This window comes from Astatotilapia calliptera, chromosome 15, assembly GCF_964374335.1.
Source record: "Astatotilapia calliptera chromosome 15, fAstCal68.1, whole genome shotgun sequence".
Lineage (NCBI taxonomy): Eukaryota > Metazoa > Chordata > Actinopteri > Cichliformes > Cichlidae > Astatotilapia > Astatotilapia calliptera.
In genome coordinates, this window is record NC_137436.1 from 12967865 (window position 1) to 13081220 (window position 113356).

At 38.8% G+C, this 113356-nt stretch overlaps 3 protein-coding genes across 11 annotated transcripts; 2 read left to right on the forward strand and 1 right to left on the reverse strand.

The window, feature by feature from the left end:
- The first annotated feature begins 3689 nt into the window (after positions 1–3689).
- Positions 3690–10446, forward strand: ostm1 (osteoclastogenesis associated transmembrane protein 1). The gene is made up of 6 exons (XM_026143194.2): positions 3690–4153; positions 4424–4538; positions 5814–5911; positions 5994–6104; positions 6503–6668; positions 9415–10446. Exons 1-6 carry the CDS (start codon positions 3776–3778, stop codon positions 9468–9470), a joined length of 924 nt encoding a protein of 307 aa, XP_025998979.1. The 5' UTR covers positions 3690–3775; the 3' UTR covers positions 9471–10446.
- A 5543-nt stretch (positions 10447–15989) lies between these two features.
- drc1 (dynein regulatory complex subunit 1 homolog (Chlamydomonas)) lies at positions 15990–23982 on the forward strand. 2 transcript variants are annotated; one of them, XM_026194456.2, is made up of 16 exons: positions 15990–16366; positions 16852–16945; positions 18736–18848; positions 18958–19141; positions 19248–19385; positions 19969–20055; positions 20157–20279; positions 20448–20575; positions 20654–20788; positions 20904–21273; positions 21730–21819; positions 21901–21984; positions 22087–22208; positions 22301–22444; positions 22521–22618; positions 23388–23982. In XM_026194456.2, the coding sequence occupies exons 1-16, from the start codon at positions 16290–16292 to the stop codon at positions 23405–23407; spliced, it is 2007 nt and encodes a 668-aa protein (XP_026050241.2). In that variant the 5' UTR covers positions 15990–16289; the 3' UTR covers positions 23408–23982. The 2 variants fall into 2 exon arrangements, with proteins under 2 accessions (XP_026050241.2, XP_026050242.2); XM_026194457.2 differs by lacking the exons at positions 15990–16366; positions 16852–16945 and adding an exon at positions 17464–17511.
- otofa (otoferlin a) lies at positions 23498–112112 on the reverse strand. Of its 8 annotated transcripts, XM_080289405.1 has the most exons (49): positions 111280–112112; positions 106347–106405; positions 87159–87247; positions 77924–78023; positions 73111–73310; positions 56712–56782; positions 56328–56454; positions 54698–54752; positions 53405–53536; positions 52019–52081; positions 51591–51675; positions 51268–51427; positions 50872–51058; positions 49186–49372; positions 48453–48676; positions 47777–47885; positions 47497–47680; positions 47170–47290; positions 46514–46614; positions 44422–44512; positions 43230–43346; positions 42968–43120; positions 42662–42854; positions 42093–42217; positions 41855–41989; positions 41137–41298; positions 40752–40823; positions 40370–40489; positions 40122–40283; positions 39838–40000; positions 39229–39395; positions 38999–39028; positions 38742–38879; positions 38552–38627; positions 37446–37591; positions 37218–37352; positions 36991–37128; positions 36763–36890; positions 36310–36480; positions 35319–35479; positions 34958–35100; positions 34788–34876; positions 34453–34551; positions 34138–34236; positions 31693–31934; positions 30590–30768; positions 30054–30154; positions 29396–29583; positions 27755–27895 (listed from the first exon to the last, which is right to left on the reverse strand). In XM_080289405.1, the coding sequence occupies exons 1-48, from the start codon at positions 111359–111361 to the stop codon at positions 29403–29405; spliced, it is 6252 nt and encodes a 2083-aa protein (XP_080145531.1). In that variant the 5' UTR covers positions 111362–112112; the 3' UTR covers positions 27755–27895; positions 29396–29402. The 8 variants fall into 8 exon arrangements, with proteins under 8 accessions (XP_080145533.1, XP_080145532.1, XP_080145530.1 ...); XM_080289404.1 differs by lacking the exon at positions 29396–29583 and having other exon boundaries at positions 25819–27895; positions 111280–112111; XM_080289408.1 differs by lacking the exon at positions 34453–34551.
- Between the last annotated feature and the right edge of the window lie 1244 nt (positions 112113–113356).

A 113356-nucleotide genomic window follows, 5' to 3' on the forward strand; every position in this document is an offset into this window, starting at 1 on the left:
GTGTGATGGTCTGGGGCTGTGTTATTGCCTCAGGACCTGGAAGACTTGGTGCGGTAAATTGAACCATGAATTCTGCAGTCTACTAAAGCATCCTGAAGAAGAATATCCAGCCATCTGCTTATGACTTCAAGTTGAAGCACACTCAGGTTCTGCAGCAGGACAATGATCCAAAACACACCAGCATGTCCACCTCTGAATGGCTTAAAATAAAATGAAGACTTTGGAGTCCTGACCTGAATCCAATGCAGATGCTGCGGCATGACCTTAAAAAGGGGTTTCATGATTGAAAACCCTCCAATGTGGCTGAATTATAACAATTCTGCAAAGATGAGTGGGCCAAAATTCCTCAGCATATGCTGTAAAAGATTCATTGCCAGTTATCGCAATTGCTTTATTGCAGTTGTTGCAGCTAAGGGTGGCCCAACCAGTTAGTATTTTTAAGGGGCAATTACCTTTGTCTCATATTTACATTTTTTTAATCAAATCTTTAAGTGTGACAAACATACAAAAAAAAGAAAAAAAAAAGAAAGAAATCAGGAAGGTGGCAAATACTCTTTCACACCACTATATATGCATCTAGTTACAGCCCCCTTTAAAAATGTGTGGTGGGCTCTTCTCAAGTTGTTAAGACAATCAAGATTTTTTTCTTTCTTCAGTAATTTGACGTATCATATAGAAATATACAGATACTTGTACACAAAATAGCTCCGTGTCTTACTGGAAAAATAGAACCATCACAAAGCAGCATCACTGGAAATTTTAACGTATCTGTCATCAAATGACTAATGAAGCAGCCAGAACATTTTCACGTTAGGATGACACACACACACACACACACACACACACACACACACACACACACACACACACACACACACACACACACACACACACACACACACACACACACACACACACACTGTCTGCTTCCTCTCTCATTCTCTCTGTCACTCTGTGCGTCTCCCTGACGATCTCCTCTTTTTCCTCCTTTCAGCATCACTTGCCATTACCTCTTTCAGTTGCACTTGTTCACAGTATAGAGCTCAGAGAGAAAAAAACATACTATCTAGGATGTGTCCACTTAGAAAAAGGAATAAACACATTTTTTCTTTATGTTAAAAATAAATGCAAGTAAAGCAGAAATATTACCTGGATACTAACACTCAGTCTGTGGTTGTGACATGCAGGAAGCCTCATTTTAATGAAAGCAGAATGAACATTACTTACTCAGTTATTATATTTATATACATTATAAGGTTTTGATTAGATTAAATATATGTCTATGATTTGCCAATATATGGTTTTAACATTTCAAGGGTTTTTTTCCTTTCTTTTTTTGTCTTTTTGGTAAGCTCCTAATGTGCATGGGCCCCTGGTACCAAGAATGTCCATTGGATAGTCACATGTACTCTATATGTGTTTATACATAACATATATTGAAAGTCTATATATAGATATAAGATATGGGTTTATATCTCACTGTTTGGTCATAGCTTCTTGTTGACTATACTGCTCTCCAGCAAGGAGCTTCTTTAGACTGAGTCTTGCTATCCCTCCCGAGGGGCTCTCATCATTCTCATCGCCATCTAATTTATGGACCTAATTAGTAATTTTTGTCCACTCGGTTGCTCTATTACATGCTAATGAAGGCATTTCTTCCCCCATCTGACAGTAACGGTCATCTGAAACAGTGATGATATGCCTGTTTTACTTGGTAGGCCACTCTGTTGATTAGCATCCAAAGAAAAGACATCCAAGCTTGGAGACTAATGTGACTAATGTGACCAATGTGACAAGAACACCTATAGCTCATTCATTTTAGAGCGTTTTAGTGACCAACAACAATAAAGATATGATGAATATATACATTTTTTTAAGTTATTTGTGAGGAAAAAATGCTAAAAGATGAGGTCTACAAATAAGCAGGATCAGAGTTTAAGTTGTAATCACTTCTTTCTGAGAGCTGCACTAGAAAATAATAAAGGAATGGGGAACATCTGAACAATTAGGTGAACTCCGGTCAGGAGAAGAAGAGTTAATGAGCTGCCGGTGCCATGTGCAGTTAGAGGAGCATCAGGGGCCAGAATCCATATTTATCAGCGGAGTTGTGCGCAGGCATTAGAATAGGCCGCTAATGCCGCTTGCATTCTCTCCCCCCTTATTTTCATTAGGCTCTGATGACTGCGGAATTGATGCGGCCTGCAAGTTATCAAGAGCCACTAATTTCACATTAACGACCATTGACTGCGCTTGCTTGATTCGAGGGGGTTTTTGACAATTATCACAATCAGGACTGGAGCCCAGATCGTTTACCTTGACTCCGTGATTATTTGCCTCGCGCCAAGCGCACATTGCAAAATTGTATGGTGTCAAAAACCCCGTAAATAATGAGGAGACCATGAGGACGGGCTATCTCTTTCCAGCAGGGACGCTCACTCACACCTCCCCATTACTCAAAGCGTCGAGAGCAACCCAGGTTAGAGTGCAGTGGAAATGCCAGCTCTTTTCATTTTGCGAAAAAAACAAAACAAAACTGTAATGGTGTCCATGATGTATGGGGAAGTTGACTTAAAGAATTCCAGTGTACAGTCATGGGGTAAAAACCAGATCACTTTTCCAGTAAACCTTGCTTCTAAGTAAGTGGACCCACTTATTTCAAAGCGGGTCCCTTTAATTCTTAATCTATTTGTAGATTTACAAAAAAAGTTTATACTCAATAACAGATGTAAGAACTCTGTGATAGGCAATTTGCTAGACCCTTGAGCCTCATTGTACCAAAGCAAACACAGTATCTCACATTCCCACTAAACACAATTTAAAATATATGCTTACTTACTGCCCTGTAACTAATTTTATGAAAAAAAATTAATGCATAGATGATGTCAATAGGTTCATGGGCACTTTTCAGAAATGATAGGGAACAAGGTCAGGGAGTACAAGTAACATTTTTACAGTTTTCAAAAGCCTTTCAGAAAAGGTGTCTATTTTAACCATTGGAGGGCAAAATTACCCAGTACATATTTACAGAGGTACAATACAGTTCAGAAAAAAATATATATATAGTGGATGAAAAAAATTAGGCTTTCTTTCATAAAAAAATGGCTTGAAAATGTCATGGAAGTCTTGTAAAATGCCTACTTTACCTTAAAGATGCAAATACGAGCATCTTATATGACGTAGAGGAGGGGCCCCATTGAGAAGTCATTTAGATTAAGCCCCTCCTATCTCCAGGGCCCCTGAAGACAGTCCTGTCCTACATTACAACTCATTATGTGCTGACTGCATGCAGTATGCACCTCTGAGGATACATCTTGTAATAAACTAACCATTTTCTTCTACAATGATTGTTGTTATTTTATACGCACTGAAAGTCTTTTTTAATCAGGAATTTACTAATGAAACTAGTTCAGATATTACTTTTCCTTGCTTTAAGTTCGACTTGAAAACATTTGCATACACTTCTAGGGGTTTACTGAAAGCTTACCGCAAGCAGACAAGAAGTGAGCATGCGTGAAATGACAGCCTCGTGGAAGAACTGAGCTTTAAGAAGATATGTAACTTCAGTATTATATATAGGGTATAGGTCTAAAAAAAACCCAGACTGCAGCATAGCATCAAACGGTATGTACAGTACTCTTGTGTGCTCTGAAGTACTGTACATCCCACAGACTGCGACGTGCTCTCGCGAGATTTCACAGTCACATGATTAACGAGGAAGTCATAGGATCTCCAGAGTGAAAGCCAGCCAGAGATAAATCAGCTGTGTTTTTCAGCCATGTTGCCGTATAATCTCTACTTGTTTTTTGTTTTCGTAGCGATAGATGTTCCCTCTCTCAAGTGTGGAGACGTGGTACATCTTAGCGCCTCAGAGTCAGCGGACAAACTGGAAGCAGTCCCGTCTTTAAGCACCGCTGCGGTCAGTTCTCCCGTGCCCGCCGTGGACACTGGTTTCTCGTTCAGTCTGCTGTCTTCCTTCCCAGAGGACCTGGAGGTCAGCGACTACTGCAGCGACCTGCTCCACATATTCGGTCAGCGGTATGTGGCCTATGTGAACTGCTTGGTGCCCGCTGCTCGACCCGTCAAAGTATGCCAGAGCTGTTACTCTACTTATGGCAGCGTCGTGGAAATCTACAAAAACATCTCGTCAGATCAGGTATGGGCTAAAGCCATTTTCTGTGTTTTTCTTTGCAATGGAAAATGTCTCCAGTGTTTGTGTGAAGACAGGCCTCCTCACGCGCATCTGTCGTCAGACACCAGTCTTGTGATGTGATGAGTGTTTGCTGGTGACACATTTGAGGAAACAAGCTTAATCCTCGCAACATCTTTTGCTGACCTGTTGAGATGGAATGGAAACACACATGCAGTACCTGTGCAGGCAGAAGGTAACTCGTGAGGTCCTTTTCAAATGCCCCTGTCTCCTCAGATGGGTCCTGGGAATGTGACCTGCAGGGACAGCCTTCTGCGCAGTGATCGGCTGATGCTGGTTTACCAGCTGTACAGCAATCTGGAAAGTCTGTGGGAAGACTCCAACTGTGCCCGTAAGTCTTCTTCAGAAGTATAAAACACAGGATCTCTGCATTTCTGTGAACTTCTAACGCACACAGAGGATTACATCTGGCCTAAAAGTGTGTTTGCTTTGTGGATGCTTTAGTGAAAGTAAACAGCAGATATGTAGAGCTGAGAATCATGTGATTTTCTTTTTAGTTTTTAGAGCCATGTTTGGTTGTGACTACATGATATAATCAGACAGTTATTTGGGTTGCTTACAAAATATAGTTGCGAGGCTACTTGTAGATCCTCTAAGTAGTCTCGTGTGACACACATTTTGTGTATTTCTGCTGACGTCAGTTTGTGATCTTGGTGATCACTTTTAGAGCTCTGCATGAATAAATGCCTGCTTACATTACCAAACTCTTACACCCATTTATAACGTGCAGTGTTCTGACAAATACCAGTCTGAAAACTAAAGGAAACTGCACTAACATTACACTTGTGATCTGTGGACTCTTAAAGAAACTTTTCAAGAGCAGCTCAAGACTTATTTGTATAGACACACTAGTGGATATTATTGCTGTGTTTTAATAGTTGTATTTATTTGTTGAGTGTTGTTATGAAGCACTTTGTAATCCTTATCTAGAAAGATGCTAAATAAATACAACTTACTTACTTGCACGGTAGACTTTAACATTAATTTCTTCTACTGGCTCAATGCAAAGGCATGTTAGCTCATCCAAGGATCTGACCAATGAACATTCTCAGTGGAACTGGTAGTTATTTCCTCTATTAAAACTTCATGGAAAACGTATCATAAATTCTGCGTTATGACAACCTTAAGTATCTTCAAAAGACAATTCAACACCAAAGCACCAAAATATATTTAACTGAAAAAATTAAATCAGAAAGTCTTGCTTTGTGTTAAATTGTGCAGGCAACAATGAGTGGAGAAAAACAAGACACTCTACCTTTAGCTGAAGTCTGCACACAAAGTCTGCACACGAGTTCCTGTATTTGGTTTGGCACGGCACCTTAGCCATCAGCTATGAAGTGTTTCCTCTTTCCTTTTCTAAAAAGACACTTAAACAAACTTAAACAACTTCAGCAAAAACAAAAGAAAAGCAGCAAGTCTCTACAAACAAGATGCAGGTACTGTTGGATTAATATATTTATTTATTGTTTTGTCTGAATCGTGTTTTTCTGACATTTTGCGTCAGACGTTGACTGCAAACTAACAAAAACTTGGTTCCAAGTGGAGGAAAATAGCTGATGTTACTATAATGCATCTAATGTTTCTGTTTCTATTCCCTGATTTGCAGAATGTGTCACTGGAGACTTGGAGAGCCTGACCAATGACACACTGTACTTCATGTCTACTCTCAATCAAACTCTCACCTGCTTTGAGAAGTATCAACAGGTATTTAGTGAACTGGGCGACGATGTCTGTCTGTCTCCACTGAGTTCATGTTCTGACGTTAGACTGTTGCACTTTTCTTTAGGGGAACCACACAGAGCTGTGCAAAAACTGCAAGAGCGCCTATGGGACACTGAATGTGCTGTACAGCCAAATGGAAAAAAACAGTACTCTGTGTATTGACATAGAGGATGCGGTATGTATGCTGGGAACGGAGATAAGCAGACCTTTTCAAAATGGGAAAAGAGAAAGCTGCACCCTCTAGAGGAATCTGTAGACATCAATAGAGTGTTAGCCCAAAAACGCTCACTTCACCTTTAGCTGGTGACAAAATGAAAGTGTTACCAAGAACTTTTTTGTGTCACTTCCCAAAAGTCTTACCAAACGATATGTTACATGTCAATGTTGAAGATTCATTTTCGACTTTGGACGCAGAGACCTAAATTAGTTTTTGTTTCAGAAGCTTTCAACCTAATTTTTGGCAGATGAACGCGGATGAATGGCATACAGAACTGGAAACCTAAGAGGGTTGAATTCATAGTAATGTTGTTCTGTTGCTGTAGTCAGCTGAATATTGTTATTGCCCTGTTTCAGATGAATATGACCCGCAGACTGTGGAGTAAGAATTTCAATTGTTCCTTCCCCCGGGAAGAGAATGTGCCCGTCATCGCTGTGTCCAGCTTCATGCTCTTTCTGCCCATCATCTTCTACTTGAGCAGCTTCCTTCACTCTGAACAAAAGAAACGCAAGCTCATACACCGTGAGTAACCAGCTTAATTCGCCCATTGTCAAACACAGAGATTTTTTTAGGGAGGGCTTGGGGTCTTTGTAGAGGGGAAAGACTTCACTATCTCTGATACTGGGGGTTTGGCTCTAGATCATACACAATGTTTGAGGATTTCTTTTTTTTGTGTGGAAGGGCGGATTCTGGTAGCCTTGAAGTGTTTAAGGGAATTTCTCAAGACTCAAACATATTTAAGGCAGTGGCTGTGGGATGGATCTGTAGAAGAAGAATAACATAAAAACAAAGGGGTAAATTTAAAAGATGATGAGATGCAAGAATTATCCTGTGCTCAATAATAGCAGCTTGCTTAAGTTAGATTGATAAATAAGTAAAATTGCCTTTATCTTTTTTTATTATTTTAATTAAATAATCATAGATATCGCAGATTCTTGATATGAAACAATTGGTTTTTATTCCAGACTCATGCGCAATAAAAACAAGAGAAACAGATAAAACACAATGAATAAAATAAAGATAAAGTAAAAGTAAAACCAAAAAAACTTTCCCACAGAGAAACCAGTCTCTTCACAGCAGATACTGGTAAGGTGGAAACATTAAGCCCCCACTGATCTCATTCTTAGAAGTACTGATATAGATTAGGTTTCATTTAATGCAGATTTAAATGAACAGACTCTTGCAGCTACAAAAACTTAATTTTATGCAACACCGCCTTGGTCTCTTAAGTAATAATCTCAGTCTCTCATTGCCTTATAAGCAACATGAAGTTTGTATAAACTTGCTTTCTTGTAGTTTGTCCACACGTCTGCACATAGAGCGAAGTTTGCAGAGTGTTTCACTCCTAAACCTGAAGAGTAGGATGCATTTAAATACATCATTAGTTATTACCTATAAATATTTTCGTCATCTGTCATTTGAGTTGTAATAAAAATTTAAATTCAATTTAAATTTATGAAATCTCACATTTTTGTCCTCCTTGGAGACTTTGTACCTCACATGTTCCACACCATGAGACCACCACTAATAGGACTAAAGACCACACAATCATCTGCATACATAATAGAGTTCACTACTATAAATCATGCACCCAGTTTTACAGGCTTGCAACTTCTTCAAAAGCTCATCAGCATGAAGATTAAAATAAGTGGGGGAGGTGACAAAATTCCTCACTCTTGACTTTCCTAACTCCAAACGAGGTTTGTGTAGATCACAGGATCAGTAGTTGGTTCTCTAGCCGGTAACTGAAGATTGCCTGATCATCGGGTTGAATAGGAAAGTGTCGTTCCAGTCATCCTCAGATTGTTGGATCTACTCCACATTTTATAATACTGACTCATCTACATCACAATTGCCTCCTGTCATTAACGAACCTAAGCCACTAATCTTAAATCAAAGCATTTTTTGTGTTTAATACCGTTTCCTAATACTCAGAATTAAATCTCTGCAGTGTGAAATTATTTTAGTGCTTGGGTAACATTTTTGCAAATTATGTCCTTAACAGTTGACCTGTTAGACACTATATTACAATTTTTTTTTTTAATCAGTGCTGTTTGTGTGCATGGCATTGTCTCTCAAACACAGCTCCTGCTCCATGACAAGTTTTGAACCTGAGATCTTTGGTGAACACTTGTATAAACAAACCTAATAGGGAAAAGTGAAAAAAGCTGACCATTTCTGGGATATACTGTGAACAAGATTCATCACAGTCAGGCTTTCTTTCTTTTAGCTTGCTTGACAAAATCTAAAACCACCAGGTAGAGATAACGGGTATAACAATGCTGGTTATAAACTTTCTCTGCTTCAGGCTTTATGCACACTCACAAAAAAGAAGCATTTCATGGATCACATGATTCTTTTTCCACCTACTTATATCAGAGGGTGGTAAAATGGTGATTAAAAATTTCTAAATGTAAAATATGAGTGAAATGTAACACCACTGCAAATAATATGAGGCTAATGCTACATAAAGTAGTGAATCTTAGGATTTATCACAACGAGCTGTAAAATAAACATTTTAATTCATGTTAGTTAGTTTGCTGTTCTTGTACTGCTGTTCTTTTTGAACTGAATACGCCTCCCTAATCGAATGCATGTAAAAATTGCTTTAGTTTGAGGGCATATTAACATGAAATTAATTGTATTCATTGATCAGATATTTTTGGTGTGTTTCCTGTGTTCTAGTAGCTGCAGTTTCAGTAGTGTAAACAGCAGATTAGAACCATGTGTCACAACATTTATAGATTAGTATTATTTTTTTTGTATCACCAAATTAATATGTGAACATTTGTGTTAAAATGCAACATACAGTTTGTGCTTTATTTGGTGGTTTTAGTGGTTTCAGTCAGGTCGGATTAAAAACCTGCACATATAAATATCACCATATTCCTCTTGCAGAGAATCTACCTTTGCACTTCAAACAGCAATAGTAACAAAAAGAATAATTTAAAACGTGATGCTTCCAGCTGATTTTAAACTGAAATTTGGAGCTAACCCGCTCCTGACCAGGATATAGGCTCAGCAAAAGTTACCATGGTGATTTAGCCAGTGTAAAAGAGCCAATTTAACTGACACAGAAAACTCTTATTTTAAGATCAACATAGCTCGCTCTCACTTCCTAGTACACCCCTGTCTACTTCTGTGACAATGACCGATGCACAAATATTGTAAGCGACTTCCATGAATAGCAGTTGCAGCACAGCTTAGAGCTGAAGTAGCCAGTGCTTCTGATTCTTTCTGCAAAGTAATGTCCGTTTTCTCTTCACAGCCAGGAGAGCCAAATCAAACACGAGTCTGATGAACATTCAGGACAAACTGAGCTGAAGAGGCTGCGCCTGCCTGGAATGGAGTATTGATTTTTGGGAGTAACTTTATCATCTCACTGCCTTGTGCCTGAAATTTGACCAAATCTGAAGAACTTAAGTGCAGCCTGCTCCACTGTTTTCAACAGGCTGTGATATCAAACAGTATTAAGAGGACTTGAAAGATCTGAACAATTGCAATATTTTTTTTTATTGCACTAAAAGGACTTTGGAAAGGTGATAGCTTTTATATCTTTCTAGTTAATTTTGTTGGGATACCTGGAGAAAAATCCACAGTTACACCACATTTACATTCTGCTTTATTTTGTAAACTTTAACATTAGGGATTTCCATAAAACAGAAATAAGTAAATCATGTAAGTCTTTGAACTTGTAATCACGTGGTCGCTCGTGTTGCACAGTACGCTCTTAATCCACAGGCAGCACTGGCCTCTCCTTCCTTTTTAACTCGTTAACAATCTTCAGGTTGTTCACCGTATCCTGCTGTCATGGGAGTGAGTGGTTGAATGCAATACGAGTGTGTGCGCGTTTCTGTGTGTGCGCGCGCCTGCATGCGCTCTATTTATGGATTGAGAAATGGGTTTTCTGTCTCTAATGTATGTCCAGAAGAGAGATACACAAAAGAAGCACTTGATGTCCATTACTGGTGATGTATCTGCTGTAAGAAGAAGAGGGGTGCACATCAGCGGGAGGGGGAGTAAATAAAGACATAACACACATAATGGAAGAGCACTCCACAGGACCACACTGTGATGTTACCTGTTTTCTAGTTGGTGTTTTTTTTTTTGTTTTTTTTTCGTGGTTGCATAAAGCTTTTAATGCGCTTTGTTGTCATTTTTCCACTGATGTTTAACTTAATTTGTTAACGGGTTTCTGACTGCTCATGAAAGCGGGTTGATGAAGTTGCTGTGAAGTAATGTACACCTTAATTTTGAATGCAAGAGCTCAAATAAAGAAATTCCCATCACAGACACAGCACAGGTGGTTGTATAGCAATTTAACTACAAATCCTTAGGTATCAATGGCTGTTTAGTTTCATTTAAAGTTTTTTAATCAGGTATTTAAATGCATTTACAGTTTTCCATCATGTGTGCATTTCATTAACATTTTTTTTTCTTCTCATTGACTACTTTTATTTTTGCTGCATGTGTACTTTCATTGGCACTGTGACACAAGTTACATTACGCCTAATGAGTACAATGTCATGCTGTTGTTCGAGCAGTTTCTTTACACAGCAGTGGCCCTTGTTCTCAGGTTACGTGGCCTTGTGTTTCTTGCAACGCAGCTTTTCCCTCCGTCATTAGCAGCTAATCTAAACGTGGGATAAGGATACTTGGCCGAATAATCGCAGCAACACATCCGTTAAACTCCTTTGGCTTTTTGGTATTATGGAGTGGAGCCACTGCTGGCTATCAGTGGCTCAAGAGCATTATGGAGATTCTGAGTCATGTGGTCCGGTTGCGGCCAGCGGAGCAGCTAAAAAGCACGGGGAGGGCGGTGTGGGTTTTGTCATTCGTGCCCCGGAGTTTAAGAATGACAGCTTTGACTGCCGTTAAGCCTCGTAGCTTTTCGGAGGCGTACTGAGGCTGAAAGTCAAGAAATGGGCCGGAGGTTGCCACGTGAAGGAGAAGACCGATGGAAAAGCTGAACTTGTTGTGAAGTTTAGCTGAAAGATCTTGTGCTTACTACTGAAAGTGGAGAAATGCAAAACAATCTCCACTTAGAAGAAGTTAATAGCCAGCTGCAGTTTGGATGCAAATGCTGGAGAATGTGGAGAACGCCACCAGATACCTCCTAATATTTTTGGAGTGTTACTATCATAGATGTCTCCAAAGGAAGTGCATTAAACCATGGCCCTACATAACCTTTAACTGTAACTTTAATAATTCTGTTCTCCGTTACGTTAAAATATATGCAATATGTATGCACCAAGCACTATGATAAAAGTACATTTCACACCCAAAGCGAGGTTTAGAGGAGTAATACTAACCTATCCAGCAATTACATTTTTTTACACTTTTAAATATTCAAATATGATAATATAAGTTTCACTTGTTCAAATGTCATCTTTATTAACATATTAATAGATTTAGATTTTTGAATTAAAAAAAAAAAAAACTATACATACGCATATAATTGTTTATAAATATTATACTTTAGAAAAAATATTTGGTATGCTCATGTTTAAATTTTGAATTTTAAAAACTTATTTACCAAATTGTCTTTGGTTCACAATAGTCATAAATCAATTCATAAAAAATAACTGATAATAATCAACACACATTTATAAAAATAAATACATAAAACTTACATAATCAACAACATATTAGTGTACTAAGCATAGTTTAAATGAAGTCTGCAGATAAGTGTACCTGTAAACTTTAGTGCTTAAGTAAATGTACTGAATTCCCACCACATCCCAATCCTACATTTTATCTTGGATTATAAAATTACTTGCAATCACTGTGTCACTGTAAATAAGGCTGACAAACAAATGGCTTTCAACACTGGAAATGGAAAGTAAGTGTGCAACAATAATAAAGATCAATATAACTACAATGAATAAGTAATAACTACTTGCATTACTTCACATTTACACCTTGGCTCTGCATGCTGAATTGGATTAGGATCAAAGCAGATCTACCATGAGGCACTAGGTGTTATGAAGTGCCCTGCTCAGTGCCTGTATTTCGAGAAGGAGCCATACCAGGGTTTAAAAAAAAATCTACTGCCTTATTTTGCTGGCTCTGCATCTCAACAACATTGTGTTTTTTTTCAATGCATGAGTGTTAACAAGCTGAATTTCCTCATCTTTGGTGCCCCGCACTTCACCTTGAGAGACAGAAGTGGTTTAGGTTAGCAGTTTGCTTTGGAGTCTTTATTGTTACTTTGTAAAAGATGGAAGGTTTTTTTTTTTGGTTTTTTTTTTAGCTGCAAAAAGAACATTTTCATTTTGTGACGTGCGTCAGAATTTTATTTTTTATTTTTTTTATTTTCTAAACTCATTTACATTAAACTGCAACAATGGAAGCAACTCATTCACTCTCTTGTTGAGCTGACTGCAGTACAGAAAAAAAATCCAGAATTATTCTCAGAGTAATTATGGTCTAATGCCATGCAAAATTATTGTTCACCTAATCCACTCACAAAGGGCTTTGATTTTAAAAATGACTGTGAGAATAATTCTATTGTAAACGTGATGGTTTATGAGGAGGAAATTAAAATGATTTTGTGAAATGACTCATATTCTGATTTTGACTGCTTGGTCCAGTTCTTTTCTGGATTAAAGTCCAAAAAACGAACTGAGGTATGAAAAACTTACATTAATGCCAGCAGTGACTTTACACAGAAATAAACAATTGTGCATTATAAGAAGTTGTATGTTTTTATGGTTTATCTTTTTTTTTTAATTTATTTTTTTTAATTTATTTTTCCAACAGTCCTAAATGTAAACAGTCATTAGCATTGTTCAAGGAATATCTAATCAACCTGTAATCACTGTTATTTCAGAGTAAAACCATAGAGGTGTGATCTTATAGCTGTGTAATGGAAACCATGAATTTTTATTCTGAAATAGAGTTAAAATTTTTAAATAACTGTAACATTTTATAAATTTTGCTAATATCAACATGTTCACAATAATCTGATACCATAAAGTGACTGACTTTTTTTAATGGACTCTCATTATTACTGTATTTCTTTATCTTGCGTTTTTAGCTTGAATCGACAAGTGTTGATGCGTAAAAATTATGACATAAAGCTAAAAAAAAAAGCCAAATTAGCTAAAGAGCAAGATAGTAAGTAGCATTTATTACACAAACTATAATACAATAAACATGTAACATGTTAAAAGAAATTGCACTTGTTTACCTGCAGTAGCCCCGTTACCTCCCTGCGTGCCTTCTTTTGTGTTTCCCACTGCTCTCCCGTCTTTTAATGTTCAAAGACTGAAATTGTGCAGTTAAAGAAGTAGAGACAAAAGATTTGTTGGGGGAAAATTACTGGGCACTTGTTTGCAGTGCATGCTGCACACATGGCAAAAACATACTTCCTTTTGCACAAGTTACCTTGAGACAAGGACAGTACATTTCATGTTTCAACAGTAAGGGGATGCTCTTCATGTTGTTTGTGAATCTGGCCTTCTGTTTTCATTCATTAAATCTCATTTTTGTCCAATTTTTTTGACTAGTTTGCTGTTCTTTGACAAGGTCATGGCCTTTCTGGAGCTAAGCATTGTTGTATTTCTTTTTTTTTTCTAATTTTTTTGCTGTATTCTACAATCATCCTCCTCTCTTTTGTATTCTGTCCCATGCTGCAGTACAGTGAATGTCTCCATCGTTATGGCAATATTAAGAAACTCTTAGTTAGGACTTAAAATGTTATGCAACCCCCACCACACCAACACTCTAAGCTGTCAGTTAGTTAACTGGCTGAAGGTCAGGCTTAGATTATGCCCCTGGGTAATGAATATGACGCTTTGTTGAACAAGAAGTAAACATATGCCCCTGGGGGTAGGAATTAACGGACACACACACACACACACACACACTCTCTCTCTCTCTCTTTTACCAAGCATATGTAGAGTGAATGGGGCTTATTATACACCTGCAAGTGGGGTCAAAGTCTGTCAATCCCTAGCTTATGGTATTATGATAGATTTTAGAATCACTCTCTAATGGCAGTCATTCAGTTTGTAATCTCAGCAGCTTGATGCAAAAGCACTCAACGTTCCAGCTAAGGGTCTGTTGAAAATAAGGCCTTCTCCTCATTCATTCCTCACTTCCCTCTTTCCCAAAGGTCTTATGACAAGTCAGCTGTTAGTGACATCACAGATGCAGGATCATATGTCAGAAACCTTTGCTGCCTGACTTATATCCCTTGCAACCATGGCCACTTGAGGCCAAAAGAGCGGCGAGAGGCCCCGGGGGGTGGAGGCAGGGGCACTCTTCAGAGCAAGAACATCTGACCCGTGTGTGAGTTTGTTTGTGTGGGCAACCAGACTGTGCGCATCTTGTCATCAGCTTGAGAAGACATCTATCATGTGCATGTGTGCATGTGTGTGTGAATTAAAAGTCCAGGTTCTGTGTATGTGAGTATCTGGGTTATGGTGATCGGGGGGCATGACAATTAGTGAGCATGGCCCTTGTGAAAAAATATTCAGAAATACTTGTTTGTGGAATTTCAAGTCAAGTTTTGATCACAAGGTAGTAGCTCCACCTAAAGTCAGCTTTGCAAATTACACTAAAGTTCATTATGTGATAATATTTAAATTCTTCTTCTTCTTTTTTTTTTAGAAAATAAATTAATCCTAAAAAAATTAAGACACCACTTAATACACACACAAAAACCTTGCTAGGTCTCATGTTGATTACAAATTTCACTTTTACAATTGTCTGCTCGTTGTGTCTCTAGCACTGTTCTGATGAGCATGTGCCACGACTGCACAGTTTTTTGACTGCCTGTAACGCTTCACTGGGGAAAATAATCTCATGTCATAATCCGTTTTATGAACCTACAATGAAACTTGGAAGATTGTGATGTTACATTTCTTAGAAATGACCCTGTTAGGGAGAGATCATTGCTAATATCTGCACACTGTCCTATAGTATGGAAGTTCTCATCCCCAAAATGATCTGGACCAAGTGTGTATAACATAAGGCCAATCAAAGACTCCAATCTGGCCCACTGGAAAATGAAAAATGATGCAGATTGTGAAGTTCTTACTATAAGTTAAAATTTTGTTTTTACAGCTTTTCCTACTAAAGACTTTCCCTGTGGTCTTTCGTACTACACCATAGTAAATAAGTAATATATAAATATTTTAATGACAGAAATGCTCCTGTTTTTCCCTATCTGGTGTAGAATCTCTATTTTTTATAGAGGAAAAAGGGACATTTTCTTAGTTTCTAAATTAACAAAAAGTTAGTTCTGTTATTTCAGGACAGTCTGGGCAATGAGCTGTCTAAACCTTTTCTGTTTTTAAGTATGCCTGTTTCTTACATTTTAAGACCAAAATCATGCTGACAGATTTCCTCAATTTCTTTATCACATAGAAAAAGGGGAATGCACTTTATTTAAATTCTTTTTAAGAAAGGCAAGTTTCGCTTGAGGTCAAAGTGAGCTGTTAAATGAGTTGACATTCCTGATCTAGGGCGGTTGAAACCCGATGATGCCGCTAGATGGCAGCACCGAGCCATGTAAAATTTAACAGCATCATAAAAGCTACTCCCCCGGTAGAGTCGCATTTTAAAAGCCCTAAACACAAGGAAAAGGAGTAAGAGAGCTTACTAAATAGAAGCAATCTCTAAACATGATCAGTCATTAGTAGCAGATAGCAGCACAGAATGAAAACAAGAACAAAGCCGGCAGACTGCGCTTTATTAACAAATGAAGGGATTATATTAAAGACACTTGAAACTGTTAACGTCATTATTAGTCTTTCAATGATGAAGGAAGGAATATTCTGATAGGAAATATAAGTGTAATAAGTTGTGAATAGAAAATGAAACAAGTTGTCACAGGCCTCTGTACAAACTAAGTGCAACCAATTATTCAGTAGCTTGTATAACAATCCTCAGCAATGACACTTAAAAAGACACTGAAATAACGACTGTCGCTGTTTTATTTTTGAGTAAAACATATGCAGGTTTCCTCTTAAAAAAAACAAACAAAAAATAGGACTTCAAATTAACGAGGGAACCTGAAAGCAGCTCCGTCGCCAAAGCAACGCTTACCAAACAGACTCTACAGGACTGCTGCGGACGACTTTAACTGTACAACGTTTAATGACTTTTTAGTAATTTTTACAACATCGTCAAACAATGGAAGAAGCTGGCAAAGTGCATGAAGAGGCGCCCGAACCTCCTGTGTTGTCCGACAATCAAGTGGATAAGAAGGGGTAACCTGCAGCTTACTGTGGCTAAACACTGCGATAGACGGGACAACGACAACTACCTTGAAAGCGCCGTTGCACGTTGTTTTTGTGTGTGTGTGCGTGTGTGTGTGTGTGTGTGTGTGTGTGTGTGTGTGTGTGTGTGTGTGTGTGTGTGTGTGTTTTAAATCTGACCGTTTAATAAATACGATGAACTCTGTCACTTTGCAGTTTGGCCCATTTTTGTTGATACTTTGCTCATTTGAGTTGAACGCTGCTCATGTAAAAAAAAAAAAAAAAAGTGGAACAACGAATGTTTTAAAAGCTGTAAAAGCCTCACAGTTATATTTTATTACATCAGTTGAACACAGATATATAAAAAATAACCTCTAATAATCAAAAGACCACAGTTACATGTCGTAAATCTTTTCTTAGTGTCCCAGGTGATTAAGTAAAGCGTAAAGTTAACCTGATATCACTCTACAGATGGTAACTATATTGTATGTTTATAGGGCCTCCAGTTTTAAGGGAAAGAAAGACCCCACTGAGGAGGGGAATGAGGAGCTGAAGAGCAAAATGGAAGAAGAAAAGACGGACGTTAAAAAGGTGGTTTTTTCATGTTTCCCTGTCCCCTACCTCTGCAGGATTAGTGAAACAATTGAAATGTGTATGTCTGGACTTCTTTTGGGTTTGTGAAGAGATTTCAGATTTCACCTTCATCAGATTTCATCCACGAGATCTCTTTAGTTCCAAAAACCTGATGGAGAGTGACAGACAATTAAACCCTTTTCTGTTGTCCCCCTGGAGTGTAATCATGTGAGTTCTTAAGAGTCACATGATGAACCTAGGTATGAACATGGTGTGAATCCTGTCACATGATGTCCAGTTCAATTCAATGAAATTCAAGATGTGAATCTTTTGTAAGACATTAGCTCATCCTGCTTTAAGATATTGATATTGCAGCCTTGAGAGACCTTCCCAGGCACTTTAACCTTCACTAACACCTCATCCTCTATAATGAGATCCATGCCTTGTTCACACCTTGGCTTGTGTGACTCTTAATGACTTGCATGATTGCAAGGTGGTTCGAGGACTCTCAGGATGTCATTAGGGGTTAAATACCGGCAGCTTGACACCAGTTTTTAGAACTGAAGAGACTTCATGGATGAGAGGTGAGTTGTCACAAAACAAAAAAGTTGCCTTCATTTTAAGGCAGGGCAGCTTAGGATCAATTTACATTTCACTCCAAATAAGCTTTGCGAGGCAAAAGTACTAACAGGACTAGAAAGAGGAATCAAATTTCTCTCATATCAAGTTCTCTTCATTGGTTCCCTGAATTTAAATAATTCTTTCTTGTCAGTTTTGAATAGCGATATCTTACCCATCATATCTTAAAGACCCTATAGTACCATAATATATAACCTGTGGCTTCTAGAGCTTCTAAAACTAGAATCAGAGCCACAGCCTTCAACTATCAGGACACTGTACTGTGGATCTTGCTCACAGTTCGGATTCAGGACATAAACATCTGTTGATGAAACTAGGCTACGAAGAGAGGTAATGATCAGTCAGCAGCAGAGAAAGATCTCTACAGATCATGACAGTGTCGGTGGAAAAATATAGAGAAGGTCAGAAAGATCTTCAGTGTGTCTTCGTGGATCTAGAGAAAGCATCTGATGGGGTGCCAAGAGGGGAACTGTGCCACTGCATGAGGAAGTCAGGAGTGGCAGAGAAGTATGTGAGGGAGGTGGAAGACATGTACAGCGAGACAGTGGAGAGATGTGGAGTACGAGTGACACATGGGTTCAAAGCGGATCAGCTCTAAGCCCCATCTTATTAGCAGTGATGATGGACAGGTTGACTAATGAGGTTAGGCAGGAGCTTCTGTGAACCATGATGTTTGCAGACGATATTCTGATCTGTAGTGAGAGTAGGAAAAGGTGAAAGAGAGGAACGATGGAAGTATGCAGTGAAAACAAGAGGAGTGAAGGTCAGTAGAAACAAACCAGAATACAAGCGTCTGAATGAAAGGGACACCGGTGGAAAGGTGAAGAATAGAGATAGTGAAGGTATATGAGTTTAAATACCTGGGGTCATCCATCCAAAGGAACAAACATTATATCAGAGGGTTAGGTCATGATTTTGTGTTCTTGACTCTTATTGTGATTGCTATGTTGGAATGAAATAATTAAATCCATTAAAGCGAGTGGCCAAAGGAGAGGCAGCATTATAATATCCACTAAAATAGATCTTTATAACTGAAACTGAAAACAAAACTGAAGTTATTGCAAAAGATGAAGTCCAATCACTAAATGGACACTACCACAATCAGATGTAGCTTTCTTAAATTCTTATGAGATGTATTTATTTTGATTTGTCCCACTTTCACTGCTCAGAGGATAATGAGCCTGCAGAAACGTCTGACCACATTAGTGACCAACATTCAAACTGCAGCGGACGCCAAAGAGATGGAGCGAAGGTCAGGGATGGAGGACAACTGCAGAATTAGGTACGTCTTTTAAATTGTTCTCAGTGTTCAAATCACGCTTTCTCCCATGCAGAACACCCAGTGCTAAAGTGGCTGATGTTAAATTATGATATTCTTTCCCATCAAACAGAGAGGAGCGACTGAAAGATGATGCTAAGGCCTGTCAGGAAAAGGTTGAGGAGATCAGAAAAGGGTGGTCGATAGTTAATCAAAAGGTGGTTCATTCAGAACTGCAGAGTGTCCTGGACAGCCAGCAGCAGCTGTGTGCTGCAGTGATAGAAGACAAGAAAAAACTCATAAGGGAGCTCCAATGGGTAAATTATACACAAATGAGTAAAAGCATGATTTCATGGAGTTTGCATTTGTACCTCAAAGCCATTGTTTATAACTTGGTTCCCTTTTCTGCACTGTGCTGAACAGGAGCGCCGGGTCAAAGAGGATGAGTATTTGAAGAACTTGAGAAGGCTCGATGAGGAGATCAAACTGATGCTCGACAGGATGCAGCAACAGTTTCAAAACCTGTCCAAGGCCTACAGAGAGGAGCTCACACAACTTCAGGTAGAACCAGATCTGAGTCACAAAGGAGCTTTAAATGATTTTTAGTGCATCTGAATCAGTGAGCTGATCACATCTTTGCCTTATTTCAGTTTGACTTTTTGTTTTTAACTCCGCTTAGTTACGGTTAGTTTCTATTGTGGGTTTGTGTGTTTCAGTTTAGATTTTACTTGTTTGAAAATGTTTAGTTTTTCTTTTAGTTGAGTTTTTATTAGTTTCAGTTTAGGAAAATCACTGCAGGTATTACGATAAAAACAAATCCAGTGTCTGCATAAATACATCAAGACATCACGTCTTGTGTCATGCACTTATGCATACTGCATATATCTACTGCTTACTTTGCTTGTAAAAAGCGGTTATTTGAGGTACTGCTCCCTTCTTATCAGCTCAAAGCAGTCTGGCTGTTTTCCTGTAACTTCTATCATCAACGAGGCATTTTCACCCAGGGAACTACCACTCACCAATTATTTTCTCTATTTCAAAGCATTCTCTGTAAACCTTAGAGATGGTTGTGCTGCAATATCCCATTATATCTATGTTATCTAGATTCTTATTAATAATCTAATGATTGTCCTGTTTTTGGCAGGCAGTTTATCAGCAGGAAATTGAAGTCTTACTTGCTAAAGACAAGGCTAAGCTGAAAGAACATATGAAGGAACATTGGGACACAGAGGTTAGGATTATTTAAATTAATTCACATACACTTAACTTCTCATTGATGCTAATATGTTACATATATCAGCTCTGTATGTAATGAATGTAACCTATTTCTAGCTGGAGAGTCTGATGGAGAGGAGGAGGATGGTAGAGGAGTCTGAAAAGACAGTTCATGATGTTATGTTGGAGAATACCACCAAAATCAAACTCATGCAGCTGGAAGAAAATGCAAAGTCTCAGGTTTGTTTTACCCCAGTGCTTTATTACAATATGATGAAGCCTGGATGTTCTTTGGTGCTGAACATGCCATAGAGTGGTAGTGGTTGTGCTGCAAAAAATAAGATCAGTGTTTTACCACTCGATGTAAATGAACGCTCAGTCTTGAGATTGCTTTTCTTGCTTTTACAGGCTCGGCTGAGAGAACAACAACAGATGAAAGGCAAATCTGTAATTTTAAATTTTAAACAACTTGAACATGGCAACAAGAATGCAGCATATAATGCCAAGCTGGGAGAAATGAAGGGCAAAATATTAGGGTATTACAGTTTTTGCAGATAGAAATACACATAAATACACATACATGTCCAAGTTATGATGGTATCTTTTTGTTTCAGCTCTTCGAAAGAGGTGAAAAACTTAAAAACCAAGTATGCCAAACAAAAGGACAAGTTTATGAAGCAGAGACAGTATTTGTGTGAGGTCCAAAAACGCTCCCGCCAGCACTATGAACGCATACAGAAGGAAGTCAGGTAAGTAAGTGTTAATAATAATAATAATAATAATAATGATAATAATATTAAAAATAATAACCTAATTCTTTTATTTTTTTTCTGTTCAACTTCAACCCTTCCTTGCTTCATGTAGGTACACCACAGCCGCTGATGCCCGAAAGTTTGAGGAGATGTGGGTAATGATGGAGGAAGAGGTGACACAGCTAGCGGAGAAGGCTTTGGCCATTGACTCTCTGATCTGCAAGCACCTTGGTTTAGCCTGGGAATGTCCTTCAGCTGCCTTCATGGAGTCACCTGGTCCCCGCAGATCTCAGGAGCATGACACTAACCCCACCAGTCACCCCTTGCAAACCAGGCATCTTTCACACTGCAGCCAGAGGATGATGGATGCATCAGTCGGGCCCAGCCTGGAGAGGGACTCAGAGCATGGCACAGGGGTGGAGGAAGGGGAGCTATCCTCAGAGATGCTGATGAAAGCGATGGAGCTGCTTTGTGATGAAACGGTTAGAAACAAGTCCACAGGTTGTGTTTATGAATGATGACAGTATGGAGGCGGTTGTTGTAGAACGGGGCATGAATTGCACATGTTCCTTAGACATCCACAGATGTGCAGTATTTATATCATACTAGACACGTCAGTAACATGTCAGTAATTACATGAGAAATTTTTGTCAAGCTAAGCTTTTCTAATTAAGCTTTGGTACAGATTAAACAAGAACAAAGTTAAATGATGAGCTTTAGCAGGGCTGATACATTTTGGGATGTTATTTAATTTGGAAATTTGAGAATAAGCTCAGGAAGCTAGAGCAATAAAACCATTTAATAACATTTCATAACTACACAATACAAATTATGCCTTTTATTGCAGGGTAAAAAACAAAGTACAATTATATATGGAAAATATTCACAAAATTACAGTTACAAGAGCCTTTAAGATAAATATCTTCCTCCCAACTTAGGGATTCCTGGTGGAAGATAAACTGCGGAAGCTGCTGGCCCCCATGGAGAAAAATGAACAGACCACTGTGAAGCTGCATTCTCTCTTTGCTGTGAGTTCACATTTAGTGCTCCTTTTTCATGTTTTTCATGTAGTTACTATTGAAAATCACACATGCTGTTTTCTCTTTTAGGTTCTGGGTCTTGAAGAAAAGGATTTAGCCAAGTTGGCTGAGTTTTTACTCATGTACAAACGTCAACAAGGAGAGCAGACTGTGGTGAGGAATCAAATGAGCAGTGGGCTTGTACTGAATATGGCCTTTGTGATTAGACAACTACTGTTCTTGTATCTTCTGTCAGTGTTTTTGTTCTGGCTGCAGGGTCATTTTGTTGAGGAGGCAGAGGCCATGGAGAACAGCGCCACAGCTGATTCAACCTCCAGACTCATCAACCCTAACAACATCTTGCCTGCTTTACGATGTTTCCTTGAGCAGCACAGGAAGTAAGACTACATATTGAATCATCAGTCCCATGTCTCTTCCTCTGTGTGAGTGTTTTATACTAATTTTTTCCTGTTGCGCTTTGAAAACGGAGGTCTGTCCACGAGCGTTCCAGTTTAAGCCATCCAGCTAGAGATACCTCAGTGGAAGAAGCCTACTGGGATAGGCTTGGCAACATTATCACTGAGGACAAACTCAAGCTGTGGGATGCAGCAGAAAGGGAATTAAAGCAGTATGAGTGAGTAACACCTACACTGAAAGCAGGAATACCTCTGAATCAGATCAGTCATTTTTGTGTGTGTGTGTCTTTCCAGAGAGGTCCTGATGGATATCTCTGAGCTTGTCCCTGAAACTGAGCTCCTGAGGCAGCAGAACACTAAGCTGCGGATGCAGCTGCAACAGATACTCAGCAGTACGTGCACTTATGTTTAAGTTTACAGCACTGTAATCTAGTGCGAATAAGAATAATGATAAAACATAGGGCCTTTACCATCATAGCACAGGGTGTATCAAAAAGAATCACCAAATTTCAAAGTGCTTTAACTGTTCACCGGCATCGAGCGACACACGTACTGTTAGAAAGAGTGAGTTTGATGTGGTGACATTATTACAGCAATGACTCCAGATACTCGCAAAAGTGTGGGATGAGTTTGACAATCACATGGACGTATGCTGGGAGGACACATTGAGCAAACTGGAAGTTTTGTATGTAAAACTTTATATTCAGCCACGTATTTTAAAATTACTGTCTATTACTATTAAAATATAGGCTTTTGAAATCAGACAATTCTTTTTTGATACACCCTGTATATTAAAACAGGAAGCTTTGATCATTTATAATAATAATTAGTGGTTAATGCTACAAATGATTAACTATCCAGCTTTTTCAATGCAAACATTTTCAGATTTCAGATTTGACTGAATTTTAGAGTGTTTTTGACTGAATGAACAGATCATTTAATCTGAATACCTCTTATACCTCTGGCCAATTCTGGGTATTATTATTATTATTGTTATTAATTTCAAGTACTTACTTCCAATACAATGAATAATTAAATGATAAAATAAGAAACATTTATCAAATTAAACTATAATCATAGCAATTAGTAAAACAAAAGGGCTTTAAAATCCCAACTGAGCAGAACATCATGGATCTAACATCTTCTCTGCCTCTCTGACAGGTACCCGGAGCTCTAATTAATGAATAATCACTGTGGAGTCCGAGAGCACTGGAAGCGCCTTTGTGTTCATTTAAAAAAAAAAAAAAAAAAAAAACACCATTAAATGATAATGTAGTGTGAGATTTTTTATGTATTTATTTTTTACAAATGTAAAAGAAAAATAGTCTTACAGTGTAGTTAATCAAACACATACAGTGTGGTTCAGTGTAAACAACAGTACACAGAGGATGTGTGTGTGGTTCGTCTCTACCCAGCAATGTTAAACAGCTTGTGGCTGAGCGCTGAGGGCAGAGAGAAGAAGAGCAGAACCAGAAAGAGCAGACCCAGTACAGCAACCAGCAGCATCACACAGTGCAGCTTGTAGTGCCTCCAGGCCAGGATACACATCGTCCTCACTGGCGCCAGCAGCCACGACATGCTGGCATTGGGGCGACTGCAAAGACAGATTCATAAATCAAACAGCAGTCACTGAAATTCAAAAAAAGCATGTTAGATTGTTAGTAAGTTTAATTTTGATTTTGGAGCTAATTGAGAAAATTTGTCTGTAATTAGTTGAATTAACATCCAATAAAATCCAAATAAAATTAAAGCCCAATATCTTTTTGGCTCTGTTTTTGATGCTGCTGAAGGAAATTCTTCAGGCCAATGTGAACTAGTCACTAACTTGATTTGCCTTTTCTGCTGAGCAAGTTGTCTGCAGTAGTCTACAAGCCTTTAGCTCAGGGGTCCCCAATCCCAGTCCACGAGGGCCGGTGTCCCTGCAGGTTTTAGATGTGTCTTTGATCCATCACAGCTGATTTAAATAAATAAATTACCATCTCAACATGTCTTGAAGTTCTCCAGAGGCCTGGTAATGAACTAATCATTTGATTCAGGTGTGTGAGATCTAAAACCTGCAGGGACACCGACCCTCGCAGACTGGGATTGGGGACCAATGCTTTAGCTGCTCTCTTTAGGGGTTGTCATACTGGATCACCTGCCTTCATCTCACCTTATCACCTCGTGATAGGTATGGCACACCAACCCTGTGCATTGTCCATCCTGGTCTTTCCCAGTGAAAATCTTAATCACATCAGGTCTCACTGCCGTCTTGTAAAGCTTGTAAAACGATCTGTGTTCACTACCTCTGCTCCTTGCAGTTTCACTGTTACACCCATCTCTCTCGCTCACACACGTATTCTGTTTCACTTATACCGACTTTCATTCCTTTTTTCTCCAGATAATACTTCTGTACCAAAAACATAAAAATACATTTTAGTGTACTGGTTGAGGGTTTTGTGTGCAACAAAATAATAATGTTAGTCAAGCATGTCAATCTATATAGCTATATATATATATATATGTCTATATCGCTGCAGGCCTTTAAGCCATTCTTATTTCCCAGTCTGGAACTTAGTAAAAACAAATGCGACACTCCTGTCTAAAATAAATAGTAAGTGGGACAGTTGGATGAAAACGTCTAAGTTAGTGTGTTAGATACCAGCTTAGTCATTCATTTTTTTCTCACTTTTAATATTCTATTAATTTATTTATTTTAACCCAAATCAGATCTTTAAATCTAAATGAATCCTTTAGTGAGGATTTAGTGCTCAGGGTTTTGGCTAAACAATGAAACTGAACTTAATGCTCATCACAGCACGACAGGATGTAAACATTAATGGCATCCTTGTCAGCTGTTTGAGAGCTGTAAACTTCTTTTTGTCCTTTGAGCCCCACTGGGGCAAGAATCATTATAAACAAGAAATGGTAAATCAGCACTGATTATCATCAGCATACTTTTAAGGATAACTAGCACTATGGGTGTCACGGCTGGCGGAGGGAGCCGTGTGGTGTGGAGGAAAAGGAGGACCCAAAATGCAGCAAACTGATGATACGAGTGACGTTTTATTTACAGGGTGGTAGTGGCAAAAACAGGCAATGAAGCACGAGTAATTACAAACGGAAACCTAAACTGGGAGAAACTAAGTGACAAACCTGGGACCATACAAAGGGGTGCGGGACAGAGAGACGCAGAGACAGGAACACCATAGAACGCAGATGAATGTAGATTAACGCAGTGATACATGGATGAACGCAGACGAGCCGACAACAAACACAGACCGACACCCACTAACTATACACACACAAGGTAATCAGGTAATCGCACACAGGAGGGAAGAACAGCTGATCTGAATACACATGATGACTGGAGGACACAAGCTGAACACAATGACAACAGACACAGACTTTCAGAACAAAACAGGAAATCTAGAACCCGAACCGGACACAAGGGGGGAGGACACAGAATAACTAGACAGAGGGAAATAATCACAAAACACAAAACGCTGGGTCAACGACCCAGGACCATGACAGTGGGGGTGTTATGTTATCAGTGTAATTCAGTCTATTTCAAATTGTCAAAACAAACAATGTATATGAATACACAAACCCATTGTAAAAACAGGCAAGTTTATTGCAAACAGTGAAACACAGTATCACAAGCGAAGGTTCCAACCACAGGCAAACTAAACGTAAAGGACACCACACACTTTTGTCTGGAGACAAAAACAGAGTTTTCAGAAGTAACCCCGACATATTTGACTAATATTCCCATAAAAATCATCTTTTACATTTTCGTTAACGTTAAAGACAACAGGGTTGGTGATTTGGTTTGCGTCGAGCTGGAAAGACAAGTCATGCTAACACACATGACCACTTTGGTCAGTTATCACAGTGATGCATGCATATTAACATATACTGTAGCCAACAGTGATCACCTTTACATGTCTGTAACTTTGGAGGATTATTAAACAGACCCTGGTCAAAATGATAATCACAAATTATTTATTTTAATTTTCTCTGGGATTTTTATGAGTGACGTTTATGAGTCAGAAGACGAGGCTGGAGAGCATTTACATAATTACACACACACATAAAACTCAGGACATCCAGAGGGAAGCTGCTGTGAACACCCATGCTTGCACAATAACACAATTATAAACATGAGGGGGAGATTTGAATCATTTGCAAAATCAGTTTTTGTTTTTATTCTTAAGGAGAAATCTTTAAAACTGCAGATAAACTAAACACCACAAAATGCTCATTAATTAAACAATTAATAACTAAGTCATCTTGTTCTATGTCTCACTGAAATTTACTAGGAAAATAGAATTATTTTTGTTTCCTTATTATTATTACTTTATAAGTGTGCAAAAACTGCAATACCAATAACAGTTAAAAAGGTAACACTTTAACCTCATTTAGTATTTATAAGCACTGAATCGAAATTTCATATACAGTTTATAACAAACTCTAATGAAAATATAACTTCTCGTGAGAGCAGTGACTAGAGAAAGCTGGGTTATAAACAGATAAAGAATTATTATATCATTACGTAATAAGTTATAGCTGTTGACAAGTACTCCACATCAATAATGACTTCAAAGGTCCTTAAATTTCAGAGATATTTCCATCTGCAGTAATTTATATTTACTCTGTTCTGAGACATGATGCAACACTCATTATGTCTCGGAACATAATGAGCAAACAGCATTAGAAGGAGGAACTGGAATGAATGTGGTTTGCAAAGCAGCTTGCCACATGGAGCAACTGTAGGCTGGCTAAAACATCCTAAATAGAATCTAATAGATAAATATAATCTGAGCCATTAGCTGTGGGCTAATTGATATCAGTTGATCTGTGGGGACTTTGAGGCCTGCCTGAACTAACACTATGTTCAATTTCTCCACATTATAACACCACACCACAAACCATTTATTCAATATAGTGCTTATAAATAAAATGGTGGCAGGGTTAAAGTGTTACCCAAAGTTTTGTCCATTCCCTCTTAAGCTAAAACAGTAACAAGAGCTCATATAGTATGACTTGAAAGTGCAATCGCCTGACCACTAACCCTGGAACATATAAAATAAACTGAAGGCTGAAACAAATACAGAACCACCCACTTTCATGTAGCATTGCTTCAGAGGATTTTCAGGTTCGATCGGGGGTTACTTTGTGCCATGTAATTTCTGTGTAATCGTTTAAAAGGATGGAGTCCAAATATTGTGCATTAGATTTGTTAGCTGTTTTGCAGAGTTGTTAGTTGGATCTTCATTACTTGGGAGCCAGGGGGGCAAGGAAGGGGCAGTGGGGCAGTCACTTTCGATGGTGTTCCCTTCTCCTTTCAGTGCTAAGAGGGGAAGGTGTGAGCTGATTATGAAGCTCAGATTGGATTAGAGAGGAGAAAACATAGCAGTCTTGTCTCCCATCAGTGTTGCTCCCTTTCACTTATCCATCCATCTATCCATGTAGCCACCCTTCCCCTCCCCATCCCCCTAGCAGTGACTTAGGCCCCCAGCAGCTTCTTGACAAGGTAGCCTGGCATGCTGTAGAGGAAGAGGCCCACCATGATGAGCAGCAGCAGGGCCAGCACTATCTTGATGATCAGCCACTTGTAGCGGTTGCACACCAGGTAGCGGATTGCTTTCAGCGGGCTCAGGAACCAGAGGAAGGTGGTGTCTGGGCGACTGGATGGTTCAGGTGGAGTTTTTAAGAGGATGAAAATAAAGAAATGGTGAGGAAAACATGGAAGTGGAAGGAGTGTTGAGTTAAAGGAGGGTGAGAAGGGGTGAGTAATGGTGGACAATGAAAGGGAGCAAATAAAGAGGAGTAGGACAGAAAGAGAAAGCTGGTGTTAGTAAGCCATGTTGCAATAATATGCATGCTCACGGTTCACATTTCTATCAGTATTATGTTTCACAGGAGCAAAAAAACACATCACAGAGTGGAAGCTTTCTATTATGCAGAATGAGTATGTTGACACATGTAAATGAGTGGATGATGATTGACCAACAGCTCAAAAGACTGACATTTCTGGCAAATGTTTGCAACAGATGCTTATTGCCCCCCACCGCTCCCCACCCTGGAAACCAGAATCCAGAAATATCCTGGATGTAGGCACTCATACAGCTTATAGTGCATTACAATTCACAGGTTTTTTCTCATAAAATGGGATGAGATTTTTTCATATTGTAGATGGCCGATGGACTCGTTTGCCTAGATACGATGTTGAAATGCCCACAAAGTATATGCAAAAATACTTAGCACAACATTACTAAAAAATACAGGAACTCTTTTTGTATTTTGTTGCTTGTAAGCAAACAACTACGGTTTAATATGCTTAAATACAGGTTTTATTAATATAATCAATGATATAATTTTCAGGTTTCGGGGTTTTGTCTTTTTCTTTCCTGTGTTTGGTATTTCCCTGTTTTTCTCCGTTTTATTTTGATACTCTTGATACTTTTGAAACTCTGTCATTTCTTGTGACTTTCATTTAATTTTACTGCCTATGTCTTGTTTGAACTTCCTTCAGCTGTGATTTGTTACCCCTGATGTTTCAACTTCTCTTGATTACCTTATGTGTGTACTGTATATATAGCTCCATGTCTCCCTATGTCCTTTGTCTGTTTCTCATCATAGTGTAATCCTTGCATTTGTTGATGTTTCTTTGTAGTTTTGCCTCATGGGCTTTGCATTCTTGGAGCCACTATTCAACTACCATTAAACGTTTTGACTTCATTTTGTCATTTTTGGATTAAAAAAAAAAATATATATATATATATATACACATTTTAACCCTCACATCTTTAGAATTATGTAATTTTTAATTTGTCTATACATTTCCCTTCTCTACCAATCATCCCACTTGATAAGAACATGGATATTTCAACCACCTTGTTCACCTTAAGTCAAAGCATCCCTACATGTGTCCATACTAAACAGTTGGTCACAATATGGGTGGTAACAAGATTTATAATGACGCTTGGTGGCAAATGACACTGACTTGCACACAGGGCTAAGACAAGATACAATAAAGGACACAGACGACTAGTCTACTTCTAAGACAACAGAGAAGACTAAGAAACTGAGCTTGGCTGGAAAAAAAGGAGAGGAGCTAAAGTTAAGAGAGAAGAATCCAGGGGCAAAAAGAGAAGCAGACAAAGTGAAGAGGGGGCGGAGGCTACCAGCGCATCAGGCCCCCAGCATCTTCTTGACCAGGTAACCAGGGATTGAGTAGAGGAAGAGGCCCAGCATGAGCAGCAGCAGAATCAGCCCCAAGACCTTGAGGATCAGCCAGCGGTAGTTGTGCCAGATGAAGTAACGAATGGACTTCAGAGGGGTCAGAAACCACATAAGACTGGTGTCCGGGCGACTTTGCGGGAGAAGGAAGAGAAAGAGGGAGGGAAGGAATGCAGTTGAGGCAAATAGGGGGGAGGGTGGGGGGAGGGTAAGGAGAAGAATAACACGCACATGAAAGGGGAGGGATGAGGGGAAAGACAGGGAGACAGTTGAAGAGATGATAGGAGGAGTAACGAGTGTGTAACAGTGGCCTTTTGACAGTGCAGAAAGCAATGCTAGAGGCTAACTGGAAAATGTTTTACATCTTTAAAAAAAATATCGATTTTAAGTGGCAGCACCTTATGATGTTTTAGAAACACTGCTTTTTGCACTGATAGAATGATTTTCCTAAAGACAAAGTTAAACACTTGCTCATGTCTGTCTTTTTCTGTTCCAGACAAGCGTTAAAATTTTTTAACTCTGAAACCAGTGTGTGTGTGTGTGTGTTTGCAAAACACAAGTTCTTGTATATATTTTTTTAAACATAACCCGTTAATATCTTACTTTGGTTTTTCCAGTGGATCTGGCTCATTTCGTCCCAGTCCTACAGGGCTTTTCTCTGCTTCCTCTGCTGTCACTAGGTGAAGCTCAGCTTCAACTTTCCCCTGTAATGACATTGAAAACAGAACTCAAAATAAAGAAGTCCTACCACATACAAAATGCTGACTATAAAATATCTGTTTTGGGGTAAAGAGGATATTCATGTAGTATAAGAATCTAAATGAAAAAACATTTTCTTTTCCTCTACTTTTTTAATCTGAAGGACTTTTAGAAGATATCATATATTGTGAACACAGGTGGATTAATGCACACACACACACACACACACACACACACACACACACACACACGGTTTGCTTTGAACTGAACTCACAATTTTATGTATGTTCACTTATCTCTCCCCCCCCCCCCCTTATACCGCTAATTCTACACCAAGCTTTACTACCTTGAAAATGTCTTTCTAAGTATTATAAGTATTATCATAAGAATCATAATAAACCAGTCATGATTTTGCTCATTTTCACTCTTGACTGTCTTACCGTGAGCTCCATTTCATCATTCTCATTACGGGCTACGAATGGCCACCATCCTTTAACCCTCTTTTGTTTAAAGATCGAAATGGTTGGCAGATCCTGCTCATTTCGAATCATGTCAAGAGTGCACTGCTTGGCTGTCTTTGCGCCCCGAGGAAAACGGTTTAGGTCCAGCTCGATTGCACCTGGGAATGGTGAAAGCAAAATAAGTCAATTTGGAATAGCCAGTACTCTTTTTTTATACACTGAGGATGTTAAGAAAAGGATGACTTAGCTGAAAACAAACAGCTACAAAGAAAGTCATCCATAAAATGCATTTATATCAAACTAACTGCTCCTTTGTTCCTCCTGTGCCTGCATGAGTTCTCTCTGGGTACCCTGGCTTTCTCTCCAAGTCCAGAGACATGCATGTTAGGTTCATTGGTGATTTTAAATTAATCGTAGGTGTCAGTGTGAGTGTGGACAGTTCTTTCTCTCTCTCTCTCTGTATCGGGCCTGTGATGGATTGTTGACCTGTCCTCCTCCTCTTGCCCTCTGACAACTGGGATATGCTCTCCAAGACACTGAACTGGATAAGCAGCTAAGAGTATGGCTGGCTGAAACTACAGCAGAACTACATGAGCATTTGTGAGATTGTAGTTACTGTCAGTGCTCCTTCTATTAGAAGTCTATTAGACGTAATTTAGTAACCCTGATAAAAGCAAATGCCTACCTGTAGTCTATCTGTACAAACATTTGTTATTCTAAAGAGCTCAGTGACTGCAAGTATGGTACTAGACTGGCATACCAACAGTGCAACAAGTCAGTTTGTGCAATTTCTTCCCTCCTGGATGTTCCACAGGCAACTGTAAGCAGTATTATTGCAAATTGGCAGCGGAGAGCTGAAGCACATAAAAGTTGCCAATGCTCTGCTGGCTCAAAGGCTACAGAGCTCCAAACCTCATCTGGCATTAACATCAGCACAAAAACTGTGTGCCAAGAGCTTCATGCCATGGGTATCCTTGGCTGAGTAGCTCCTGTAAGTTAAATGTGTAAGTGGCCCAGTACTTTTGTCCCTGTAGTCCATGTCAGATGAAAGGATTGCAAAAAAAAAAAAATTTCATCCTCACCCAGGAAATCATCAGCAGAGAAGTGGTCTGCATCCCAGACCTGCAGCGTGAGACGAGGAGGGATTTTGTATTCGGTCTCATCCCAGGAAAACATGGACTCCTTCTTAGAGATGACAATCTTCTCCTCAGCCATGAGATAATCAAAAGGGAAGACGAAGCGCCAGTTAAAGTTCCCCTCACCGGTCAGTGAGTGATAGTGCACATCTGTGTCCTGTTTGTCCTCCTGCTGCCCTTTCAGCCATCTATGTAAATGGTCATAAGGGTGAGAGTTAGTCTGATCTCCAGGATCATGGTTTGGTGTCATAAGTAGATGTTTTTGGATTTGTCAGCCATGCACTTCTAAAGTCCAACATGTACAAATTTACGTGATGTCAATTTAGTGATTTAAACAAGAGCAAAGGGCCTGTTAAATGTATTATTTAGCTAACAAGAGAGATGATGCTAGAAGGTCAGAATCAATGCACATAATGCGGCTCCCCAAAAGCAAATCAGCTTCATACATGTGATAACTTTAAAATCATTATTGAGTAATCCATAAAAATCTGATTTGATGTTGGAGTTTCGCACTATTTAGAAAGCCATGCATCCATAAAACTTGCAGATTTATGAAATCTCCATGTTTTATGGACACAGAAAACTTGCAGATTTATGAAAAAAGCTTCATATTTAAAACTGCAAATTGCCAATGGAGGACTGATGCCTGGCATTGATGGTCAGCTGCAGCTGTTTCATTAACAGTTAAGTGAGGTTGACTTTAAGTCAGAAGGAGCAAGAGGGAAGGTGCACTCTCAGTTCTCAAAATACACCCCTCGAAAAAAGAAAAAGAAAATTCTAAAAGGAATAAAAAGGAAATAATAAATAAAAAAAGATCTGACAAAAGGTATTTGTCAGTTTAAAACAGGTAAATAATGAATATCACAAAGTGCTGATATGGTAATCGAGATGCATAAATTAGACTGAGATAAAGGCTCCAGGGAGAGGGCAAATTTTAAAGTGGTTACAAAGGGAAGAAAACACGCCAAATTCACGTGACCCAAAAAGTGATTCATTATTACTGTATCACAACACTGGATCCATCTGAAACAACCACAGTTCTCCAGTCTGTCCTGAAACGTTTGCTACTGAAATCTAGAGTGCAAACTGAAGGTTAACCTAATCCTTTACTGTTAGGGTTGTTTAAGAATGACACCCTGTTTGCTACAGTCCTGAGGGGACACATAAAGTGTAAAGAAAGAGGAGTCACTAAAACATAATAACATAAATGAAATGAAAAAAAATCTAATCTAGGCTGCAAAAGACAATGTCACTTTTAAAGACAAGAGTTCGATCGTACAAGCATGCAGACAGTCACCAAGCAGTTTATCAGGAACACCTGTATACTTGTGTCTGTGCAGTACACTTCCATGCTGGAGTTTTTTTTCCATGACCGTAAATATCTTTTAAATTAATATTTGTAATTTACTGCAGGACCAAACCACACAGAGAAAACCTCAAATGCCTCGTTGTAAAAAAACAAAAGCAAAAAGACAACAACAGCAAAAAAAAAAAAGGCCAGTCTTATTTGCCATATGCGTTGGTTGCATTAAATAAAAAATTGAACAAAACTATACTGTTATTATTATTATTATTATTATTTTTACCTGGAAACTAATATCAATTCTTTAGCATTTTGAAAAAAAGTTATTTCACCAGAGACCAATAACTGTACGTAGGGTAAAACAACTTTATTAGCAAGCCTTGACTTGTCAATAGGATGTGAGTCTTGTGAGTTGGCATTATAGGAATTGTTGCTCAGTGTTACCTTAACTGAAGGTTCATGAACAACATAAGTTAGTCCTAGTTATTCATGATTAAAGCATTTTGAATTTTGTACCACAGTTTTTTATGTCAACACATGACATATCTTTGAAGTCGGTCGAAATTGTCTAAAAGTAGTGGTTATACTGGTTCAATTCAATTCAATTTTATCTTCTTTATATAGCACCAAATCACAACAACATTTGCCTCAATGTGCCTTTGTAAGGTAAAGATCCTACAATAATACAGAAAAAACAGAGAAAACCCCAACAATCACATGACCCCCCCATTAGGAAGTGCTTTGGTGACAGTGGAGAGGAAAACCCCCTTTCAACAGTAAGAAACATCTGATTGAAGCAAGTTCAGGGAGGGGTCTGTTGGGATTGGCTGGGGGTGAGTGCATTGGCACATTAATTTGTTTGTATTATATGCTGTTACGTGTTGTTCATGTGGTTTGGTCCTTTCTGTGCAAGTTTTTCCATATGCATTTATTTTCGTGCTGACAGGGGTGTTTGAGACAAGCGAGGTTGCGTGCTATGCAGAGTTAGAGAAACAGGAGGGTCATAAAAAAAAGGATTCAAGGGCTTCAGAAGGAGTAAATCAGGGTATTTTGTTGTTACGAGCCATGCAATGGATTCGTGTGTTTACCCCCTGACATAGATGTCAGACATCTTCTCTCCTGTCATGAATGCATCGTCCTCTAGAATTACGTCATCAGTGTTCCAAATTATAACACGAAGCTCAAAGCTAGACATCAGCAGAGTATTGACCAGAGAAAGAGAGAGAGGACGACAGACAGGAGACACGCCACGAACACAGAGACGCAACACACGACACAAACACGCACACAGAAAAATGGAAACAAAACAAAACAAAAAAAAGGTAATGGTTAACTGCAAAACAAATCACACACAGCTCACACCCACGGGATGAGGGTTGGCTGCCCCATCCCGCTGTACCTACCCCCTGACAAATATGTCACTGGACTTTTCCCCAGTGAAGTAATCATCGTCCTCCAGTATTACTTCGTCTGTATTCCAAATAATCACCCTGAGCTCATATCTGGTAAGCGAGGGGGAGGAAGGAACACACATAGTTGGACTTATATTTGACATTTTTAGAGCTAACTAGTCAAACCATAATTTAACCAGGGGATAAAACTACATTTTGTTCTTGAAAAAAAAAAGCTTTCTGTTGAGAAGAGCAATGAATAAATATTTATATTCAGTTTATAGCTTTGTATTAACATAGAATATTTTCAAAGTGACAGTCATCTTATTGCTCCAGTCAGGATGTACCTCTTTGGTTTTCTTGGAGAAATGTCAATTGCAGGTCCAGGAGCAGGCATATCCATAGGGAACATGTCCACCCACATCTCAATGCGGCCCTTTGAGGAAATAAAAAAGAATCTGCTCTAATTTCCAATCAGATACATTTTGGGTGTCTTAGCAACGCAGTCCTTTCCTACCTGTTCAATACCGGGTTTGTCTGGGTTCAGCAAGGGTCGGGTCTCCACATGCTCAGGGACGAGCTTGCAGCCAACTCTTGGGATTTCCTCCCAGTGATTCAGCACTGTGAGGGCCAAATGCTCCTCAGTCTGCTTCTTTAGACCTAATAGAATAATAGTAAGCAACGAGGAAAGCAAGAAAAGCTTAAGTCGGAATAAATCGTATTTCACCTCACCTTAATCTTAATGTAAACAAATCTGAAAATGTGAAAATCTCTGTAAAACCAACTTAGTGTAAATGGATATGTAAGGAATATAAATGAGATATAGAAAAATGACAAAAGAAGATTAATCAGGATCACGAGGAAAAATATAACAATACCGTTTTCATCCTCAATCTCTGTCGGTGCTGTAAAGATTCGATTAGCCACCTTGACTTTGCCTCCTGGCCCATAATGAGGTCCATCGATCTTGCCATCCTTACAGAGTTTAGCCAGGATCTGGCTGGGCTTCATAGGGTCCCGCCAAGAATTATATCCATGGCTAACATCAAGAAATACCACAGAGAGAGCATGTAAGTCATTGAAAGGTTTTGCATATGTATTTTCCTGGTCCTTGGTTTTTGTAGGAAATATTATTGGCTGCAATATAGAGAAATTGCTTAGAAAAGATGGCTGATTCATGGTTATTACACAGAAACTTTTTTTCCCCAGATAATTATTATACCTCTGGGCATTTTGGTTGACTTTATTCTTACTATGAAATTACATAGAAACAGGTAGTATTATATTTTGGAGACCAGATTCATGGTTATTAAACTACAGCAAAGGTTTTCCAGGTAACAAGCGACAGCATCAAATTTTATAATTATGTTACCTTGGAGAATTTTAGGACATACAACAGAACTAATTTCACCATTATAATTTTGAAATGGTGTCCTAATATATGAAAACATCAACCTATATTACTTTACAAGGTTATCCTATTTTTTCACCATAATTTTATATTATATAACTGAATTTTTTCATTTGTTTCAACATTATTACCCCATAATTTTATTTACAGTCTAATATTACCCAGTTAAAAATATCAAGCAATAGCTCGATATTAACCATTAACCAACAAAGAGGCAGTGACTGTTGTTACCCCTCTATAATCATGTTCTTACTGAGCCATATTATAAGTGCTACTTAACTGCAAACCAAATGCAGTCAAACCAAGGAAACTTTTAATAATTCAGTTGTTTGTTTATACTATTATTAAGCTAAGAATTCCACATTTCAAAAAAGTACTTAAAACAAATGTTAAGTTTCATATTGTGGCATTACAACTTAAACAACAACTCAAGCAGGATAAAATAGATTTACACTCACACAGAGTAGCTGGAGGAAATGCCACAGGTGACTCTGAATTTACTGTAGAAACGGTTCTCCAAGTCAATCTTTGTCTCACCAATCAGGTCATCTGTGCCGACCAGATCCCAGTCATACACAGACACCGTCAGCATCGACTCCATGGGAAAGGTGGCCTCGATGTCAAATGATCTGAGGACAGGAAGTGGAGGGTAATGTGAATAGTTCAAAAGGTGCAATAGATCCTGACACATAAAGTTGGGTCACTGTCTAAACAATGGAATGGAAATAAATGCACAATACAAGGACATGAAAATAATTTACAGCCATTGTTTAGTTAAAAAAGTACAAGTAAAACTTTTTGAAAAATATATGCTCATCAAGAATTTGATGAGCAGCAACAACTTTTTTTTTTTTTGTTATTACACCTCCATCATTCAACGACAAAGTGATTCAAAATTTCTCTCGACTTACTTTCCAAATACTGGATTGAGCTGTTTGGAGATATAGTTCTCTTTGTCCTTGACCTCTGATTTGCCCAGTTTAATGACAACGTATGGGTCAGCTTTCCCATTTATATCAGCAGGATGGAGGTCTGTAGCCTGGAAAACAAAGAGAAGAGAGAAAAAGTATTCATTTTATTTTCATACACTTAGTTTTTATGACTGTGGCACAGATTTAGACATAAAGAAGGCCACCTACCCTGATCACATAGACACGAACGAGGACGTTGACAGGATCGTTGTGCGGGATGCTCTGGAACATCCCCATGTTGGGATCAAATCCTGCTTCTCTTGTGATCTCTTCAGATACAGGTAACTTATATATACACAAGGATCCCTGATTGATGAAAAAAAATGATATTTATATGTTGTATTTTCTGTTAGTGTAGTCTGACAAGTAACAGTTCTTAGACAGTGTTTTCCCACCTTGAATCTACCAACAATCCTGTCATCATCCAGAGCGTGTTCGTCGTCTTCCCCAGCCTTTCCTCTGTACAGGTTGAACGTGTGAAGCCAGTCTTCAAAGTTGCCATATTCACTCTCAAGCTCCTTGTTGTACACCTGAAATAAACCGGCAAACACAAAAACTTTAAGTGTGCAGGGACATTAACGTGTGCTGGCTAGCTTTTGTATGACTGTTAATGGCATATTCACCACTAGCTCATCCACTTTTGCTTTCACTGGTCGCCTCTCGGAGCCATCTGCAGCCTGACCCTTCCTCTTGTCCTTAGAGTTCTTCTTCTCTTTGCCCCTTTCCTTCGTCTTGGAGCCTTTCAGAAGAAGTTCATCGGGTTTGACATCTGATTGAAACCATGAATGGAGGTGAAGACAGACATACGGGATGAAGACATGAAGACATAGGTGGCCGGGTTGCATGCACCACTACACATTATATAACATGAAAGCTGATAGGTCTTTATCAGGGGACTAAATTTCCCAGTTTGTGGAGATTTTATTTATTATCCTTTGACATTCTCTGAAAAAAGAATGTTGATCGAGAAGAGTGACAGTCACATATTGACAAACTTTATTTTGAGAACAGATTACAACAAGAACTGCATTTTACTTGTACAAAGAATAGTAAAATTGTAACTGTGAACTTAAAAATGATCTTTCTTCATACGACTCGCCTAGCGCCTGATTTTTATTGCAGTTTCAGTAAATCATTTTATGCGATAAAAAGTATTTAATAATTTTATTTCTGATGATTAATAAAGCAGACCTTTCTCCTCCAGCTTTCATCTGTACTGCATAGCTGGGAGGTCATGCTAATGTGAAAAATGATTATGATGTTCAGCTCTGCACAAATGAATGATGGATTCATGGGACGAAAGAGAGGAAGAGCAACAAACACATATGATGCCTCTCATGCTACTACATAATAGTTCAAGGAACCGAAAACAGTCAGGGATATAGTAGGTCCATGTTTGCAAAACCACAGCCTAACATTCAATATTAGCGACATTGTGGTGATGTAAATGTTGACAACCCTGTGAAAATTAACACTTCATTACCAAAAGTGTAAATGAAATTAAAAAAAGATAAAGTGACGCTACCAGTTACAAAAGTGGACTGAAATTTGAATTCTGTGAGATAAACTACATGACGACATCTTCTTCTGTTTCATTTAGCATGGCCCTATTCCAAGGGAGATAAAAAAGGAAAGCATCAAAGCACCTTTTCCTAGCATTCAGACTCTTCGACTTCAGCCACAGCTGCATGCTGGCAGGCAGCATTGCTGATTTGATAGAGTTCAATACCTGCCGTTTCAGCTGCTATCTCGATGTCCTCTCTCTCCTCGGCCTCTGCCTGAGCTGCCTCCTGGGCTCTGAGGATCTGAAAAACCAACCGAGAAGTATTTGTCAGTCTAATAGGATTGTGCTTGTGAAAAAAAGTCCCGTAGGACACATGTAGAAGCAAACAGAATTGACTGTATTCAAAGGGACAAACCTCTTTTAGTGTCTCTATGGAAGCAAAATATTTAGACCACCAGTCCAGAACACTCTCATCTGGCTCATCCTCTTCCTCCATTCCTCCCTTCTTTTTCTTCTTTTTCTTCTTTTTGTCTTTGTCACTTTCTTCCACAATCTTAAAAGAAGGGCAGACATAAACTGACCCTCAGTAGATTGACTTCTTATTTATAATGACACACCAGCGGTCTGTGGCACGTATTTTTATTGCTCAGTTTCTGCAAGAGGACTACTCACCATGTCAACTTTTACAACAGCATCAGACGTCTACAGTAGGGGGCGTCACATAAAACAACACAAGGATTAATACACACGGCGGATGGCGCAGGTATGACTGGCACATGTACAGAGGCAGGTAAAGAGGACTGAACATAAAGCAGGACTTCTACTACCACCAGCTACAAATACACCATATAAACATACAGTTTATAGAAATCCACTGTGCACAAGCTTAATGAAAAGCTTACTGCGTCTAACTTGACGACGGTGTCCATCTTTCGGACTGGAGGATCTCCATCCATGTTGACAACGATGTCACCTGCGGGGCGAGAGAAGGAGCGGGGGGAAAGGCTGGGTGAGGAGCGGGGCTGGGGTCCGCCATTGGTCAGGACCATGTAGCCATTCATTAGCTTAGCTGGTGTGCAGGCGAAAGTTAAAGGCAGCAGAGGGTGGAAGGAAAGGACATGCGAGAGAGGAGCGAGGAGAGAAGGGATAAAGGGAGGATGTGACAGGAAAAAGGTGGTCAGAGCAGAAAGCAAGTGAGGAAATCAGTAAAGTTATTACAGAACAGACTATATTAAGAGGATTTACAAACATTATCTCAAATGTTTGATCACATTCTTCAAGTCTTTTTTTTTTAGAAAAAAGGAAACAAAAAAAGGAGAAAAGACATTTCTGAAAGACTGCATTTCATGTGTTTCACTTAAAACCTTTATTACCAACTGCTACTGCAGATATTACACTGTTATTTAGTACTCAGTGTTGCACAGTGTTGACAAAAAGAGCTGGTGGCTCACACACTCATGTTACAGCTAATAGAGCCCTTATTAACTAATTCATCACATGATGGTCAGCACCTGCGGTCGCCCAGTTGTTGGAAGTCTTGTCTGGAGCGCTGTAAATGAAACGTCTCAGGCTGCTCACAGCATGTGACCCAACCAGGATGTAGCGGCCAAATGCTCGGCAGTCCACCACCCGAATATTGAGAGGGGGATGGAGAAGCTCATTTTCTGGAAGGTCCTATGATCAAAATCGAGAAAAAAAATTCTAGTCAAGAGTAATGTTTTCTTCAAGGATGTCGATTTAACATCTAAGCAACCATTTTCAATGGGTCTAAATATCAAATGATCGATGCACTTACCACTTCAAACCATTTGACCAGGGTGCTGAAATTGGGATTCTTCTTGTAGTTCTGGATGAGCGCAGATTGAACGCCTCTGCCTGCACACTCTATGTCCACACGGGGCCTATCCACCTGAGCTAAGTTGATTCTCTTCAGGTCCCTTAATCCCCAGAACAAAACCTGAGCCAGAGAACAACTGGGATGTGATAAGGAAGGGGGGTTTAAAAAGCTCAGAACACACAGCCAGAGTAGTAGTTCAAATTCACCTCTATGCGGTAGCGACTCAGTACTGGCCGGATGCCCAGCGGCACAGGGAGGATGGGTCCACGCTCTGAATCTGTCGGCCCCTCAAGGGGGGGGAGGTCAGCCCTGCCTCCTTGACCAATCTAATTAGGGGAAGAGAAGGGAACTAAACCAAGTTGGAAGCCTTCTGAGAGCACTTTATCAGCTTTACGACCCACAGCCCTCAAAGTTCTTCAGTTAACGCAGTTTTTCTCTTTAAAGAACAACTTTAAGAAGAAAGTTTAAAAAAGGGAATTATTAATGTCTTGTTGGCAGAGAAAAAAACACAATCTATTGTCCACATTGAAAACACTGTTGCCAGACAGTAAGATAAATCTGGCTGAAAAGAGAGAAGGAAAAGAAAACCTTTATCTGAGGAACAGCAAAATTATGGACAGCAATCAGAGCTCGCCTGATCTCCTCTGCATCAAAGGGTATCTGTAGGCAGCAGGAGAAGAAAGACATAGAAAATCGATATTTTAAAGAAAAAGAAGGGTGATTCAAAGGGGAAGTGGAGGGATAAGTTGGAAAAGAAACGTAAAAGGAGAAAATGGGATTGGTTGTATTGGGAGGAGAGACGGGTAAATAGAAAAGGTTTGTCAGTGTCAAATACAAGAAATAGTGATAATGTAGAGAGTTTACAGGCCTATTTAAGAAAGGAAAAGTAGGAAAAGAATTAAAGAGTGAGACATAATTTTTTACACGGAGAGAGATATTTACGAGTGTATTCAGACATTGTTCCATGTGTTACCTGCAGCAGCTCAAAAGCGGCCAGAAGCTCCCCGGCAGTGCAGTTCCCCCTGTAAATCTGGAAGTACTCCAGCTGTGGCGGGAACCTCGGGGGTGCATAATGCTCATCACACATCTTGATGGTGGGCTTTGCAAAGGTCCGACCTATGAATTCTGCCTTACCCTGTACACCACAATGTGTAACAGCAGACGGCCAAGGCAATAAGGGGATACAGGGTTAGACATGGGTGTGGGAAGTGCAGTCTGTGTGGCACCAAATGGCTCAAGGTTCAAAGTAAAAATCTCAATCTTCTTATTAAACAAATATGTGTCTCAAATGATTATTACAGTACAATCTGAACAAATAAGAGAGGTCTCGGTCTTAGGATGCCACTGAAGTAGAAATGCACATTTTGCAAAGATTTTTTAAATCTAGTTGGAGAAAAAAGAGATCAAATTTTAAGAAAGTTATTTTAGAAAAATTAGAATACATTGACACATTACAGTAGCAATCCTCTGTCACTCTATTTAGCCAGCACAACATAATTAAGGTCAGAGTTTAGTTGAAGGACAGAGTGGAGTGAGACAAGGGTGGACAGACATTAAGAACATAAGGGATGGAGAAGCAAAGCACATTTAGAGCTTTATTAGCACACACTAACTCATTTAAAACATTTTAGCATGCAGTTTGAGTATGTAGCATCCTTCCATTCTCTCATTCTTGCAGAATAGTATCCTACCACAGTGTCCTGATCGTAGATTTCAACCACAATGATTGGAGGATCGTCTCTCAGCTCACTGGCCTCACCAAACAGCTCCACATCATCAAACACCAGCAGCTGATCCCAAGTAGGGCAAAGAGTCTCACTCAGAACCTGCAGCACACACACACACACACACACACAAATACTAAGTTTAGTTATGCATAATCAGCATAAACACAAACACAGTCTCTGCATGTGCGGGCACTCATTTTACCTCAGTAACCTGGCTGTGTGTGGAAAAGAAGACCCGCGCAAAGGGGTCTGAAAGGCCACTGCTATCAGCAGCAAACAGACTGCGAGCCTGGTACATGTGTGCTCTCAGCTGGAACACCTGCTTCACTATTGGATGCACACAAAGACAAATATCACATCACATTAACTGACATGCAATCCCCTTTGTGAGCAATGTTAGACCGAGGTTAGAAAATTGAGCCACAAAGTAAAGGCGATCAATTGAAATCAATGTCTGTTTCTGACTGACTTTTTTGTTTGTGTGCGTTTTGCCTAGAATTGATTTTAGAGTTAAACGTTAACGGCAAATCAGGCGATATGAAATTAAGCAAATTATGGGGAGTGAAAATTTAAAAAAAGAGGACTTTACTATAATACAAAAGACAAAGTATTCAAAAGATAAAATATCCATGTTAGAGTTACAGGTACTTTCTATGATGGGAGTATTTCCTGCCTAATTATTTGGCACTAACAAAAATGATGAGTCCATATCTGCTTCTCAGATGTGTAAAAGTTCCAGAGTTTGTCATGTTTTGTGTGTATAGTGCTTACTGTCATAGACGAGGCCGACGGGGGGCATCGAGTGAAGACCAGGGCCAGTTTTAGTGGCTTTAATCTCTTCAAAACCATTTGGCAATCCACAGAGAAAATCTTTCCTCTGCTTGTTGAGGCCCAGCCATAGATATAACTCCAGCTTAGCCTGAACTGTCCAGCCTGCAGGACCAAAACCCTTCTTACCAGGAAGCTGCGGAGACAGATAAGAGAAACAAGAAACCAAGTAATCAAAAAAATGTAACTACGAAAAATGAAAACATGCTGGTTTTCTTAGTCACTTGTATAGCTTAGAGATTACTGCACCTTAAGGAATACAGCTTTGACTTTTCCACAGTCTTTGCCAGTTTCCTCATCCACTATGGAGTACAGGATGTCTTTGGAAGGTATTCGTGCATAAGCAATGCGCTTGTTGTTGTTCATCATCCAAATGAAAACATCTGGGATGCTGTGCTGAGGCTGGACAGTGAAGACAGAGGACCATTCTCATTATTTCTAGTTCCATACCCGATGATGTCTTAACACTTTAAATGTCCAAGGGTCACACAACGAGGGATTGCATCTCTACCTCATCAGCAAGGAAGCGAAGCTTCTGCAGGAAGTTCTGCACCAGCTTGAGTTTGTCTCTGACTGTGTTTTTCTTCACCTGAGTCCGAATCTGCTTAGCCTGTTGGCCCATGCTGTCCTGCAGGAGGAGAGATAATTAGTGGTAATGAGGCATACGGTGCTTTATTGGTGCAGTACAGTAAAGAGTTACAGCACCTTAGAGACATACATATGTGGAAGCAGCTACCAGTTTGGGCTATAGTTTAACTATAGTTTAGGGTGGATCAGGTGATGCTTATTATGCTGCTTTAAGTTCAGGCTAGTGGGGGACATCCCATGAGCACTTCTCCACTCCCCTCTTTTCACACCTGATGCATTTAAATGTCACGATTGCAACTTTTTTCTTCTCTCCCCCATAGTTTGTTTTATCATTTTTGCTATTCATGGTCTCTGTATGCGCTCATTTATCTATTCTCTTTTCTTTCCCCTTCACTCCCAAGCAAGTTGCAGCACATGGCTGCCCCTCATGGAGGTCTCTTCCTGTCAAAACAGAGTTCTTCCTTCCCACCATCGCCATTTCTTGCTAAAAGCCGTAGTCTAATTGTTGTTGTTTTTTTTTAAACTGTAGTATCTCTACTTCACACTATAAAGCACCTTGTGGGGAATATTGTTGTAAAATGGCACTATACAAACAAAACTGAACTGAGTTGAACATAAAGTGTATGAATTGCCATCAGTTTTTTTTTCCACAAACAATTTAAGTTTGTATTCATCTTTGGTATTTTTAAAATATGATAAATAAAAGTAAATATATATATAAGTGCACAGTGTTCAGAAGCATCGGATATGAGAAACTATTTGCGCTACAACCCTCTCCTCTCCTTCCACCTCTAAACCACTGTTTACGGCTCTGTTTTCTTTCTGAACACTTTGCATTCTTGTTGCATTTCCTCTTGAAACGAATTAAAAGTTGCGTCACAGCCAAATACGAACACTGAACCAGAGAGACTGTGATGGTGTTGGTAATGTTGCAAATGCACAAAGATGTGTTGCACTCAATTATCATGAGGCAGTGATAATGTATTTCAGAAATTAATTTACTTGTTTGGCCTTAATATCAAGTCCATAATGTTTACAAAGAGATTAGCAATTAATTAGCTACAACTTCAACTTCCCCTCTATCATTCGTGGCATCACAGAAACATGGATCATACCATTTCTCTCATGCAGGACTTGAGTCTCTCTCGATCGAGTTTGGTTCTGCCTGCTTGGTTCACATCCTTGTTAGCCAGACACACAAACCGACTGGAAACAAAAGAAAAAACACACACACACACTTTACAGGCTTAACACTGTATATAAAATTATATTCTGCAGTATTCTGTGATTCTACAGTCGTTATATGTGCAAGTGGTGAGCTATTAAACTATTAATGTTTTATTAATCAGGGTCCATACGCCTTTTTCACGGTAAAATTGAAACACCTTTTAAGCACTTTCAAGGTCCCTTTTTAAGCTTTTCCAGCACATTTACTACCCCGCCCCCCCAAAAAGAATGCATGTTTCAATTCACATCACCTCAGTAAGATCATGTGAAAATTAAAACAAATCATAGTTGAACTTCAACACCTTTGTTCTCCTTTTGTTAAGACATAGAAAAACGCACCACACAAAAATACTGCAAATGGTCACCTTATGTGCATACATTTCACTTAAAAATTAAGATGTGAAATGTGAACAAGTCAACTTTTTAAAGATATTCATTTCCTGTTGAAAAAACAAAACAAAAAAGAAATGTCTTCTCATCAGATATTGATGCTTCTTTCCTGTATGACACAAAAAATAGGAGAGACATCTGTTTGATTATTTGTTTTTTAAGTTAATTCCCAATAAAACTAACTGTAAGATGTTTAACTACATTGCTGTCTGTATTATTGTTGAAGTCCTAAATGATCAGCTTTAAAGTGTTTGTGCTAATAACATCATGTACAGTCAGACAGGCATGGAGAACAGCACTGACTTTGAAAAGATCACATAGTTCAATTCAACATATAAGACTTTAAAAATGCAGAAGCATCTACTTAAAATCTATTTATTTAATCTGTCATCTATAATATTATTATGTACAATTCTAATGTATTTTGTTCATCTCCCTTAAATAAACAGGCAGCCTTAAAGTATGAAATATTCATATACACATAAATGTGTCTACTGTCTCAGTGGCTGATAGTGTCCCACAGGTCTCAGTGTGAGCTTGAAGCCATTTATAACGTTTAAGTAGTTTATGTGTAGGTGCTGATGATAAACACATTTTGAATGAAAGCCGGGGAACTTTGGTAGCACAGAAACAAGTTATTTTCTCATTTTGACAAACTGTATAAGCGCAATTTATCTAATCAGACAAAATTTAAAATACGAGTAGAAAAAAGTTCTATTTTTGACTGTAAAAACCACAAACATGTTTAATGAATCATTTTCATAACTTGAAATGCAAATAGAAATTGTACATTTTTAAAAAATATCCACGAGTTTTGCAAACAACAAAGTTATATGGTACTATTTACCTAAAAATGCAGCCAAGGCTCAGAGGTTTTTTATATAACCATTTAAAACTATTTACAGAACAATCAGGTGTTCTGCATCAAATAAGAAGGCGCACAAATTATTTATGCAACTCCAAAAAATAGTTTGGACTGGAAAATTATTTGCTAGGACTCACCTATTATGCGTCTGGAGAGCGCAAACTCCGCTATTGTCATTTTCCATCAAACACTCATTAAAACAGCAACCTCAGGTATGTTAGCGCACTCATCCCTGACTGTCAGGGGGAGGGGCGGGGTCACACATTGAAACAGACAGAGGTGCAAGGCAGCCCAGGCGGAGAAATTTTGCTTTTACATTTTGCGACTCGTTTTATTTCTCTGATACGAAAACTATTCAGTCAGATAGTTATTTGTGGTGAATGAAATACAATTACGCTTTCAATCACTTTTAAGCAGCACATCTGAAATTCAAGCACTTCTCAAACCTTGAAAATACAATATTAAAATTCAAGCATTTTCAAGGATTTCAAGCACCCGTACGAACTCTGATTAATTCAAATAGTTTCGAAATCTACTGAAAGAACATAAAGAAAAAAACCAATGCTGGTTCCTTTTACCATGACATGTTTAATAACTATTTAATTTAAAGCTGAGTGATCATGAAGGTAGCAGAGGTAGCTTTTTGTCTTTCTTGCTGTTTGAATGCTAATTGTATGTAGCTTTGATATGCAACCATGAGAAATGATCATTATTATGCAGCTCACCTGCAGCCGACGCTGAGCTCCTCCAGCACTCCCCTGAGTCTACGCTCTGGAAATGCCTTCTCAGTCTTAATAATCTCCTGAACATCATTCAAACCCTCTTCCTGTCCAAACACAAACAGTTCCAAAACTTAGGACAAGTCAAATTGTTATTACTTATACATCTATAACAAATAATATCTTAAACCAGCGGACCACAACTGGTCACCCTAGGGTCACATCTGACTCAATCAACGGCTTCACAAAGTGTGAAAATTGCAGACAAAGAGAGCATTTTTTGGAAATTTTGCAAATTTGGAGATAGTTTTGTTCTATCTTATGTTCTATCTACAAATAAGGGTCGCAGGGGAGTCTAACCCTAAGACAGACAGACAATCATTTACCCTCACATTCACACCTACAGAAGTTTAGAAACACTAATTAACACGACCCCGTGGATGTCTTTGGACTCTTTGGACTGTCTTTGGGAGGAAGAGAAGATCACACAGACACAGGGAGAACATACAAACTCCACACAGAAAGGTTCCAGACTGGATTCAAACCCGGGATCTTCTTGGTGTGAAGCGAAGGTGCTAACCACCACTAAACATCATAATAGTGTTTAGCTTGGCTGCTACAGATTATTAGAATGATTTTGTGCCATAAAGATGTACACTAACCAGTTTGTCTGCAATTTTATCCATCATATTGGAATTGTAAAGTCGTCTTCTCTGGTCCTGCCACCAGCTCTTGATGTAGATACATGGCTTCTTTTCAAAGTAGGGAAGATGGAAGTAGTTCCTGTAATGATTGAACAGGACTGTTAACTAACTTGTAATTATTACAGGCAATACTTGTTGGTTACATTTCATTATATTACTAAAAAGGATACAGTCTATAACAGTTTGCTACTGAGCAAGGCATACATTTTTTTGGCTAACTGAAACAAATCTAATAACAGCAAAATAATTAAATTGTTTTCTGATCTGTGACCTTTCACCCCTAACCTGTCAGTGATGACAGGCTTCATGGGAGGAGTTGAGGACACTGATACGAGGTCTCCATCCTCATCCGCCTCATCCTCACTGGAGTTCTGGATCAGCTCACTTTCCTCTTCTTCATTTTCTCCGTCTTTCTTTTTCTTCTTTGATGACGGTTTGCTCACGCCATCTATCTGGTTACCATAGTTACCTGTTAAATGATTTATCCAGGTAGTTACAGCAGCTATTGACTTTTCAGGTCAATATTAACACAACAAATCAGTACATTTTTCAATTTATTTTTTACCTATTGTGATTTCAAAACTGATCGGTTTGTCGCCAGTCTTCCTGTCGATCATGGTGGCCTCCAGGAAGGAACCAAAGACGAAGAACTCTTCTATTTTTCCTGTAGCACTCTGATGGGGGTAAAAAAGACAGTAAACATTTTACTAGAGCAAAGTGCATCCTATTCAGATAATCAGCTGCAATTTACAACAGACATAAAAACTGCATGTCTCCCTTCTGACTTGCTGAGGCACTTTGATTTTATGTTCCAATTTTCTGCCCTTTGCTTGTTATCCATTCATGTGGTTCTTATTAAAAAATATAAAAAAATATTAATCATTACACTTAAAAAAACAGTATTATTTGCAGCTGTTCATCACTATGCTTTTTAGGTAGCTCTGCAAGGCCAGTCCAGTCCAATTTATCTCGCTAATGTAGTCCTGGAAGACTCAAGTTGATATTCTTATGCCATTAAACTTCAGTGTTAGTTATTAGCATCCTGTTCAGAACCCCAAACCAGAACATTTTCTCACGATGTTTGAAGTTGGGTTAAACGATTTTCTCAGCAGAGGGAAATATGAACAACACAGCTTAAAGCAACAAATCTAGTGCCTTTGTTTCCTCTGCTGAGCAGTTACGCGTGGCTTCATAAATACACCATAAAGCTACACAGCACCACCATCTCGGGTCTATCTCACCTCTGAGATGTTGGAAACAGACTCCACGTGAACCTCAGTGGAGCTGAAGATCTCAGGTGAAGTGGTGTCCAGGATCTCCACAGCTACAGAAAGCAGGAGACGGGCTCTGAAGGACACCCCTTCTCCGAGTCCGTCGTTCAGGTCCTGATGCTCATCCATTAAAGTGTACTGACGAGTGGAACCATACATATTGACCCAGGCTGGACCCATGGTAGGCAAGAAACCTGAACAAAGTAAAGGAAAAATATCTTTTATTATGGGCTCAAACAGAATGATGGTGCGGAAGCCCTAACTTTATTATCAATTAAGTATTGTCTTTTTAATTAAATCTGGGGGAAAAAAACAAAAACAAATTCAGTTTAGATCTGTTTGCTGGATTTTTGCATTCACAGGATGTTTTTTTTGTTTTGCTTTACTGTTGCAGCATTTGTGGTTTTTGCACTTGTGCCTTGGCTATGCAGTTCTGTGCAGTTCCTGTCTTGGGCTGCAACATGCTCTCCAGTCCACTGCACCTCCCCTTTGGTTCAGCATGTGCAGCAAGTTAATTTGAATGTCAGACAAGTCATTTCTTACAGACATTAGCAGAAGGTCAGGCACGTCATATGGCTCAATACACAATCTACCACACTAATTAGTACATTTAGTAAAATACAGATAGACACTAGCATGGCAGAATAATTAAAGTACTTGGCAGATAATCAATGTTGGTAAGAAAAACTACGTTTTGACCCACCTTTATCACCATCATTTGATATCTTGCGTAGGTCAATGAAATGGGTTCCTATGGCAACATCATTGACTTTATCTGAGTCCCTTATTTGGACCTTTATCCTTTTGCAGAGAGGCGGGAACAGCTCGGTGAAGATGATCTGCTCATTCCATATTGGTTCATAACTGCTTTTCTGGACTGAAGTCTTTCCCTGGAGAAAGGAAAAGGAATTATAAGGAATTATAACAGAATCACAGAGAAAAAAAACACCTTTGGTCAGTTATAGCATTATATAGTTATAGCTGTGCCAGTTTAATAATGTAGACTTTAAAGAAGACATTATAGAGTCGTCATTCTGCAACAGCAAATATTGTTAAATGTTTAAATGCTAAATAAAGTGCTCACATTTTTTTCATTTGATTAAATGTGACTTACTGAGGCATATAGCATTTATATATAGTATATAGTAGTTTGGTTTTCTCTTCAATTGGTTCCTTGAGATTTCTTAAGAGCATGTTCAATATAAACCACAGTGCACAAAATACAGTAGGTGTCTTTGCAGTTGGAATAAATGCTGTGGGTTTTAATCTCCGTGACTTACACTGAAATCGTTTTAGGGAGCCTTTTTGTCAGTGAATGATTGGCACTACAGAAGTAATGAATTCAGCAACTAATACCCAGTTGGCAATTTCCAAGTCTCAAAATTGAAGCAGAATGTCAGGTAGCTGGCAGTTTTGGAGCCAGCTACCTGACATTTTGTTTTAAATTTATGCATATGAAGCTCATACATGTGTAGTCCAAGGCAATTTTTTGAACCACTGCAAGTAAATGCTGACAACCTGCTTCAACCTGCTTCAGTAGCTCAAAAATATTTTGAAAATATCGCTTTACAGAAACTGCAAAATGTTTTTATTTTCATGCTAAAGCTAAATTGGAAAAATGTTATAATTAAAACATTATCACAGTTCAGTTTCTCACACCTTATAATTAATTGCATAATTGCATATCTCACAATTGCATATCTCACAAAGAGAAAACAATGTGTTCCAGTGATAGTGAGCAGATAATAATAATAATATCTTGTATGTTTGCCATTGTGAGGTTTTATAAATCATTTTAATTTTTTATGTTTTTGTCATCGTATGTTTTTTTTTTGCCATCAGCTTGCTAGGAACTGAAGATGAAAATTAGCCTGTATGTTTAAATCTCCCATATTTACATAGTTTAATAGTTTAATTATTTATATAGCACATTTAATTACAACAGGAGCGTTGACCAAAGTGCTGTACAAGAATACAACATACATAATAAAACAACTTAGAGTATTAAAAGCAAACACCAAATATGAATTGGTGATGATGATAATATGATGATACATGATGATAATATGCATTGTCCCTTTTAAAATAAACATTGATTTGAACATAAACTCATTCATGCTCACTTTTAGGCCAAGATGTACTTACTTACGGCTTAAACTACTATGAACATGGTTTAAATCTGATTTATTTTATATTCTAGAGATTCAATGAACAATATTTCTACAAAAGGAGCTAATCTAAACCTCTGGGTACCACACGGTCCAGAAATATTAAAATTAACCACAAACTCTTCCTGGGTGCTTAACTAAACTATGGCTAAAGCGCCTACATAAATATAAATGCAGTAATTAATAATCTAACTACTTCATGCCTTCAAGCCTCATATTACCTTCTGCCCAGCAAAGTGCACTTGAACATAGGGGTCCACCAAATCTCGGTTCTCTCCTATGAAGGCCTTTTTCACATTAGCCATGATGCTTGTGTTCATTTTAGGAAGTCCCTCTGCACGGAAGATCTTTACATAAAACCTCGCCCATTGCCTCTCTGCTGGGATGCCCTCTGGCAGCAGGAGATTTCTAGAGGACAGGGTAATAGCAAAACAACATCCAGAGGCAAGCCTGTGGAGTTACTGTCTGCATTTGAGATAATTTCATGTAACAAGCATATGAAATACTTGGGATTAATTCAGAACATGTGTTAGTAAATCTGAGATATTTAACAGATTTTCATGTATGCTGCAGATTTCGCTTGACGACAGTATTCCTAATCAGTGACAGCTTATTACCCCTCTATGTCATCTTCGTCAGTCTCATTGGCTTTGTGTGGAGTCTTGATGTTGTCACCCTTTCCGACCACAGCGATGTCACACTTTATATATCCTTTAGATCCTGCTGTGATGTCATCAGGATCAGACAGGATGGCCCATTTATGGTAGAACTGGTGTTCTGAGACAGATGTCAATCAGTTAGTCACTAACAGCATTTATCAGCTCATTTTCACTTTACAACATCAAAATTTTAAAAAATCATTTAGTAAATTGATATTTGAAAATGAAAAGTATTACATGAATGCAAATAAAAGCATGAAAGCAGAAAGCTTGGAGTTTACCAGGCTGAAAGTAAACAGTCCCAACATCCATTTTGAAGGTTCCTACCAAGGTCCCACTCCGTAAAAGGTTCTTGGAATGAATAACCTAATTAGACAAAAAGGTAAAAAATAATATTGTATATAAGGCAATAAGCTATGAGACTATAATAATCTATAAAAATCTATAAAGAAACTGATGTCTGTTAACGTGATTTCCTACTAAGGGGGCTGGGGGTGCATAGTTTTACATATTTTACACCTTATAAAGCATGAACAGTTTCAGCCTTGGCTTATACAACCTTCTGTCAAATGGGGCTATTACATTTTCTCTTGTGAACTAACAATGTAATATTTACAGCTCATATACCATAACCTGTAAGAAAGAGGGTATGGTAACAGTCTATTCAGACGCACTCAAGTGTGGACACATTGTGGTATAAATTACTTACTGAAAGCTTGATGATCTTGTCAAACATGACGTGAGGAGGGACGTGGAAATCAAAGACAAAATACTGCAGAATAAAAAAAAGCTTTCTCATTAACACGCAGTTACTCATGCCCTCGTTTTTCTAGTAATGATTGTAGGAAAACACATCATTCTTTCAGATTTGGTCTTGGAGTAAAATGTGTCAGGCAGTTGTTTCTAGATAACTTTGAAGTCAAGAAAACATCAGTTCAGAAATTAACTAAGGAAGTGTGGGAAAGAGAGAAGATCCTCTCATTATCAGGCCACTTTGGTGGGAGATCTGCTGCTTTCTGCTGCTGTTTTATTTCAGGATGGATAATTAACTAGTAATCAGCACATACACACCAATGACTATTTGTGAGATTTATTTCTTGTTCTAGCATGTGTGATTTTACATCTGCAGTTAGTGTTTGTTTGCCCACACTAATGTGGGGCAGTTATTCTCTCCCTGTAAAGACAATTATGCTGTGCTGGACTGTAGCCCACTGACTCTGCTGCAGGCATGCATGGGTGGATTAAAATACAGTGGTTGCCTCTCCTAACAAAGCAACATAGGCTTACATCACCCACAGTTTGCAGTCTTTTTCATTCTTATTCTCTTGTCTCTCAAATCACCTGAACTAACTTCTTGAACAGAAAGTGAGTTCATTGCACTCAAATGGCCTCCACGTTCACCAGATCTCAATCTAACAGAGCAACGAGTGGTTTGACAGGAGATTTGTTTCATGGATATGCAACTAATTTTCCCTCTACAACCAGTTTAGGAATCTTACTGCAGAGAAATGTACCGCTACCTGAAATAGCACAGATGCAGAACAAGCTGGGACTGAAGCGGTTTTGACACAAAGACAGAACGCTTAAAGCACTATTGATCATGATTACTCTGCTTTACAGTTTGTCTCTTGATAGGGGATCCTCAGACAATCGATAACAGACTGTCACTTTCACCCCCTGCAGGGCACAACTAAGAGGCTGAGCTCTGCACAGTCCTTACCACCTTACAATTGCTACTAACACTCTCCAATTTAGCGCATTGTACACTAGTCAATAAATCATTGCAGCATTACACTACTCCTATCCTCTACTGTTCTTTGCATATTAATGAAGTTCAGGGTTGTAGCTGACTGATGACTTCATTTTGAGAAACAACTGTTCTCACTAGCTTTGCCTAGCTTTACCCACATGTCCAATTGTTGTTGTTTTTTTTGCACTGGAAAATTAGAATTGTTGCCTGAAAACCAAAACAGTGAACTGAAAGACACAAAAGTGGTCCACAGAGCTGATAGAAGTCAGACGATAAACATGCACAGATTTGTTACTTTAAGGACAAAGCTCGCAAATTACATTTTAAAAGCTTAAATTGTCTCACCTCGTTGTAGTATGGACAGTTGGTGGACTCCTTCATAGATGTGTACTTCTTGTCATCGCCAATCTCCACACACACCACAGGGTCCATGTTAAGGCCTATTAGCTGTCTGGCCTCGATCACCGTGATGCTGATCTGATGAGAGACATTAATGCATCAGATCTGACTCTGACACTTTAAACAAGCTGCTCTTCTTCCAATAGTGAGTCAAAAAACAGCAACGGTCTCATTATAAATAATTCAACCATTCAGTAATTATCATGAGAACAATTCATAAAAAAAACAATCCAGACCCATCTTTCAGAAACTAATGATGAAAAGCTGTGAGGGCTTTTGTCAGAGCGCAGTAGTTTAGACTGTTTTTACTCAAACATTTCCCCAGGCTGAGGTAATGTAGTTGCTTATGGACAGACTAGATCCCAGCTGAAGGTTTCCACATTCAAGTATCCCTCTGGTTTAATTATTCTTTGCTTGATGAAGAGAAACCAAGCGAAACAAAAAAAAAGGGAGAGACAGTCTGCTGCTCACGATTGCACGAGGATTACAAGCTGGTGTACAAAAGTATTCTGTTTTTTACATTTAAATAGGTCATGAAAATGGGCCATGTGCTATCATTGCGGCGTAGTTACACTGTTCTGTTTAGGTGTTTGTTGATGTAATGATGAATAAATTCAGAACTGTTAGTCCCAGTAGGCAAACAGTTGTGACGGTAAAGTACACAAATATACATATCAGTACATCTACAATATCAGTGGACATATTAATAGTGCACATGCAACTGGGCACAATCCCTGTGTATGACAGTAAACTATAATTTTTAAATTTTGCAACAAATGAGATACAACGTGTTATTTTGTCTACAGCCTTTTTAAAGATAGAAAGCAGCCAGCTAGGCTGGTCTGCTTTCACCTTTTGTGCTAAAAGCTAACTGCCTGCAGTGAGATGACCTGATATTAAAAGGAGGAAATGAGAGTGGACGTGTTAATTAGCTGCCTTGTAGCCCACAGTTGCTCCAAGGTCTTTTAAACTTTGAAGAAAAGTTAAGGTAGCTGTTAGGTAAGCCATCTCCTTCCTCTTTATATACGGGTAATTTAATGACCCCCAGATCCCATTTAGATCTGATGCACACAAATGTAGGAGTTGCTTTGAGTTTAACCAGCCTGAGAAAAAGAAAGTACGCTTAATTAAAAAAAGACAAAACAAAACAAACTTGAGGCCAAACATGCAGGAAATCAAGTCAATAGAGTTGGTTACAAAGACCGGCTTTCAACCCCACATCTACATGCAAAAACTCACCTGATAATCCACTGGTCGTCCGGAGCTTGGTTCCATTTTGATGTCTGGCTTTGACCTGAAGAAATCAACATAATCATGATTTTTCTTCAACAAACTGACAGTGAAAAAGCATGAAACAAATTTAATTTGAAGTTTGAATCTTAAACATAGTATGTTTGTGTATGTATATTTAAAACTGTGCAACTAACTTTAGCTTATTTAACTGCAAATTGCTCAGTCACAGCAAAAAAAGAAAAAAAGAAAAAAAAAAGGAAAAACTGGTGGTTGCATTCAATTTTTTTGCATTCCACAATCAATTGCATACAGTTGTGGCAATTAAATGGCCACCGAGAAGTTGAGGAAAACAAAACCTTCAACTTTTTGGCGACACCTTCAAAGTGGTTGCCAAGGGGGGAGGCAACCTGTCTCCAAACAGTTGCAGTCACTTTCAGACATATGGCGTTGGGTTTGCAAACAATTGCCACCTAATTTATAAATACAGGCATATTGCCAACACTCTGCGTCATTGTGTGCTGATAAGTGCAACTTGTTTGTGATTCATCTCTTTGCAACAAGGGACTTGACTCAGCTAGTTGCTAATTGACAGCCAACTGGTTGTAACATGGTTATATTCTTGCATAAGTAAGGTTCATGTTGCTATGCCATTTTGCAGTCACTGTCCTGCAGTACCAATATCACTTTTTGTGGAGAAATATCTGAATTTCTGTTTCATATTACTGAGGTTGTGGCTTGTAATTGGAATTTCTGTGCATGATTTTGACTGATTTATCACAGTTAATCACTGTATTATCACAAATAGATTTCATACAAGTGCTAACATGGCAGCATTTAATCACAAACTGATAGCAGACTAACTCTGTCTTATTCCTGTTTTTTGCCATCTTGATGCACTAAAGTTAACTTAAAAATGCCAGATGACTGTAGATCGATTTTTGTAGCAACAATTTCAAAGACAGCAAGGCTGCAATAATTTTGGTCGAACTGCAGTCTCCAACCACTGTTTTCTCTAGAGCAGGGGTGGGCAACTCCAGGCTGGTGTCCTGCAGATTTTGGATGTATCCTTGATCTAACACAGCTGATTTAAATGGTTAAATTACCTCCTCAACATGTCTTGAAGTTCTCCAGAGGGCTGGCAATGAGCTAATCATTTGATTCATGTGTGTTGTCCCAGGGTGGTATTTTTAAAGCCTTTAGGACACCGGCCCTTGAGGCCTGGAGTTCCCCACTCTTCCTTTGAGTGCCTGTACATTAGCGGTTTCAGACCTCCATATATTTTCTTTTCTAATCAGACTGCAAAACAGATTAACATTACATCAGCTGAAGACGTTTTGGTAGATCTAGGTAGCTCTCTCTGAAAATACAGACTGAACTTCTTCATTTTACACAAGCCTGCCTTCATAAAAGTTTAAATTCAAGCATTTTTAATAGCTTTTAGTAGCTTGTGGGTGTGCCTTTGAAAGAACAGATTCCAGCAGTTTCTGCTTGTTTCAGGATTCCACACTACATTACACCACACAGATAACCTAGTTTTATGAGATACTGTAACTTTCAGGTTGTGAAATCTGCCTCTAGGTCTGCTTGTATTTTAATGCTGTGCCTTGTGATGTGTGCATGCGTTACTGTATAAGACCTTTTATTGGAGACGTCTGTGGTGACAGCCGTGACAGAGGCCAAAGAGATGGTGTCTGGTTCCAGCATACCAGCAAGACGCATTGCTTTCTTGTCCAAGTCCTCCATGTCCAGGACGGCTGGCTCATCTGCAAGAATAATTGAAAAAAAAAAAAAAAAAACAAAGCAAAAAAACCACACAATTACCAAATAAAACTTGATGGGTACTTTAGATCTCCATTATTTTCAATTACATACTGCTTACACCAATTTTAAGCCTATAGACAACTATCAAAGGTTTCTATTGTTAAATAATTATAAATAATAAGTAATTTCAGATCAGAAAATAATCTTCAGTTTCTAATTTCAGTAACTTAAACAGGTCTTGTTTTGTGGAGTGTTTTACCTTTCTTGTGGTCATCTCTAGAGCTCTTGATCTTTCCGAGCTTCATGGCTGAGAAAACTCCCTTCCCTGCTCTAGTGAAGGTGAACAAAACAATGAAAAAGAGAAGCGATAAGACGGAAGTGATATCATGGTAATGAAGTGTCTGATTCACTGCCGATCCATCCTGAACTTCAAACTTGTCACTTTGAGTTGTAACATAAGGAGAGTTGGGTTAACATTAAAACCTGAACTTAACTCCAGCAAAAACTCCACTGCTGGCTTGTGTGCACCCTCAAAATGCAATTCAACACCATAAAGTTGACCATACCTCACAGACATCTTTGAAACTGGCTGGACATTCAATTCCTGTTGCTCCCCCTGATCACCACCAAACAATTCTCCAGACCCTCAATCACAAAACAAGAGTATCGAGTGTCTCCACATCGATATTATCTGGATCACATATCACCGCAACAACAAAGAGCTTGTGATGTCATCAGCAGATCGACAAATGAGGGGCCTTAATAATTAAGAATGAGTGTGGCTGTCTAATTTGCTGCGGATATGGATACATGTCAGAAAATTAATGAATAGGAGGGTTTTCCTTTTGTTGCCTCAAGCAGTGAGAGCCGGGTGTATCAGAGTTCAACTTTTGCTTTGATCTTTACCTCGTAATTTTAAAACAGTTCAGCCTCATTTCATGGAATATGGAAAAGTTGAAGTTTAAGACATCTCATATGATAGGTTCATAACCCATGGTGGTTTAAAAGTCTATGAATTCCTGATAAAAGTCAGAATATACTAAGAAATACCCACTAAAAATGCAAAAAAGAGCCTCCAATTACAGTGAAAATGGCCATTTATGCTTAAGATTTTACTTTTAGGTTTCTCAATCTGCGTCATGTCCCTGAGGCAAAGTTTAACCATATTTTTCCTACTTGATAAGTTACTTTAAATTAAAAGTGCTGGATGGTAAATCGTGAACTGTATATGAATGATGAAAAAGTGCCAATTAATCAAGAAGCTAGACCCAGCTTCTCCAGCTCTCTTTCAGTGCTACAAGATTGCAAGCAGTCAGGTGTCGGCTGTGTGGCAGGCAGGTTTGTGGACCCAAATGCAGGACTCAGGAAACAGGTATAACTGAAAATATCAGCTTTAATGCTGCCATTCACAGAAATACTGGAAAACTGAAACATGCCTAAGGCTGAAAATGCTGGGAACCCAGAGGAAGCAAACACATAACCATGCAGGATGACATGAAGCAGGATTGCACAGGAACTCAAGGAGTTAAATATAAACCAAACTATAACCATGGACAGAACTATGTGAGAATATGAAACTAGCAAATATAAAGAAACCAACCAGAAAAACATACATTAAAGGGAAAAAAAGAAAGAAAACAAATGATCTTTACAAACAAAAGAATAAAATTTTTCCAAGACCCACGGACCCTGACAAAAATTAAATATGTTTACGTTTTGGGCTGAATTTGAAGCCTCATCAGCTAAATGAAATACCACTTTAATAACGCAGTTAACATTGAACATTAGTTGCATTCACAGTTATTCTTCAAAAAAAAGAGTAGTCTAACCTATTTCTCTTATAGCCCTTATTCTCCTTATAGTCTGAGGACACATCACTGCAATGTAATAATGTGACAAAAGTATTTCTTATACATACCACATGAAAAACACTGATGCTACTCAGCTCCAAGGAGGTCAAATCAATCCACCTGAAGCTTCTTTCTATTATAAACTATATTTCCATATACTATATCTGTCAGCTGCAGAAAAAACAGACCAGCCTGGCAAATGGTAGCTGGACAGATGAGAGGATGAGGGAAAGGGAGAGAGAGAGAGAGAGAGAGAGGTGGAGGGACATGTTCAGATGTACAAAGACAGGAGGTAGAGGAGAGAAAGGATGATGGGTTTTGTAGATATTTGTAGACGGGAAGATCCTTCTACAAATCAAACGAGAGTCTCCAGAGCTCATAACAAACTCTTATGAAATTAATGTGATATTGTAGCTTTTCAACTGCCTAATAACACAAATATCTGAACAGCCAATCACATGACAGCAAGTCAATGCATTTAGGTATGTAAGCATGGCCAAGATGGCCTGCTGAGGTTCAAACTGAGCAACATAATGGGGAAGAAAGGTGATTTAAGTGACTTTGAACATGGCATAATTGTTGGTGCCAGAAGGAGTAGCTGCTGATTTACTGGGGTTTTCAGAGAATAATAGAAAATATATAGTGAATGGCAGTGGGTAAAAATGCCTTGTTGATATCAGAGGTCAGAGAAGCATGGCCAGACTGCTTTAAGCTAAATGGAAGGCAACAGTAACTCAAATAACCACTCTTTACAACAGAGGTACACAGAAGAGCATTTCTGAAAGCACAACACTTTGAACTTTGAAGCAGATGGGCTGCAGGAGCAGACGCCCTCTCCGGGTGCCACTTCAGGCAGCTAATAACAGGAAACCGAGGCTAGAATTCACACGGGCTCATCAGAATGGGACAATATTAGATTGGAGAGACATTGCCTGCTCTGATGACTCTCAATTTCTGCTGCAATATTTGGATGGTAGTGTCAAAACTAGGCAAAAACAACATAAAAGCACAGATTGAGCCTGCCTTATATGAATGTTGCAAGAGGACACTGTGCACAGGTCAGATTATTAAACTAATGGCCAGTGCTGGCATTGATGATAAAGCTAAAGTCACTGTGATGTAATACGGGGAAGAGAGAATAGAAATGGACACTTCATACATTTGACGTCACACCCGTCACTCTTTTTCATTTCCTTTTATGAGTCAAAGAAAAAAGAAAAAAATCATCAGAGACAAGTATTTTCAGCAAGAGGCTCTAAGTTTAAAATAAGACCAACGGATGTTGTTTTTTCCACCTTTTTTTTAATGAGTAGTCCTTTTTTATTGAATTAGTTATGAAATGTAACCTTCAAAGATTTGAGTAGGTGGCAGGGAAACTTTACAACCAAGTGTTTCCAATTACAGAAATAAAAATATGCAAATTCACTCGTAGCTTTGAAAGTAAAAAGTCACAACACATCAAACTTGAAAAGAAAACAGAGAGAAGGGGGGTCGAGAAGCTGAAGATTATGTTGCACGTCTCTCCTTGTTTCCTTTGATCTGCAAAAAACCTATTGCTCTAGTTACACTGCAGTCAAACCCAACACACAAGTAAACACCCAGAATGCGGAGCGATGTGTATTCAAGATTAGTAGATATAACGAGAACAAGCCCACTAATGCATGAAGAGCACAGCTTTTGCATACTTTAAAGGCAAAGGCGCATAAAGACATGTGTACATGCATGCTTAAACTGTGCTGTATATCTCAGGAGAGTGAGTAGAACTCGTTGATACATACACAACCATAAACCCTCTACTTACACATTTAAATTGCAGTAAAGATCAATGAACAAACTGAAGTTATTCACTAACAGCTTGATTTAAACATTATCTGTAAGCAAAGCATTTCAAGCTATCTAACTTATACAATGTTTGTTCTGATAAAATGAATAACAGTTATATGGTTATATAAACTATTTGTCAGTCAGGATTTAGGTCACTGAATAGTATACCCTCAGCCATTAGTGAACAAATTACACTGGCTTGGTTTGGATGATTATGCTCTGGGCTTGTGCGTATTTTTCTCACTGAACTAATCTGCTCTCACATCAGTGTCCCCTGCTTGGTATTCATAAGTGACAAACAATGGTATTACTCTAAAACACAAGAATAATATACTGACTTTGATTAAAGTCAGCTTTCTGTCTGCGTTTGTTTTTCAGAACTGCAACTTCAGAGCGCTCCCGAAAGATAGACTGTATAAAATGGACTTGTTTCTTGCTATGGCCGTCTGGCTTGGAGCCTTTCTGTGTGGAGTTTGCATGTTCTCCTCAGGCTTACCCTCGAGGTAATCCAGCTTCATATTTCAAAGACATGCATGTTGTTAGGTTAATTGGGGATCTAAATTTTTACTAGGCATAAAAGTAGCACGAGTGGCAATCTGTCACTATGTGTTAGCCCTGTTGTTAGTCTGGTGATCTGTCCAGGGTGTAGCGCATCCACGTCTATGACAGCTGCCACACGCTCAAGTGTCCCCTGTGACCCACAAATGGATAAGTGGAAGAAAATAAATGGTTGGATGGATGATCACAAAGTAAAACATTCACTAGAGCAGGACTGATAATGTTAGGCATGATTAGAGTTCTTACATTCTCTGTCAGATCCACTTCTTGTGCCTCTCTAGCATCTTATCCAAGTATAGTATTTTCTATGTAAAAAAAAAAACAAAAACAAGTTTGTGATGGTAAAATGCCAAACCTGAAGCTCAAGACAGGTGACACCAAGGTGGCTATTTCCACTTTCTTTAAATAGTCTTTCTACTAAGCGCTTCTAATATTACAAGCCAAAAAATTGTATGTTAAGAGTTGGTACCACTCCTGTAATTAGGGATGGGTATCGAAACCTGGTTCTTGTTGAGAACCGGTTCCCACTGTTTCAATTCCTTGGAATTGTTTGCCATTTTTTGCAAATGATTCCCTTATCGATTCCAGTCGCCCCGAATGACGTCACCACGTTGCGGAGCGTTGCTTACCTGACAGGAAACATGGTGGCTCAAATGCTCAAAAATTTGATTATACTTTACGAGAATGGATGACAACAGGGCAAGTTGCAATACTTCATTTAAGGGAGGAAACACTACGAATATGCAAAAGCTCACAAAACACGCGATGACCTTAAATGAATGTCATGTTTTTAATTCCGCTCCGGATTCGTGAATCTCAACCCAGCACGTCCTCTCCCGTTAATGCGGCAGGTATATAATCAACTAACAGTGCATATTATGTTAGCGCGATCTGCCTTATTACAAAACCTGCCATTACTGTGCATTTAGGTGACCATGATGACAGAGACAGACAGAGTCTGGCTGGCTCAGATGCTGGCAGTTCTCGCTGCAGTCTACCGGTCGCGTCTCCTTTCAGGCCAGGATAGACGAATGTCACCGAGCAGTGACTAAGTTTGTGGTCAAAGGCTTGCACAGCAGATGCTCCGATTTTCGGTAAGTGAATGTGTTTAATTGTAGGCAGAGACATTACTGGATATTCTTGTGTAATTGTTACAGAATAATTTATGTTATACTTTGTTATTGCTACAGAAGAATATTTATGTTATTATTTTACATTTACAATTTTTTTTCCTGAGGACCCGGTGACACCCCATTGAAGAGCCGTAGGCTGTGGATCTCTTAAGAGCTCACTGTTGGGTTTGTAAGACCATGTTACTCCTAAATTTCTATCTTGTTCAAAGAGAAGATATAAAACAAAGTTTTAAGCTAATCGACCTTAGTGTTCTCCTTTTTTAAAAAGAATCGATAAGAGAATCGATAAAGAATCGAATCGTTAAACAGAATCGAAAATGGAATCGGAATCGTGAAAATCTTATCAATACCCATCCCTACCTGTAATGTTAGCTGGTGGAAAAGTGCAGGTGGTTAGGCGTTTGCAGAGAAGAGAAAAAAAGACAAAATAGTGCATGGTGGTTCTCTGGGCAAAACCACAGCGAATGCCATTTCTGTCAGCTTAAAGCAGGAAACTGAGACTACACTTCACTACACTACACAAAAGTATTGCTTGATCTAATGAGTCTTATCTTCTGGTGTCACGTTCAGGATATTAGGGTGAAAATTTGTTGTAAACAACATGGAAGCATAGTGTATATAACAACATAGCTCTGTGAGTGTGTATTTATGAATCATTTAATACCGTTCAGTTAAATCATGAGTATTACATTTGTTAGATTTCTGAGTTTGCTGAGGTTAATCCAATATTCTCTCACAGTTTCCTCCAGACAGTAATAGCTGAACCGTTAGTTAGCATCTATCCATCTGTATGTTTTCTCATGTGTTTTAATTTCAGTTCAGATGAAAACAAATAAATAAAGTGAAGACTGAAAATATCCCAGGAGCAATTAATATTTAACTAACATATATACTGTCAGTTCTGCTCTGGGAGTTCTGCTGAAAGGGGCTCACAAAGATTCCCTCCATATATATCTCTTCTTTCTTTTTCACATGAATTGGATTGGATGCACATTGAGCCAGACAAAGATCAGCACTACCTGATAACACTGCAAGGGAATGAAACTGAGATAATAAGAACTCTATCCTGAAACCTTATTGAACAGTGCTCCCTTTTCGCTTTCACTCTCTAGTTCTCTACACTTGATTTCTTTCCTTGGCTATTAAGCACTGTTTTGTTTTTTAGCTTTCTAATTGATAACGTTTGTGTTCCTATCATCCCCATGATTTAGATAGATCTTGTCAAGTGCATTGTGTTCTCACTTCATTTGCTTAAATGATATTCTTTGCATGCATGATCTAGTAAATGTTTGCTTATAACTTCATCCCCATTAGAGTCACATAGTTAAATTCTCATGCAAGTTTAAAGCCTGCCTACACAACAAAGTCCTCTGAGTCTTGGTGGCCTATTTACAGCAAACAAAACTTAAAAAAAAAAAAATCACAGGTCTATTATTTAACACGGCGTCTGCATCAGGAAGGAAGATGTTACCCATAACACAAACTGAAAACTCAAACAAAAAGAAGAAAATAAAAGTGCTGGGGAAACTGAAATTAAGGGCAGGGGTATTAGAATGTATAGTACACAATGGCATTTTTTGTAGGAACATTCATCATATTTAAAATTTTAATATCCACTCCAAAAATAGCATTTTATTTAATTATTTGTTCATATTTTTTATTGCACCAGCTGGGCTGGAAAAGAAAATCTCTGGATAGTAAAGTTTAATTCAGGCTGTGCTGAGGAGTTTGCAATTGTGGTGGTCTGCCACATTGTTCTTTAGTTCTCTTCTTGTGTTTCTTAGTTTAATTTTCCTGGTCACTTCCTGTATCGGCTAGCTGAATGAGGAGAATTGTCCCTTTATCTCTTTGTCATTACGTGAGTTTTGCTGGACCACTGCTGGACGACCTCCCATAACACTGAATACACTTTGCGCCATCTTTCAGTTTGACTTAAGTTTGACTTTTGTCTGCCTTACCTGCTGATTCTAGAGTGGATTTTGGTTCTTTTTATGTCTAAAGTAATTTAAAAAATAATAATGGCAACCTTAGCTTCTTTATGGCGTACAACGTTACAACTCCTGTCTGCATTAAACACATGCAATAAAAAAAAAACAACAACAAAAAACTGGGATGTCTTTATGTCATCATTGTAATCTGCTCCTTCATCAGGGCTTTGAACAAAAAAAGAAAACAAAAAGACAGCATCGGGAGACAAAAAAAGTTCAAATTTACACACCAGCGCTATCACAGAGGCTGAAGATAAGAGCCAGTGCAAAGCACAGCAAAACAAAACAGCAGAGATGAGAGCTGCAATCCCTCGAGAGGATATCAGTGCATGAAAAGAAACAAGTAATGCCAAAGATTTAAATTACAACGGCTGCAATTTAGGGACACACAAGTGAAAGGGTGAAGAGAAAAAAAACATAATTCAGTTAAAACATTGCATTAAAGTTACTCTTTGACTTGAAAATGCAATATTTGAACCCCAGACTGATACAGGAGAATATTACAAGATGTTTTCCTTAATATTTCTCATTTTTATGTGGTAACTTTCTTTGCAAGGTTCCTCAACTGATAAGTTACAGTTTACATTTAATTTGATAGATAAGACAAACCAGCCTCTGGATTTTTACATCGCTCGTCACCAGTGTTGGGACTAACACGTTATTAAGTAACGCGTTACAGTAACTACGTTATTATTGTGGTAACGAGCACGGTAACTAGTTATTATGCCAAAATCAGGAACGCGTTACTCGTTACTGGGATTTAGATAGGGTCGTTACTCGTTACTTCGTGTGGTGGCATCGCGGAGTTTCCACAGATTCAGTAACATTAGCAAGTGGTGGAGGCAGCAGGTGGATGAAGGAAAAGGGACGCAGAAGGAAAAGAGACCCGAGGCGGCCGCCGGTCCAAGTGTGAACTGAACTTCAGGTAAGAAGTTATGACCTGCAGTCTCTCTGGGTCAGATATGAACCAAGTTTAGGTGGAGTTTATTTTCGTTATTCTGACTTTTTCCGTACTGCGTGCTAGCTAGCATGACGGAGTTTCTATACAGCTGGGTGGGTGCTATGAAGTTAATGATGTTGAACCTTATTTTGTTCATAAGTTATTAGAGTTGCCAACCGTCCCGTCTGGTATTCAGAGAAAATATTACGCGTTTCTTATTGAGGTGAAAAGGAACAGTTTGTCCCGTAATTCAGCTACAATGAAAAAGGCACAAAGCTGGAGTTATTCTGTGTCTTTGCTGCACAGCTGCCTCTTCTTCTCTCATTCTCCCCCCTCCCTCTCCTGTTTCTACTTCAATCATGAAACTGATCAATGATCAGCTGATCGGCTCTCTTGTTTGTTTATCGCTCACTTTGCGCCAAAAGAGGAAACCAGCGGATGTCGCGCTAAACAACAGCAGCACGTTTAAGCTTGATCAGCTGTTGTTAGAATTTATTTAATATTAATTTCTAGTATCAGCTGATGTTTGCTGGAGCCACAGCTGTAAAAAAAAAAAGCTGCTGGTCATGATATGGTTTGGTTATCTGGTGAGAGGGAAACATGAAGATGAAACCAGGAGATGTCCTTACTGAATCATCAGAGCTGAGCAGGTGATGGAGAAACAGGTTAACCTTTTAGGTGACATGAATGAGTTGAAGGGAAGTTATGAACTGTTTCTGAGAGACAAATAACCCCAGGATCCTTTTCTAAGTAGCTGACAGCTGGTAACTGTGCAGGTGCGGATCTAGCAAAGTGTGGCCAAGGGGGCATGTAGGGCATTAACAGGGAATGGGGGGCACAAAGAAATACTTTTCTTTCTTATTCTCATTTAAAATGTCTAGCTTTTAAAAAATAATTATCTGAATCTTACAACAAACGATTGATAGATTGATGCATATATACCATCAAAACAGTGTACATCACTGTCACAACAGTGTTTGTTTTCATTCAAAGGCTTTATGATTTTTCCTATAATGGTGGGCCAGTTTCTAGTCAAAATGCCCGGGCCAATTTTCTTTCCCAGTCCAGCCCTGTATGCAGCTCATCTGCAGTCTGGTGTTACCTACATCTTCCTATTCAGAAGGCAGAATTTCTGAGTTCTGAGTACAATCGAAAGCACCACGACTGCAGTTTTTGTGTTGGATGTAAAAGGCGCACATGACTCTGTGACGTAGGCTAGAATCATGGCAGCAGTCAATGACGGTCCAGGCGTGGGATTTCTCTCGTGGAAATATGCACGTTATCATATCCTTTCTATTGGTAGGTGGCACAGTGCACTTGTGGCAAGTAAGCAAGCTAGAAGACTGGCAAAGTTATGGAAGAAACACATTAACAAGAGAATTCTGAGTAAAACCAAAGTTACTTTCCCTAGTAACTAGTTACTTTGAAAGTAACGAGTAACTTGAAGTAACTGAGTTACTTTTGAGAGAGGTAACTAGTAATGTAACTAAGTTACTATTTTAAAGTAACTTACCCAACACTGCTCGTCACTAATCTTTTAACAAAGTGGGACTTTGGCAACTTTATCTGTGATTGCAGTGTGGCGGCAGTGTTCTCATTCATTGATCTGAAGGTTTTTGCTGACAACAGTGTACAATCGCAAGTTTACAGTGTGTGTGTGCCAGAACAGTGCATCTGGCAGTATCTAACACCTAAAATAAGTCAGAAATGCCATGTTAGTTTGAGGTAAAAATACAGTAAAGTTGCTGTAACCAACACGTGTGTTTTAAATGGCTGGGATCACAAGAAAAATGTTTTACACTTTATTTTTAGCAGCACAGACCACATAATAATTAACAGAAATGACTGTGAGTCTAGAACATAAATCTCTAAATATACACTTTTCTGCTATCGCTCATTTTGAAATACATTGTCAGAATAAAGGGTTGTTTGAACTCTATGTGTGAGGGCTGACTGTGAGGTAGAGGCAGAATAAATTGTTCAGGAGGCTGACAGTCCAGTCCTTCCTTCACATCTGTGATCTAATGTGTCATATATAGAGTGCAGCCAACTAAAGAAAAAAATCAAACTAGAAAGACTTTATAAATAAACAAAAGAATAATAAAACCTCTAACTGTTTAAAATCAACAGATTCTTTAACCCCCCCACCCCCTCATGCTACACTTTGCAAATTCCCTCCCAGGGACTTTACTAAAGAAGGAGGCCAAAAAGACCCAAACTCGTTTGTCAGTTTTAAAAACAATCTGGTATCAATAACACTAAGATTAAAGACACTGCAGCATGCTTAGAGGCCGCGGGCAACAATATATCAATAGCATTTTTATTCCTTTTATGCTGTCATCATTTGAAATTCTCTTGGAGCTCAAATCTTATTTGATGCTGTATGAAACATTGTGTTTAAAGCAAGATTGTGAAATTGCACTTGTTGGGGAAATGCTTTTACAAAAACAACCACAGGGATTTCACTCTGTCTGCCTTGTTACTTGGTCAAAGACTGATATTATAAATATACTTAAAAAAAAGTGCTAAATCATGAAGCGAAGAAACTCCTTGCTTCTGCGTCGTTTTCCCCCTTGTAATAATTCCCTTGTTCATTCACTTTCCCATTTAAATTTCCATTTCATTAATAGAGGTAGTCACTTCAAATGACTGAAAACAAAAGGGGCACTCTCTGTGTCCGTGTGTGCCTAATTGAAACAATAAAAGAAGTAAATAGCCCTGACAGTGTTGCATGCAGTTAGATTAGCTAAGTGCCTCAGTTCTCCAGGGATGTCCTGACTGATACCAGCCATTTGTGTTGTGATGGAGCACAGCCACAGAGAAAATAACTTCATCTATTTGTAGGTGTTGCCTAAATTTATTTTGTGCTCTTATTAAATCATGGTCTTTGTTTCATTGCTTTTAGATTTTTTTTTATAATTGACCAGGATACAACAGGAAGGTTATGTAAGTAAAACTTATCCTGAAATTGATAAAGATTAAGACCTATAAGTAGACTTAATAATTCACCTTGTTATTAATAAAGCATTCATCGATTATTGTGCAACACAAGAGTGGAAAGTGCAGTTGGGTATGCTGTACTAGTGTAACTACAATCAGGTGAGAATTAGGGAGATGGCAGTTAGTTATACATCTAATCACGACTTAGAAAAAGCCTGATCAATCAACAGGACCAATGCAAGCACTCCTTTTAGGTTCCTACACAAATAAAGAAGGCAGAATACGATGATTATATGCATACTGAAGACCAGATTTTTGTATTAGCAGACATGTCTGCTCTAATGAATGTTTCCTCAGGGAGTCAGTGATGTTGTGAGCAGACCTAAAGACACAGCGACCAGTGAGATAGGAGATCACACAACACTGGCACACAGTATGAGGATAGATCACAGCTGTGTGACAACACGGCTGTCTTTAAGGATGCTGCAATTTACACTGGTGAAAATAAACCAAGTAGACCAGATAATAATAATAAAACACAAGTAAATTAACGCTTGCTTGAACAAATTACCTTTTGCTGCAGTGGGAATGAAGACAGGAGGGTGATGTTGTGCAAATGGTGCATGCATATTCAAACTACCTGGATAAACACAATGAAAATTTACAGCTATTTGCTTCTGTGGGGCAATACCAATAAATCTATGAATTTCAACATTATTTCAACAGGAAGAAAACACTCTGTTAGCCCTATGCACTAGGGTTCTGGTCTTTTATTTCCAGGTTTTGATGTCTGTAGATCTCATTTTATTTTATTTTATTTTCTCATGGTATTTTTTGTGATCTGTGCCTCATGCACTGCGTTGAGGCAGCAGTGACACTGGTCACTTATTCCATAACTTTCACATGGATGCATTTCAAGGATTCCTACTCTCACATGCACTGGGTCAGTTTTACTTTTTTAATATTCAGACTTATAAGGCACATTTTAACCAAAATCACAATCTTTTCCTTACCTTAACTAAACAACATGTAGTACATATATTTATCTAAATACCACAACGTAGTTTCTGGCGCCCGAAGAAAAAGTATAAAACAAGTCAAAACAAAGCAGAGGGAAAAAAAAGTTATTCACAATCTCTTAATAAAGTTACTCCACTGATCAAGCCAACCAGCATGCAATTTGTAGTTCTTTTACTAATCACAAGGTGTTTGGTCAAGTTACAGATAACAAAGTAAACCTCATGTGTATTGTGGAGACAGCTGGAGAATCAAATCTATCCTAAAATCTGCTCTGCTCCTTACTCGTGCTCTAAACAACACATTTGCTTAAATGAAACTCAGAGAACTTGATTTACTTTTAGAAATAACAAAACCCCTAAAAAGCTGGCTTATTGTTGTGTTGCAGATAGCATGCAGTGCTTTATGGGTGCTGCCATAAATCACCCTGCAGGCCCAGAGACTTTGCAGAGAGATGGGAAGAGGTGGCAGCAGTACTGTACCAACTTAAGGGGACGAAGAGGAAGTCATATACCTTCACTATCCAATTTGTCATTTACAGAAGTGCTGGAAAGATGTAAAGATGAAATTCCATCCCCACTGAACACCAACCCCCGTGTACGAGGCACACATGACCTTTAGGCTACAGCTGATATAACAGAAATAGGCACCAGTGGGTTGAGCGCTGTGCAGGATCATGTTTGTTCTTCCACAATTAAGCTCAGAACAGGAAACTGAATTCCTGCTTTTTAAATGTAACTCACATTAGAATGTGCTGCATTTAAAGTCTCAATCTAGCAGCAGCTAATAAAAATCCTTTTAAGTTCGGAAATGCTAATAATTAATACCTGGGAAGGACAACTAACAATTACTGAGGTGTGTGAGATGTGAAATATTTGCCCTAAAATGGGTTAAAGTTACTATGGTCCACTCTCCACCATGACCTGGTCCACGCTAGTCCTCAACAGGAGTTGCAACCCCTGATTAAAAATGACAAACATAGAGCTATAAACTTAAAAACTTAAAAAAATAAAAATAAAAATCGAGGATCATTGTTAAAGCTTAACTGCTAATGACATTCTCCATCTCCTCCTCCTAATCCCCCTCCACTCTCCAGGAATGAGAGGCTCATTCCAGGTTATCATCTCCTGCACATCCACACTTCATTACCACAGTAAGGACAATTAACAGTGGCTTTGGAGCATCAGAATTCAAGACACAGTGAAATATCTTTGGGAATTTTAATTCTGAAAACATCTCAACCATAGAGAAACTTAGCAGCCGGTAACTCAGGAACTAATAGGATTGGATGAGAAGTGGCACGGCTATTAAAAATCCTCCTACAATCCTGCCACACTATTTTGCAGCAGTTTAGAGCTGAACTTTTTGTCTGGGCTTTCTCAGGAACTCATTCACCTTTTCTCCCCCCAAGACAAAATGCCTTTCGACACCTCGTTACAAGGTCTGACTTAGGGCTGCTCGATTATGGCAAAAATGATAATCACGATTATTTTCACTGAAATTGAGATCACGATTATTTGACGATATTTATTTAACCCTTTAAGACCTACTATAGAACCAAGTCCACCAGAGCTTATATTATTTTTATTTATTTTTTTTACATGCTGTAGTGCCATTTGTGGGAGCATTTCAAGTTGCTATACATCAATACAACTGTTATAGCCCATATTTTAATAATATGTATGCATTAAGTGCATAGTAATTACATAAATTGCAAAAAAAGTGCAATAAACTACAAAAAAAATTGAAAATCGTTTTTGTTTTGTTTACATATATTTCTACTTGGAGAAATTTAAGAGGTTTATCCCTCAAAACTTTAAATACAATAAAGTTGCAAAAAATAGTTTACAACAACAGGAAATTTATTTTGAGTGTCTTCATAGTTTTATTTTGGAGATACAGCAATTTTTATATACTGCAGGAAAAACAAAAAACAATCCTATGATGCAAATTTGCAAATATAACAGCATGTGCATCATTTCACTGTGGGAAGTGTTACGAACAGCTGATGGATCGGCAAAGCGTGTTTCTGGAATATTATGCTTTTGTTCCTGCAAGCGCTTTTTATGCAGTTTTTGCAAAGCTATATGTGGAACGAAACCGTGACCGAGGACAAGCTGATGGCATCAGATGTAAGTACAACTCCTCCGGTTTCATATGCAAAACAAATTATTGCGCTAGCTTACACGGTTCAGGTTCTACAGGGATTTAAAAATAGTTACGCAAAACGGAGCGTGCTGCTCTGACCGGCTTTAAAGGGTTAACAATGACTTTTAAAAAATAATATAAAATAGTGTGCAACACCACTGAAGTTTTTTGTTTTTTTTTTAACTCTTTTCAACCAACGGCAGTCACTCTCCAAATAACTTCTGCTTAGCTTTCTGAGCTTCCCTCGGGTCCTCTTAATCAGCGGTCTCCACCCTTTTTTGCGCCACGGACCGGTTTATGCCCGACAATATTTTCACGGACCGGCCTTTAAGGTGTCGCGGATAAATGAGGGAGGGGCTAATAATCGGCTCAGTCATTTTTAATGATCGTTGAAAGCCCAGATCGTAATCGTGATTAAAATTCGATTAATTGAGCAGCCCTAGTCTGACTGACAGCTTGTAGCAACCTCAGCAACGAAACAAGAAGGCCGGTTCACCTGAAGCGTGTGTAGCAAAAAAACAATTTGATCACAAATTTCTTCCCGCTTCTACTAAATTCTTTTACACTATTTTTCTACAGCAGTATTTTCATTTCTGTTTTCTGAGCAATATCCAAAGTCTTCCTTTCTTATGTAACACTCATGGGATGCTCTATAACTTCTATCTAACTCTTCTCATTGTCCTCAGGCTGGAAACCCTGTTTCCAAGGAATTTGATACTGTAACACAATGTAAACGTAGGTGTTCAGTATTAACAGACAAATACTTGAGCACAACAGCAAGCTACACACAAACTTTTTATACATGCCCATTCAATACACAGCACAAAGATGGGTTTAGGGGTTTGGCTGTGTTGATAGTTTCAGTGGAAATCAATACAACCCACAGATTATTTCACATGCTATTCAGCGAAAACGCAACAGTAGAACTGCAGAGGAAGAGGATGACAAAAGAGAAAAAGCCTTGGCAGAACATGCTCTTAGAGCTTTCTATGCTAAATATATTTGATGTTGTATGGCTTGCGTTTACTTGTCTATAGGAATTGATTATATTGTTAGGAATGACATTATTGATTCTGCTTATACAGTAGATGAGGATCTTTATATTTTTTCTTAAAACAGGCATACATACATTTTCAGTGTGTGTGTGTGTGTGTGTCAGGTAAGCAAACGGTTTTCAGGAAAAAGATGCCAGCATGGATTAAAAAAATGGAAACGTTTGTATACACATGGATCCTGTGACCCAACATAACTATTACTATTATACAACAGCAATATGTGGAGATTCAACTTCATGATACTCATACATTTTCCCATATAGTGGACGCTGCACTCTACTCTTGTGTAATCAATGAAATTAAACACTTCTTGCCTGGTGTCTTAAGATTACTTTTGTCTGTTATCAGACAGTGAAGAGGAAGACAGGAAATGGGGCATGACATATAACACCAGTAGAAGATGGTAATTTAACAAGAGATATTGCAGTTATGTAGGAGGAACTATAACAATTCAACTAAAACACTCAATAAAAGATACTTCTAGCTTCCATGTTGGCTTCTCGTTCATAACCTACTGCATTTTTACCGCATTACCGTTTATCCGACACTGCAAACTTCTTATAGAGCTACAAAGCTTTACTCTGTGCCAAATATGTAAAACAACTTCTAACGTCTTTCAGTCTGGAGTCTCTGGACAGCAATTAGGTCATTTATGTTAAAAAGAGCTGCCTAGCACTACTGAGAATCTAAAGAATCCAGCAACTGTTGTTCTTCACTGCTCTGGTATTAAATTGAGTAAATTTATGTCTTTTCTACACGGGACCAAAGGTTGTTCCTTTTGGCTTTACAGTTATGTAACTGTCCCGAGGGGTTAAGCTGCTAGTTCTGCCTCGAATACTTTGCTTATTTCATTGAAACTTTGCAAAAACAATAACAATAGTCAAGTCTACACCATAGACTGATGATCAACTGATCACTTATAACAGCTCGTTTGTGGAACAATAAAGTCTTTATTAAAAAACAGACTTCCTGTTTATTTCTCTCTGTAATCATAACAGATGTTGCATGAACTAGTCAGTAATTCTCACCCACGTGTGAGTCAGTAGTGCTGTTACTGGAACTGACTTCTTAAAAAGTGAATCATGTAATTAAAACAATATATCTTGTTTGGGAAGCCAACACATTAATCTTGAAAGGCAAATTAAGAGTAGTTGATTTGTAATGTGCTATGTTCTAATGTAGAGATGGTTTTATGTTTGACTTACTTTCTGAAGGTTGGTATGGATCCATGTAAAGATCGTCCAGGGGACGTCCCTGACCCGTGGCTTTGTCCTGACAGCAAGCTATCTGTTTCAAAGGAAAACGTCCCATCACGGTCGTCAGGAACATCCAAGAAGTCCCCGTCACTCCACACTCCAACCATGCCATCCATCGGCTGGTACCTGATCTCTATGGTAACATTGGTCTGGAAATGAAATAGTGAATGAATGAAAATGAGCTTACTTGAAACGGCGTTACGAAGCTTCAAAGTATTTGGATAAAATCATAGTAAATCTTTCAGAAGCAAAGACGTACAGCTTATCTTTAAATGACTTCAAGTACTTAATCTGGTCATTTAATTTGAAGCATTATCTAATATCTAAAATCTCTCTTCAGTTTTAATGGTTAGAAGTTAGGTCTGAAAAACACTTTTTTTTAACTTTTCCCCAAAATAAAGTTTAAAACATCTTTAAACAGTGTCCTCTCCAGAAACTTATACTTCTACTATAAACTCTACTGTTCTCCACAGATTGACATTTTTATAGTATCTTTTAAATGCGTCTTTGTTTCCTCTGATATGAGACTTCATTTGCTAAGGAAATCTCAGTCTTCTCTCAGCTGTTGTAGGGACTTAATTATGCCTTTGTCAAAATCAGATATAATCACTTGTGATACCTCTAACTGAGAAACAGTCAAAAGACATTTTGCCCTTGCTACATATATAATTTTTATTTGCTAGAATGGCAGTGTATCCAGACATTAGAACATACTCACACAGCCATCAATATCATATCACTGTATGCTGTTAAAGCTTGAGAAACAGCAAGTTACCTGCAGATGCTGTAAAGTTATTTTAATCTAACATATTCTTCGGCACAGGAAGAATGCCTACAGCGTCAACTACCACATGAATTAAAAAACTTAAGCTGGGATTGTACAGTTTTCCAAGACCAACATGTTAGCTTAAGATGTGTGCTAAAGTGTCAGAAGACTGCATTTATGCCAACTTGAGAATGTCAATAAACGGAGTGAGTCCCTTTCAACTCCTGTATTTAAATCCACAACTCTGAAGCAGAAACTGTCTTTAAAAAAAACAAACAAACAGATTTTGGACCCATTAGCAAATTTAACACACTCATTTATATATGTCATTATTAGTTGTGAGGCAGCTTTGACTGACAGGGTGCACCAACCACTGAGCCATGAGTGAGTCTTTATATGTTACAACCAACACACAAGTCAAACTGAGCTTGTAGTTCACTGAAATAAACAACAACAACAACAACAACAAAACAATAGACAACACAGTAATACATAGTCTTGGCATGTCTATATCAGTTTAATTGTGTAGAAAAAGCTCTTGATAGTAGAAACAAACTTGACAGGACAATAAATGATGTCTTCTGCTTGGTATTTGTTGGGGGAAGTCAGACTGACACTAACTGCTTGTTTAATCCAGGTCAGAAACATGGGTGACACTTTAGTGTGTCTTTAGTGCCTTCTTGGGAGTCTTGCTTGGACAAGTTTTAGCCTCCTGACAACGACCTGATCTTTTTTACAGAGCAGCCAATTTATTCCACTGACAAAGATGGATGAGGAAAAAAATGTACATGGGGCTCTCGGCTCCTTTCTCCTCCATTTCTCTCTGTGTCGCCAGCTCTTCCTTATATCCTCACAAGGCGATAGCTGTGGTCCGCGAGGAGTTCGATTTGTTTCTATGGCAACCACACCAGTGCAGGATTGTAAGTAAAAGTGTTGCTCTCAGGTTATGTCTGGCTTAGTTTTACCAGTTTTTTGGTACAGGGACGCACAGTGATACAATTCTCCTGTTTTCATGGGAAGCGACTTGCACATATGTCTGTGGATATGTGCATCAATGTGTGCAATGTGTGTAAACCCTGAAGCTCTCCCATGCTGCGTGTCATCATCTCAGAAGCATCACATCAGTGCTCCCGGTTCCAGGAACACCATTCTGCACACTGGGGTGGTTTGAAAGCTCATATGGTTGGCTTCTCTCTCACACACTCAATTGTGCTGCCCTCATTTCCATATACATATTCACTCTTACATTATGCATTCGCTGCTAAATCAGCCTCACTCTCAACCTCACCACTGAACTGCTCTCGGTTGAGCAGTTTTAAATAAAATTTCCAATCAATAGTAAATATCTGGATTCATGTTAAATGCAAATGTGCTGATGTTGCTACGACACACTTGTATTTCCATCAGATCCTCGTTGATGTGAGGGTCCTTAATGCTTGTGCCTTTATAGGCCAAGTGATGACTGTTACATTGCTTATTGCCAGCAGTGCAGGTGGAATTCAAGATTGATTTCTCCATTTAATGGTCCCCTATTTGCTTGTGAATGCATTTTGGAAGCTAATACAATCCCTTTCAATTCTAATGCCGTATGGTAAGTTGTATAATTTACAAAACTAGAAGTTCGATTTAGGCTCAGTTTTAACCTCTGCTGTGTTCATCAGGTTCTTTCAACTACCTAACTAAAGGTAATGTAACCATGGAGTAAAGGCATGTTTTCATGACTGTGATATTCAATAAGTCTATTTTAGATTAGACTCATTTTGACACATTTTGGGCACTTTGGAGTCTCTGCTTGAATTTAAAATAAAGATATTTGAAAGTTCGCAGCAAATGTTGCTGATCTTTTCAGTGAGGCTAAACATGGAGCCTATCCTAGTTAGTTACTGCCTGTGTTACTTTCTGGTGACCAGAGATGGGCAGTAACGCGTTACTTGTAACGCGTTACTGTAATCTGATTACTTTTTTCAAGTAACGAGTAAAGTAAGGGATTACTATTGCAAAAACGGTAATTAGATTACGCTACTTTCCCGTAGTAACTCTGCGTTACTGCGTTACTAAAACCGTGATTTTTTTGCAAGAATGTCTCATGACAGTGACGTAAGCGAGTGCACCCTTAGTGACAACAGCTGTGTGCAGATCAACAATGGATCACATATCGATTGTGGGAGAGAGTATGCAGCGTTTAAAGCAGGGGTGTCAAACTCAAATACACAGTGGGCCAAAATTCAAAACTGGAACAAAGTCGCGGGCTAACGTTAATATTTATTGAAAAAAGAAATCTTCCTCCAGATATAAGAATGAATCTTTTCTTATGGACTCAAATAAGTTTTGCTGAAAAACTGAATATGGAACAAGCAAAGCTTAATACTAAACTATATATATATATATTAGCTGTATAATACCAGTAGGCCAGCTCTAATAGTAATTTGGTGTGGCTTTGCGGGCCAAATGTAATTAGGCTGCGGGCCAAATTTGGCCGGCGGGCCAGAGTTTGACACCTATGGTTTAAAGCGTGGAAGTACTGACCTTACTTTGAGTTTGATTCCATAAAAAGTGACAAAAACATTAGCGTCCATCGTGCGTGGGAAGAAAACTTCTTTTTACAGCGAAAAAAACCCCTAAACTTCCAAGCAAGCACCGAGTGCGCAACGACGTAATGGGAAACTCACAGAGAAAAGGATTCTTCCACTGACCGCTGCCGCACACCTGCACCAGGGTAAACCTCCGCCTACTCCACTCCTGCTTTGCAGGTGAAAATAGAGCAACAGGACCGCTAGTCTTTGACTTTATTTATTTTCTGCTGTGTTTTACTTGCATCTATTTGAAAGACTGAGTGTAAACACAAAAAATATTTTATTTTATTTTATGTGCTGGAATGTGCAGAAAATAGGTTTAAATGTTAAACTAATTTATTCAAGTCAGAGAATGTTGCATATAATTAAATTTTTTGCTTGATGCATAAAGTTAAAAGATTAAAACTGATAAAACAAGTTAAAAAAGGGACTTTTCCATTTGATTATATTCTGTATGATGAATTATGTAGAAAAAGTAGAATTGGGCTGAAAGATCTATCGCTTTATCACCTCTTCAGGTTGTAAATCGTGTTTTTAAAAAGTAACTAAGTAATTAATTACTTTTGAAAATAAGTAATCAGTAAAGTAACGGGATTATTTTTTGGGGGAAGTATTCAGTAATTAGTTACTGATTACTTTTTTCAAGTAACTTGACCAACACTGCTGGTGACTAGGAAAAATCTAAACAATATGTAAACTCAACAGTGGCATGTGATCAGTTCATAAAGCAAAGACATCTATAACATCTTTGTGGGAATAATATTTACCTATTTTATGGCAAAATGCTATACTTTCAGCAACAAATTGCTAATTTTGCCATTTGTTGCTTGTTGGGTAACATGTTGTACGTTTATCCAAGCCCTTTTTTTTATTTTCTCAAAACTGTCCTTGTTACCACTGAAAAAGATGTCACTGGTTTAGTAGGATCATTAGAGAGCAAGCCGACTTCTATCCACAATTTTTTTCAATCCAAATTAAGAAAAAATAACCAGATTTTAATGTTTCCTGGTGATTGATGGACCTCTGTTCATCTTTACTTCTGAGATACTCTCCAAGATGCTTTTCTTATACTTAAACATGCCACTGACCTGTTGTCTAATTAGCTGCAAAATGTTCCTCGAGCTGAACTTACTTTTCCTTTTGTTGCCCTTTTACTCAATGTTTTGCTGCCGATCACTTCAAAACAGCTTTGATTTTTTTCTGTTATTTTCTTATTTTAAACATTTGATATGTTATCTGTGTTGTCTTGTCGATAAAATATGGGTTTATGAATGAATCCCAACATAAACTGAAATAAAGCTACAGAAGGCCCAACATTAAAGGTTTCAAATTAGATGGTGCAGTCACATGAAAATGCTGTCTAAATATTTTGATTGGCTCACATTGATTTATGTCTGTAGATTGTTCTAATGTGAGAGTTTACCTTTATTGACGTGTTGTTATCATCAGTGAGTGTGTCAGTCAGCTCTAGATGTCCCTCTTCAGCCACTTTCTGAAGCACCATACAGAAAGTCCCAATGAGTCTGTAGGAAAAGAGCAACAAAGAGCCATGCATTGTAAACAGAAATCAATAGAATCAATAATGGCATTGTGTCACTTGTCTTTTGTTCCTCCTCTGCTGCCCATCTGTTTATCTTTGTTTTACATGCTGCAATAGAGCGCTCGCATCACTGCATTTGGAAAAAAAAACACATGCAAACATACATGTCCTAGTTTAAACCTTTAAAGTTTGCACCCCCCCCCCCCCTTTTTAAGGCTTTGCTTGTTTAAGCAATACAATGACCAAGCCAAATTTATTGTGTACAACATAATTTCTTTCTTATAAAAGTGTGCTAAACTACCTCACCAGGAGTGTAGAGCTGTGAACTCACATTATGAAAACAAAAATATGACAAAAGTAGCTGTGAATTGCTGAATGGAAAAAAAAACCCCTACATATATATTTATAATATGTTAACATGTCTCTGTCTTTGTTATTAAAAAAACATTTCACAGTTTAAAATTTGATTTGTCATCTTGTTCCATATTTCATTAAATACATGGGATTTTACTAATTAACAAATCCCTTAGCGGTTTCATTAAATTTTACACAACATCTCCTCTTTTTTTGGATGTAAGCAGCAGTGAACTGAGCTGTTTTGGCCACTGCAGGTGTCTAATTTGATCCATATCACTTTGGCACTCTTTCTACTTCTGTTGGACATTTGCGGTGACAGACAGTGAAAAAGTACTTCACTACCTTTGTCACCAGCTCACTCTGCCATATGCTGCATCTCAAACGAAGTAATTAGTGCCCCAACCCCCCGGTTAGTTTGGAAGTGCATCTTGTGAAATGATTTTTGCTTCTGCTGTGATAACTAATTTTCCTAGCAGATAAGCAATAGGAATTAAGTTTTACTGCCTATTTTAAAATACTTAGACATTTTTCATGCTTAATATCAAACAGTTAACACAAAAATGTTCCACACTGGTCAAAACTACTCTGTAAATTAAACATCTATCCATCTACTATTTATTCTACCTACAAATTATGTCCAAACGAGCTACAGCTAAAAGATATTGCTGTAGCCATGATTGCATTAAATGTGGATTTTTACTATAAAGGCACTACAAAAAAAAGTGGAGGCTGCACATGCATCTTCAACCTAGCCACAAATCAGATTTACAGTCAGCACATTTTCAGAATAGGCAACAAAGTGAAAAAACAAAATGTGAAATATGGTCACATTTCCTCTTCTGTTCCTAAGTTATGGCATTTAATAATGTCCATGAAAGTGTGACATCACGGTGAAGTCTACCGTTGGTATTTTGGGCTTAAAATGTCATTTTATATTCTATCACGTCAGACATTGGTGTAGTAACTTGTGCTTTGAAGCTTAAATATTCATATTTGTGCAAACTGTGGAGAAACTACCTCGAGGCTTTCCTGAGATACTGTGTTCATAAAAATGGGATTGACAGACAGACTGATGATCCATCAACATAATGCTTTCAGGAGAGAATTTCATTTTATGTTATGGAACGTTTAGTAAACATACACCATACATTTTTTAATATAATGCGTTGCCTCCATCCAGAACCCCCTGAAGAATTACCAACATAATGGTACCTCCCTATTGCAAACTTTAGATCATAAGATGGATTTCTCCACTGCCCAAGGACACCTCATAAAATGTTACAGTGGGTAGAAACTCAGTACAGTCCCCATTCAGGTGGTCAATTAGAGCTGCTGAATAATTTAAAAAGTTTCCCTCATAAAAGTGTGTTGTTTGCAGAGCAGTCAGCCACACATGAAGAACATGTGCTGAAGTCCACATTGAGCCCAACCATATGGCATTTCTGCCATATACAGTGGTGACAAACAATGTTTACAGCTACACAAACACGTACCTCGGATAACTCACGGACCGAAAATAAAGCTGCATCTTATATTTCTACTGCATATGTGACATACAGGGTGATAAATATTCAAAGAGAGCATCAAAAGGAAGGAAAGGCATACACACAAACAGCAGCCTGGATATGAGCCCGTAGGGAGATACAATATCATAAAACGAAAGCGTGGAAACAATAGTTAACCAGCTGCCATGCACACACTTGCAAATACACATGCACACACAGAGGAAATCTGTAGGGATCGCAGCCAACAATGTGATCTTCCCAACAGGACTACTGAACCTGACAAGTCAGAATAGAGTGAAGGACTGCAGTACGCACAAACACACACATGTACACAAGGACACCTCCAATTCAACATACCCCCCCCCCCCACCCCACCCCTCCCCCCGACCCCACCCCTCCCCCCGAATACTATCTCAATAAATGAATGAGCTGCAACAAAAGCAGCAATCTGTCTGCTATTATTTTTTCCCCCTTTCCTTAGATTAATCTCTCGCTCTTTCTATACCTTCTGTTTTCACTTTGTCTTTCCTCTGGAGTCAGTGGTGATGAATTCAAACTACAGTAGAAAGTGAGGCTACATTTGTCAGCAGAGCTTCGAAACTTAATAATGAGGTAAATTTAGACTTCCAGAACTTGACTTCGCTTTGAATTGCAGGTTAAAAAAAAAACCCAAAAACAGTATGTGCTTCCCCCGAGGCGCTGGCAGGTTCTGCCTTTGTGAAAGTGAGTATCTGCCAGGCTCCCCAATGCATAACTCCATGCACAACTCTACAGGCCTGACATGACTAAAGAAAAACGTCTGTGTGGATATAGATGGCTTTGTGCAGAAAACTTTTTTTCTTTTGAAGATGAATAGAAACTTCTGAGACTCTGAGCAATATTACTAATAACCCACTGCACTGTTTCCTTTACCAGACAGGGGTGATCAATATATCCAGTGCTACTTAAATGGTCTGTCATTTCCTTTCAACCCTTGTAGCACGTGTTGCAAGTGCTGAATAATTGAACTGAGCAAGGCCTATCATGTTCTGGCTCGCTTTTTTTTAGCACTTCAAAGGTGGCATTCATTATTGATTGAAGTCCTGCAAACAATTTACTTTCATCTGCTTCATGATTCAGCTCCCTTCCCTTTCAATTTGCATTAATTCTTCTTCTCTTTCTCAATTTAAGGTGTGACTATGGCAAAATGTCTGGCTCAGGTGTATTTGTGAAGAGGTGAGCTCAGCTTTGAAATGTAAAATATTTTTTCCAAGGCAGACAGAGGGTTCGCAAAGATGCTCTAATCCACTGCAGCGGCAGGTAGTGCAGCTGGAGGATAGTGTGAAATGGAAATGTTACAGCTGACAGGAGTGTGTGATTTGGCCCCCGTGATCTGCCAGAAGGTCTCTGCCAAGCACTCTGCTGCCACTAATACAAATATGAGCAGATTCACTGAATGCATCACTGAATTGCTCAAAGATGATCTATTGATTCATGGGGATGCAATCAATACACCCTGTCTCCTTTTCACACACGCAGATGAGCTTAATAGAATTTTTAACCGCAAATGATAGAAAAAGCTATTATGTCTTGCTTTATTGCCCATCAGCATGCCATGGCAATCTGAGTGTGGTCCTGCGGTTTAGCTCCTTTTACTGCTGTGATGCATATACATAAAGCACTCTTACAGCTTTGTAACAGACACATTCCATTGCAGGACAAAACAAAGAATTATATGTAAATGTGTTTGTTTTGACTGATTGTTTTATTTCAAACTATGCCAAAGGATAGAGAGGCGAAGTGGAAGAAAGAGAGAACATAAGGTTTGTAAAGATGCGTGTGGGGGTGCGGAGCATAGACAAAATCTGCCTATTATTGACACAATTTTCATTTTGCACTGAAACAAAAGCAAAAATGAAACCAGGTTTATCTGTTTAGCTGAAGACTCCTCAGTCACACAGGCTGATCAGCAACCCCTCGGTACAGTTGGCCACTAGGGAAATTGTATATTAGCCAACTGGTTTAAGAGTGGTTGCTGGAGATAACTGGCTATCACTGAGTGAAACTGGTCACAAGGAAAGTGTTGCACAAAATTCCTCCATCTGATTTTTTTGGTAGCTGGCAGATTGATACAATTGTGTGAAAAACAGCAGCTAGTCTACATTTAATTGCTAGCTAACTACCATGGAGCAAACTCAACAATGTGTGATGCAAACTGCAAATGGAGAATGTTTGTCTTCAAAATAAAAGTTGTCCCTTAATGCTGAAGTAGACGCCTTTCAAAATGCACAAGTTTTACTTTGAAGGTGAATTGCTTCTGTTTCCATTTTTCAGCTTTAGCATTCCATTTCACAGCAGCTGCCAGTAACTTCTTGCAACCACTCTCAATTGATCAGTGAATACTATTTTACATACCCTGAGGTACCCTTGAGCAAGGTACCGTCCCTACACACTGCTCCCCGGGCGCTGCACTGGTGGCTGCCCACTGCTTCACTGGGTGAATGGGTTAAATGCAGAAGAGTAATTTCCCTATGGGGACTAACACATACACATTATTATATATGTTGCTGGACAGGAAGGATCAATTGAAAGCACCTAAAAAATTACTTTTTTTGTCTTGCTTTTGGCTTTGTTTCCTCCTTGTTTGTCCTCCCCTATGTCCGTATACATAGTCCCTTTTCCTTTGTTTAGGTGTCTGTTATGTTCCTGAGCTTGGTCGCTTAGGTTATTCCTCGTGCATCTGGACCTTTTAGAATTCTGTTTATTGCTGATATTGAGTTCTCGCTTGCTTACTGTTAAGTCTGCCTCAGGCATCCTGCCTGTGGCTTCTATCTCAGTCTTACAATCTACGCGCTGAGACACCACCGACCTCAGGTTTAGAACACTGAATATGCTATCATATAACCTGTCACTGTTCAGTGCTCAATAACTCCCACACAGTATACCCCATGATGGGCCGAATATGAAAGCAAATCTCTCAGCCACATGAGAAAACAAATAAAACACGGTCTATATGTCACTACAGCAAAGAGGCCACTACACATCACTGCCCTTTCTTTGTGTTTTTGTAATGTGATCACATTTGTGGTGGCAGGGTGTATCACACTGGCCCTAAAGTGTGTTGGTACAAACAGTGATGAAGTAGATCAAATACCCTGGTAATTAAGTAGCCTGTGGACATGTGGAACAGGTGCAAGAACCACAAAAGCTGTGACTCACACTGAATTATTTACCTGTTTAAATGTGTGTCAGGTTATGCTTATGTACTCAGTTTTTACATTTAAGAACTGCCTACTTATGGCAAAGTATACATTTTGCTTGGACTCAACCATCTCCAAATGTGCTTGAGCTGTTATGAAAAAGTTAGTCGATGAAAAAGTTTCATTAAAATAGAACAGCGTTTTTTTCCCACCCAAGAGAAACTCTGGCTCAAATCAATTCTGCATTTAAATTGAATTTAATGTATGTTTTTTAAAATGGATCTAGCAGTTGCTTTGTGTACAACTGTAAAAATTGCCTTCATTGCTTAAGGATCAATGATGCAGAATTAATATCCATCTGAAGTTATGAAAAAGCTTTCCATAGTTGGAAAAAACATCTGAAAAAATTATAACTCTATATGCAGTGTTAAGAATGAGAATCTTGCTGTGTCAGAGCAATGGCATGCTTGCACCTATATGAATTTGTTATATTTCTTTTTTGTAAACAAGACTCTCTATATACACAGCCAATACATTATATATTCAATATATAATATGCAGTCAATATACAGTCGTGCCTTGTTAATTGCTTAGATTCCTAACAAGTTGCCTGTAGTAACTACTTGCCAGGTGGTAGTAAAACCGTAAAAATTGCAATGCAAACCAGAACCAGGAAATGTTCACTTTCAGTGTAAAAAGCCATACCTTACCACTGCAATTGAGAGATTTCCTTTACTTTGAAGGCAAACTGTCACAGTTTATGTTTTTTTGTCACGCTTTTCTTTTTTCACTGTGGCTTGATGAGTAGCTGGGGAGTATTCGCAGGCAAGCCGAACCTTTGCCCACCAACAATGGGCAACCACAACAATCTGCTAGCAACCAAAGCAATCATGCGGTTTCTGCCAGCTGGTTAAGGAGTGCACATTTTTCCCCTATGATGGGTGATTGCTAGCTGGTTGAGAACCAGTATCTAGGCCTGTGTGACTAACAAAGATTAAAGTTAGATAGCAACAATTGGAATTGCATTCCGGCACCTTTAGTTAATGAGTAATTACATCTGATAGGCAGGTTATTGCATAATGTTGCTGAATGCGTGAATTTTTCATGCACTGCAACCTGGCATTCTTCCAGTGATGACATGGAGATAGTTGCTCATTAATACAAACATAATGGCATCCCACAGCCTGCTTACACCTTCAACGCATCCCTTTCTTCCCTGTGATGCATTTATGGTGCTGACCTAAAGTTATGTATGCTATACTTCAGCATTTAGCTATGAGGAGTGAGCATAAATTGAGTAGTGTTTTTTTTTAATTGCAAGATAATTTTAAATGAAACATTTTAAACAGTTCAACAAGCATCAGGAAACACACAAAATGTTTCTGTGTAGTTTATTACAAAATGTATCCATGAGCTAAATGTACAGTTGCTGAATTTCCTTAGGAGAGGGAAAAATGTTAATGTGTGACACTGATAGATGAAGCAGTATGTGACATTTTATAAACTGGAAGTTTAAATCTTACATTTAAAGTTGTCATGAATTTTGAATAAGTTATTAGACCTTTAAATAACGTGTTGCTAAATTATATTTTTGTGAAGCATTTTGCAAAAACAAATTTAAGTATGCTCATTTTGTGTTTTTCAAAGGTTGCATGAAAATATCAGTTTAGTATAGGCTACACTGATAGGTTTGCAGTGTTTAACTTAGTTGGCTAAATCAAAAAGTAGCAAAAGTAGCATCACAGGTCAGCTAATCTCTAAAGAGAGAAAATCTACTAGAGTTCACAAGCAAATTATCATCAAACTTATTTCTAAGTAATTTTTCCCCACTCTGCACTGCCACGCTTACAGCTCTTACAGCTCTTACAGCTCCCCAACCCAATAAATCATACTTTAATCCTGCTGACTAGGGCCTTATTCACCTGACTCCACATTCACAATAGTCACACATCCAGAATGGTGAAGTTATATCACATGGTCAGTAGTCATGTGTCTGCAAAACTATGCTACTTTGGTGCAGTGTTGCTTTTAGCAAAATGCTAATGTAGACATTGTTCTACTCACACTGGTGTTACTGCCCAGCCTAATACTGTTTTTCCTGTAAATTCTTAATCTGTTAGATTTTACATCTTTGCTAGGGAGCATATAATTACAGACCATTTTGAATAGGTGGCTTTGCGTAAGTAGCTAGCTTGATTAGCACGTTATGTATATCAGTTTTTCACTCTGAATTGGTAAGGCTAATTTTTGACAGAAAAATGACCAGAAAGATTAAAAAATATCAGCTGCTTCCCTATGGTGTCTTTTCGTACAACTAGCGTTAAAGGTGACTGAGAAGCCAAGGTGACTGCATTCTTAAGCTGTAGTGACTTGCTAATTGTAGGACAGTCACACTAAAGCAGGATTAGGCAAAGAAAGTTCCCAAGGGGCCGCATACAGAAACAAACTGGGACTGTTGTGGATTTAATACTGAGGTGAACTGATATCAGCTTTTTGGTGCGGCCCTCCACAAACGTTTCAGATTCTCATGTTGCCATTTGGGAAAATTAACCGTCCACCCCTGCCCAAACCCTCCTAAACTCACTGACCCCTAATTGTCATGCATGCCTGTAAAAATGTATTTGTCTTTGTTTCAACTTCAGTCTTCCACACAATGGCATAAAGAAATCTTGCTGACAGTTCAAATCTGCCTTGATGTAGACTTGATCTAGCATGTGTCTGCACACCTGTCACCAGCATTTAGCTCTTTATTACACACATTTACATGCAGCTAAATTTGCACACTGCAGACATGATTAGGTTACATAGACTAACTATTGAGCTGGTGCTACACACATGTATTGATGCTTATGGGCACACACAGAAGGAAGTTAACATTACTGTGCTTTATTAACTCGGAGGGTGGTGCAATGTTTTCTCTAGTCTGAACCATATTAGACACATCAATCAGTCCATTGTGAGAAGTTGGGCAGCTGGTATAATTTGACTGGATTTGTTATGGACACAGTAGGTGGACTGGCTTCCTGGTACAACCAGTCCATCACTTTTTCAAGCAGGACACAAAAAGTGCACAGCGCCATCCAAATGAACCAAAATAAAGGAAAAATTAACAAGAAATTGAAGAAGTGAGGAGAAGAGGGATATTACTTAACTAGCCAATTTACACAAACAGCCTTGCACAAATGATTTCTACACCTTGTCTATGTGGGAAGCGTAATAGAAACAACACATTAGGAGAGCAGTAGTACATTCTGCTCCATTTCTGTTCATACAGGATGTATTCGGGTGACATGCATTTTGGCAGCTCTCAAAAGGCATCACACAGGTATGAGCATCAAGAGGTCGAATACATATCTGAAATGTAAGAAATACTAATGTGCAAGGAGTACAAGAGCAGTTACATGGCCTAGTTGGACGGCTGGATTGATGAAATAGGAATGTGTTCTTTCAGACATGCGAGAAATGGTGACAGAAAAATAAGGCTCTTCTCTGTAGACAAAGCATTATAAGTTATTAGTGTCATGCTGCACCCATGATTCAGGTCAGATGAACCTCACAGTAATATTTTTAGTTGGTTCTCACATGATTACACCTCGTGAGGTTGGGATGTGTCAGTAAAAACATATTAGCTATGACACAATTAAAAAAAAATGAAACATTTGTCTGACTTGTCTTTAAACCTACGGATATTGTAAAAGCAATGATACTCAACTTTCAGTTGTATCATCAGCTACAGGACCGGATGGGTTTTTTCTAAAATGACCTGACTGTTTGGAGTGTGTGAAATGATAAATATGCCTGTTACCAAGACTTTAATACTGTTTCATTACCTCTGCCCTCTTTCTGGCGTGATGCTTACTCAGCCCTGGCTGCTGTTTGCAGTCTGTTGCATACAGGTGAGTCAATTTAGAGCAAACCCCTAGGGGAATTTAAGCGTTTCCTTCATTAGGTTAGCTACATGCATCATGTGTCAGTCTGGGGTGGTCACAGGTTGCAACAGAAAGGCAGGAAGGCAAACATAGACAATTTACTCTGAAGCGCTGTCTGGGGGGCTTGAATTAGTAAACAGCACCATACCTGTTGGAGAAGACCTTGCTGTAATTGTACACTTGGATCTCTAGCATTTCATTTCCATCCAGCTTGCTGGCAATGGGCCATCGAAATGTCTGAAAAAGAGAAAAAAAACATGGTCAGGTTGCAGCTAACATGCAGCATTGATTATTCGGATTATATGCAAATGCAATCAATTATATGCACGGAAAAAAGTGACAAGTTCTGTTATGTTCAGAGTGACACCATTAAATTGCTTGTTTTCTCCAAGCAGTAACCTCACAGATGGAGCCTTTGCATAAATGGCAAAAACAGTTCATCTAATTGCCACTTGAGGTTGCAAAAAAGTTCCTGCAGACTCAGATTTTAAAACTGGAGAGCATTAAAGATAAATGCATGTTAACAGCATGGCATAGGGTTTTGACCTCAAGAGATAATATGTGACATGCAGTCTAAAGTGCTTTGCGTTGCCTGTAAAACTAAACAAGTGCTATGTTAATGTCAGGCTATTCCACTTCATCATGGTGGCCACATTCTATCTTTTATATGCAGCCTATGATTTTGCACATTAGTTCAACTATACTATAACTATAACTTCCAATTTATCTGATTTGTGTACTTATTATTATTATTATTTTTATATTGAAATGGCAATTATCAACACTTTTCCAAAATCAATTTTTCTCAACTGATTAATTTATCCACCATCTAACTGTTTACTAGATAAAATTCCTTTAAGTTCAAGGTAAAATACACAGTACTATCTATCTTCTCACTTAAGTATAGGCAAAAATAAAAAAGTCAACCAAAGTCCCGGACTATATTCAAGGCCCTATGTCAGCATGCGTCTGTTACTTTGCAGTATCCTTGATTTTCTTTTTCTAAAAATCACCAGCAGCTACAGAGACACTGTTCAGGAGGGATTTTTTTATTGATGTTTTATTCATCACGCTGAACATCTCCAGGTTATATTGCACCAACCAAGCTTACTGATAACTTTTGCATCAGTGAAAACAAGAAAAAGCAGGAGCTAAGCAAAAATCCAATGAAAATGTATTTATTATCCTCCTGTTTGTGAGTCTGAGGATAGCTTTGAGGGATAACTGTTAATTAGCATTTTAAAAGGAATTAGCTCTGAATAACAGTTTTACTATATTTCCAAAGACTGAAGTTCATTTGAAATCATTTTTCTTTACTCGATGACAAATAATCATCGAAACGATATCTCTCTTGAAGGTCCTGTTGAGTGAAAATTATATTGCTGTCTATATGGAGACTTAAATTGAATCATCTAAACAGATGAGTTGTTATCATTTTATATGAATCAGAAAAGAGAGTCTGATACATCTAGACAATATTTACTATCTAATGAGATTAAATTTTTCTTCTACACTCATCTAGGTGGCTGATTCTTTAAAATGTAGTTGTATTATTTTATAAATGAAAGCTTTAAAAACAACATATATTGTTGCGTTGCCTGTAAACGCAGGCAACGCGTGCGTTTACAGGGTAAAACATATTACTGCCAACAGATATCCAAAGCTTGTTTAAAGTGAGTTGGACTGCTATGATATGACTTGAGAGCATCAATCTTAATAAAATGCAGAGTCAAGACTGGCTGCAGACATCGGTAAAAGAATTTTGTCACAGGAATTTATTCAGTCCTGTAAAAAATCAAGTGCACCTTATGATTCAGTAGCTTGTAGAACCACTTTTAGCATTTGACTGTGGACAACTTTGGTAAACAGAGGAATTTATCGCCAAGTCAGCAACTGCAAGACGGCTGAGTAAGCAAAACAAGTGCAAAATCTTCATGAAAATTGACCACTGAAACAATGTCCTTTGGACAAATGAGAGTTTAGTCACATCTGTCCAAAACACATTTTTCCTGAAGTCTTCTGGTTTGTTTAGATGAAACTAAGCCGCGCTGCTATGTTCTTTTAAAAAATAGGCCATCTCCTGGCAACCTGTGCAAATTTCCAAACTTCTTCAATCTTTTTCTAATTATACTGTCATGAACTTTCACCTTTAACATTCTAATTGAGCCCTGTAGTGTCTGAGATATAGCTCTTGGGTTTTGCAGTGTCTCTGAGCTTTGCATGGACATTGGTGTAGATTTGTTGGAACATCCATACCTGGGAAGATTATAGCATTGTCTTAACACACACCTAAATGCTTCATTCCAACAAAATGCTAAAGCTTCTGCTTTTATACAGGCGAGCCCACCTGCTGGTTATCATTTATATAACAAAATCACAGTTTATTCTGAAAACATTCCACTGGTTTTTTATATGAAAATAAGCTTGAACAATCTTTCTTTCTCAAACCTCTAATCACAGCTGACTTCAGCAAAGTAATATATCCAAACTCTCTTCAGGTTTGTTGCTACCAGCTTTACATCGGAAGAGTGAATTACTTGGATTCATTAATCCCCACACTAAAGGGACTCGAGAATTATAAAACACTTAGCAGTTAGCCTTTTAAGGAAAGTATGATAGATGTGGTAAAAGCAATTAATTGGCTTTTACTGCTTCCATTAATAAAGTATGACATCCAATTGTGATGCATTACTCACTCCACCTGTGTTGATTAACTATGACAGGGCGAGACCAGAAGATAAAAGAAACAAATGTAAGTTATAAATTTAGCCCCATCATACATACAGGTGTTGATTCACATTCAGTAAATCACCTCTAAGCCTCTTGCTGTACAATATGACGGGAAAGAGTCTTCACAAGGGCACAGGGATAAATGTTGCACAGGTGATTTAAAAGTAATTCGCCCCTTGCTGATATGGGCCTCTGACTTAGGAGAACACTGCAGGCTGTCAGACAAGAGATCCATCAAGACCGTCCCATTAGCGAATCCCGTGGTTTCCACCTGCTACTGTTAGACCTTCAAGGATCTGTGGCCAGGCCTGTAAGTGTGCATTAACATCAGTCCATGCATACTCAACCTTCAGGATCTGCAGCCTGTGTTCCCAGGTTTCAGTCAGAAGAAGCTAGTACTGCCCCTTCTTTCCCACCACCCTCAAAGCCTGAAAACATCCTGAAGTGACAGTCGTTGTCTGAGGTAGTGGCTAATACAGCCGCGCCACATCTCATTTAATACCGAATCTCCTCCGGCATGTTTGAACAGCCGAGAGTGCGAAAAGGAGGCCCCAGCATGGTGTTAATGGTGCACAAATGACAGCGCACACAGCTAATGCCCTATACACACACACCACTGCATAACACACACACTTCAAGTCAAATGATACACACCACTGTGTGATTAGGAATTGTTTATACAACACCAGGGAGATTGGGCAGCCATATTAATTTCCCAAGAGTCAGAGAAGCACAAATTTTAATCAGTGAATGTAAACTCAATACAAACATGCGTGTTATATGTCTAAGTGCTTGTAAACATTTCCTGTTTTCCTACTATTTTTTTGACACGCACCACCTTTAAACATCTGTTTATAGCATTGTCATGTCTGTTATGTTGCTTTGGTATACTATTCAGAACAACTTATTGCTAAAATAACACAGACAGGAATCCACAACAAGAAAGCTTAAGCTGCTTATGCTGCCTGAGGCTTTTGTAGCCACCGTGACAGACAAAATGCTTACAGTGGTTTAAATACCTGCACAGGACAGATAAACAAAATGAGAGGTGGGAAAGTGGAAAAGCTTGGTGGGCTTCAGTTGTAAACAAGTGTCTGCAAACAGAGCAATTTCTGGTTATGCTATGCAAAATTAAACTCAAAATTAAGCCTTAAAGGAGCACCAGTTTTTCAATTTTCAATCTATGCTTTTTATTTAATGAAAAAACGTTGATATTATATACAAGACAAAGAAGATTCCCTTTTTGTGCTTCACCCTGCTAGGTAGATTGCATGCACTGCAATTTTCTTTACTTAGCTCTATTTATTTAAAATGTAAAAGAGGCATGAATAAATAATGTGATTATGTGACAATTGTGATTTAGCCAAATGTTTAATTTTACTTTTTCAGGCTCAGGGCAATAAAATATTAAAATTAAACATACTTAAAAGAAAACAACCTACTGAAGATTTGCAGGTATTAGACTCCCTGCTCATGTTCACCCCCAACAAAAGCTGCCGGTAAATTTGTTGTTACAAGGTTTCATGTTACTTATGGCAAATTTTGGTACCACTATCCCAGCGTCACAACAGAATTCAAGACTCATCAGACCAGGCAATGTTTTACTAATCTTCTATTGCCCAATATCTGTAGCCTTCCTGTCAGAACAAAGCAGTCTGGCCATTCTTCTCCGACCTCTGGCATCAACAAGGCATTTTCACCCAGAGAACTACCCCTCACTACATATTTTCTCTTTTTAAGACCTTTTTCTCTGAACTCTGGGGAGCTCAGACCAGCCCATTTGGCACCAACAACATGTCATAGTCAAAGTCACTTAAATCACCTTTGTCTGCTTGCCTAAATGCCCTGAGTTGCTGCTTTGTGATCAGCTAATAGATCAGCTGTACTCAATGAAGTGCATGGTGAGTGTACAAGACCACTCTGAAAAAGTGAAGACTTTCTGACCGAGAAAGAAGAGGCAACAAAGTTACAATAAAGTGAACATCCTGGCAAAGATCCCACAGATGTTAACACATCTGGCCGTGGAAAAAACTGACACACAGTGGTGACAAAATCAAAACTTTAGTCAACAGAATAATGCACACTTTGTTTAGCAAAGCTTTCTTCTCTAAAAAACATTCCGTTTCCTTAGCTACAGTAGATGTTTCATGTTTTTAAAAAAGTTCTTGTTAATTATTAATGGTAAATGGTAACTGGCTTTTCATGAACCAGTAAAAAAGCTTCAGGGATCAGTTGATATGATCACAGTTGATTTTTACTCTTTGCTGAATCTTCAGCATAGGTACGTAACCGCAAATCCCCGTGAAACCCTACAACATAAACCTACTCTGTAACCTGATGTGCACCGGTGTAACACTAGTTATTCTGTGAGTTTCCTGCTATTTTTTCAATGCAGTTCTTGAATGAATCAGTGAGTATAACAGTCATAGCTTCGACATAAAGAATTAGCCTCAGTATAACAGATGTCAAATTCCTGAAGGGGAATTGCGAAGCATGTCAGAATGGATGCGAAGAGATGAGGGACAAATATATTTGCCTCTGGTCTCTCATCAAAGAGACGACCAGAAGAAAAAAAAGTGCCAGGATTTTATTTGTTTTGCCTGGCACTGCATGTAAATCACCAGGACATCAGCACAAGGTAATTAATGCTACACAGAAGAAGGCTGGCCTGCAGCGCCAGACACTTATATAGGTTACGTCATAGGCTCTACAACGATTCATCGCAACTCTGTCACACTGTCATGGCTTTAAGGAAATTTGAATAGAGTGTAGCCATCATTCATTTTATTCTTAACACTTATTTTCCTTCTCCGATGGGCTAAAAAGAGCCTTTTCACAGAATTTCCAGAAGACATTTGGACTTCTCAAAGTGGAAAAATAACACTCACATCTCTGTGAGCTACAATAATGTATTGGTATGCACAAAACACCACAACCCTTGGTTTGCCTTACTTTCAGGGAATGCAGCCATGATAGATACTATTATTTAACCCTTGTGTGGTGTTCATATTTTTGTTACTCAGCCAGTGTTCATGGGTCTGGTGGACCCGCTAGAGTTTTGGCTTTCCAAATTAACACTATCAAACAATTTTATGTTAAATTACTGAACAGATGTTTACTTCATCCCAATTACAAGCCATATGAACAGCAAACATGGTAAATTTTTTCTCTTTACCTTTGTTAGATCACATTTATGAATTAAAGTGCTTCTCGATTCTTTTTTTTTTATATAAAATGTTATAAAAAAATAAATCAGTTATAATCAAGTGGAGTGAGTGGAAAGACACAACACATTTACACGTGAAGCAATATGTTTCACAACTAAATGGGATCAGCTGCTCATCAATGGTGACATTAAGCCCAGGGTTGTAAAACAGGGGAGGTGGTGCACACACTTATCCCACACTGTCCTGATGGCAGCTAGCTTGTCTCTCTGCCGTCGAGCTGGTCTGTCGTCTCGGTTATCAAAATGGATAATCCTGGAAATTTTGTGGAAGTTTTCCAGAGACATTGATGCACGGAAAGGTTCTTGCCGGTTTCTGCATCCCACAGGGATTCTTTGGATTCCCCTTTGGACCTGAAAACTCCTGCAAGGATAAGAACCCCAAAGTAGGCCTTTGGGGTTCTTAGATGAATTTGGTCCATCTCCTTCCACCTTCTAGATTACTGCAATCCAGAAAAAATTTCTGGATGGAATCTGGGATGAAAAGCTCAAATGAAGACTTGATGTCCTGCACATGAGTAACTGTCAGCCGTGTTGGCCCTGGCTTATCACAGTAACAGCTCTGCAGGGTGGCTCATTTCTTGGGCAAGAACACCATTCGATTTCACCAGTTATTGACATCCATATTTCTTCATTTGCTGTCTGGTGGGCTTGTTCTGGTCCTGGAGCTGGCTGCAGATGGGGTACTCGTCTTCGTTTTGTTACTAAATGGTGCTCAACTTCATCCTCTTCTTCAAAGTCACTGTCAGACTCTGAATTTTCAGAAATGTGAAATATTCTGAAACCTCTTTGTCAACATCATCATCCGAAGCCCCTCTCTCTTCCAAAATCAACTGGATGGCCCTCGCAGCAGATAATCTTTTGCCATCTTGATCAGTTGTGATAAAGAACCACACTGGCAAAGTCTTATTTATAGTATTATGCCCCTAATTTGCAGGTGGGACAGGGTATGAGAAAATAAAATTTGGATCCCTCAAGAAAGAGGGTAAAATGTGTGGGAATGTAAGAGCAGACGGTGTTGATAGTTGAATTTTCAACAATGCTGCAACTTTGTGCAGGAGGGGAAGAAAACACTATCAGCAGCACCAGAAAGGAGGAAGACAGAGTGTGGGAACACATGACCTACACTTTCAACACTTTTATTAGACCTGGGTCCAGTGGACCCGAACACCTTGTATGTAATGTAAATGCGTGGGGGGAGGTACAGTATGAGGTCATTGAAAATTAGCTCGGATTTATGTTCTTCACAGAAAATAAGCCAAAGCCAATGAATTTCAGGTTGAAAAAATAATTAATTGTTTCATTTTTCTTTTGAAAAAAACTGAAAACGGGTCTCACAGACCCGAACACCATACAAGGGTTAAACCTGTGCTAATATGTATTCTGTATTAATGTTTTGATGTCAATTAAGCCCCTGTACAGTCAGCCAGAATTAGCCAAAAAGTTATATTAGTAAAAAAGAACACTAACAATGTGTAGTCAGACAGTGTTATGGATTGTAAAGTTTTCCAGTTATACAAACTCGACCTTCAAGTGTCAGTAGTCACTGTGCTTCAAACACTGACTGATGTAACTGCTGCAATGCGCCTACTCTACCATTCAGGCTGGCTTGCTTTATCAAAATGCATCACTGATTATGTGAATCTAGGAATATGTGAGAGTAACTGGAGAAGCAACCGCTGCAATGATGCTTTTAAAAAGGCAAACGAACACTAATCTTATTTTAGATCTGCTCCATTCTTTTCTGAGCTTGCCTGAATACTACACTACTACTATTCCCAGACTCCCACGCCCAACCCCCTGCATTGTACAACGCCTAATTGCCAGAGTGAGGCCGCTCATTAAAAGTGACAGAACTGATGTCACTAACCACAAGCCTTGAGACCACAGCGCCCTATCAGAGCGGCTAAATGCGAAGCTGAGGAAAAGCCATTACTGCTGTGAACCCACGCTCTAGCATCATGGTGAACAAATGGATGACCTCAGTTTTCCCTCCACTCACCATCCTTTTATATCTCATGACTGTTGCCACAGACACAGAAAATGAAAACACCTCCATTATTAATTACGAACAAAATATTTTTTTAAAGACGTGCACTGCACTGACAGTAGGAAAATTCTTCTTACAGCTTGTAAAGTCAGGTCAAACTCGCAGGCTTCTTACAACCTTATGATGTTGTAGTCGTCAAAACTTTGATTCTTCAGGCTTTATCCTTAAAGGGTAAAGGAGATAAAGGGAGACTGCAAAAAGATTGCAGCTCCATTACCAGCAGGCTACATATGCACCAGCTGCATCCACATGCTATAGCATTGAAGTTTTTCTGATGTGCCAGTGTGAGTCCACCTCTGCATGAGTTCATCCCTCAATGCTAGAACTTCACTTCACCAACATACAGAAACTTAACAATAAATTTCACTGCTCAGCTTTTTCTATTATCATCTTTCTTTCTTTACTGTCCAGCGTGATTTTAATTCATTTTTATCAAATAAATGTGTTATCATTGTGGAACACATGGTTATCTTCACAACCATGCTGAGTAAAACTAAACCACCAACTGATGATTCTGATTAGTACACGACCCGGTCTAGCTCCTGAGCTACAGTCACCACAGTTGACTATAAATTAGAAAATTGGGCAGGTCATCTACTAAATGGAACATTTGTGGTTTGATCCCTGATACTGAACCACAAATTGTGCATGTTAAATAGGAAGAATTTAGTCAGAAAAAGCATAGAAAAGCGCTTGTATGAATGGTCCAATGGGTAAATGAGGCATATTGTATAAAAAGCTTTGACTGCTCCAGAGGAACAGAAAATCATTATATACAAATCAGTACATTTACCATTTAAATGTTAGCATATACTTAAAAATTAGTTTCTTATTATTAGGATTTTTTTTTTCAACAAGTAATGCAGCAGATTACTCTTTAATGGCAGTGATGAGAACAAAAAGACTTTCATTTGCTGTTTTTAATTATTTGCTGTAGGCATCTATTTGCAATCACTGTCTGGTTCGGTTTATTCACCAAATTAGAGCTCAAAGCTGCCTTAGAGGTTGCTTAGTTATGCTTAGGCTCAGAAACATTTTACTTTTCTGTAGAACATCTTTCTGCGGACTTCACCTGGAGCCATAACACTCCCTTCCCAGTTAAGAAGGTACATCAGCATCACTACTTTCTCAGGAGGCTGAGGCGTGTTGGACTTGGGGGCTTAGTTCTGAACCTATTTTTGCACCACCACACATCTATACAAGCAGATGCAAGAGGCTTGACATGAGGCTGCAGTGCAGAACCACCAGACTCAGGAACAGCCTCTGCTGTCAGATTGTTGAACTCTGGTGGTGCTCTGTAGTCTGCTGCTGCCAGATAAAGGTCAAAAACATGAGAAACATCTTGCATTTGCACTATCCACTGTACCTTAAATTTTCTTATTACCTCTGACAAAGAGCTTCTGTATTTGGTAGCATTTGTGTGGGTGCGTGGCATTCTGTCTGTAAACACAATAGCTCGAGAAGTTTTGAATGAACTCTGATAAAACTTTGTAGGAGTGTAGAGGTCATGGGGTCGTGTTAGCAATCCATTAAAATCTGGCTTGCACCCACCACAGGTCTTTAAGGTCAACTTAATGATTGACCTTAATATATAGGTCAAAAACTGAAAAAAGCCTAATTACGTAGACACTGTCTACGTAATTAGTAATTATGTTGTTAACATGTAAAAAGCACTTTATAAAGATTTAAAATATCATATTAGACTTGACCTCTGACCTCTCCTAAAGGTGAGTAGATTGATCTGATGGTCAAAGTGATAATAATGCTAGACAGAGCTATTTAAAAATGTTTTTACCGTGTTGTTTGTATTGACAAGATATTGGTATTTATTGAGTGATATACAGGAATTCTTAACATCACATGACTTTTAACCTCTGGTCTCGTCCTCAAGGTAAAATAAATTTACACAAGTGCTTAAAATTAAGCTGCCTTTGTTCGTTATAGCAACATGATTTTTACTGCACTACAAACTTCTTAAAGTAAAAAGAACAAAGAAATGATATATTTTTATAATTGAGAGTATATAAAATGAATGAAGGTGTACAAAATACGTAACTGCCCCATTAAAATTAAATGTTGCCCAGAGAGTGAGCTGCTTTGGCAGAGGTTTGAGCTTCTGGAGTGCTTCTTGTTTATTCTTCATATTTTCTTATTTATTCTAAATGACAGTGTGAATGAGCTCAAGCTGTCTGTTCCTAGTTTGTGTACATGTTGCTCTTTCATGTTCTCATTCTTGTTGCCTTTTAATTGCACCCAATTACAATTTTGCTTCGACTCGTGCAAATATATGTGTTGGAATGACAATAAAAATCATACTTCCAGCTGAAGTACACTGGTAGTCATTACTAATTGCACTGACTCCCACTACAAAAGGGCAGTTTGTGTCCACGCACATGAACATAATACACATTGTCTAATTTTTTGTTGCTTTGCCATGATACTGAGCTGGTAATGTGTGTGTTTGTGTGCGTATGTGTGTGTACAGATGAAACAGCATCTCTGATAAGCCGGTTCTGCTTAGAAACTCGATCTTGTTGAAATCACTGACAGCACTCTGCTTACATGCCCTCCTCATCACCACAAACCTGGGCTCAATTTACTTTTTCCAATTCAACTGTCCATCCCAGTTTTCACTTCCTCTTCAGCTCGTATGTCACTTTCTCTGCATGCTTCAGTGTTTCTACATTGATCTCAGTCTAATTTATAGCATGTGTCAAATACAATGCCATGGCTGAAGACATGGTGACATTAATTCAGTCAGAACAGTTCATTCAACCAGGATTTGTGCATATTTATCAGTGATTGTGGTAGGCTGAAAACATGCTGCAGGAATTCCTGTTAATGCTGTTTTCTGTCTTAAATATTACTGAGCTGACTGTCTTCATTAGTAACACTGAATTGAAAACTGTTACTGAAAATATTACTAGCCCTGCGAGAGACAAGTGGATTGCTCAGTCATGAATTCAAGCCTTCCTTTTCTCTTGAAATTGAATAGCTTTGAAGCCACCTAAGAGAATGTTATCTAGTTAATTCACTAAAGTCTTATTTTGTTGTCAAGCTGGACTCTGATAAAACTGCTCTCCGTTCTCTAGTTTCTGCTGCTGGAAACCAGATGGTGCAGAAATAATTGACCACATACTTGTCAAGTAAAGGGCTTCACAACACTTTAAAAATAGATGCTCTTGTGCTAAGAGATAGCACTCACGCCTCAAGTAAAAACTTTCTTTTCGCTGAAGTGCAGTTTTTTTGTTCTCCTTCTTTGCAACAACAGAAATCCTTCTCTGTGTTCATTCAGTGCACATTTATCCGATATTTATCTAGATATGTTATATAAAAAATGACAGGTCAGCATCTCAAATCTGAGAAAGAAATCATCTTCTTTGATAATTAACATAAATGTGTTGTGTTATTGCTACAGCGAAGCCATCATAACATACCATAGTATAGTAAATATAAACTGAATCACATGTTTCTGCTTTATGCATTTGCTTAACAAGGAAAAGATCCCTGATTGAGTTCTGGGTACATGAACCCCAGCGGAGATGTAAAAACTCTGCTAAATCAAATATGCAGAGCTACCCCCTATATGTCTGACTTGTGGAGGGTAGCTCTGCAAATCAAACTCCTTCTGCATAGGCTCCCTTGTGGATATAAGAGCAGCTTCTCTTCTAGGTATTCTCTAAGTAAGATACTGGGAGAAAGTTATCACTCAGACATATAGTGAGTGCAATATAAATCAGTTTTTTACAAGGTTAACATTTTAGAAAGTACATGGCGGATGACCGCCATGAGTCTGGTCTGCTGGAGGTTTCTTCCTGTCTATTTTTTCCATCCCACTGTTGCCAAGTACTTGCTCATAGCGGATAAAGTGATTGTTGGGGTTTTCTCTGTATTACTGTAGGGTCTTGACCTTACAACATAAAGTTCCTTGAGGTAGGGCTGCTCACTTAATCGAATTTTAATCACGATTACGATCTGGGCTTTCAACGATCATTAAAAATGACTGAGCCGATTATTAGCCCCTCCCTCGTGCTTTACTCTCGCGCTGCTCCGTGTGGCAAATCGAGCGCACCTCTCTGCATTTCGAACACGCATCACAACAATTAAGAGGACCCGAGGGAAGCTCGGAAATCTCGGAAAGCTAAGCAGAAGTTATTTGGAGAGGAGAGTGACTGCCGTTGGTTGAAAAGAGAGGTAAAAAAAACTTCAGTGGTGTGGAAACATTATGGATTCGCGGAGTCAGACGTGGATCAAGTAGACATAGTGTGTAAACTTTGCTACGGTGTCATAGCTGCACCACAGAGCAACACTGCAAAGTTCACTAAACATAGATGTTTACATTTTTCATTTATTTTTTTATATTGCAAACATTTGCACACTATTTTATATTATTTTTTAAAGTCATTATTCAATACATTGTTATTGTTAACCCTTTAAATCCCTGTAGAACCGGAACCGCGTAAGCTAGCGCAATAATTTGTTTTGCATATGAAACCGGAGGAGTTGTACTTACATCTTATGCCATCAGCTTGTCCTCGGTCACGGTTTCCTTCCACATATAGCTTTGCAAAAATCTCCAAAATAAAACTATGAAGACACTCAAAATAAATTTCCTGTGGTGGGAAACTATTTTTTGCAACTTTTTTGTATTTAAAGTTTTGAGGGATAAGCCTCTTAAATTTCCCCAAGTAGAAATATATGTAACAAAAAACCAAAAACGATTTTAAATTTTTTTGTAGTTTATTGCACTTTTTTGCAATTAATGTAGTTACTATGGACTTAATGCATACATATTATTAAAATATGGGCTATAACAGTTGTATTGATGTATAGCAACTTGAAATGCTCCCACAAATGGCACTACAGCATGTAAAAAAATATATATATATAAGCTCTGGCGGACTTGGTTCTATGGTAGGTCTTAAAGGGTTAAATAAATATCGTCAAATAATCGAGAGCTCAATTTCAGTGAAAATAATCGTGATTATCATTTTTGCCATAATCGAGCAGCCCTAGCTTGAGGCAACTTTTCTTGGTATTTGCTGCTATATGAATAAAATTGAACTGAATTTAATTGAATTTCTCAAGGCAAACCTTGCAAACAACCCATATTTGTTCATTAACTTCATTATTCAACATGCTAACTGAGACTAGAGTCGCGCTTGGGTTTCTTGCCAATTCTCTGACCATTGCTGGGTCTGAACTTGTTGTTAATTTGCTGAAACAACCACTCCTGGGAACATAGTGGCATTGTGTTGACACACAGCTGATGAACTCACATTTGTTGATTATCTGTTAATCAAGTGCATTTGATCAGCAGCATCTGAAAGCTACTAACCCACCTAAATTCTGTGAAAACAGTAAAAGTATCCAAACTGTCCTATAAAAACTCTCTTTTTTACACAGCTGTTACTATACAGTTGTTATTAAAGAAAATTATGTTTCTGTGTTGACCTACACTTCTTTAAACCGGTAGTTTTATAATTCATTCATAGAAAACCAGTATGAATAAATAATGTAATGCATAAATCACACTCAAAACAAAATCTTGGGATTATCTTCTACACAATAATTTGCACCTATGCATTTTATTTCCTTTATTTTCATTGCTCAAATTTCCACTTTACCTTCCCTCCAGCTCTATACCAGCAAAGAAAATATTCTGCTAAGGTCATCATTTATTCAGTATACCGAGAGTTGGGAAAGCTCCTCCCTGGAGCAACGCTGAATCTTAAAACCCGGTGAAGTTTATTATCTATTTTTAGCATCAGCAGTATTCCAGCTTGTGTCTGCTCCTCTGGAAACTGCTTCTACTCAATACTGGTGGTCAAGTGTTCAAGTGAAGCAGCACTGAAATGTGATCTCCAGAGGTGGATCACAGTGAATCCTTCAACTTATGTTTTAAGAGTCTTTTATGCTCAGGTGACTTACAGTATATGAACGTAGTATAGCGTATATTAGTTTAAAAACCTCACCCTGACAGTGATACGTTCCACTCTCATATAACAAATAGGCCTTACTTGAATACTGGCTTCCCAAACATGATTATCTATGAGCAGTAGGAAGTAGCTTGGACGCAAACTCACTGAGGTCTCCTCCTGCTCACTTTGATGAACCACAATATGCCAGCAAATTCATAGGACTGGTCAGGCTGACCAGAATTTTAGCTGAGACTGAATACAGCTGCCATTTCAGCAAACTATGAATCATATTTGTCATGGTCCTGCGACCATGACTCAGTGACTTTATGTTTATGTTCTTTATTGTTATTACTTTCATTATTATTCATGGCTGTTTTGGGATGGTTTGTGTTTGGGATTTTAGACACTGGGTTCTGGGTTTGTGCTCCCTCTGTTGGTCCCTGGTGTTAGTGTTCCCCTGTCTCGTCAGGTTAATCAGGTCCAGCTGTTTCCCCCACCTGTGTGTGATTTCCCAGTGTCTCTTTGTGTACTTATAGTGTGTGATTTCCTCTGCTCCTCGTCGCGTCGTCTGTGTTCATACCTGGTGTAATCCCCTGCTGTTCTCCCTTCATGCTCAGGTTTGCTATTTCTTTGTGTAGTTTCTCCCAGTTAGTTCATCCTTAGTTCTGTTTTACCATCCCCACTTTATATTGGATATTATCAATAAATCACCCTCACACCTGAATAAGTGCTGCGTTTTGAGTCCTCCTTCCGCTCTCCACACGGCCGCTGCCCCGGACCGTGACAATATTAACTGACAGGAAAGATGAGAATAGTGTGATTTTATTTATAAAAGCAAATGCTCACAAACTGAGGAGGCTAGTAGATAAATATATCAGAATTTAAGGAAGATGTTGGAGTTTGTTCACCTGCACTTCTGCTAATAACCAGCATGAACTCCTCTGACTGCAAGGAAAAGTCAGAATGCCTATAAAAGTGGATGGCCCGATTGGTTTATATCCTCAGTCACAAGTTTCACGTCTTCTTCAATAAACCATGATGTTCCCTTTGAAAACTATGGTGTGAACAGAACACTTTATAGCCTGGTTCCCATGTGGTTGACAAGTTGCCGCTGTCTGAGCTTGCAGTGTCCTCACATTCTCACTCAGACCTCCTCTAGCTTGTGATGTCTATAAAACATGTCGACAGCCAAACTGTCACGGCTGGCGGAGGGAGCCGTGTGGTGTGGAGGAAAAGGAGGACCCAAAATGCAGCAAACTGATGATACGAGTGACGTTTATTTTCAAAGGTGGCAGGGGCAAAAAACAGGCAACGAAGCATGAGTAATGACAAACCTAAACTGGGAGAAACTAAAGATCAAACCTGAAATCTTACAAAACGGAGAGCAGAGAGACGCAGACCAATGACCAGGATACCAAGAAACACAGATGAATGCAGAGATACACGGAGGAACGCCGACAACGAACACAGACCGACACCCACTAAATATACACACACAAGGTAATCAGGTAATCACACGCAGGAGGGAAGAACAGCTGAACCTAATACACATGAGGACCGGAGGAGACAAGCTGAACACAATAACAACAGACACAGACCTTCAGAACAGAACAGGAAATCCAGAACACGAGCCTTCAAAATAAAACAGGAACAGACTGATGTACAACACAACACGGGGACATGAACAGAGCACCAAGGACAGACACAGGTAGGGCTGACAATACACCAAACTTCAGGTTAACCCCTAAACTAATACAAATCAGAATAAACACAAAACGCTGGGTCAACGACCCAGGACCATGACACAAACTGCCAAACTCGAGGCTTCAACACAGTCATCCGCAAGAACGGCGTCAGCGGTTGCTGCCATTCTTTAAGTGTAGTTTGTAGAAAGTGTGAATAATATGGGGTCATTCTGGGATTTTATCAGTAAGGAAAATACAGAAAAAACACAGACAGTAAGTACAAATTCTGAAAAAACACTTAGAATCATAGGAAATTACTGGAAGCTGTTGCAAAATGAATCTTCTAATGCCCTTCTGTTATTTGTATGCTATCTATAGTGCATGGTTCAAATCTCTTGACATCTTGTTTGAAAACTTAAAATTGTTATATCTGCAGGGCCAAAACTGAACTCTGTGGCGATGTGCAGTGCATGCAGGACTCTCTGTTCTTTGCTCTGCTTGTGTCTAACTAGTCAGGGGGAAGCCCTGGTGTTCTGCAGCTAAAAGCCCCACCATATAATGAATAATGAATTCCCCATCCAGTCTATCCGAATACTAGTTCAAAGGCATCTATCATTATGCATGGACCGGCATCAAGCCACACAGCTCTATGTTAATGGCCCTTAACTCCAGGGGCTGGACAGAGCCTACTGAGCCATGCAAATGTTTTACTGCTAAGGTTGAAGAAGACAACGATGGGGATGTGATGAGGACCCAGGGGCTGGGGGAAAAATGTACGCCTGGCCACCAGCAGCACACAACACTGCAACATTTTCACACAGGCACACATTCACACAGGCTCGGAAACTACTGTAAGCGCAATTCATCCCATAGAAAGCTTGATCGTGTTATTGATGCTGAGTGACACTAACTACCTCCCCAGTACTCCGAGACTGAGATGTGAGAATTGGGAGAGGTTGTCATAAGAAATCACATTTCAGCCTCACCACTTAGTTGATACCAGTTATATGCAGAGTCAAAGATATTTTGGGATTCATTTGTCTGGTTTTCTTCTTTTTAATCTTACATCATGATACAAAAAACAATGCTGCCTCTGCAGGGACTGTACACATAAAGCGCGTGTCTGTGATTGTGTGTGTGTGTGTTTGTGGGTGTGCCTGTGTGACTAGGCTAAGTTTGTACAGTCATTTCAGCATTTTCCTGATTAGACTGAAAACAAAAGCCCCTGTTATCAGGGAAGGAAGCAGCACTCTGCTTGTGAGCCATCAAACGAAGAACATTTTTCTCTGTTAAAACCAGCAGCTTAAAATGAGAAAAAAACAGAAAGCCTGATGTAAAACCTCCTCTGGGAAGGTACTGTATATATTTGAGAGTGCTTTCCTGTTTGTTTTTCATTTTTCATTCCTTATCCCCTACCTCTGTTCTGTCTCTTTGGCTTCTGCTCTGTGTGGATTTCCTACTGCACTTCGCTCTTGATCCCTTGGCCTTCATTTCTTTCTTATTTCCCCTCTCTGCTCCTTTACACGAGTCTACATTTGAATTCATCATAATGCTGGTTTCACAGTGTGATGGAAGCTTGCAGAAATAGTATTGGGAATATTTCCCAGAATTTCAAAGCAACCAAAATCAGAGACTTACCAACCACCACCCGAGGGATGCAGGTAAATCCTTTGGGTTTTCAAAGAGACACTCAGAGCAATGCAGCTGCTCAGAATAATGCAATTTACTAGATTTAAAGTAAAACAGTGAAACCTTCTTTTACAAATGAAAGAAACCTCTAAGTCGGAAAGAAGGGCTTTTTAAGGAACCACCTTTTTCCTAACTAAAGCAGTGGAGCATGAAATGCCCAGTTTAATTGCAACACTGTTCAACACTGCCTCGCCTCTCTAACCTTGATAGACCATAAGCGAACAGAAGAGGATGATTAAAAGCCACTTGGTGAGATGTCAGCCATGTGCAGGGAAGAGCCACTCACGAATGGTTGCTAATTTTTGAATCAGAACAGTAATGAGGTGTTAAAGCAAGATCCTTCAGCCTAGAGCTTAGCATTGGCATGCTGGGAGTTATCTAAGTGTCTGCATGAGCATTAAGAAATTACAACAGTGGGGTCTTGGTGGCCCATTTCTATATAAGCCTTACGGATACCGACTACAGAATGGAGGGAGCAGTTGTCAGCCACCGCCTGTGCATGAATGACATCAAGCTGTATGTCAAGAGTGAACGAGACATCGATTCACTGATCCACACCACCAGGATATTCAGTAATGGTATTGGAATGTCATTCGGACTGGAGAAATGTTGTCGGATGATAACAAAAAGAGGGAATTTAGTCAGAACTGAGGGGATTGAACTACCAGAAGGCAACATTGCAGACATAGAGGACAGCTACAAGTACCTGGGGTTCCCACAGGCAAATGGGAACCATGAAGAGGTCGCTAGAAAAGCTGCAACCACCAAGTACCTGCAGAGCCCTCTAGTAGAGGACCCGAGCTTGAAGGACAGACCATAGTAGTGTATTTTGTGTGTTTGCTCAATAAATCGCTGCACCCTTTTGCCATTGTCCTAGCAAAATATAAACAAGCGAAGGGTGGCTCAAGACTTTTGCACAGTATTCAGTATTTACAGAGTGAATGAAATTTCCCCTCCAGCAGCTGAGTGGCTATTAATAAATATGCTTGAACTCTTTAACTGGATACTTTTGAATATGCAATTATTCAGCTTTTGGATGAAACTGATTCACTAAATGTTGGGCTTGATGTTCAACCATATGTGCAGCCACCTTTCCTGTGACTCTGCTATTCCTTCATATCTGTTTACTTCAACACACTCATGGTAGAGGATCACAAAGGAAATTCCTATTCAGGTCATGGACTGTATTGGGTATAGATACAGAAACACACAAAATATCCCCTACCTCTGTTCTGTCTCTTTGGATTTTTCTCTGTGTGGATTTCCTACTGCACTTCGCTCTTGATCCCTTGGCCTTCATTTCTTTCTTATAACTGTACTTTTTGATGTACATTTGTATTGCTAACAGTTTTCCTCTGAGGCATCTCCATTTACAGTATTCAACTGCATTCTTAAAGGAAGTGGTATTACTGAACAATAGATCCTCTATTTTTAGAGCAGTTTCTTACACTCTGTGCATGTACATTGCTTCACGTTGTATTCACCTTTTATTTGCACTCTGTATGCTGGTATAGAGTCAAGCACTTTGTCCATCTTTTCTCTACACCAGGATTTTCAAAGTACAAAAAAGGGCAAAATTTCTATCTATGTCACCCGACATTCATTTGGCATCTTTTGGGGGATAACGTTCTTACTCACGAACACAGCAGGCTTGTACACTTGTACTGAATACAGTGAGAATAACTCAGCTGAATCACTTAATTCAAGTAAAGGCTAGCATCCTTAAAGTGTGCCAGAATTTATTTGAATTAAATAAAGATTTTGTTAAACAGCTGTCAATGTTTTGGATAAAACTGTTTTTAAAGATATTAACATCAAATGACTAATAAACAACACAGAGCCTTATTCCTGTAAATGTAAAATCTTACAGTGATCATTTCAGTGATTACCAGCAATGTGTCTTTTTTCACCTTTTCCACCTCAATTCAATAACAGAACCTGCAGCCAGTGAAATCAGCCAATTCTGGATTCTTAATAATTGCTGATTGGTCACCATTGACACAGGTTATTGTATGACAAATCAAATAAAGATACTGACCTCATTAAAGTGTGCCACCTCCTCACAGTTCTCTGCTACACGACTGTAGAAGGACAGACCTGAAAAATAAGGAGGAATTTAGTCATTAAAACCTGGTTCAGTAACACCATTGTGCCTGCTGTCATCCCACTTTGAGTGGGTGGGCTCACTGCATGGGGCACGTACAAAGCACGAGAAAGAGCAGTCAGTTGGTGTTTACTTAGAGCTGCATTAATTATGAAACAATTTAGTTTTAAGACTTTATCCAAAGTAGCAAGCAGGTAAGTGATTATTGAAGCTCTGTGCACTGTGATGTGGTTTTTTTGTTTTTTTTTTGTAGCCACAGGACTTGGCGTTGACCATAAACTCCCCTGTATACCAAAGTATTCTAGGGTGAAATGTTTTAAATATGTTTCCTGTGTTGGAGATGCAACAGGACAATGATCCAGCAGCAAATCTACAGCAGAATGGCTGAAAAAGAAAATAATCAAGATATAATCTAAACCTGGACCTTAGGAGACCTCTGCATAAACAAATCCAAACTGAAGCAGCATTGTAAAGAAAAGTGGGAAAACATTCCTTCTCAACAATGTGAAAGACTGATAGTCATACAGAAAAAAATAATTTCAAGTTATAATTGCTTAAGGTGGTTCTACAAGTGACTTAATTCAATAAGGGTGCACTTGGCCTTGTCCGATGCAGGTTAGCAACCTGAATCCATCAGTTCACTGAGACGTTTATTAAAGTGAAAATGGGGTGACATAAAATCAGCCTACTCATCTCATAAAGAGCTGCGAAAAGACAAATGATACTTTAAGTACCTGACAAATGTAAATATGAAACAGCTGTGTGGAGTCGCCAGAGGCAGAAAAGAAATGCAGACAATTAAATGACTACGGTGTGACTCACTGTGCGACACAGAGAGACTGCAGAAGAATGTAAAAAATATAAATTAAAATCATATTTTTCCATTATTAGAGCTAAAAGTATGTGTGTCAGCCAATGAAAGCTGTTGACTACTCAGAGTTTATATTGGGAAAGGAACCTTTCATTGAACAGTAACCTGACTCACTCATGCGTCCTGGTTGTTGTGCTCACCTGGTTGCTTTGTGATGCTTATGAATGGTCCTGCACCACAGTGTGCATTCTGCTTTGTTCTGATAGTTTGCTTTGTGCATCTGAGCCTTTATGAAGCTCTGTTGATGTCTATTTGTGTGCTTGTGGGCACATCAGCTGCCATACACAGGGAGACACACAAACGCATACAGACACCTACAATGTTAATTACAGTCCCTGTCAGTTTGGCTGTAATAATGAGGGTAAATGGAGTAAATACATTGTGCCAGGCTCAGATATTTTAGATATTATAAGTGCAGAAAGTATCTTTTCACACATTCAAAAGCACAAAACCTTCAGGTTTTAAAGATGTCATGCTTGACGTAAGCTTATCGTTATAATTTTACCAATGCACAAATATGACTCTAGTTTATAATCCCACTTCCAAGTGTTCCTGTCTCTCTTTGCCTTCACTCCTACACTCTCTTGAACCTTATAAATCCCCCAAACCTTTGAATTTTATTTCAGAAAATAAACACCACTTCAGTGTCAGAGAGGGAGAGAGACAATATTCCTCCTACATTATTGAAAAGAGCGGCACTGCTGTCATACCAGTGTTTTCATCCAACTAGATGTGGGCTTAGAAAAGCAGACCATGTGACACTTATGTAAGGTGCTCCACACCAAACTAAAACAACATTCTGCTAATCGGTGTGGCTTTTGGCCTTGATGAAACAGTCAAAGATAAAGAGTTAAAGAGCTGCTATGAAAGACCTGAGGTGAAAGAAAGAAAAGGAACAGAGAGTCATTTTTTGTTATCTCAAGCAGATAGATGAAAATTAAAAGAGCGAAAGATGGAGAACACTGTGTAAGTCTGAAACCCACATGAATGAAGAGGGTGCAGAGGTGCATTTAAGGCTTTCTTAAGTTTTTGCAAGAATGTGGTTAAAGCAGAAAACTAGAGTGTTGAGTAGAAACATGGAAACATTTGTTTATTTTTATGTATTTTAATCTCTGCAGTTAATTTTACCTTATTTCCTGGTGCATTAGGGGGCAGTAAGTGGTATTACAAGCTGAATAGGTGCCCTAATTTAAAAAGTAAACATACCAAGTGTCTGTTTGCAGAATAAAGTGCTACACAGAGAAAAGGAATTTTAAAAATATCCGCAGGATACAAGAAATTGCCCCAAGCTCTGTTCCTGTCCTGTGAATCAGGAAGACTCTGAGTAATAAAAAGAACAAACAAACTGTCTAAGCAGCTGTGTTAAGTGCCTAGAGGTTAAAGAGAAGTTTGATAAGTGCCAACGTAGAGGAAGACAGCCTGGGTGAATGAACTGAAAATTAATATTGTAAAGCACAGAGATAAGGTTTCATTAATTCTTGCATAGAGTATGGCTCTGTCGCTGCAGGCTACTCAGAAGAGGAGCAACAACAGCCGAAGTGCAGCTCTCTGATAAAGCCAAGAGCTGCCGATCACACAACCAGAATTCATCAACGACTTGTCGGGAAATCAATTACATTTTGAAGACCCTCCTTTGAAGGGACTTGACTTGATTTATTGTTTCTGACAGCAAATAATAACAACCAGATAAAGTTAGATCAGAGATAGAACATCACGTCGCATTTAATCCATTTTTATTAGCTGTCTTTATTGCACTGGCTTGAAGCTTTTTTATTACACCTTTCCCCCCTTCCAGAGATATCATGTTGATTCAGCTTCGGGGTGGTTATAGGACTCTTCTGACTTACAAAAATTAAGCATCTGATGATAACAAAATACCTCAAAAATAGAGACATTAAAAGACCTTTGGTCAGTAATTGCTGATTTCTGTAAGCAGCAAAGGGTTGACAAAAATGCATCTGATATTTTACATATTCATACTTATACACTTATAGATGCTAGATAACAAGGCAGAAAGCTGGGGTACAAAGAAATGCCAGAATAATGACTGAATGAGTTTCTTACACCAGACACCCTAAAAAGAGAGATAAACTGAAGCTGTTCTGTAATTAAAAATGGCCCCAAACTCCTCCTGAACTTAGTGCAGGTCTGATACACAGCTACACAAAGCACCAAAGCACTTATTTCCCTGGCAGACCGCTTCCTCTCCAGACAGGAAACGTTTTAAACTCTAAGTGCTCAGGAAACTCCACTGACAGCCTAAACCAAAAACCCACGGCGCCGGAGGATATGTGGGGATACAAGGCTGATTAAGACACTGTGATTAACACACAAATTTGGGAAGTATTTAAAAGATTATTATTTAGCTCAAATAAATGAATAATTAAACTTAAATGCGCTGGAAGAATGGAGAAGAAATTGTGAGTCTGAGATAAAATGACAAGATTTAAAAATGGAAATGAAATTTCCCCTCCAGCAGCTGAGTGGCTATTAATAAATATGCTTGAACTCTTTTACTGGATAATTTTGAATATGCAATTATTCAGCTTTTGGATGAAACTGATTCACTAAATGTTGGGCTTGATGTTCAACCATACGTGCAGCCACCTTTCCTGTGACTCTGCTATTCCTTCATATCTGTTTACTTCAACAAACTCATGGTAGAGGATCACAAAGGAAATTCCTATTCAGGTCATGGACTGTATTGGGTATAGATACAGAAACACACAAAATTTTCTTGAAATTTTTAAAACATTATACATGAATGAAGTGGAGCTACTCTGCTGACAGATGGACTTTTGAGGAAAGAGCGGACGATCCAGTCACTGACTGTGAAGGCACGGTTCATAGAATATCCAGACCCTGGTGCAATCACTGCAGCACAGACCACTGCACTAGAAGTTATCCTTTTTTTCCCCCAACATACACACACACACACACACACACACACACACACACACACACACACACCCACACACACACACACACACACACACCCACACACACACACACACCCACACACACACACACACACACACACACACACACACACACACACACACCAAGAGGAAAGGAGGCAGCAGTGCACTTGTAACATCTTCTCCAATTGTGATGCTGCATTGATTTCAACAGGGACTGAGCACCTGTCAGTGGACTGATCACTGTCCAGGGTGCTGAAAAACACACCGCTCCTCCTTCCTGTCTCAGTTTCTTTCACATTATTTTGCTCACACACACAGCACACGGAAAGCAAACGATAAGAACGTGAAACACATGAATAAATCAACTAAACCCTTTTTTCCACAACTCACTTCGTCTTCTCATCTCCTCTGAGAGAGAGTGCAAGGTCGTGGCTACAATTCTGACTCTTAGATTTGAGTGAATTGGTTAGTACTCCAAAGATCTTACACAGAACATTCCCAAAGCTCCATCTTTAGCCACATCTTTAGTAATCGATGCCATCAGCTTAGTCTAAACTGGCCTCTTAAACACATTGTTCTAGTAAGTTGAAAGAAAGTAAATAAAATAACTGAAAATCAGTGATGGGAAATCGATGTTTCAGGGATGCCAAGATTGGTGTTTTTTCCTCTTTTATGATACACTTAAAAATAGAAGAGATAAAAGCTTTGAATTTACATTCACCATTCTTGGCAGAAATGGTATTAATTTTTGTAGTACTTTACATGATGTATATAACATATAAAGGAAAAAAGACAGAATTTAATTTATCAGTTTTTTACCATATTAACGAACATAATGAAATAAAACGTAAGGCTTGGATACTCGATCTCTCTTTGTGATATAGACCAGTTATTCTGTTTTGCCTGCAACTAAACTCTTTTTCTCGCTCTTCCAACTTTTTTATGCAGCGGCTGACTGGCTCTCATCACATTGTGTAACGAAACGCAAATCAGGGCACAGCACACAGCGCGATCAGGTTTCCAAACACACACGGCTTCAAAGAATAATTAAAAAAATATACATATATATCCTTACCCCTGAATGTAACTTTGGCGATCTTGTCACCTTTCCCTCGCAGGTGAGCGACCGTCTTCAGGTGAACCATTAAAGCCATCATTAGTCCAGTCTGGTGGGGGCGGGAGTAATTTTACTCCACACAGATAAAACTTGAATCGATTTGGTGCAATCTGCGTTTAATGATGTCTTGGTGAGCCTTTCTTTGCGGGCTGGTGGACCCAAAAATCGCTTTCTATCCGGGCAACATGAATACTTTACGTGCGTTTCTTTAAACGAAAGAAAGAAAACAAACAAAAAATCCAAAACCCAAAAATGAATTAATCACAGGCTCCAGTTAACATTTCCTCCTACTCCGTGGCTGCTGGGTCTATCGCACATCTCTGAGCTGGCTCTTGGTTTTACTCTGCTCGTTGCGCAGGAAGGGCGGGGGTGGGCTTCAACTACAGAGAGATGATGCTCTAATTGCGGGGGGACAAAACAAAACAAAAAAACACAGACCAGGCTTGGGATTCGGATGAAAATCCTACCGCTGTTTGAGAGACATTTTTAATAAAAACGCTTAGCCATGAATCTAGACCTACTGTACTTCATGCATTTTACTTTGAAATAAAAAGATGATCTTGTTACAATAAACTTTGCACGCTACAAACGGTTTGCTGCCACGCCCACATTATACTGCAACTCCCCGATCCCTTTAGTATAGCTGTGGGTCAACATGACGAACAGGTGAGGTGAACATTGTCCTTTTCTGACCTTTGGCCAACAGTTCCTGCTGAAGAGGCGTCAGGATAGCCGCAAACAACAGAAACATGTTGACTTACCTACCACCAGCTTCAAATCTACTCCAGTATGCACACTCACCTGCCACTTTATTAGGTGCTGCTCCTTTGACGTAAACGCGATAAAAGCATGGCTCTGTCCTGCCCTCTATCAGAGGTTCAGGTGATGGTGTAATGTCTCTGTGATATTTAGCTTTTTGGGCCATTGAGTACCGCAAGAGCATTGCTTAATCTCCACAGCCTACCTGAGTATTGCTGCTGACCATGTCCATCTCTTTATGGCCACAGTGTACCCACCATCTGATGGCTGCTTCCAGTACGACAATAGACCACATTACAAAGCTCAACTCACCTTAAACTTGTTTCTTGAGCATGACAGTGATTTCACTATACTTAAGTGACCTCCACAGTGACAAGATCTCAATCCAATAGCACGTTTTTGAGAGGTGGTAGATTGGGGCATGGAGCCGACAAATCTGTAACTGTGTGATGCTGGCATGCCAATATGGACCTAAATCTTAGAGGAATGTTTTTAGCAGCTTGTTGGATCTATGTCAGGAAGAATTACGGCAAAAAAGAGGGTCCAAGCCAGTACTAACAAGGTGTACCTAATAAAGTGGAATATGAGTATATATGTATTTGGTATGAGAAAAGATAAGGCGGTAGGTTTCTTTGGGCTCCTCTTTTTAGATTTGAAAACTAGTTATCATTCAGTAGTAATGGGTATCACTGTAAAGATACCAAGAGCGCAACTGTGTGAAAACCTTTGTTTTGATGCAGTGTTCAGATGTGTCTGCAAACAACTGCAGAGAAGCTCTACATCTGCTCGCTCATATAGTGTTCCTCACAGCATGAAACCAAAACTTCAGAGCTGTGAGTTTCTTCAGGAATGCCACTGTTTTCTGGTTGCAAAGGCAGCAGCAGGAGTTCCTGTCACAGCATTGTGATGCTTCAGGTCCTTAACATCCCAGGAGCAGTGCTCAGCACTCAATATTCTGTCAAATATTCTGCTAAGAATGGATTCCAAACAAATACACATATGCTGTGTTATAAACTGAGAAAACAGCATCATAGTCTAAACTGGTTTACACAGGGTATAAAAGATGACTACAACACCCAGTTTTAGGGAGTATCTATGAGCACCTTCAAAAAAAATGATGGAAAACACAGACAACAGCAGACTGAAATGAACAATCCCTGAATTTATCATCTTTGTACAAAGAAAAATAAAGATTCCAAAAGAAGACACACCAGCCAACATGCCATCCTTTATTCTGTAATAAAACACAAATCAATTGTGTTTTAAATAAAGTTAG

What these genes read in the sequence shown, in the direction of transcription:
- drc1 (XM_026194456.2), top strand. Translation starts at nt 16,290, where the DNA reads ATGGAAGAAGCTGGCAAAGTGCATGAAGAGGCGCCCGAACCTCCTGTG. An exon ending in TCATAAGGGAGCTCCAATGG is followed by an intron (nt 19,142 to 19,247) that starts GTAAATTATACA and finishes TGTGCTGAACAG; the next exon opens with GAGCGCCGGGTCAAAGAGGA. An exon ending in AGGGAATTAAAGCAGTATGA is followed by an intron (nt 22,445 to 22,520) that starts GTGAGTAACACC and finishes GTGTCTTTCCAG; the next exon opens with AGAGGTCCTGATGGATATCT.
- ostm1 (XM_026143194.2), top strand. Translation starts at nt 3,776, where the DNA reads ATGTTGCCGTATAATCTCTACTTGTTTTTTGTTTTCGTAGCGATAGAT. An exon ending in AAAACATCTCGTCAGATCAG is followed by an intron (nt 4,154 to 4,423) that starts GTATGGGCTAAA and finishes CTGTCTCCTCAG; the next exon opens with ATGGGTCCTGGGAATGTGAC. An exon ending in GTATTGACATAGAGGATGCG is followed by an intron (nt 6,105 to 6,502) that starts GTATGTATGCTG and finishes GCCCTGTTTCAG; the next exon opens with ATGAATATGACCCGCAGACT.
- otofa (XM_080289404.1), bottom strand. Translation starts at nt 111,361, where the DNA reads ATGATGGCTTTAATGGTTCACCTGAAGACGGTCGCTCACCTGCGAGGG. An exon ending in CGCCAAAGTTACATTCAGGG is followed by an intron (nt 106,406 to 111,279) that starts GTAAGGATATAT and finishes CTTATTTTTCAG; the next exon opens with GTCTGTCCTTCTACAGTCGT. An exon ending in TGGTCAAATGGTTTGAAGTG is followed by an intron (nt 40,001 to 40,121) that starts GTAAGTGCATCG and finishes TTTTGATCATAG; the next exon opens with GACCTTCCAGAAAATGAGCT.